Source organism: Rhamphochromis sp. 'chilingali' (assembly GCF_963969265.1).
Source record: "Rhamphochromis sp. 'chilingali' genome assembly, chromosome: 18".
In the NCBI taxonomy this organism is placed as follows: domain Eukaryota; kingdom Metazoa; phylum Chordata; class Actinopteri; order Cichliformes; family Cichlidae; genus Rhamphochromis; species Rhamphochromis sp. 'chilingali'.
The window spans coordinates 24,532,513-24,676,691 of record NC_137945.1 but is presented as its reverse complement, the minus strand read 5'-3'; the positions used below and the strand labels follow the sequence as shown (position 1 = coordinate 24,676,691).

Genomic DNA, 144,179 nt, shown 5'->3' with positions numbered 1-144,179 from the left:
CAGGGGTGGCGGGGAGGCTACCAGCGAGGGTTTTGGAGCATGTTTTCTCCTACCTGGAGCTGACTGACCTGATGCGGTGTTCGCTGGTCTGCTGGCACTGGAACAATATCCTGGCGGATGAAAACAGCGAGGTGTGGCGCAGCCTCTGCAGCCGGACTCTGAGCGACGAGGCTCTGCGGTCTGACATCCTTTGTAACCTGCCCACCTACAAGGGCAAAGTAGGTTTACCAGTACACATCCCTCTATCCTGGGGTTACCTGTTTGATTATGCCTTTACACAAAGGGACAATGTAGCCATAAACATTACTGAATGTCAGCGTAATCTAGTGCTTTTTAACGTATTCAATGAAATGTAAGACATAAACGGGCATAAAACTGAATCCTGCTTGTTGTATTATTGTCTTTCAGTTGGTGATCACACTGAGCAGGTGTAGAGCAGATGTTTTGTTGCCATTGGGCTTATCACTGGAGTCCATATTGAATTGACTCTCCAGTCTATTGTTGCATAATAGAACAAAACCTGTTCTAAGCAGTCTGTGTATGGAGACTGTTTATAGGAGTGTTGATGGCATGAAAGTAAGGTTTGAATGAGAACAACTTGTCTGTGTCCAATGTCAATCTAAGGACGCTCATTCATTTGTTCCAAAGTGTTTTTAGAAACACGACCTACATTCTTATGAAAAATATTTGAGCTCTGCACCTCTGAATGGTGCAATGAGCGTCCTGCGAGATGGAAAGTGGAGTAGCATGTCTCTTCTTCTGTATGCATGCTTCACAGAACTTTTTTCCCCTTAAAAATATTTAGATTTCCCAGCAAGTGTCTGTGATTTTGTTAACTGTAACTGTCTTCCTGTGCAGCTCAAGGCCTTTCAGCATGCTTTGAGCTCCCACGACTGCTCCCGCAACGTTTACGTGAAGAAGAACGGCTTCACTCTGCACCGCAACCCTATTGCCCAGAGCACAGACGGCGCGCGGGGCAAAATCGGCTTTTCGGAAGGGCGACATGCCTGGGAAATCTGGTGGGAGGGCCCCCTGGGCACCGTGGCAGTGATAGGTATCGCTACGAAGCGGGCGCAGATGCAGTGCCAGGGCTACGTAGCCCTCTTGGGCAGCGATGACCAGAGCTGGGGCTGGAACCTGGTCGACAATAACCTGCTTCACAACGGAGAAGTCAACGGGAATTTCCCCCAGTGTAACAATGCACCTAAATATCAGGTAGGAGTCGAGATTTGAAATGACGTTTTAAAAGGAAATTGTGTAAAGAGTACAAGTGAAAACATGATTATAACTCCTGATGTGACCGTGCCTGTCCACAGATCGGGGAGAGAATACGAGTGATTCTAGACATGGATGACAAGACGTTAGCCTTTGAGAGAGGTTTTGAGTTTCTCGGAGTGGCTTTCCGTGGACTGCCCAAAACCTGCCTGTTCCCTGCTGTGTCTGCAGTATACGGCAACACTGAAGTCACCATGGTGTACCTGGGAAAACCTCTGGACGGCTAGATGCAGATCAGCCTGTGCCACCCCGAAATCATACACGTTCCTGTCAAGTGCAGACAGACTGCTGATTCCCTCCCTATTGTAGTGTTTTAAGGTTTGGAGGGTAAGTGGTCACATTTCTTCCAAACACAGTAACCTTATTTCCATAAGCACACAGAGAACAATCTGCAATCTACTTCGACTCACCAAAAAAAAGCGAAGGTTTTTTTTTTTCCCAAACTGGACAAACAACAGGGGGAAAGGAATGTGCAGGGACTGTTTGTGTATCTACGTGGAGAAGTCCACTTTTACAGTTTAGCTGCTGAACTCTATTATTCACCTTACAGGGGAAACTTAATTTAATGTCACGCATTTTGGACTCGTGCTGAAGATTTACTTGAGATTTTGTCTGCTTGAAGGAGGCCTAAGCTACTCTAAACCAAGTGGCGAATGCTTTAACGCAACATTTTTAACATGTGACACAGTCGTTAACATGTGAGTTAATGGACAAACGCATTGTGGAATGACTGCATTACAGTGAAATGAAACATGTGAGATGTATTGTAACATTCTGGCGTAGGTAAACCTCAAGGACACATGGGCCACGTCCATGGCACGTGTGTGGCAGTCCATGCATGCGCACTGTTGTGCTGCGTATGCACTGAAACATCTCCCCCTTTCAAGTACTTACTCAGTAACGGTGGAAACTAAACCTGTAACATGAAATGTGTCTTTTTAATGTGCTACTGTAGTATTACGATTTATTTATTTCCTGGTTTTATCTATGGTACTATAGATACTGTGTGATTTTAAAGCCTGAAAATAAAGTCTACATGGTGCCACTCCTACAGTAAAGACGGTTTGATGTTTGTTTGCATAAGTGAAGAGAATGCAGGTGGTCTGAAAGATCGACCATCACCACACTGTCAGCTATTGATCAACTGGTAATGGTAAATGGACTGATTCTTATATAGCGCTTTTCTACTCTCCCGGAGTACTCAAAGCGCTGTATAATTGTTGGCCTTTTTTTTTTTTTTTTTTTTTTTTTTTTAAGGGAACTTGGACAAGAGGATCTTGCTCATGCTGCCAAGCTCAGCCATGAACTGTATGATTATGATGCACAGACTAGCATATCTAGGCTATTCCATTAAAAAACAAACATTTCTCTTAGAATCAGCTTTTTAGAACAATAACTTATATATTTAAAGAAGCTATACTAATATTGCTTGAAGAAAAAGTGGATTTTCATTCATGGTTTAGAAGATAAGCCTGGTATCAAAACATGGGAAAAGGGAAACCTTTCATGTACTATTAAGTTGTTTTTAACCAACCACACATGGAGATATGAACCCAAACTTGAGTTTCTATCTAGCGACTCGTCAAAAAAACAAAATAGATCAATCATCCACAGTAACTTGGCACGTGCCCTGTTCCAGTTACTTTGCATCACAGACATTAAACCTGAGCAGTTTTGCTACTGAAATGATAATATACTGTGATGCTGGGCTATATACTTTGATGAAAGTAAAATTTTCCAAGGCTTCATTAAATGTGCTAAAGTAACTGTTTAAATAAAATCTGCTGGTTCGCTCTGGAAATCCTTTTGTCAGATTTCTTGGATTTTTATACGAAAGACTCAGCTGCTAACAATAAACAACAATACATTTGAATTATTTAGTTTGATTGCTTTATTACCATTGGACTATTTCACAAAGTGTTGTTGCAAATCTAAAAACTTGGCTCTTCTGTTTTTTTAACAAGAGCCAGGTAATTACCATAACAACTGTATTATTGATTAGTATGTGGTACAAGCTGCCTAAGACAATATCCAGTATACAAGATCAACCATTATAAATACAAAACATTTTACCAGGATTAATGACTTAGTTATGCAATAAATTATTAGCAAAATAAGAAAAACAAAACATAAAATCATGTGGGGACACAAAACTCCACATGGCTATATCCATTCCTGTGAAAAACTAGGACTATCCTAACTGCTTCTACAGGAATCGGGGAGGTATGTATTAGCAGCATATCTGCACAAACACCTCACACCAACTGTCAAGCACGGCGGTGGAGGAGTGAAGATTTGGGTTTGTTTTGCACCCACAGGACCTGAGCACATTGCTGTCATTGTGTCAACCATGAACACCTCGAGGGGTCAAAGTGTTCTAGAGTCAAACATGAAACAAGATGAGACAAAAACACAATGTTTTATAGCACAGCAGCAAATCTACTCCAGAATGGCAGCAAAAGAATAAAAAGTCCAGACCTCAACTTGATTGAAATGCTGTGGTGGGATCTCAAGAGAAGTGTGTGAGTAATGTCTTAAACATGTTGATTTACTTTGAGGCACCACTTTGGTCTTGTCTGTCTAGCTAGTGAGTGAACAACATGCACATTTCAAATTTCAACATGCAAAAGGCCTCAGACAAACAGCAACATATCCAAGGGAAAGTTGGGATTTGGAGATTATGTATCGGAATTTCAGGAGCGGGACCACGCCTCCAAACACGCTCTTTCCGGTTGTCATCTATATAAGTTCCCCCCAGTTCTGCAAACTGTTCATTCTCGTTTACGTGCCCCACCCTCCCTCCTTGTTCTCAATTCTATAACTTCTTCATTCCTATTTAGTACACGGGGATCTGCCAGGCCCGGGAGCCGTCGCCAGTCCCCTTCGAGGCCTTCCCCAAACCGCAGCTCAATTCATGTCCAAGCATTCACCTAATATCTACTAAAACGCCATCAAAACTAAAATGAGGACGTGGGCCCGGCTAGTGAAATATCTTTAAAGACCACAATGCACTGCTCATAACCTCAGCTAACCTCCTCTGAGAGTTTCATCCAAAACAAAACCTTTCAAGCTTGACTTTTCTCTTTTTTGTAAATGTAAAGGTGTGAAATGCTGTTTTCACATCGCTAACATACCTGACATGACAGCGATGTCGAGTTCTGCCTTCCTGCTCTCTGTCAGTATTTATTTAAAGGCAACTCTGCAATAAAAGATACATTTTACATCTCAAAAAGTGCCAACAGAAATTGTTTTGCAATGCTCTAAAATCAAAAAAAAAAAAGCCTCTCAGTGCTGGACAGCGTCTCAGCAGTGAAGGAGAGAATTCATTGAATGATTGACTGTCTATGTAATGCCAAGGCAAAGAGATTGGCTGCTTCGCGTCTGCCAATTTGTGGCTCCAGTTTACAGCTTGCCTGTTAGAGTACCTGCTAATACTCCCCACTTTCTGTTCTGTCCTTGAATGTCTGTTTGCCGGACTGTCTATCAAAGTCACTTTCTCCATCCTTGATACTTTTACTTTGCATGTCTCACTGTCTGTATCCAGGGCTGCTATCCTCCCGTTCACCATCAAACCTGCTGTATAACTGCTTAACCTTGGTTTTGTCCACACATAGCGATCTAATAGGGAATCTGAAAAAGGATACTGACTATATATAATTTATTTTTAATTCATTTTTAAATCTTTATTTAGTTGCTGCTTATTGACTGTACAGCCATTAACATAATAATGAAATACTGGAATTTCAGTCACTAAAATGAATGCATAGACGTGTCTGTACTGCACCTTTCCATTTGTCAAATATTTCCTTTAAAACATCTCCAAAACTTAAAAGTCAAGGTTATCATCGTTAACTAAAACTAAACTACAAACTGAAACTAGATGTGAAAAAACATAAACATTTGAATGAACTTAAATGTCAAAATAAAAGTTGGACTTCTGAACTAAATTAAAGTGGGAATGATTTTGTGAGAATGAAAACCTTTAAAATCAGTTCAACAATAGAAATTAAATCCTGGTGGATGCCAGTGCCTCACTTTGATGTAAATCTATGTTTCCCTTGGTTTAAGGAAAGTTGCATTTACACGTATGACTTAGCAATATGAGTAACATCTACACCTTCTCAAAGGTTTCTAAATCCCTCCGATGCAATGTTTGACTGGTGGGAGACCTCGACAGAGCCGAGATTTAAGGGCCCACGAAAACGCCGCTGATCCTCGAGATGTTTCCACAAGAGGGCAGTGACGGTTTTTTGCATGCAATGCAAATATCGTCCCACCACAGAGAAAGCCTGATGATGTGGAGCAAAGCCTCTCGAGAGGATAGAGGTTTCCCACATTAGTGTAACGTCAACTGTTGTTGCTGCTTGTATCTGTTCTCACAACCTACAGCCTTAAACAGAAGACTGAGGTGCGCTGATGTATGCGCCGTATGCTCTGAAGGCGTTAACAGGAAGACGGGAATTGTGTGAATATTTATAGAAGCTGTTTTTAATATCTAAAGAAATTAAGCAAAGAAACAAAAGAAACAAAAACTTTCTCAAAAACTAAGAAAGTGTTCTAGTGTTTACATTTAAGTCTCCATCCCGTTTGTTTCATCAAATAGCAACTGCCCACATCCCCCCTCTACCCTGCCCCACACACACACACACACACACACTCACACCCACACACACACCCTTGGACTTTTTTTTTACACCACCGCTGCTAGAACCCTTTCGCAGCTCTCAAAAATAGAATGCAAATATCAGTAGTGTGCCATGTCTTAAAATGGCTTCAGCTGCTGAAACAGACAAAAAAACCAGTGCTCACACACTGCACTGCACGTGTTCACAACACTGTGTGAGTGTAGTGCAGGAGCTGCTCTCACCCAGTGTGCTTAGACTGACACACACTGCCTCACACTGCACGCTGCTACAACTGAACGTGAGCAAGGCCACATGTAAAGATGCACCTAAAGCCACTGTAGGTCACGTCGGTAACAGGTGAACACACATGCCATTTCATTAGGTACACCTGTGCAGATATCTTATTAGTCAATTGCAGCAGCAACTCGGTGCACGCAGGGATTCGGACACGGTCAAGACGAGCTGCCGAAGTTCACTGAGCTCAACTCAGTTCAACTGAGCATCGCCATGGAGAACAAAGGCTGTTTTAGTGACTTTGAAGCCGGTATGGTTGTTGGTGGCTGATTATCAACTGGGATTTTCCCACACACCAATCTCTAGGGTTTATAGAGTTTGCAGAGATGCTACACTGCTTCAAGCCGATAGGAAGGTGTTGTTACAACCAAGGTATGCAGAAGAGCATCTCTGAACGCACAGCACCTTTAACCTTGAAGCAAATAGGTTACAGCAGCAGAAGACCACACTGGGTGTCACTCCTCACAGCTAAGAACAGAAAACTGAGGCTACAATTCACACGGGTTCCCCAAAATCAGACAACTTGGGCCCCTTACTGTCAGTTGAGCATGGTTTGACTGTCACAGCCTTTTTGAATATTGCTGCTGACCATGTGACCTTTGTGACCACGTCACAAAGGTCAAATCATCTCAAACTGCTTTCTTGAACATAACAGTGAGTACAATGTACTCAAATGACTTCCACAGTCACCAGATCTCAGTTCAACCAAGCACCTTTGGGATTCACATCATGGATGTGCAGCAACAGTGTGATGAAGAATTAACGCTGCACTGCAGGCACCAACGCAGCACTAGCAAGCTGTACCTAATGAAATGGCCAGTGAATGTATAATAGATTTCATCTCAACTGCAAAGGCGTTTCTGTAGTAAGAACAACAAGTCTTAAATCTCTTTTTTTATGTATCACATGTAACTTTTAAAGGTGCCCTGTGGGAGCTTCTCGTAGTTCATAAGCAGCCACCTTATTCGATTTTACGAGTGTCAAACAAACAACAAAGTCAGCACCCACACATACTCATATGGATCAGAAAATCTTGTTGCCACCCAACCTTGCAACAGAGTCAGAAGTGAGACGTCCTGTGTGAAAACAGGAAGGAATGCCTGACCAATCAACTCTCCACAGAAGGCACCATCACTTCCTGATTCCTAATTCCCCATTCTTGCACCCACTCATCATTACAAATAAGATACAAGCTAACAGCTGGAGTTTCACAAATGTTGAAAGCGACCTTAGTACATTTATTAGCTGGAGAATGAAAATAAAATCAGTAAAGCCAAACAGAGTAGATTGCTTAGTTTCTGCAGTTATGCTCTGAGCCCTTGTGCCTTATCTGACTCAGAATCCCTGTAACTGTTGAAGGTATGTTTTTATAAAGAGCGCTAAATGTCCGTTTATGTGTGTGTGTGTAGATATATATATACACATATATTTACATATACATATATATGTGTGTGTGTGTGTTTTGTCTGTTGCAGTGACAGGCCGAAAATAAGGCAGGAAGGGTGTGTGCATTGAGTGGTTTCCTCTTGAGAGCTTGGCTGATCAGCACGAGCAGAGGGTGTGAAGGGTGTGTTCTCATTGGGTTTTTGTGGTAGCAGTTGTGCTACCAGTATCAGTTGTCTGAATAATAACGCTATTCTGCTGTGAAGCTGTGAAGCAGAAAAAGAAAAAAAAAAGAAGAGAAAGAAAACACTTGCGCAGTGGTGGTTAAGAGCTGTTGAGCCTGCACTCGCCTTCCTGTGGCCCCGAGCTTGAGAACCTGCCTGATTGCAGCTTGTCCATGTGACTCGGTTTCCGTTGCCTGCCTACTTCCGTGAATAGTAAAGAAGGGGCATCTGTGCTTCAGTCAGTGCAGGGGAGAGCAGCTGAACTTGACACACATGTGAACGCACTCTGCAACAGCGAATCAACCAGCGATATGGTCAGGGGAGCAACCGTCAGTGGCTTGGCAAATCCACACCTAACCACCAGTGTAAGTAAATGAACTCTGTACTGCACGGTGTTCTGCTGCATGAAGCAAAGCGCATCGCCTAAATGAGGAATTCCTAATTTAAGGTCATTTTGCAGTCGGTGCATTTGAGCAAGATACTTTAACGATCATCTGTTTCTGAATACGCTCCATTTTCTGAGTGTTATGTGTGCATACACCAGCGCACCGCTTTGACAAACGAATGTGAGCGCAGCATAACAGCTTTCAGACCATGTTTGAGTCATTTAGATGTTGCCTGATGAATGTAAACATATAGTGCGCATAAATGCAAGCGCAAAGTAAGTGTGCGTGTCTTTTTAACACAGTGCACGGTCTTATTAATAAAAAAAAAATAGGCTGCATCAGATAGAGAAAGCAAGATTCTGCAAATATATGTTCTTCCATGAGCTTAACTTCTTCCCCAGGAACATAGTTTAGAAATCATATTGAAAGCGGTGGCACAGTTACTCAATGTGAGCTACGCAGATGCAAAATAAAAATGGTAATAAATCGGTTAGACGAATAAAGAAACATAAAAAATGTTCAAGAAAACCTTTGTGTTCTTTAGAAGCCATGCTTGCGTTATAATGGATAGGCCAACAACACATGCAAGCCAAAAAGAAACGCACGGCCTCATCATGCAGTGAGTCACGCAGTGGTCTGATTTGAAATCTGGGAAATTTTTGCAAAATGTACACAGCAGATGTTTTCAGGATAAAATACGCCATCACTTCCAACATCTGGAGACAGACTGTAAGTCAAAAATTAAAAATCTGAGTTATTCACATATAATAAAAATGAAACCGAGTACATGACGTTGACGTAAACTCTGTAAGGATTATATTACTGTACTTACTATTTACAGAAATTTTCATTTAGATATGAGTAGATTGTAAAAAATGATGAGCTCCACTCTCACCTGAGACAGTCAAATATAGTCTTATAGACTTTTACACTATCAAAGCTTTTCAAATAATTGTGAAAATGAATCTCGGCTATTAAAGTTGAATTTGTAAACTCCCCGTCTGCTCTCTGACCTTCTGTCTGCTTCAGCATTTTAATGTCAAGCTGCTTTCGTCCATTTTCAGACACAAATATTCATTTTAAGACAAAGTTTATAAAGACACATTTTTTTCATACAAGGTTTTTCACCATATACAAATAGTAATAACTATAGTTTAAAACAGAGGAAGATCACAGCTCATTGTCAGGCCTATATCGAACAACCAGCTCCTGCTCACTTCAGCAAAGGGGAAAAAATCTAAAAGTATGTGACACAAACAGGCTCACGCGTTTCTTCTTCTTCTGTGTTCTCAACAGTAAGGATGAGAAAATGCCAGTCCACAGGCTCACACCCATCCTTCTCTGCTTGTTGCACATGTGGAGAACGCTGACGCCAGTCTCGAGTCATCCGCAGCACCGTCGATGTCAGTTGGTAAGACGCTCTTCTTTCATTTAGCTTTTCCCGAGCAAGTTTCAGGAATATTGAGGAAATTTCACAATGTATCACATGGAAAAGGCCAAACGATTTCATGTTTGGCTTAGTTAAAACTAAAAAGTGACTTCGGTAAGACACTACAAAGCTAAAATTTCTAAAAAAAAAAAAAAGTTATTCCTAAGGCACTCAAACATAAATGTGTAAACAAGAAAAGCATCAAGTAATGATACTGAAATATGGAAAGTTCTGTATTATTACCAAAGATCCAGTCCCTAATAGGACCCACCTTCTAAAAGCACGCTGTATATGTGGTTTATAACTTTAGTTAGATCAAAATCCATCCAGATTGGCACATTCCTACACTGTATTAATGATTTAATGACTTTTCAATAAGCCACAAAAAGTCTAAACTTGTGAATATTAATATCTGATGCAGGGTTTTGGAAGCGGATGTCGATTATGAGAAAGAAATTAAATCTCTCTTGTTGAGTGTTTATCAGTCATATAAATTAATATAAATATGAATGATTCTAGAAATGAAACATCTAAAGCAATAAAACCAATAAAACTCCTAGAGGGGAAAAATGATAAGTTATTTAAACTGAAAACTTCAATTTTTTTTTAAAGCCGTATCGCCAGAAAGTATTTTTAGAGTGGTCCAGTGACTCAGAATGCTAATGGAAAAGTGATCTGTCAAGGAAATAATGAAGTTTTGGTAAGCTGTGGTATGACCTACCAGAATAAGAAACTACAGCCCACCATGTTTTTCTGTGAGCCTGTACAGTGGGTAACAGTACTTTCAGTTAAATCCCAAAACACAGGAAGGCTAAAATGCTTCCACTAACAGTAAGACGCTAATGTACTGCAGGCAATGCTCATTAGCTTAGTTTAGCATGCTAGCATAGTTTACAAATAACCACACGAGAAGTAATTTAAGAGGGTAATCTTCCCACAATAAAATTTTTTAAGTGCACATGGATATTATTCATGACGATCTTAAAATGTATCTGCTGTGCAAGAAAGAAATCCAGCTTCCGCCAGAATTTTAAAAAGCCGAAACACTGCAAAGTGGCAACCAGTATGCAAGTGTTAAATCATGTGCTTTTTTACCTCCTCTGCAGATACAACAAACGGCTTGCTGCAATAATGGTCAGCTCACATCTGTGCCTGAAGGACTTCCAGAAAACATCGAAGAGCTTCAGCTCAACTACAACCTCTTTGAAACACTACAGAATGCCTCTCTTCTCAGTTACCCTTCACTAACCGCCCTGAGCTTAGCTTGCAACAATTTGAGTAAAATAGAATTGAACACTTTTCAAGACTCAAAACTTTTAAAAAGCCTCAATCTAGCAAACAACAGTCTTTATAACAGCTACGAAGAAACCAGCCTTGCATTAAGAAAGCTATCAGGTCTTATAGCGCTAGATCTTTCTGAGAATAAGCTTACAGATGAAATGGCTGCCTTGCTTCTTCAAAATCTCACGTCACTAGAGTACCTCAATCTTTCTGGGAATCTTTTGTTGAGAGTGGATGAGGCCTCATTCAGGGATCTGCACCAGCTTAAAGAACTTGACCTACAAAGGAATTTGATTTTTGAGATTGATAATGCTTTTGACAGCAGTCCAAAGCTACAGCGACTCAACTTGGCCTTTAACTATCTGCCCTGTCTCACTGACTTCCACATGATTCAGCTGGAAGTCCTCAATGTCAGCCACAACTTCATTGAGTGGTTCATCTCAAGGCAAGACCTCAACGACACTTTCCAGCTAGAGACTCTCGATTTATCAGACAACAAACTCCTTTTCTTTCCTTTCCTGCCCAGCCAGAGTAATTTAAGGTACCTTTACTTGTCTCACAACGCCATTAAATTCTACGAACACTTAGCAGACAACGATATGTTCCCAAACTCAACAAAAACTGTGGAATTCTACAACTTTAACAAGGAGATCAATAATGTGACCGCTCAGTTGTGGGACGAAAACCTTCACGGTGATATATCCTCTCTAGAGACTTTAGATCTGATAGGGAACTCTGTGGAGTATTTCCCTAAAGGATTCATCCAGAAAATGCCCACCCTGTCTAGACTTCAAATGCACACAAACTGCCTGAGAACCTTAAATCTAACATCTGAGCAGTTCTCTTGTAGCTTGTATGAGCTGGATGTTAGCAACAATGAACTAAGCCAGATCTCAGCGGATAAAGCTACTCTGACCACTCTTGGCAATTTGACATACTTTAACCTGAGCCTGAATGGTCTTAAGTGGGTACCCATGGGATTATTTTCCTCACTGCAAAGCATCCGGTCGGTGGATCTCAGCTACAACAACATTGACATTTGCCTTTCTGAGGAAGCTGAGATCAGTATGCACACTAATTCAACTTGCATGAATTGGAAGAATGTTATGTCCCTGAGACAGCTTTACCTTAAGGGATGCAACCTTAAAATAATTCCAAACACTGCATTTGCGGGGTTGTCGCTAACGCACTTGGAGCTATCCGATAACCCCGGAGTAACCATCCATCAATCAATACAAAGTCTTAGCACAACATTACAGCATCTAGGTTTAGGGAACACTCACATACAAGACATTGACTTCTCCCATTTCCAGAGTCTGAAGTCTTTAAACATTTCAAAGAACTTTCTGCTACATCTTCCCCATTCACTTCAAAACCTCAACCTGAAAGTGCTTGATCTGAGGGACAACAGACTTTCTACCATCCCCTCTGGTCAGGCTAATGCATTAGCCCCAAAGCTGCAGACTATTTTCCTCACAGGAAATCAATTCAACTGTTGCCAGACCGAATGGTTCAGGACATTTGAAGCAACAAACACCATCCACATGGTCGAACAGTCAGCCATCACATGCAAGGATCTCTTCCTAAGGACACACAGAGTGGAGAATCCACAGTCGTTTTTGTGCTTTGATGACGGGGAGTCGATCTTTTGGTACATTCTGCTGTTTGTCCCCGTCTTTCTTTTTTTCACAGGAGTCTCTATCATTGTTCTCCTCACCTTTAAGCCCACACTGCTACAAAAGTCCATCAAAAAGAAGTGTTTGAAGCCAACGTCTTACTGATGTCACCATAACTGTATTTTGTCCAGTACATTATTTAGAAATGTAGCCGAATACATATCTGAAATAAATACATTTACCGAAAAGGTGTGTGAGTATATGAAGTATCTAAAAAAGAAAAAGGTCAGTTGTTGTTTTTTTTAGATTGCTCGGTTCAGTGAAGTGTGGTTTAAAACAAGGCCCTCATCCTGATAACCCAATGTAAAAAATGTGGCTGCGCTCTGGGACTTGACTTGGTGAGTGTGTGAGCGTGTGTGGGCGTATATGTGTATGTGTGTTTGTATGTGAAGATATGCAGAAGTACTGTGATGCAAGCTGTTGCTATAAGCAGCAGAGGAAACATGAAATTTCCTGTTTTGCTAAGATGTGCAGCAACTGCCCAGTTTTGTATCTCAAAGAGGAGGGGTTTGAGGTTTCCTTCCTATCAGTGAGACCAAGAAGCATCATCAGTGTGAAATTCCAGTAAGTCAGGAAATGATTTGGACCCCCCCAAAAATGATTGATTCACACGACTGATTCAGTTTACTGTGCTGGGAGCACGTACACACACGAACAAACACACACATGTACAAATGGGTGCACACAAACACACAAACATGCATACGCCTTCACAGACACACGCACATTCACACATATTTATATATATACGTGCAATGCATTTAACGCATTTTCTTCGAGTTTTATGTAAGTACTCAGGGGCGTAGGAGTGGGAAGGCTGGTAGATTACTGTGTAGCTGTACAGCGTGCTGGAGGCCTAACCAGAAAGTAACCAAAATACCGCTGTGGTGATGCTCAGGGTCATGGTGGTTGGAACGTAAGAAGAGAAACCAGAGTAAAGCCTTGTCAAAGCCTCAAAATGTTATTAATATTGACATATCTTCTACGATATGAAGTTGCCAGTAAATCAGTTGCAGAGAAACTGAATGAAGTTTTTATTTCCTTTGTTGTTCATTTGAATTGATGAAAACTGGTTTAAAATATGCAAAGCTTTAAGAACTGAAGTCGTTGATGAGAGATTCATTACTCGAAGGCTTTTCATTTGAATGTCATTAGGTCACAGATAATGGTTGGGAACAACGACTTGTCTTGGATTTCCAAACTAATTTCCACAGGTATCTGGAACTCAAAACTGACAGATACTTTAGGGATGCCAATTAAACCTATATATTTCCCGTATAGCGGTGATGTATCACCTCTATGGAAGCAGGAAGTAGACCTTCCTGCTTCCATGATGAAGTGGTTAAACTGGGCTGACAAAATGGCTTAAGGGCTGGATTACACTGAAAAATACATTTGAGGAAGGCACTTTGGCACTGGTTGCAGATTGCTGACCAAGAGGAACTTTATTTGATTACTCAGCTATAACAGTTTAAAAGTTAAAGGACAGGAAAAAAAAGGGGGTTAAAGGGGGCATTCACAAACGCAGCTAGACTCAGTTTTCTAAGACATGTTCAGACCACATATACAGTATATGAAATCAGGTTAGCCACAGGCATGTACCATACTACAAAGCTGCCAAACACGCATTCATGCAGCTGCATTTTCTTTGCAAAACAGCTCAGCTGTGGTTACGGGGTCCATAGTCGAGGTAAGTTGCCAAATGTACGTCACACGGGCAAGCAAGTGTGAATTAGTGAAAGTGCCGTGTGTTTATTTCTTCTCTCATAGTCATAGTTTCTTGCAGATTAATCAATGGAAATGTGAAAAGAGAAGTGACATGTGACTGGATTGGTCTAATGCAGGTGTGCACACTGTCACATATAGGTATAGCATTTTGAGTTAAAGGCTTCACATCTTTAGCCTGTTTAGCATGCTAAACAAATAGCAAGCTGACTTTAGCATGTTTGGCGCGCTTTTAGCAAGTGTGCTAAACATATAGTATGCATATAGATTTGGGGGTTTTGTTTTTTAGATTTAGCAGGCCAACAGAAGCAGAGAAACTATTATAAGAGAGGGAATATCAAATAATCCTTTGATATTCTTCATTGTTGTTGAGTTGTTGCAGAAATAACACTGCAAAAAAAGTTACAAAAAAACAAAAAAACAAAACCAAGCAGTTCTTTCCAGTTGTTAACTGCCACACAAATCATGAAACAATTCAAATGTCACAGATAAGTTGAGCAAGTAAACAGTACAAACAGAATTTAAGCCAAAGTCATATAGATCAGTCTTCCCAGATGAATAATTCAATGTGCCCCATCAAAATTTCCTTCCCTATAACTGCTGCTTTAATTGCCTTTTACCACTTTTTGTACTCTTAATCTGAACTTGATACAGCTTGATACAATAGTTGATACAAAACTCTAATACTTAATACTTTTAACACTTATCTGTGTTGGGCAAAGGTAATGTAAAATGTCCCATAATTGCATCATCAATAGGAATCGATAGGCACCAAGGTGGGATTTGTCTGTCTCTCTCTCCAAAGGCTGAACCAGCAATCAACATTCAAATAGAAAATTATCTGCCTCTTTATTAGGTACGCCTTGGCAGTACGGGGTTGCACCTCCTTTTGCCTCAAGGCTTTATTGCACAGATTCAACAAAGTGCAGGAAAAAGTGATACCAAGCAAGATGATGATCTATGCTTACATGTTGTTTACAGCAATTCCAAACCTACTATCTGTACGTCTCAACAGACCAGGCAACATTTTTCCAGTCTTTTGTTTTCTAATTTTGCAAGAATTGTAGCCTCTGTTTTCTGTTCTCAGCAGAGCAGCACCAGCTGGGGTCATCTGCTTGTGTAACCCATCTGCTTCGAGGTTCACCGTGTTGTGCTTTCAGATAAGTTCTTCTTCATACAAGTAAGGAGTGATTAGTTGAGTTACTGTTGCAGTTTATCAATTCTACAACCCCTGATGTATCCATTAGAGGACGGATGTGTATTAGAAGCTTTCTTTTAGCTAGTTTACCATTTGTATACCATTTTATTAACTCATGACCAATTACAGTTATGTCTCTATCACATTTCATTTATATACAGGTTTCAAAGGTAATGCCCAGAGAAATTACCAGGATGCCCCGAGTGGCAAGACTTCCTTGGCAACTGACAGTAAGGTTGTTTTCAGGTCTTTGGTTAATTAAAACAATGAGCATTTGACCTGGTGTGGCACCAGAAGAAACCTTTAAGAATCACCACAGACATTTCCATTTTATCCAGAAAACAAAAATTTGCGTCACATTTGACTGTAATCTATTCAGTATCTGCAGCTATTGTCACTCAAAGTCATAAACGTCAGCAGCAAAAGTAGATAAGATATAACCTTTGTACATATTTTTGCTCTGACACATCCAGGAGAGATCTCATGAAGGTTCGTGCACTTGACTTGCCCTTCTAATCTGTATAATTTAGCTGCTGCGTGGCAAAAACATGTGGCCAAGACGTTGCCATATCTGAAGTGGCTTATTCAGCAGATGTACCAGATGAGCATCGGTACATTTCAGGTTATCACACTTCACATTTTCACCCTGATTTTTCCTGCGCCATCCTTTGCCGATAAAAACGGACAAATACGTGACTTTTTGCACTTCGAAAAACATTGTTGCCCCTATACAGGATATTGTCGAGGCATCTGTCAAAAAGATGAAACCGTCTGATGTCAAGCTGAGATCCACTGCTGAAATGGCAGATGTTAACAAGTGCTTTTAGTGCAGCATCTGAAAGTCAATAAGGACGGATGAAAGAGGAAATGCCTCTTCTCTGACAGGCTATCACTCATCTGATCATCTGCATGAAGTGTGTGGGTTATTTTTAGAAAGGCAACAATATGAATTGTGAAAGATCTGGAAAAACATAAATGCAGAGTTAGGGAGTACTGAGCGCTGCGCAACCGACGAGTTAATGTAACTGCTGTGGTTTTACTGGGGCCAGTGAGTCACTGTCAGGCTGCTGCTTCATTTCAGAGTTCACATGATTCAACGGATCTTATTCTTACTGTCAGAAGATTTTCTCTTTCACCGTTTAAGTAATTCGTGTTAACAATACACTCAAAAAACCCTTTCGGTAAGTGCTACTGAAGGCTGCTGAGGCCAAAGGGAAGCAGTTAATGTCTGAAGTTTCGCTGATGAGTGCATGCTGGAAAATGAAAATATTGCCCTGTGTATATTAATGTTGAGGCAACTTCTTAGTCAACAGGCAGTTTGCAAAATTCCACTTCCTCTTAACCCTTCCTGCTCCTCTGAAAGGCCAGGATGAGGCCCCTTTGTGCTGGACTTACTGTTGAGCTAGAAAAGAGCTTTCTTGATTATCTGGCTAACAGAAGCTAGAGACAACTTTACAGGCTCATTTAATGAAATTACTGTGACATGTTAAGGTCAAAAAAGGCAAAAACTACTACACAGATTAATGTACACAGACCAAGAGGATTTAGCTAACCCTTTAAATCATCTTCAGATAAAGATATTATGTTCAGCTGGGTCAGTTATTATCTGGGGATTTGTAGCTAGGTTTGTGGTCCACAGCTGCTAGCGCTGCAGCATGAGGCTCTTCTGGGAGATGTGGAAGTCACCGGAGAATAGGTCAGGAGAGAGCCCAAACACCGGGGTAAAGATAGTATGCTATATTTTCAAATTAAAGTAGCCTGAGAATCAGTGGGGTCAGTTTTACATTAACAAAATCTCTGCAGTGATCGAAGCAGCTGGCTCTAAAGTATAGTGGACATTATGAATTTATTTTAGTCCTCGGGTTCAACCTCTCCTCCCAGTTGTGGCCCAGTAACTGCCTTGTAAATACTGTTGCGGTAGCACGTGTTCAAACCAAAGAACGCTTTTGAAATAAGTCTTCCGATGTCTGAATTTTTACTTCAACAAAAATCTGTTTAGTATGTTCTTCTGCACATAAAAGAAGGAAGCAGTTGCTACAAATGTATCATCCAGCTGATTCGAGACTGTGTGTGTTCCCTGCTTGTCCTGCCCTCTGGTGGTTCCATCAGTGAACATGAACACTCGAGAGTGAGGGGAGCAAATTTACACGCATCCAGTCTCTAAACACTTTATTTTATGCATCTTATTGGGGTTTTTTCTTCTTTTTACAACTGTGTCATCTTATCAGTTACACGCACAAAACAAAAAAGCAGCCGAGGGATAGCATACTGAAATCTCCCAGAATGTAACAAAATATTTTGGAGAAATTGTCTACATAATAGTTTGAAATGCATGTTTATGGGAAACTGATGAGGGATGTTAGTAATGGAAAAAAGGTAGATTAAATGTTAAATGTTTTCTTTCAGGCCTTTAAATAAAAAAAAAAAAAAATCAAACACCAAGCTGACCAAAATCACCAATGTGTCAAACGCAGTCGCTGTTTGTGGATGATAAATATTCGACCTAAATTGTGCATGAGCCGAGTACAAATATCAGGATTGAACACTTGTAGAGGAGGCTTATCTGACAGCCTCAATACTGCTGGTTTAGCTGCAAAAAGGCACTGACTGTGAGAGGGCACATGTTGTCTCGAGGCTCCGTGTGAGTAAAGCTGACTGACAACACTGTTACAAACAATTCATATTCAGGCTAAACCACAACAGCTGCTACTGCATCACAAGATCATTTATAAAATAAGACTTTAAGAAGATCAGCATCACTTCAAACTGAAGTGCTTTTTTTTTTTTCACCAAATTAAAAGTCTTCTCTGTATCACTACTTACACACAAGAACAAAAATGCAAGGGAAAAACATGACGGTCACCATCTGAGATATATATATATGCTGTAAACAAAGTTTGTTTTTCCAAAGTTACAGTTTGGGAGATGTTCTGGCACATGTTTCAGGTCGTATGGCATCAAAGAGAAAAAAAGGCAAGGAAGCAGGTTTTACAAATGTATGGCATACACATGAGAGGATGGGTCAGTTTGCTTTCCCTTCTCTCCATTTTATTCATCCCAATTCATGTCTGCAACAAGTGGCACGCCTCCTTCCTGCAAATAAAACTCATTCTAAACGGCTGAATGGAGGAGAAAAGTGACGCCTGCCCCTGCATATAAATATGAGATCACAGCTGGTTACTGAGGGCTGGACAGATAGAGGGGCAGAGAGAGAGAGAGAGAAGGGACTGTGGGTCTCAGTTAAGCAGCTCCAGGTAGGTGATTGGCACTTTGCCTTTCTGGCTGCCTCGCTCGCCCATGAGCCAGTCTGAATCCATGCCTGGGACGCTGCTGACTACAATCACCTGGAAGCACAAATGCAAAACTGCATTAAATGATCACATCTGTTTTTCTATTACAGGCACTCTCTGAGATGCACATTTGTTATAGATAGTGCTATTTTCAGGCGGCTCAGGCTGCAACGTTAGCTCACAATTGCAGCGTCAGACTGGGGTTTTTTCTGAATGTAAAATAAGGTAAACTTGCTTCATGGTTACTCAACCGCAAGGAAGAGGAGTGGCCTATGTTCTGCTGAATAGAGGTTATGATAGAGGAACTGCTACAGGACCATGCGGTTAAAGACACGTGAAGAAAATGACTAAAATAGGCTTCTCAATCTTCTGGATTCTTGCATGAAGTTAAACTGAGAAGGAACAGTGAATATTTCATCCTCACCTCATCAGCCAGCAGGGAAAGCTCACTGCTGTTGCCAGCATCGTAGTCATAAAGGACCCGGGCTTTCCGGCTGCCGTTGGAGCTGCGCAATTCACTGAATCCACCTGAAGCCGAGGAGCTGCTGCGGCCTGCAGACACACTGGGCAGGGAGGCGGACATTGGTATGGTGGGCACCGAGATGCTGGCCCCGCCCGACACTGACGATTGGTTGTTGTTAGAGAATGATGTGGGGAAACTGGAGGGAGGAGGAGACGATAAGCAACTGTGGACTGCTGGGGAACCCCAGAACCACAATGAGTGTTTGAGTTCAAGTTCAGTGTTATCTCTCTCTCAATTAAATTTGTCAGCATTACTCTTTCATTTTTTTTACAGTTCAAAGGGAGGAAATTTTTTGCAACCCCTCCTCAGACTTGCTAACTTAGATATTAACAAACACAAATGACAAAAACATCGTTAAAACACTTTTGTTTGACGAGTCAGGCTCTAAAAGTGAATAACATCAAAATGATAAGGAGTAGAATGACTCATCTTCTTTACAGTCAGAGTACATTAAAACTATTATGAGTAATAACAAAACACAGGTTCTGTTTGAAAAATACTGATGAGGATTGCTTGTGCACTTTTCACAGATGCTCCAGTCGTGTGGTTCAGAACAGCTACGTATCATCGCTGATATCAAAAACCTCATGTTTTCTAACAGCAGAGTAAGATATATTCTTGACATAAGGAATGAAACGTAGCAGTAGTATTTCACCTGCCAAGCTGCTTTTGGAGATCCACCATGTAATGGTAACACTGTGCGTAGTAAGTAGTCTCGGCCTCCACAAAGTCATTCAAGCAGCGTAGGTGGTGTGCCTAGAGGTGAGACGGCATTAGTGAAACATCAATAAGAGGAAAACAAGAGTGCAGTCCTCCCAGTGTTAAACAATGTTTTATTTACTTGGTTTCATTTTTCAGACAGGCAGCAGCACAGAAAGCAGCACTATAACACAGTAACAGTGTTAGCTGGGCTACATTAGGGCCGTACGCCACACGTCGACTAATCGTTGCCATTCTTACTAGTAGGTACCACATGTACTAGTCGTGTAATCTAATTGTTAACATTTTAAATGAAGCCCAATGCTGGTAAATTGTTGTGTCTTCCACAAGATGGAGCTGCAGCCTCCACATGTTGTAGGAAAAAAAACACCATAAATATTTGTTAAGCCTATTATTGTTAGTTATTTTGAACGCAAATAAATGAGATCATGATACAAGCGGTGGAAACGAGCTTCCTCCTAAAGGTGGCTGGCCTCTGCCTTAGAGATAAGCTGAGGAACTCAGTCATTTGGGAGGGGCTCAGAGTACAGTTGCTGCTCCTCTACATTGAAAGGAGCCAGTTGAGGTGGTTTCCTCCTGGGGTAGAACCAGGACACGCTGCAGAAAACACATCTCTCAGCTGGCCTGGGAACGCCTCTGTGTTCCCCCCAGATAAGCTGGAGGAGATGGCTGTAGAGAGCGAGGTCTGGGCTTCATATCATGTTTAATATCAGTTTTTTTCCAAGGTTTTTTTTCCTTCTTCATCGTCTGTGTGAAATGTTCACAATGTGCAACGTTCCTTATGCACAGTATGAGGTGCCACATAGTGTACCGGCACTGAAACTAGGATTCATTACTGAAGAATGTGGTTAATGGTTTCAAATGGATTTGTTTAGACAGACATTGTACATGAAAGGATCCTGAAACCTAACTTGATATCTGAGTGTTTGTAGACTAACTAGTCAGTCAGTTTAATTAAGAACTAAGAAATCAGTCACCAGGAACATCCTTACTACATACATGGGTGCTGCTGACGCCTTCTAACAGCAGTCTGGTGATTTCTGCCTGCCGGTCGAACTCGCTCTGGGTCATCTTGAGTTCCTGCTCTGCCTGTGAATGAAGAAAGGAAACTATAATTTACAGAAAAACCTCATTTCAAAACTTTCAAGGCTATGGATGACAAAGATGACACAGATAAGGAAAAGCGTAGGCGAGGCTAAAGGAAATATGATTTAAAGATGAAAAAAAAAAAAGATGGGTTTAGTTGGCAGAGTGTGGATCTGTGCTTTTCATAATATACGACTTTTATGGAATGAGTCAGATGTCTTTAAAAAAAGGAAAAATAACACGATTTGCAGTATGGATAAACAGGGACAAAGACACAGCTGAACATGACGTTTCCTTTTCCGTATACTGAGCAAGCCAATTCAATATGAGGTCTGCTGGGATGGCTAAGAGGTCCGATAAACATGTGGACAATGGCCTCGCTGTCCTGCGCGCGCCACAGCCTACTTCACAGGCTGAGGGAGAGCTGTGGAGGATGGAAGCTTCTGCAGTGTTTGGTCCCTGTCAGGTTTGTCTGCAAGGATTTCATTTCCATGAGGTATCACAGCATGTGTGATGGAGGAGATGGAGAAATCGACAGCAGCTGTTGACACTACTACCAGGAGGCTTGGTCTGTGCGTGTGTGTTCAGTTCAAAGATGGCTCCAACATTCCACTCACCTCTGTCACTTCCTCTGCTCACATCTGCTGCTTTGCGTTTTAAAAACAGTGACACAGTAGTTAGAGCTCCAGCTGCTGCACAGCCACAGCCAACACAAAACAAGCGTACACACTGCGTTTGTGCGAAAGTGCAACAGTGGCATGCTCTGACAAAACCGCACCGTGATCATGTAGCACATCAACTGTTTCTCCTCAGACGCCCGCTGATCTGTGTGCTACCCTCCTTATGTCACACCATGATTCAGCTTAAGATTAGAGAAACGACTATTTACGTCTCACATGTTTAGTTTACAGTGTTCTCACTCATGAGTGAACATGTTTACTCAGATAATGTGGATACAAAAAGCTGTTTTTAGAGATTTAACACACAATTAAAGCAACAGTACTCACTAGACTGTGCTGTTTGAAAATGCTACATTAAAACACTTTAAATATCCTACAAGAGATAATAGAACAGACGATCATAAGGAGGAGGAAGTTATGCTCACTCTGTTTCAGTGAGATTGTTTCTTCCCAAGGGAAACTGTGAGCAAAAGATACGAATGTTTTCTGGAAACACTGAAGACTGGGACTGCTGGGATACTGTCATCTACGGCTCTTACATGATACTGTACTGCTTCTGTTCAGTATTTGTACAGCAACACCGGCTCAGACACATCTAACCTATTTCCTTACTGACAACCTGAATGCTTTAGATGTAAGCTGAAAATAATTCAAGCCTAAGATGATAAAAAAAACTGAGGTCATTAGTGAGACCATCTTCAGACAGTCTTAGCTGTGAGAGTCATATCCCCTTAAACAAAATCAAAGCACATAAATACCCATTAACATTACAGAAAACTCTTTTTGCTTGTAGACAAAAACAGTTGAGCACTACACATTATGCACGTAGATTAAAAATGAATACATACCATTATATTTAGCACTTAATAACTTAAATGTTTAAACAACTTTCTGAGCTCAGTTTGAGTGGGAGAGCAGAGAAAAATAGGGGCAGCTTTGAATTTGTAGTAATACACATATTACAAGACATTACAGCCAAATATGCACTCCTCATATACGGTTTAATGTTATATTGTTAATTGGCAATTATGTGACAACAGTGGAGAAGAACACAAGAGTTTCTACTAAGAGCGAATATGTAATAAAATATTTTTAAACACGTCACCACTTATATTTCATTCATTGGACAGTTTATTAGGTTCAACCACTCATTAACACAAACCTAAATCAGCCAATCACATAGCTGATGGCTTACAGCCTTGCTGAAGTTCAAACAGAGCATTAAAATGAGCATTAAAACTATTCAGTGACCTTTTTTAACATGGCTCAGGATAACGTACCATATCTCACACAGAGTTATCAGATGTCAATCCAAACTAGCATCCTTGGGATGTTGTGGATTTGCATTATAGACCAAAATCTCTGAAGATTGTTTCCAGCTCCTTGTTTTATGCTTGCCAGGAAGAATTAAGGAGGTTATGATGGCAGAAGAAGGTCCAACCTAATAGTAACAACGTGTACCTAATCAATTGGCCAGTGAGCTTACATATTAAACAAGGCTTTTACGTGCAAACTGTGGCACACCATGTGGTACAAGGACAAATACATGCTCCTCACACCCACACACACCTACACCCACACACCTGGCCACCTCACAACCAGAATAAGGACATGCTTTGTTGCCACACTTGGTTTAATCAAGAGTTTCAACAGTCTGTCTGAAGAACATGAACACAAAGCATGAGATTAAATTAAGAAAAGGGAACTCTAAAACTTCCCATGGTGGCTCATGTGACTCTTTGCATGTCACAAGAAATAAAATGGTCAGCCTTGTGTCGTGTAACATAGTGTGTCAGGCAGTACTTGTGTGACTTCAGACAGAGTGACAGTGGGACACGCCCAATAGATTTTCTTCCCCAGTGAAGACGTTAGCCAGTGAATGTACTAAAAGCAGAATTCACTAAGCTGTTCTATCAGCGTGTGTGTGTGTCCTTACTGCAGCTCTTGCATCAGCCATCCTGGCTTTCTTTAGTCTGGTTTTGGCTGCATCCAGATCCAGGCGTTTAACCTGCAGCAGCTTCCTCTCTTTCTGGACACAAATCACAACACAAAAGTCTCACAGATAAATGACACATGGACACAGCACAGTGTAAACAAGGCTTCTACTTCATTCATCAGGTGTTTACTTTAGATTATAACACGATTATAAGGGCTTGTTTTCTATAATCACAGTGTGGGTTTGCACACACCTGACAGTCTGAACACTAGACTCTAAACTGAAGTGAGCATAAAGTACAGACTTCAACAGGATCTTTCACTACTTTGTAAAATAATGGCTATAATCATTAAAGCTATACTCGTTGACCCTCTGCAGCCGTCACTGTTGTGAATGAGATGTGGGGCGATCGTGGCTCAAGAGTTGGGAGTTCGCCTTGTAATCGGAAGGTTGCCGGTTCGAGCCCCGACTTGGACAGTCTCGGTCGTTGTGTCCTTGGGCAAGACACTTCACCCGTTGCCTACTGGTGGTGGTCAGAGGGCCCGGTGGCGCCAGTGTCCGGCAGCCTCGCCTCTGTCAGTGCGCCCCAGGGTGGCTGTGGCTACAATGTAGCTTGCCATCACCAGTGTGTGAATGTGTGTGTGAATGGGTGGATGACAGGTTGTGTAAAGCGCTTTGGGGTCCTTAGGGACTAGAAAAGCGCTATACAAATACAGGCCATTTACCATTTACCATCCAGATTTAAAGGTCAAAGTCCGGGAAAAAGCGAAAGTGATTCAGGACAGGTAGCCTGCGGGTCCAACTCACCAGAATAGTTTTGAAGTCGCCCTCTAAAAAGTTTCTGAACGGTGTCAGGAAGTTGATGGCGGCACTCTGGATGAACTCCCGTTCTGCCCCACCAATCTGCTTCTCCGTCTCTCCACATTTTATCAGAGCGTTTCCTACAATGGTCAGCAGCAAAAGGAAAGTTTAGTGCCAGCAGAAAACCTGGGAGGGAGAATGGTGATATTGTTTCAGCTTGACACTGATAAAGGGCCTGGCTGGGACTGAAAATAGCAGAAGATGGTTCTCAAATCATCAAAATGTTCTTTAAAGCAAACAAACCAGAGTTTAACTCTGTTTTACACGTCTTCATGAGACAGAATACTGGAATACCAAACAAGCTGATGATGTTTTGAGAAATATTTAGAGATTTTTAAGATTAGGCTTAAAAATCTTTCCTTCTGATAAAGCTTATAGTTAGGGCTGGACCAGGTGACTGGATCCTTAGTGATGCTGCAACAGACCTAGGCTACTGGGAGCGACCCATGATGCACTGCATTTCCTCTTTGTTCACACCACCCTGCATGTAACCAGTAGTTATTATTAATCTCTGGCTCTCTTCCACAGTGTGTCTTTTGTCCTGTCTCCCTCCCCTCCCTGCTAACCAAGTAACTGCCTCCCCCTGAGTCTGGTTCTGTGGGATGTTTCTTCCTGTTAAAAGGGTGTTTTTCCTTCCCACTGTCAATCGTGCATTTATATTCTATTAACAACTGAACATCTAGAGCGACCGTAATTTCTTTTAGTCTTTTGTCCATTGTGTAATGTCAGGAGGCTTGCTAATGATCAAACAGCTACTCTGACCTGAGTTGCTATAAGGCCTCTTTTAGTTGCCTTTGTAGGGTTTAAACTAATTTTTTGTTAAAGATTCAAATCAGCGAAATAAAGACCACAAAGTTTCAGCTCAGCTGGTGCTCCCAGTAGGACTGGGGTTATCTCAGGTTGATTGCTCCGACTGTGCAAATTCTCATTAAACTCACAACAACATTACTTTAAGAAGGACAACAAAAAAAATCTCCATCAATAGTAGCTAATTATTTCTGGAAAAGGAACAGACTACCTGGGAAAACTGGGGCATGATTTAGGTTTTTCTGCCAGATTTGCTGTTTAATGTATGAAGCTTTGTGAGTGAACAAATCAAAGCCAGAGTAGCTTTGGTCTATCGGCTTTCTAACGGCAGATGCATCCAGCCACAGCTGAGACAGGCCTATTAGCATTATTCAGATATCATGAGCCTATGTGCAAGTGCAGAGTACCTGGCTCAAAGTCTTTTCCCATTTTAATACAAAAAACAAAGTGAAAATCATTAAATATGGTGCAAATATTAGGTTTTTATGCGTATTTATAATTCATGCAGTCTAACTGGGCTAGCCGCTCTGTAGCTGATTTATTTAATCTGGAGGTAATGTGCATACTTTCTTTCCCTGAGCAAAGACAGTCTTTGATCGACTACAGCCCCAGTACTTGTCAGTGTTTCACCGTGGCACTCACCATAGGCAGTTCCAGGACCAAATTCATTCCCTGATTCAATCATGGACTGTCCCAGCAGCTCATGATTGTTCATACGTGTGGGGACCTTCTTCTCCAGTTTCTCATAAACAAATTCTTCTAGCCGGACATCTGCAGAGCGCAAGGAGAAAACTCAATTACAAAGTCACAGGACTACAGTGAGCGAGCCAAATGCAGGGAGTGACTTTAGTATGCTTCAGACAGCCCGACTTAAAGACCCACACTGAAAGCTTTCATTGTGACAGCTATGACAAACTACAAGCCAGCGTCTCTCGGAAACCGCTGTAATTTGTTTCATGTTACTACATCACGTGAAAGATTATCTGTGCTGTGTTTAACGTGAACACAGTAAAATCCCGTTTCTATGACTGTTGCACAAGACTGCAACCGCCAGATGGTCGGTCTGTGTTTGTTGTGCCTATGCTGGTGTTCGGCTGCAGAGATGCAACATCATGGTGTGAAGTGAGGAGGATGCACAGCTGAGTTTACAGACTTCACAGGCACCCTACATATCCGTGGAAGTCAAACACCCTCTCTGAGAAGTAAAGCTTTTAATGTGAGCCTTAGTGGCAGCGACAAATCTTTCATCTTTATTGAGCTGCTCTTCAGGGAATTCCTGATTCCTGAATATCAGGTTGCAGGTCTATAAGAACATTGTGTGGGTGGGTGCCCTGTGCTGCTTAGAGATGTCAGTGTCAGTCCTTCGAAAGTCAAAAAGAGTGATCTTACTGGGGTTGGGCTGTAGTAAGACTTCTGTCTGCTTCATAATCTTTTCTGTCCATTGCTTGGTGCTCTCAGCTCTGATCAAAAGTTTCTCCAAATGGGCATCCAATTCTGTCTTTTCAGCCTGACCAAGCTTCTCTTCTGTAAACTGAAAAATTAAAAAATATGCGTTTACATTGCGCATGCGAGTTGTAGCTTTCACAGATGTATTCAAAGATACACACAAGACGACTGAGAGTAAAGAGCTAAGCAACGTTATTAAGCTCGGAAAATAAAGGTTAGCGCTATCTGCCAGCTGCTGTTGATAGCTTCATGTGACGGTGTTGAGGCCTTCAATGATAGTTAAGTTGAACAAATAGCTTAGTGTTAACACAACCTGGGTGACGCACGTGCTTTTTAAATACATCCTACAATGCAAATTATAGAAATTAAGTTACAATTAGGTGTAACTGCTAAGCTACAAAGTAACAATCACGGTAACGTTAGCTCTTTAGCAAGGAAGCTAAGGCTACCTCACAGTGGCTAACATTGGCTAGCAACAATTCCTATGAACTAAATGAGTAGACTTACTTGTACCGCTCGGCTCAGAAAAGTACCGGCGTCTGCGGCTAGCCGTTTTACATTAAAATCCATGGCACAGCAGCGAAAATAAACACTTAATGTTAACAACTGGCTTGTCTCGCCCTCAAAGAGCCATCACTATACAAAATGTCATTGAAGCAACTTTTTTTTGTCCAAGTTCCACCCAGCTGTTGAGCCAGGCAAAGATAGTATAGTGACAAGATTGTTCCCTTCCATCCATCCATCCATTCGCTTCCGCTTATCCTTTTCAGGGTCGCGGGGGGCGCTGGAGCCTATCCCAGCTGTCATAGGGCGAGAGGCGGGCTACACCCTGGACAGGTCGCCAGTCTGTCGCAGGGCCCTTCTATAACTTGTCAGTGGATATTGCCAATGCGCATAATAATATACGACGATGGGTGGGGACGTTGAAAATGCAGTTTAGATGATGCGAGGGACAGCACTTGCCTGAAATTATATGCAACTGCTGAAGCAAGTGATTTTTGTTCTAACAACCAAACAGTACCCTGAATATTCAAAGGTCGCCGTATGACCAAAGGAATACAGTAGCGAGTAGGAGATTTCTCTCTTGCTTTACAAGTAATCTTTGGATGCATTCACGTCACACGGAAACATTAGCCGCCATTGTATTTATTTTGATTTTGTACTTCTTAAAAAAAAGCGAATTTTAAATTTTTTGTCTTTTTTTTAAAAATTCTGCTTTTTAATTTAACTGAGCCCGATTTCCTTTTATTTTATTTACTTATTCTAATTTTCTCCTGCAACACAGGAATGTCCCAGCCTTTGGGAAAAATAAACTATTTTTTATCTTCTAAACTATAACAACTTTTTCATTTTATACTTCTCACTCATTCTGTAAACATTTCAATATAAGCTAGACATGGGGGGAATTCAGTTTTAACGAGGGCAAGTTTTTATCAGGGTGCTAACAGTAAAAAAACAAAAAAAAAATTATTTCTTTTTTAAGTCACGTTAAGTTTCTTTTTTAAGGCCTTTGCCATTTACTTTCTCATGTGCCTTTGGTAACTGTGTGAAACTATTCTGTGAATCTTTCGTTATTATACCATAAATACAAATACAAAAGATTGTTGTTAATAATAATAATAATAATAATAATAATAATAATTCTTATTATTATTATTATTATTATTATTATTATTATTATTATTATTATTTAAGGATACATTATTTCTATGTTTGACATCAACAGGAGGAGGTGGTGTTGGTTGGGTTTGTGGAGGCTCATTTGCCTCCTATAAATTAATTTGCAATTCCACTGAAAGTAAAGTGCACATTAGTGCACACACAGAACTGTTAAGTACACTTTTTCCATAAAATCTGCTGACACATGTGCTGTACCCCATCAGTAACACAATATCTTTTGCAAACATCAGCCCTTTCTCCAAAAACATCTTAACAAAAGCAGAATTTGGAATAACAAAAACACTCTTCAGGTCTGGATGTGATTATGCCAAAGTGAGCCTGTTACCTGCTGTGTGGGAGGAAGTCAGGCAGAGGGAGACATCAAATGACTTCCCCTTGCAGGCTACCAATGCACAGTCAGCCTCAACCTTTCCACTCACCAAAGCCTTGGCTCTGAGATTTCTTCATCCAAACATTAGTGCAGTCAGTGTTTAGGAAAAATAGCTTAAATTCACACATAGCTCCCTTTATTTCTTTGCTAAGATAACAAACAGTACCAGTTTAAATACATTGACTGACTGCGTTAACCAGTCAATCTCTGCATGTAAAACTTTGACTGGAAAAGCAACCCAGAGTCTCCAACGGCAGCCTTTTTTCTTAACTAAACTCACCCCATGTCAAAGATATCAAGGATTTGGCACTGCCTTATGTTTGGCTAACTTTCAGAAGTGTTGGGGCGGGTGCATTAAACATGTGAATATTAATGTCAGCACTTTCAGGAAGGCAGAACAGCTCCTGTGAGAGAGAAATAAGTGGCAGTCTCTGCGTGTTCCAGTAGTAAGTAAAGTGTATCTGCTCTTTCACTTCACAATAACAGAAAGTTCTCAAAGGAGTAAGAAGACAGAAACCCACTTAATGGTTCAGCAAAACTACTCTCTCTCATCAGACATGCTTCCTGAGATTAGGAAATCCCTACTTTCCACTCCGCAGGAAAGCAAACAGCAGACAAATACAAACGTCTCAGTAACACAAGTTTTTATTTGAGAATAGGTTATACAACGTTATTATTTAATTTCATTTTTTTTACATGATGCAGCTTCGACCGAGCAAATAGATTCGAGTTTCATTCAGCGCAAGACTTTAGAATGCAACTGTCATGGATGGCTGTGCCAAAGTACATCTGCAACTTGAGAAAGTCTCTTAAAATGCAATTATCCACAAATTCTACATAGATGATGAATTTATGGGGCCAAAAAAATTAAAACTGAACTATGATTACTGAATCTTTTTGAGCACTTTTTCAGCTAGCTCCAACAGCAGAGGGTATCTGAGCGTCCTCTTCCTCCAAGACTCTGGGATTCCCCGGAGGCCGGTCTGAAAGCACATCAAGATGACAGCTGAAAGTATCAAGCAAGCACAAAGCTCTCCGAATATCTGAGCTCACTGTGAAACTCATCAAAGGAGCTCCAGGAGTGCACAGAACAACATGCAAAAAAGGATGGATTTTCATGTCTCTTGCAGAGTAGATACATTTGGACTGGATTGTGCTTGATGGCAATAAATAAGTAGAATATTTTCTCCCATTAGTGCTGTATACCTCACATCTGTGCTGGAAGCTTGTGGCTATTCTGACGCTGGTGATATCCCACCTACAGCTGTGCAAATATTGGTATTGATGCAATGTCGTCTGGCTGACAAGCTCGCAGTTGAATGTCTTCACATTCTGGTGGTGTCACAGCTGTATGAGGAGCCCTTAATGTCTTTTCCCGATTCTGACTTTGCTGATTTTGTTTGTACAAAAGTAGCAACAGTATCCACTTACTCCATGTTGCCTTATCTTTTCAATGAGCAACATGTAAAAAGTGTCAGTGTTGAATGTAAACACTTTTTTTCTAGTCATACACTAATTTGGATAAGTGACCCATGGCTCTTTTTACGTATCCAACAACCATGTTCCTACAGTACCTGTGCCCCAAAACAGGCTCCAATGAAGGAGGCTCGACTGGCGGTGCATCCCCCGCAGCGCATGGTGTCTCTGACTGCTTCGTCCAGCTGGTTGAGTGTCAGGACTCCATGAAGCGCTCCCTGGAACGCACCGGGCAAAGCTGGAAACAGATCCAGTATGAATGGCACATGGTTGTATCCACGTTACTGGGCTCTTTAATGTTTTTACTCTTCCTTATGACGCCACACTATGCTGTAATTCAGTTCAAATTAGTTTCATTTATATAGTGCCAATTCCCATCAGCCAGTCAACACAAGATGCTTTATATTGTAAAGTAAAGACAATATAACAATGCAATATTAGATAGAACCCCATTGGACGACCTCTGTGCGCAAGCACTTGGCAACAGTGGGAAGGAAAAACTATGTTTTAACAGAATGAAACCTCTGGTAGAACCAGAAGGGAGGGAAAAGAGAGCAGAGAGAGAGACAGGACGAAAGGCACAGTATGGAAGAAAGAGACAGAGTTTGATAATAGTAAGTACAGCAGTGGTATAAAAGCACACAGGAAGTGAAGAAGAAAAGCTCGGTGCATCGTGGGAAGCCTCCAGCAGCGTAACTAAGGGAGGGTTTAACTGTAAAAGCTCTATCACAAAAGTAGAGACAGAGTTTGTTTCCTGACTCCAAACTGGGAGCTGGTTCCAAAGAGAAAGGCTCTGAAAGCTGAAGGTTCTCCCTCCCAGTCTACTTTTAAATACCCTAGGAACCACAAGTTAGCCTGCAGTCTGAGAGTGAAGTGCCCTGTTAGCATATTAAGATACTATGAGGTCTTTAGCGGCTTTACAGTATACTTAAAATGTACATTATATTAATGGTGTGAACTGGCAAGCAGAACTTTCCACGTGTACATTAAGTATCTGAACCCTTTTAGCCCTGTAAAACCTGAGACACTCAACTCAGCGGGAACGGGAGAATGAAAAGCCAGGAGGAGGGAGACCATTAGTCAGGAGATCAAAGACTGGAGCGCTACACTGACAGGAAGGGTCCTGCTGCTGCCTGCTAGCTTACCTCATGTGTTTGTGAACACGGCAGGTATGAGCTGTTGGGATGTCTTGGTGAGGTTGTCCTTCACCTGGCTGATATGAGCTTGAGTGGAGACACGGGAACAGAGATGAGATTTTTGTTTGTTATTGTTTTTCTTGTAACAAATGACTTTTGACTCTGAAATACAAACTGCCAATTTTAAATGTAACCGTGTCCTGGTATGCAATATCTTCAAGTCTTAAACGAAAAGTTGATTTCTGTCGACATGCTTATTTAAAGGACATAATGGAGAAGTAATGCAAAGAGAACCACCAATATGCAGCTTTTTTGTAACAAAACCTACGATAGTGCCTTACATGGACTGTATGTACAGGTATGCAATGTACAGGCTTCAGTCAGCTGTGACCTTGGACTTGTTCATGGCTACAGATCACACCACATAGCAGCGTGTTGCCTCCTTCCTGACCATGTCTATACTGTCCTACCAAATCATATCTATAAAAGATAAATGCAGCTTATGTCAAGATAGTGGTGGACTGTGACCAATGCTACAATTAATCACTGCACTTAAGTGCAAACTTAAGGTTTGATTTAATGCAGTTTTATCACTCTTTTCATGCCATTTCTGCCCAGTGCAAGCTGGATATTTCCAAATGCGGTGATTATGAATGTTTGTGATAAACTGGATCATTTGGTGCTTTTTCATGGGTTTGGAAACTTAAGTTAAACAAAATATTTCATAACCCCTTGGATTAGCTGCAAAATGCGATAAAGCTGAAGCAAGACTTTTTATTTTTTGAGCTCATGGAAGCTGACTTTATAGGAATGTGGTTCTCACAGTTAAAGCAGTTAAAACATCTGTAAACATAAATAAAGCAGTCAAATACAACAAAACCATGAATGCAGCATACTTTAAATTCACATGCTAATAATGTTTTCTACTTTTTCCTGTTAAGTTTGTGAATGCAATTATTGTAAAGTATGATTAAAGTGAGGCATAAGCACTTTTGCTGTAGTAAAGGATTTAAAGACAGTCCATCCTGTGTGTTAATATTAGTAGTTAAGACAGATGCACCAGTTAGCATAAACTAACAGATGCACCAGTAAGCTTAAGCTAACTGGTACATATGGACAAAAAGCTTAATATCTTTATCCTTTTTCTAGCTTCTGAGTTAAAGCTAGCTTGACATTTTGTGATTTTCTATGAGTAAATATGCTACTACCTTTTCATTTTATTGTGAAATGTTAACTGTCAAATAGAAAAGTGATGCCACTCAAACATTTGTTGATTGAATCTAAAGCTATGAAGCTAGAAACTGCTAACCTTGGTTTAACATAAAGGCTTAAAGGGAAACTTTAGACAGTATCAAAGATGGACTTAGCTTTCTAGTCAGAAAAATGAAGCCAATGCATTCTATGTAAAGGCCACCAGATGGCGATATGCTTTGGTGGCAAAAACGTCCTATAGAAATCTATGGGAAATTGCTTTGTGTCTCGCTCTCTGTGAACACTTTTTGGATGATTTCCCTGGCTCAGTCACTCAATTTAAGCTATGCTAAGTAAAAATTGAACAAATCTAAGTTATACTTTGTTTTGAAATATGGTATGAAACTACACACTAGTTGGCTAAGAATTTAGTCATTAGCCAATGTTTACAGTCAAAATTTATAGCCAGATCCTCCTCTCACTGTTACATTCCTTTTTTTCCCTTTTGTGCAACAAAGATGAAACACTTATCTCGAGGCTTCAAAGCAGGACTTGGAAACTAATGGCTGATTTTGCTGTAGCTCTTTTATACTGTCTCTGTCCAAGGGTTAAAAACATCGGCTAATCAGCAGCTCTATAGCTCATTAGTTGTTTGTTTAAACTGCTCACTCTTGGGCTATTTATAAGATTTAGTGAGAGTTGAGCTAGCCATTTCCCTCATATGCCAAACCAAAGCAGGCTAATCAAACTTTGGTTCTAGCTTTATATTTATATCCGTCTGTTTTCACGGCTGCTTCTCCTGTTCAAGAGTAACCTGCAGCCTATCACAGCTGTCACTGGGGAAGAGCCTATCACATGGTTAACAAGGACAGTCATTCAGAGCTAAGGCCATTTAGACTCACGAGTCAACCAGAAACACTCATATAGGTACTGGGAGAACATGCTAAAATCCACCCAGAAAGGTTCACCCAGAACATTCTTGTTTTTTATAGTGATCCTTCTATTTAAGAGTAGCATCAATCTTCTCCTGTATTCTTCTTGCATTATTCCTTTAAATTCCATATTGAATGAGTCTTCAAACCCTTACCAATGACAGCCTTGTCCAGCTCTTGAGGATTCGGTCTATCGGGGTCATTCAGCTGAGCCAGAACTGCATCCAGAGCGTTGGGATCTGGACCATTCACAATGAAATGCTCCAAAAACCTAATGTTGCACAAACAAAGTCAGACAGATGGATAGAGGCTTGCAATTCCCTAGCCTGCCATGATGTATCCACTTACCTCGCTGCAGCCAGTGTGACAGCCACACACATGTCATTATTCTGGGTCACGCGAATGGCTTTTTCCACTTTCTCCAGCATCTCAGGTCGCCCGGCGTACATAGCCACCACAGGAGCGATTTTAGTGACACCGTCTATCTGACAGTCCACGTCACAGCCTCAAAGACAAAACACATGAAGATCACAACCTTGCAAATCAGGGCATGGAAAAGTCTTTGTGCAGTTGTGATATTTACCAGTTTCTTCTTTGCCAGCATCGACATTTCTGATGAAAGCCTTCAGGCTCGCATTCCTCCATGGGCCATCGATGGGGAGAATTGCCTTAGGGCCTATCAAATGCAACAAACAGCTGCTTTATGAGGGAGGGAAGAATTGGTAGATATACAGCAGGAAGAAGAGGAAAAGAAACATTCCCTTGGATGTCCTGATGGAGCTGTTTAAGTTTCTGCAGGTGGAGCTCTGTTCTCTGTTCAGTCATGATGGCTATCGCTGATGACACAGCTCTTCTTATACTATTCCAAGAAGACATAAAACCATCTGCAGTTCATTGTACCCAAAGTGCCCCGTGGTGCTGTGGCAATTTACTGCACAACAATATTTATACGACACCCTGACAGCAGAAAAAACAGCCAATATTCAAAGTGCTGGACAAAAACCAACTAAAGAAGAAAAAAGGAAGTCTGACTGTGGAACATTTTCATGGAAAGGGAATGCCCCCATCAGCAGGAGGAAAAACAGCACGCACAGAGTTATCATGCAGAAACACAGGCTCCCACAAAGTTAATCACCACCTGTTAAGCTGGTGATTAACTCATGGAAATTGCAAAATTGATAGATGGCAGCCACACAAGCACAGTACCTCCTTTCTTTCTGTATGGATCATTCAGGGGCAGATCGTAGACCGTTCCCGGTCCAAAGAACTCATGAAAGCGCTTGGTCAAGTCTTCCACATTAACGCCTGTCGAAACGGGGCAATACTCTGCGTCAGTGTAAGTGGTTGTCACAGGCTGCACGTTAAAAGGTCATGGTTTAACAATGTTATAATCTAATAATATAAATGTTGGGTAACACTTTATAACACAGCTGATGACTGAGGGCACAATTCCCCAATAATTAAAAGGAATTTAAATGTATTTGCAATTATGTTACCTATAAATACTTAAAGGTAGGCACACTAGACAAGGAGGGTAACAAAGACATAATTACACTGTGAGGAAAACCTAAGTAGTATGTAAGTCATTTTTGTTTAAGTAGTAGTACATGACTTTTGGGTTTTTACAAGAAAGGGGCAGAAATATATTATTTAAGTAATCTTAAATGCTGCATAATTTCCTCGTAAAATTTCCCCATATGACATCATAAGTATGCTAAATTTTCATATCATGGTTTACCTCGTCTAAATTGCAGGTGTTTTACAGGAAAGGAGACTTTCAAGTTATGCAGAACTTAAAATTACCCATACACTATATAAAATTATTTATGATCACTTAAAAGTATTTGCACACTACCTAAATTTACTTACAGTAAAAATGTGATTTGTTACCATCTTATTCTAAATTCTAAATTAAACACGCTGGCAGGTGTATGACACACAGTTGCCGCCTGTCTGAGCGACTTTCACTACCTCCACACCGACTCAGCGACTCCAGCAGGACGTATGCCTGGTCTCCATAGCAGGTCTGCTCGCCCGTCGTCCTGCGGTAGAACGGATTCGCTGACTGAGGCCGAAACTCTGGACAGGGCTCCAGATCACGGAGCACTTCTTTCAGTTTGTCCAGGTCGTAGATCCAGTGCATGGGCTGGGCTGTATGTGTGTGGAACATTCAGTAATGGATATATTATTTCCCAGAGTTATTGAAAATACAGACATCCTAATGCATTACAATAACAAGCATGTTTTAACAATGGCAAACGGCAGTATGTGGTGTTTGGTTGCTATGCAGAAACTCTGGTTCCATAACATCATGGGTGAAGATGACATCCAGGCACCACCCCTGTGCTTTATCAGTCAATACAGATGCTGCTTAATTGTACTGAACACCAAACAAGGGAGAAAATGTGACGTATAAAGGCTTCTCAGTTTTACTCTAAGAAATAAACATGAATTCAACATGAACCCTGTGAAAGTATCAGGCCTATGAATTATTAGGATTCGGGGGACTAAAAGAGAAAGATCTGCAATATGTAAAACTCTGTTGCTAATTAACTCACTCCCGGTATCTGCACTCGGTTTATCTTACCTGCTGCATCTGCCACTGCTGCCCCGATAATGGCCCCAATGGCTCTGTCTGCAACACTCGAGGACATCTGCTTTCATTACAGCCAAACAGCAGTATAAACAGGAAATGCTGCATTCTTATATAAAATGGTTATTCTTATGATAATAAAGCATAAGCCATAAAAAGCAACTCTTGTCTGAAATGTCTGTAATTTTCATTAAAGAAACAGGAATGTTTCTCCGTGACGTTGGAAATGCTTTTATGTTGCCAGCAACTAAAATGCTTTGACATGTTTAATTTTAATTCCCTGCTTTCGGTGGGTAATGCTGCTATTGAAAATCCAGATGCACAAATAGATCTTTTATAATGGGATCAAACTTGCCTTCATGGACTTAAATGCCACCTATTTTGACAAGAAAAAGACGTTTCCATGTAAACTTACACAACACAGCTTTGACTATATGTGATTATGTAACGTCTGGTGAAAAGATTAGAGGTATTCATGTCTATTCCAGACTTTATATCTATAGGGAGAGCATGCATTTACTGTATATGGTGCATCATAAAGTATAACTTCTGTTAATAACAAGAAAATGTTTTATTGGTTCCTACCTTACGTCCAGTCTTCTCCCTTTGCCATACCGCTTTAAGTGCTCTTGTGTCACTGACAGTTTAGGATAAGGGGAGGGCAATGATAAGCACACGGCAACTCAAGAAAAATGGAGGCCAACTGGACGTTGAAATGCAAAGAAAAGTATAAACGGAATACACGGGGAGGCTGATGATAATGTCATCAGTTCTAATGACATTATCAAATGAGATGAGAGTCTAAGATAGCCATTTAATAAGATTGCTGTAAAACATCCAGCCATTATAGATAGACAGACTGATTTCTCACAGAACCACACGAATGTCGAGTTTATGGTACATATAGTGAGAATCACTAAACTACAAATATCTCCAGCAAGCCATCCAGTTACTTCACACAATTAAAAACTAGACAACCTTGAATAATTTGGGTTCATCTCAGGAGTCCATGGTCATTTTGTATTTAAGGAGAAGTGAGAGTACACTTTCAGAGGAAGGAAACACACATTTCACATTCTGCAGACCTAACACTGGGGGTCACACCCTTCATCGTCTCAGTCTGGCTCTTTTATCACGCATAGAGTTTCCTCATTTGACTGCATGTGTTTAAACTCAAAACTGTTTGAATAACCTCTTTTTTTTTCTTTTTGGTTAACTTGCACTTAATAAACTCTACTCCAATACCGCCTGGCAAATTGCTCCCTGCAGAAAATAGCCCTCATAGACTCTCTTTGTCACTTTGATTTGGTATGCTCTTTTTCTATGTATCTTCCACTCCATTGCCTCCATTCTGACACTTTCCCAGCTGATCCTCTCCGCTGCACTGCTGCAGTAAAGCCTGGCCGGTCTCCATTTATCCCAGACCTCTCATGGGTATCCCAGGGCATTGATTTCTCTTCTGGCCTCCTAAAACAGCAAAATAGAGTGCTAAGGGTAAGGTCAGACAATCAATACCAGTTACAGTTGCCGCCGTTGTTACGGTCGCCTTCAGTGTTACCTCTGGGTTATACAACCCCAATTCCAAAAGAGCTGGGACGCTGTGTAAAATGTAATCGCAATAGAATAGAGAAACCATATGAAATGTCTCAGAGAACTTGGGATGGGGCCATGTTTACCACTGTGTAGCGTCCCCTCTTCTTTTTTAAAAAGCAGTCCGTGAGCATCTGGGAACTGAGGAGACCAGCTGCTGGATATTTTGGATATTAGTGTTCTTGTTCTTGCTGCTCCGTAGTCCTGGGTCTTCTTTGTTATAGTTTTTCATTTCATGATGTGCCAGATGTTTTTAGTTGCTCCGGACTGCAGACAGGCCAGTTCAGCAACGGGACTCTTCTACTACAAAGGTTTTCAATTCAACTCAGTTTTATTTATATATATTATATATCATCAAATATTTTCATGAAATTGTGAAATATCTCATTTTCACCATTACAACACAACATCTGTGTAATAGTGGGAGCTTATAAGATTTGGAAATCATTGAAGTAAGTTTTAAATGTACCTTTTATACAGTGAATGAAATGAGGAATTGCATATAGTAAAACATTCACTCAGATAAGAGGCTTCAAACAAGGGCGGTTTAATGAACACATACAGCCCGTTTGAATTCATGTAAATATATTGAGCCACAGATAGATCAATATTCAGAAGGCAAATGGAGAGCATTCGCTTTCTCTGTCAGGGAGCTAGCACACCTTTCACAGAGGGGATGCAAGAGCTGCACATAACAGATCACATGCTGTCACTAGATCAAGTGACACAGTGAGAGGGCTGAAGCGCCATAATTTACAGGCGGACAAGATGATATTGATAGAGTGTGAACAACGCTGCAACGCCCGCATGCTCGGGGGACTGCTAAAGCTTGGGTGCTCTGATCATCTAGCAAGACAGTGGGGAGTGGAGGAGATGCCACTCAGTTAGCAGATGTCAATATTAGCTAAGTGTCAATGTGTAAGGGGTGTGAATGCTGACAGCACGGAGTAACACATACAGGATGGCTAAAACAGGAGTAGTTAATTTAGGTTTGGGTCTCTTTTCTGTGTCATAAAGTAGCATAAGAGTGAATACAAATGTACCTCAGGCACCACTTCGAGTTAAACAGGTACAGGTGGTTAATGTGGTGACAGGGCCACTTCCATATCCACAGGTCAAAAGGAGAAATATTATGTAAACCATGCTGTGTGAAACATTAGATTCTTGTATGAGAGTGAAAAAGAAAGTTTTTACAGGATTCTGTGCAGTCCTGTAAAAAACTACCAGTACCTTTAGCCTCAATAACTGGTTTCTGTTTGACTTTATCAGTCTGTTGTGTCAGTGTGGCCCAATCTTCCTTTTAACAGTGCTTCAGGTCTTTGAGGTTTGTAGGAATTCATTCATGCACAGCTCTCCTAAGGTCCTGCTACAGTCGGATTGAAGTCTGGACATTGACAGGACCATTGCAACTTCTTGATTCTTTTCTTGTTCTAGCGTTGATGCTGCACTTCAGATCTTTGTCCTGTTGGATGACCCAATTTCAATATAACCAATATAAACATATTTTTCTTGTCATTTTTCTCTGGTTGACTGCATCTAAACAGCTGTATTACTTTAAATTATATAAGGGTCTTTGATAGTTTTACAGCAGTAAGATAATCCAAATCATCATGGTTATTTGTAGAAAAAGCTCAGCTAGTAAAACATTTTAAACACCCAATGAAGCAGGAGGAAAAACCAAGTTGATCTCTGGTGAAGAGGAGTCTTCTTATAATATCCTTTTTGTTCCTGAGATTTATTCAGCTCAGTCTTCTATTCACTCTTTTATCTTCTATTTTTGGTTTTGCTTCTCCTCAGTAGCTCAGTGAACCTTACAGCTCGTTGACTTGATTGTTGACTTTAATTATGTGCTGTGACAAGACAAGAAAATTAAAAAAAATCCTGGCACTGAGATCACATCTGCCATATGTGCCCAGACATTATCATGTTGTTTCTTGGACGCTCAAATGGTTAGTCATTACCTTTCAGTTCTAAGCAGCAAAATAACCCAGAAACACTCAGATCAGTTGTTTGTGCAATAAGGGAAAATCGAAGGCAGTAATACCACGGTTTGGTGCATTTACTTCAGATCCTTGGGATTTTGCATCTCTGTGTAGCTGCGATTTGAGCTGAATATAACATTTTTATGAAAAAGGCTGAAAATGCATGGCAGAAAATCCTCCATTACACTTTAAACTCTTGTGTGTTTACCCACAGTCCCCATGGACACTAATCAGAGGTATGCTGATAATTGTCATGGCTGTCCACTCTGGGAGAGGAAGCTGAAACAGGAGAAGGGTGCAGAGAGGTCCGCCAGCATCCGGCTGCTAGCCATCTCTCCGGTCATCTGTGCTATGCCAGCCATGGCATCCAGAGGGAAGCCTGTGGAAGACAAAGCTGGATGCTCACAACCAAACCGCACAACCTCCCTCCATATTTAATCACACTAAATCTAAATCCAATGTGGATAAACAAACGAGCAGGCATTCCTGTTCCAACCCTGCCATTCATCCAAGTCCAAATCTGCACAAATAAGAGCAGAAGAAGCGGAGATGAGGAGCTGAGGAGCTGAGATGCGGGGTGGGGATCACAGAAGTGTTTACAACCGCAAAATGCTGGAGACTAATCTTCACAGCATTGTTTGCACGGACCCCATGTGTTCAGTCATTTCATGGAAATAGACTTGGCAGTATTCATCTGCACGCATTCTTTGCATTGCATTTATATATATATATACATATATATTTATGAGTGGTTATCTGCTTTAGTGCACTGAGAATCTTACTGAAAACGAAATTAAACTGGAAGACGTGCGTCTCATCTCTTCTCATCTTCTCTAATTTCTGGGCCCACTCTGAGAGCAGCCTCATGTAGCCCTGTTAATGAGATTACCAGCACTTTCTTCTTAGGGGATTGTATTAACTTTCACATGCTGGACTCTCACATTCCAGTCGCTGTTATGTAATTCATACAGTTTTTGCAATGGGCAGGTAGATCGCTCCACTTTTTAAATCTTTCTGTAGCAGTATATAGTTCTGCTATTAACTTTTCAGGCTTTTTTTGTCTCCTCTGCAGACTTTCTGTTGTGTATTGTTTTTTATTGTACTAGCACACCAACAGGAATCAATAAAAGTAGTCTAATTTCTCACACAGGTGCACTCTCCTGCTCCACATTCATGCCTGGAGCTTAATTTCATTGCTCAACAACATCATGCCAGCCACATGGGATGGAGTCTAGGTGTGTGTTGGGCCAAATAACTGTGTAAGGCTACCCAATAATCTCACACGTGGTAAAAGATGAAAAGACAGCTCGCACGTGCTGTACTACCCGACATCCTTTCCATTTCCATTACCAAGCAGTTCAGTACACTTGATCTGATGCATGTAAGTCTGAAGAGTCAGCGACTAGCGTTCTAGTCTAAATCTAGTCAATTTTTCTTTCTTTCCCCACACAGAACCAATAAAAAATGAATCCATCTTCAGATAGAACCATGTGTTGGCTCAATCATGCCACTCTTTTGGAAGAAATAGCAGACTGCAGCATACATTCGCCTTTTCCACTATTATATCAAAATGATCATTAAACATGAACTCTAAAAACAAGCCAATCTGTACTGTTTTATGGTAAAGATCACTGGGTTGTTCAGTTGTTTATGGTGTTTATTTAGTGACTGTTTGAAGCTTTATTAGGATGGAAGTAGATGCAAAAACAGAAGTATTTGTTTCATAATCAGGTAATGCAGGTTCCATAATAATTCATGTTCCTGGAATGGTTTCATCTGATAAGGAATAAATAACAAAAACATAAGAAAATACTTTCCAGGATGACAAAGTCAGACAAAAAGCGTGAGTTCTCCTTTCCTACAGATGACAAATCAGCGGCAGCGCCGTTGAAATCTTCCTGGTTAAAAGTTGAGTGCGCAGCTTGTCTCCAGCATATTGAACATCAGCAAATAAGGCACATCTGCATTCTTGTGCATTCACTCATGCAGGATTTCTTCTTCAAACGCCCTCGATGCATCACTGAACAGGAGCGTGTGGCCACTCTTGACTGCAGAAAATACAAAGCAGACACATGCAGACAAAATGCTTCAGTTCAATACTGTCCTGGCGTGGAAGGTGATGGGAAAGGATCAGCAGGGGCGCACCACATAGTAGTACACCACATACTTAATGCAACAGATATAACTGCTGTAAAACACTCCACTGTGGCTTATCTCAAAAGAGGGTACAAATAGATATTAAGCAAAAAAAGTATTTAAATAATATCACATTTTATGGGAAGCAAAAATGCATGTGTGCTAAGTGGAATGAAAGTGGGTTCCGTGTCTCACGCAGATATTCATTTAGTGTGTGTAATCATTAAAGCATTTAAGCAGCACCTCCCATTACTCTGTCTGTGCAGCTGGAATATTTGCAGTTTGTAGTTCTGATACTTGACGGTGAACAGGAGTTTAAAATGCTTTAGCGCCTGTGTGTATTTAGTGTAAGTGTTACTGTATGCTTTATGTGGTTATTTCTTGCATTGCAATAGACGCATCTCCACGAGCCTATGGGTGGCAAGCGGAAGAGGTGAAGAGCTGGGTGAGGGGGAGGGAAGAGAGTCATAGAGAGATGGAGAGAGAGCGTGAGTGAGTGAGAGAGGGAGCGAGGGAGGGAGAGAGAGAGAGATAGGAAGGGTGCAGGGTGCGCTCCATCCACAGCCTCTCTCACTGTGTCGGACTGTCATCCCTGGAGCAGTCGCCTGAATCTCCGCCACCCTGTGCAGCGGTCCTCCTCAGCTTTCATCGGGTTTTTAGAGTTGTAGCATGGATACGATTTAGGCTAACGCGTAAGACACCACCTAACAGTCATTAGTTTCATTTAAAGAAACCTCCTGAAGCTCTCCCGGCCGAAGTCACAATAATGATGGAGTACTGGAGGCAATGCGCGCTGTGGCTGATAAACTGCAAGGTGCTCCCAGCTAACCACCGGGTTACGTGGGACTCTGCTCAGGTATTTGACTTGGCTCAAACCCTCCGGGATGGAGTCCTCCTGTGCCATCTGCTCAACAACCTCAGACCCCAGACCATCAACCTGAAGGAGATCAACCTCCGGCCGCAAATGTCACAGGTAAGAAGCGGACCGCAGACACCCCCCTATTGTCCGTTCCTCCCTTTCGTCGCCGAAACTTGGTCCCGGTTGAGAGGGCCAGACTCCGTTAGAACTGAGCGTCTTTAAAGTTTCACTGCTTTTCGGTAAAAAATGAACTTCTGCTACAACACCATCAAATCTTAACTCGACTGCAGAGCCTTCATTTGTAATTCGGCACAACGTGGTTCACAAATAAAGGCACGGTTTCAACAAATGTCGAACTTTTCCAAAGATCTTGGTTGCCGCCGATCCCCAAACTGTGAGGTTCAGCGGCGGAAAGCGGCACAAAAGCGACGGTGTCAGCTCACGTTTGTTGCCGTGTCGTCAACTTGAGGGCCTTGTCCCTGTGCGAAACGTATGCCGAAGAAAAAAACGTGCTCCTTTCCATTTCAGAGAGCTCATATTCGCTGTTTTACGGAGTGAACAGGTTTGACAGACGGAGGGGGAAATCGCTAAAATATAGGAAAAAATGGACGGACTTTGGTAGCCAACTTTGCGCTGCATGAAAGTTGTAGCGTGAGCGAAAACGACCACAAGCTGACTTTCTCAAATTCTGTCACTTCACTTAGTAGCTGGTGGTTGGTGGTTGCTCTACAAGAGACAGGTCAGAAAATAAACATGGGCTCTTCAGCAGGCCTTTTGCGCATGATGTTTGTACACAGGGCATAAGATTAAGCCGTTCTTGTAAACGATGCTAATTAGAGAATTGTTTTTTGTTTTAAAGAAAAGATGATTCAAGATGACAGATAGGAGTGCAGTGCTTTAAAAAAGAAAAGAAAAGAGAAACCAAGCAAAAATGGCTTGTTTGGCTTGCCTAAGGAAGAGTAAGAGTTAACAAAGGCAACCATATAATCTCCTTTGTCTTTAGTTTATGGGATAGATAGATAGACAGATAGATGTGGCCATGTGGCTCTACTTTTATTTTGGTACCATCTGCTTCAATGACAGGACAGCTTGAACCAGGACCAGATTAATATTCACCTTCATAACAGTGAATCTGGGCGTCTGGCGTGGTGACAGCACACACAGTGACATAGCCACTCACCTACTGAGTCTGCAGGCCTGTTGTAGGAGTATTAAGCTGCCTGAATAACACACACAGCCGTGCACATACATTACCGTGTGTTACCTGTAATCGATGCTCTAATGCTCTCATCCACTCCAAACAGGTGATTAAGGTATGATATCTGTACCGTGATGTACTGCACGTCTAAAGGAGAGGAGGGGATTAGGCTTGTTTCCTGGAAAAAAGGCACAGTCGATATGATATGCAGTTACCGCTCGTTCACAATTGAATTGGGAATCCGCTGTTTGAGCTCTGCGTCCGGGTCAAGTGGCCGTTTTAAGAAAGCCTAGAAGATTTTAATGTTATCAGGGGCAGTGGAAGTAATCCTTTTCAAGGATCTGCTTACACAGTCAGTTGTGTAAACCTGATCGGGGCTGTAAGAGAAGCCTATTAGTCCATTTACTGGCAGATGCTACGTTTGAATCAATGTCACTGCTCTAACACAGAGTTATCAGTAGTTGAGTGTTGTCTGTCAGCCGTGACATAATGACATGCTGTGTGTGGAAAGGTTATGAACTGCATTTACGCTCAGTGCCCGGCCTGGCCCGGCCTAGACTAGCTTATTTATAGACAGACTGTGTTTTATGCACGGTTGGATGGCTTACACAAACCGAGTCAGTGATGAAGCCACACTCAAAGGCAAATGAGCATTAGTAGTAGGCTTGAGCACGATCCCATACGTTTACAAAGTCCATTCGGTGATGTTGCCACTGTGTTTTTGTATTTCCCAAATTCAAGTTAAACAGTGTGAAATGGCTTTCTCTGTTAAGTCCGAGGTTTCTAGGTGGGTGTTATTCTGTTGTAATTGCTAACGCAACACACATATTGTAGTTCACCTTTTGTTTTTTGCAGTAGGGTGTGAAGTGCATTACTTCCCATTGGCTGAACAGAATATCTACGAGAGCATAGCAGCAGTTATACACCTTTATGACCTCTTTATAGGTTCAGGTACTCGAAGCTTTGGTTCTGCTTACAAGGTATTACTATGAGCAGCGAGTATTTGTTCTCAGGCTGGCATGTCAGTAAAACCATAACTCATAGCTTTTCCTTTCAAGCACATTCACACCACATGAGGCTGGATATAAGCACCCCCAACTCCTCCTACATGCACATAATCGTAAAAAAAAAAGGGTGACAGAAGCCCCCTTACAACTTTCCTCCCTCTGTCTCCTCTAAGTTAAATTTATGAAACTGAGGGTGGAGCTGCTTCCCTCTTTCACCCTGCATAATTCATGAGGACCGTGGCAGCTACTTTATCATTGGCCAATAATAACACATGGGACGCCACTGTGGCCTCACCCATGGGACCTACGAGAGGGAAAGACAAAGGCAGTGGTAGGACAGGGCTACAAAGGGCCTGTCTAGCCTCCACAGAGGCATCTCAGAGGACATAATGGGACCTGCAGGGCTAGCCTGCTGCGTTGAGGTTGGCTGCTTTAATTAATGTATGATGCTTCAGAATCTCTGGAGAGCTCATGTGCATGATGTCGAAATCAGGGCTGCTTCTCTCTCTGCACCATTAATTGTGTTTAGGTTATTGGTAAGGTCTATATTGTGTTTCATTTCTGTTAGGAAATGGACCATGTCAGGCCATCAGAGACCCAGTAGGTCACTCGGATGTTGGATGAAAAAGCTGTGAAATGATCAAATAAAGTACCTGATGTCTGTATATTTTTTATTTATATAGCACCAAATAACAACAATAGTTGACCAAGATCTTACAATAATGCAGAGAAAACAGCAGCAATCAGACGACTATGATCAAGCATTTGGCGACAGTGGGAAGGAAAAACGTCCTTTTAATAGGAAGAAATTTCTGGCAGACTTAGGGAGGGGCAACAATCTATTGGGGATTCTCAGCTCATACTAATGAAATGAGTTGATGTGTACTGTAGCTTTTTTTCTGGTGAAGGCTACTTTTTTAAAGCTTTGAGTTTAGCATTTTTTCTGTTGCTCTTGGTTCTTGGAGCCTGAAGTGGCCATATTTGGCTAAGAAGTTGGAGGGCTAAGTTAACGCTAATGCTTACTTGGTTAGCAAAGTGCATCCATCAGTTATAGGGAACACAGTCATATATGCATGTTATCAACCTCTTAGGTGGTCTATTGCTACCAACTGGACAGCAAAGAATACTTTTTTATCAGGTAAAGATTCCCGACACAGTGAAAACACCACAAACACGATTATGAGGTCTAGTTCACTGACTCCAGTTAGCTACGGTGAAGCTTTGAAGACAACTGTTGTCTTTGTGGCTGATGTCTCATGTATTTAGGCTTCAATACAATATAAATAAATGAGGTATGTAAAAATGCACCTCTGCTGCAGTTGTCATTAAAGGGAAGTTGTCGAAAAAGAGAGTAAACATGCTTATTTCTTAAGCGACGTTGGGCAATGGAAGAGTCTGTGGGGGATGACTTGTTTTTAAGCCTTCTAGAAAACTGCAGTTTATGTTTTGGCACTGGTGTGTAGGCATCATTTTTCAAACTAAGAGGTTGCCCTTTGGTGAAAGGAAAAAAAAGATGTCAGTACAATGAACAAAGATTGGTTAAGTAGACATTCGTCTGTTTGTGTGTCTGGAATTGTGCAAACGGCACAGCATTTGCTTTTACCTAGCATCAGTATATCAGTATCAGGACCTAGTGTCAATATAAAGCAAGTTTTTGACCCATTTTGATCAGAGCTTTTACATTGCAGGGACGACCATAATTGTAGTCTAGACACAGCTCAACCACAGCCCAAGCAGCATTCTGGTTTTCTACCCAACAAAGACCACATAATCAGTAGTTGTTTTTGACTCAGTGGAATTCAGGCTTTAGCTTTAAGAGGAACCGTGGATTGCTTGTCATGGTGCAACCAGCAAACCCTCCCTGTGTGAGCTGGTTGCATTTGTCTGAGTGTCTGTCACAGAATGTACTAAAAACACAATAGTGAAAGGATAGGGTAAAGGACAACCAGTGACTGGCTGTGAATTTGCAAAGAACGCCATGAAATTGTTACTGCGTTGGGTTTAAAAGCATATAATTATATCATTTGATTGAAGTTGAAATCTGTCCTTGTGCCCCAAACTTGTCTAGCCTGCTGTTGCGTTCCATGACACAGGATTTTAAACTGCAGCTTCAGAGTGAGCACGCTGCCGCAAAACCAACCAGCTGCTAAAAGTCTGTCAGTCAGAGCGGCCGTGAGCTTCAACGTGCACAGGAAATCAGGAAATGGAATAGAGGAAGGAAGTGAAACTAAACATGCCCTCGATCAAGCTCAGACCAAAGAACGCAATTAAGAGAAAAGAAACTTCTCTCTTCACAGTGCACGAAAGAAGAAGAAGAAGAAAAAAAGAATTGTTCTTTATAGAATTGTCTTCAAAGATGTCAAGGCCGAGTCTTCATTTTTGGAAAGCGAAAGTGAGAGAATGACGGCGTGTGAATGACAGTCTGGTCTAATTTTAACACGCCTCAAACAGCAGAGAGGTTTTCAGAGAGCACTGAAGCTGATTAACAGTCAAAAAAAGCAACAGAGGATGCTTTCTTAATTTTTGCGCAGATACCAGCGAAGACCCGATTAACACATTTATGAATTCTATTAATGCGATGCAGACTAGTGTGATGTAATCTATCCATTATACTCTTTAAAACAACTAATAAACAGCAAATGTATTTATTTTTGATCATTTTCCATAATACATTTTGACAGGTGTGTGGTTTCACCTGACCTGGATCTGACTCTTTAAAGGTCTTGTACACATGGTGCGCTTAGAGAATGGTATTATACGCTATACATGGCACATATGTATATTTTATTGGACTCAGACCAAAGTTCTGTGATGCAAATCAAAGAAGCCACTTTCCCACTGTGAGCTCTGTGTACAGCAGGCTTCAAAGACTCAGAGGCTCGCGCTTCAGTTGCAGAACAAAAGTCAGATACAGAGATTTGAGTGGGAGAATGAGAAAGACAGAGAGAGGATGTCTTCATTTTCTTTTCAGTGCCTGTGCAATGAGGCAAGTCATATAAGCTGAGCAAAAGGGGCCTGCATCTACACAACAGATTGCGATCCTGTTTAAAGACGTGTAAGAGGTGCCTCAGATGTCAGCATCTAAATTTGCATTTGCAGGAATGTTTAGAGTAGCAAAGTTGAGGGTTTGGTGTGAAGTATCAGAGTGCAATTACAATGTGTTTATAGAGGAATAAAGCTTAGTGAATGGAATATCTAATGTAGTTTTTAATAAAAAGCAAGGGTATAGACAGGAAGGATGGGGGGAAATGGAGACAGGACAGAATAGTGATATTTCACATAGTGACCTTATATTGATATTGAGACACCAAATATTGATATTTTACTGTGAAAATACTATGAAGAAAAGGGCTAATCTTATGCACTGCAATCCTGAGATAATGTTAGCCAAGCAAACTTAAATCATCTCAACCGAAAAACAAAAGGCTGGACTGCTTACCTGGACAAAGCTTTGTCCTAATCCAGAGCAAGCTAATGGCTCAGTCACACGAGTAAAAATTGAACAAAAAAACTCACTGACAATAGTGTGACATCGGACTGATATCAGACCAATAGATTATTGATATCAGATCGACAGCAGACTAACTCTGCCTTATGACAACATTTATGGCAGGTTTTAGTGACAGTGTTGTGTATGTGTGCTTGACAATTTTATCTTTTTTGACACCGATATTGTACATCAGACAGATATTGACAAAACTGAACTCTGAGGACATTATTTCCAGTAATGAAAAGGTTATAAAATACAACATGTGCTGTTGCAATACTCAGCATATCACAAAATGTTAAATAGTAGCTGTTAGATTCAATGTAAATGCTTTATTTGTGCGTCACAGACTCGCATCTCACAAAGACCTGCTCTGTGGGTTATATGGACACTACGAAGTGTGCTTTTCTTGTTATAACAAGTCTGAAAAGAACTTCTAATGTTTTTGTGGGAGTAAGAAGCTGAAGTTGAGTCTTCTTGCTTATCAAGCACAATGAGGTTTGTGGAGTTTTATACATAGAATCAGAAAGCGTGAGTTTTATATCTGAAAGGATTTAACCTTCTCAGCCAGCTTCCAGTGACGTCACTTTGCTTCTCTGGTATCATATCTCATTAAGGTTTTGCACTGAAGTGTACTTTTTCAGCTTTTCTTCTTCTTTCTGTTGTTATGCAGAAAATTAGCACCAGTGACCGTCCTTAATACTTAATATTCTCATCCTTATTGTATGCGCACTCACACCTGTGAGTCCGCGTTGCATGCTAATTTTGCACACGCGACTAAGCGCATGCTATTAGTATGCAGTATGCAAGGGTTCAGAGACAGCTCATGAGTCCCATGATGACTCCATCTGAGCTGCTGGAGCTCGACTGCCCTCGTTGGTTCATTTTGAAGCAAAGATTGCACCTGTCAGAGTGTAAACACCACATTACTGCGCTCATGCACGCCACGTTGTTGCAAGGCTCCACGACCTTCAATTTACAATTCCGGTGCAGTCGCGTTAGTTTGTTCCAGCGTGTCACCCCGATGACGTGCACGTACATGTGCGGCTTTATGTACAGTGACATGGATGTAGACATTTGCAAAGACGCCATTGCGTTGCATCGCACTTGTGCACAGAGCAAACTGACCTTTCTTCCTGTCACCAAGGTAACAAGCTGAACCACAGCCAACCGGTAAAGGCTACGCTCCACGTTAAAACTATATGTAATGTATATGCTGATTTAATTAGGAGCTATTCGCTGGTGGAGAATGTACTTGCAATCAATATTTATTATGTTACTCAGTTGTGGTGCTTTGGATTCAGTTAATCACTGTTGAGTGCTCTGAGAGCTTTAAGAAAGTCAATACTGTCTGTTGTCTTTACTGGCAAACAATCATCATCACAAGTGGCATTCAGTTTTCAAGGAGACCCTCAGCGTACACTATGATTATGAACATTTAAAGAGGCGCATTAGTAAACAACAACTGCAGTTTTACCTTTTTTCCAAGCTCGGAAATGTCAGGATACTATTTGGAAGATAGTCTGGAGCTGCAGATGTACACATTGATGATACCAGCGTACAACCACCAACCACGCTCATAACCTTTTACTGACAGGTTTACTGTTGTAGGAAGCCTGGAGCTGGGAGAGATGGGTGGAAATGAATGGAGCTGCATATATCTGTTGTGCACATGAGGGAGATACATTTTCGTACAAGTGTATGGACCCGGAATAGAAAAACCGTCTGCAGTTCACGAGATTATTGTCTTTTCCTGCAGGGACAGTAATGTGTAAGGTGCCCTGTGCTGACAGTGAGGAGGTGATGGATGGCCTTTGTCTGTCGGAAATGGGAATGTCTGCATTTGTGTAATGGAGACAGAGAGGGGGTGAGTCCCTGAAATAGATTAGGAGCTGTTGTGACTCAATACATGTATAACACAGCACATGCAGGTGATGAGGACAAGGGACAAGGTCAATTAAAGGCCTGAAAGGTCGAATTAAAGGCTCTAATTTGCCAGAAATAAACCTTTGTGGAAGGTGTAAACGGAAAAACGTTCAGTTTATCCTTCTAAATGCGCGTCTTTTCGCAGCGTGGTTCCAAAAATAGGCCCTGCACAAACCCATATCAGTCAAAGCCCACTCGCCTGAATGGGCAGCGGCACACACGCATGCACACGCACGCACACGCACGGGTCAGATAGCCATTGACCTCGCTCTGTCAAGTAACACGGCAGAGTTGTTCACATTTTTGAACACAATCTTCCAAGAGGCAGAAAATAAGGGAGAGGAGGAAAGAGGAGGAGAAGGAGGAGGGATGCTGTCTGCTCACCATTCACGCTTCAGTGTTTGCTCATTCAGTGTGTACGTTTTATTTAGCGCTTGACACAGTTTATATGACATTCAACTCTCCACTTTCCACAACCCTGACTCCTTTTAATCCTGCCGAGCCGGTCACAGTTGAGTTGAAACTGCTTGACCTGCGTTGCCGCAGCCACGAGGGTTCATATCTCACACAGTAACACTAATTCACTCGGCTTATCGTCAGGGGTGGGGGCAGGGGTAAGCTTTGTGTACATGTGGGGGTCATCTGGGTTCAAACCAGGATTTAATGGAAAATGGCTTCCGAGTCACGTACTGGTGTTGTGGGGGAGGTAGCAGGGTTTTTCCCCTTTTGCCTCTTTGTTGCCACAGAGAGGCTCGGGGAGCTGTACTGTAAGCGTGCGCCTGGCTCTTTTGTGTGGATGTCAGAAATGTCACGAGAAAGACTTCCTGTCATCTTCACTTCTTCCTGTGATTTCTCACTTTAAGAATCGGGGGAGCTGAGCGTGCAGTTTAGAGTGCCATTCACCTTCATGTATGTAAATGTCATCAGGTGACGCTGATGACATTTACATACATGAATTTCAAAACTCTGCCTGGGCAACATGATGGTATTTGAATTACTGATCGTTCTGGCCTTTATTTTTAGGAAACTTTAATGCAATTGTGTGGTTTGGAGCACCTCTTATAAAAATGAAAGACTTGTGGACTTAAGCTTGAATCATTTGTTGTTTAGTTGCACAAAATCCAAAGAGGGCATCAACCATTTGTTTCATAATCTTGGTTGACTGTTTAGTACCAACTCAAAAACACTACAGCAAAGAGTGGAGTTACAGTTACGTCTGTGGCACAAACTCGGTTATTGCGATCAAATACAATGAATTTTCGATCTCACATGTCTTTGAATCAAAGACAGGATCAAGGTCTGCAACCACTTGGAGACCACTTGCAGTCTGCAGAATGACTTTGGTGGTAAAAGGGCAATAAGATGGAGTCAGTCTGATACGAGTTTGTTATTGAATGGGTTGACAACTGCATAAAGCAGCAATTAACAGTGAATAATCCAAAAATTAAAGCCTGTATGTATAAATTCGATGGTTTGCAGTTGCTTGCAAACCTTTGCCAGTCCCTCTGACAGTCTTTACAGTATGTCAAAATTGGACCGTGATTGTTTGGAAATAGATTACCTCCCACAAAGCGACCTGTGCAATCACCTTGCAGTTGAAACTGGTCATCCAGACGAGTGTGTTGCACGCTCCACCTCTGTTTGCTGCAACTACTTGTAATCAGGTGCTGAAATGTGAAGAAAAGTAAATCATCAGCCAACCACCGATTTCTTTTGTAGTTTCTTGGGTGGTTGTGGACCTATTTTTACTCTAGTGTGACTGAGGTTTGACTCAGTGATGCTTACTATTCTGTATATTTACAATGAAACATTAACGTTAACATGGCAACTTTTTCTCATAAACAGCTCTTTGGCCGTTTATGAGACATGTACCTAATTTTTCTGTATTTTTTTGCTGTTAGGAAGGTTGTATATGATGCAGAACATCTGCATTGAAAATAACTGGCTGCTTCATCTGTGATTCAGGCTGATCAGATCAATGATCCTAAACAGTCAGCTGAAAGAACCTGTAGAGTGATGGGGGTGTCAATAAAGTGATGTGGTGATCAGAGACTATAGAAAACCAACGACATTCACGAACTTTTAACAGTTTATTTTACCAGATAAACTTTTTTCAATTTTGAGGGAAGGGAGTGAAGTGACTACCAATGAGAGCGAAGGATGTAGTTGATTAGATATGACAGGGTGGTAAAAACATTAGTGGGTTACCTAGGCGACGGGAACATGGACCATCTGCTCGTGACCAACCATCATCGACAGAGTGATTAATAATGACAAAGGTTCATGTTTCTGCCATCATAAATTACCCTTTTTAAATTACACACTTTTCCATTCTTAGTTCAAAATGAGTGTTTAGCTTGAGTCATTCAGCTGGGAAAAACCTGCACATTCTCATTTTCTCTCACTCTCGTTGATACCATAATGCTTGTCCGTCACAATTACTCTGCATACTGAATGGAAGGATTAGCTGGAGCACCACGTAGAGCTCCTGGACACACAGATGACTTTTAAAGCTCGCCACGTCCAAAGGGAGTGGGAACCAATGAGCCTAGTCACATATGAAAAAAAAAAAAGCTGTTGATGAAGAGGTGGTAAAGAAGTTGTCGTTAACTAGCAGGGAATATTCAGAGTCACGAGTGAATGGGAGAATAATGGGGAATGAGACACTGCGTTGAATTTTATTGTAAAGCAAAAGCTGTGCAGTTTTAGTGCACTTTAAAAAACGGGGTTATTGCTTTACACCAGAAAGAAAAGCTGCTGAATGCTCGCTGATAATATTCTGTGAGGCTGAGTAAGATGATGAGCGTCTGGCTGGCTAGGCTGCCTGTTGTGATGATCCCAAGCCCAGGCGGAGAGAGAAAGGAGTGTTTTTGACAGTGTCAGCAGACCTCTGCCTGCCTCCCACCTCCCGTTTCCTGGTTACACAGCTGACAAAAGCTCCTACATGACATGGATGTGACCCGAGCGCTTGGATAGTGATATCTCACCCACCGGTTATGACTTAAGAGTCTTGGCAAAAGAGCTCCACAGATCAGGCCTGCGCACATGATGTAATTCACACCGGATACAATATCTGAGTGATGGAAAGTGGCAAGACAGTCAAACACAATACACCTAATGTATATATCTCCTCTACATTTCATGGTTTCCTCTTTGTTGTCCCATTTTGCTGTCAGCAAGCAGATGACATTTGGGGAGCTCTTACCTGAGAATTTGAATTCTTTGCACAAAGCTTTGGGTCCCTCTGCAAAATATGCTTTGTAATTAATTGATCATAAACAAGGTTCATGTGGGGCGATGGCCAAACGTCTGGCTGTATTTCATTGTGTATATCTATGAGAGAATGAGACCAGGATTTCATTAAGCAACACAATCCACACAGGGCCCATAAAAGGCTCCGGCTTGTTGCTATGGAACTTAGGCTTGTATCAAGGAATACATGAGCAGAAACTGGAGACTTACTGTGGATACAGGGACAGGGGACAAAAACACTACATTGATATACAGGATTTTTTCTCTTTGACTTCCACATGGTTAGTCTCAGAAATGAAATGCACTTGTAAGATTTTAAGCCCACCATACATCAGTCTTGTACTGTATAAACTATGCATTTTATCCAAACCTAACTGGCGCGTGTTTGGAGCTCCCTGCTGAGACTTCACAGCCTAATCTGTCTTTAAATCCTTGTTCTCCACAATGAAGCTGTTTGCTGTTTTCACTGAAGTACAGAAATAGGTGCATGAACATCGTTGGATGCATCTGCCTTGGATGCTGTGCAGTTTCAGTAGGAACATATTTGAATTGAAGGCTTTTAAATAAAGCTACTGCTCGTCCTATTTCGTAAATACACGACAAAAACAAGCGTGTTTGATAAGGGTCGCTGCAGGGGACACCGTGTCACAACGTCACGTCATAAGTTTTACTTGCAAAATAGAGTAAAATCTGTTTTTGGGACTGGATGTGAGAGACATAAAACCCCAAAGATACTGCAAATGTTAACCCTGTTTTAACAGCATTTTAAAGACGTTTTCAGTTCAACCAGGCTTAGTTGGGGTCTGAAAAGGAAAAGACATAAAAGAAAAGCATCAAATAAATAAGACAAAGTACAAACTTCGAACAAGCCCTTATTTAGACTTATTTAGCAGGAAATCTTTGTAGAGCCTAGAACGTAATCTACACAAGTGGTCGACATCGTTGCTTTAATCTTTTGGCGGTGCATTATTTGTTAATTACCTTGTACTCCTGTCCTGGTGTTTTATATGCAGTACCAGCCAAAAGTAACAATCAACCTGCTGGGATTTTTAAAAAGCCTTTGTTGTAGTCAGTTTTTTTAGAGGCTAACATATTTCATCCTCAAGGTTTTTCACTTTGTACATTACCTCAATTGATACAAGACAGACTAGTGACAATTGTGAAGTCACAATCGAACAGGACATTGACGATAGTTGCGGACTGTAGCGTCCTGATGTGTAGTTACATTGCACATAGTTTACGCTGTAGGTTGCGGTAAAGGTTTTCAGAGTTTTACGGTCTAGATATAGCTAGCAACGATCTAGCTTTCCAGCCAGAGGATCGATCCCCAGTGAGTGTAGTAGTAAAGGAAGTCTGTAATCTCAGGGGACTCTGTTTACTTAAACTATTTAATTCTTGGATCTTTCTGAAACATCTTTTTAGTTCATCTTCTCTACGCACTTAGCTTCCACCTGCAAGCTAATGTTAGCTTGCGTGTGGGTTAGCCACAGATGCTAAAACCACTTTAAACTGGGATATTCTGAAGCTCTAAGTTTTTTTGGACTTCATGGGTTGAGCTGCTGATTTGTGAATCTTTTCTCACATTAGGGATTTTGGCCATGCAATTGTCTCCAGCTCTCAAGTCTGTTTTTTGAGCTGTTTTGACGTTATGGCAAGGCACAATCTCTCCTTGTGCTTGCTGGATGAGGCTGCTGCCACTGGGAAATGCAGTTTGGTTGATGTTCTTGGTGTCTAAGGTTTAAGTGGGTCGCCTCGTCATGTTAACATCCGCGTGAATGCGGAAGATCGCACTGAAACATGACTGATGTTATTCACCCCACCTGTCAGTGGTCTTAATGTTATGGCTGACTGGTGAATATCAGACTTTCTCTTAATGGCAAATTCAGATTTTTTGAAATTTTCTTTTAGAACTCACTCTCTCATTGGCCTGGACATGGAGTCTGGATTCATATGTACGCACACACACGCATGCACACACTTACACATAAGGCCCTTCGATTCTTGCGCCCCAGAGAGTCACTATTGCAGAACAAAAGCTGCCAGTGGAACAGTTAGCGGTTGCCTCATCCTGCTCCACTCTTGTTAATACAATTCCCTCTTTGCTGTCTTCGGCTCAGTGCAGTAGAGAAGCTGTCTTTCATATAGCATGTCCTCTGTGAAGCTGCTTCCCTTAGATAATATAGTGAGGTCCTTTGGGACTCTCCAGAGACTCCAGGCAGACAAGATGTGCTTGTCTGATAAAAGAAAGTGATGTGTACAAGTGTAAACATTCAATATTATTCACTCAGTGCTTGCTTGCTGCTCTACTCTTATCTGGAGCTCGCTGGCTGGGGGCTTTTCTTTCTCCTGTGAAGCCATCTGTAAAGTGTAATTCAATTGCGGCAGAGAGGCATTTTATATTTGATGCGTGGACATGCTCCGCACAGACAAATCTGATTCTGCGTCGTACCATGAGAGGGAAGGTGTGTCACGCATAACAGAGTAACTCTGGGCTGCTTTGCATCCTTTCCCGTGCTCCTAGTTTTCTGAGGCGACACTGACTCAATTAGTTTACCAAAAGTTGCCATACATGATTGCAGTCAGGCCTAAAGGTATGGACTCATATATGTGGTCTGTTTAGCAAGCAGGAAACAGCGAATGAAATCTGTTTCCTGCGAACTTGTTACCCAAGAAGAAAAAGAAGAAGACAGTCTCTTTTAAGATACTCAAATAAAAAACTAAAAAAAAGGACCTATAGAAAGATCGTGGCCTTTAGAAAAACAAGCTGTATTTCTCCTAAAATGCTTCCACGCAATTAAACATGGCTGTCACCTAAAGTAACCGAGTGTTTCTGCCCCTAATTCACATGCTCCTGAGATTTTTCAGACATTTTACAAAGCTGACGGTGCTGATGGGCAATGAAGTTAGTCTATCTTACTTCACAGCTGCTGATATATACACAGCAGTGCAGTGCTTTCAGTTGTCTACATTCATTGTAGACTCTGATCCCTTTGTCCTGGTTTGACCATAAGTCGTCACTGCTCAAATGCACAAGCTGAAACCACACAGCCGTTCCTGTTGTGACTCTGTGTTGGCTGTGATATTGTGTTGTCTTAGTACCTGACGTGTAAGTATTGATTTACTGATAGTTCCATCACGTAAGTGTCATTTTGTCATGTAACACGTCTAATAATGCTCGGATGTAAAGCAAACAAACAACCAAAAAAGTGTTCCCAGCAATTTGGTGCATAGTGGTGTGGCCAAAACCAGTACAAAATCAGAACTTTCGGAAACATCTCTTACATCAGCATCCTTTTTTTGTCTTCCATCCTGTATTAACTACGGGAAGGCTAAGTCGCGGATGCTGCATGCTGGTTAAGCCCTGTGTGTTGACATCACCCCCCTTCACTCACTTAGTGCCAGCAGTTCTACGAAAACAGTGTTAAACATCTTTTACTTAATACTTTAGACCTTTCCCCCCCCCCCCACCCGTGTTTTTCAGTGGTTCCACATAATATGGATAAACAGTTTCTGGGCTGAACTCCATTAAGATCATTAGCAAAAGTTTCAAGCTGCAGATGAAGCAAAACACTTGCACGCTCAGTAAATGACCTTGTTTATTAGTAGAGTTACTTATTGATCATTTGATTCAATTTTCACGTGTCAACGTGCACCCTCAGCTGTAATTAAGCTCTAAGGCTCAGAAAGAGTTTCTTTTCATCTTCATTAGTGTATTTGCATTGTGCTGCTTGCCTGCTAATAACCTTGTTGCCTAGTATGGAAAATAGACGTCTGTGCTCAGCAGAAAAATTACTATAGTGGCAGATTTTGAGGTGAAATCCTCAGATCCTCAGTTTGGTCCTCGGAAGAGACAAATCTCCATTAGGCTGCATCATTAAGAGCCAAATCAAACACGCTATGGTTACACCTTGTGAATAAAAGAGCAGCTGAAAGTAGCTTTAGAGTATTCACATTCAGTCTGTGGTCAGACCAAATCAGCTATTTGCTAATCTGTCATTGTCAGACTGAAATATTCAATAAACAAAAGGGTAAAAAAGAGACGGAAGAAACACCCTTCATCCATCTAACTAGTGTTGATTTTGCATAATTTGTCCTCAAGAGGGCACTCCACAGTCTCCCTGTTGGCAACACAACAATGAAACAATGGCGTCAGATGTTACAGATGTCTGTTACGCGTACCGGTGGTGAGGTTTAAAACAACACTTTGTCCATACCTAGTAGAGCCCAACAGATATAGGATTTTTAAGAACAGTACCGATATTTGTTGATTTTACAATGTGATATATCGATATATGAGCCAATAATTCTTTTCCATACACATGATACATAAACAGATTTCCTTAACATTTACTATGTACGATTATTTACTTGTTCACACTCTATCTGACTCTGTTTGAATCAGCTGGTTGTTGTATTTGTGGCGTTCCAAACACGTGTTGCCAACTGGGAAATTGCCCTCTAGTGGACAAAATATACGTATATATATATATATATATATATATATATATATATATATATATATATATATATATATATATATATATATATATATATATATATATATATATATATATATATACGTATATAAACTACCCAAAATATGTTGACAGAGGCATTTCAGGGATTTTGAATCAATCTGAGCTCCAGATGGGTTAATTGTTAATCACGTTAGCCATGATGACGCCGTTAACGCCACATTAACTTGTTATCGCCGAGTAACCCCTTACACGGATTGATCTGCTTGTAACGCGGATTAGCCCATTTTAATGCATTAACGCGGATCAGTCTGCGTCAATGCTGACTAATATATATATAGAGAGATAAATTTATATAGATAAATCTATTGGACAATATAAATGCTGATACTGATAGATTGGCAAATAGCGAATATTAGCTGATAATATTTAAATATTATCTGGCTCCAATAGCTAGTGCCAATACCAATAAATGCTTCTGTTTTCTTCAGTTTTTGTACTTATTTACTTCCAACTTTATATCAGGGACACAATAAACCTTCAGTTTAAAAATAAATAACGCTAGTGTAACGTCTTTCAGCTCTTTCTCAAACTATCTTTCAACATTTAGCCACTTTGAAAGTGATTTAACGCAGCACATTGTCCAAAGCTGAAATGGAGGCTGAACATAAACACACCACAACAGTATATATACAGATGTACTTGCCTGTGCGCCCAATATTATCAAATGTACAAGAGTTATGTAGCTATGCATTAATGTTAGTAATGTACTTTTGAATTTGGAAATGCAGCAACTATAACCAGCCAGCTTATATGTTTGGTGATTGTTAATGAGCTGTGTTTGAAGCATTGCTTTTTAAATTGTATTTGAAATAACCAATTTCTCTTGGGATTTTAGCTTTTAATTTGCTCTTGTGCAGCAATTTGCTGAAGATAAACATCACAATCATAACTTTATGGAGGTTTTGACTCAGTTTAGACTGTGAGATCCAGATAATGCAATGACATAATTAGTGTATACACGTGGCATGTGCAGTTAGCCAACTATTCAACTGATAAGTCAATAATAAGGACGTTTCTTAAAATTTCTGTTTCGTTTACATGACGATAGCAGAGACGATGTACTGTATGGGGAGGAGTAACCAAGATCTCGGCCTTTCTCTCCCTGCTCTGTTGAATTATCTTTTCCTTTATTATGTAGTACTTATTTCAACAGCAGATACATCATATTAGTGAAACACGACGCCTTTAAGCACAGCTTCCCCCCTCTCTCAGAGCTGCGGCCCTCCATTGTCTTAAACTGCGTGGCCTGATTTGACAGCGAGAGTGAAAGCTGTCAAGCACTATCCAAAAAGCAGAAACTGCACGGTGATGTCATAAAGACACGCGCACAGACACGCAGCCATTTGGAAAGAAAAGTGAAACATCACGATACTGCCTGTAAATTTACCGTCCTGCCACTGACACATGAACCCTTTCTGTCTCCCCGACACAGTTCCTGTGCCTGAAGAACATCAGGACTTTCCTGGCAGCGTGCAGCGACGTCTTTGGCATGAAGAAAAGCGAGCTCTTTGAGGCCTTTGACCTCTTTGACGTCAGGGACTTTGGAAAGGTAAGGCACGACTGCTACAGGCCCGATAAAGAACGTGACGGAGGCTTTGGCATCGGCAGCCTGCATCCACCCTCGCTGTGTGCGCCAGCTGTCCCCAAAGACTGTTCTGAATTAGTCAAATGTGCTGTTACACCCACTTTTGCCTTTGTCTTTAAGTCACGCAACTTGGAGCTACATTTTTATTAGTCTTTCAGTGATTTCTTTCTTAAAAGGCAGACTTGGTCTTTGTGAGAGCATCTGAAGTGTAATTAGAAGACACCGGTTTTCCCATCACAGGTGCTAATAAATGCAGTCTGAGGCCACAGTTTGGCTTGCTTCACACTCCCAAATCACGAGTAAAGCTGAAGTCAGCAACATGACCCAGCACTTTAATCGCTTCCTCTCATTAAAGTAAAAAAGTCAGCGTGCAGACGTTAAACGGGGGGGTTAAACGTCTGGCCTCCGGTTCGTTACTTTGATAGGGCTCTCAGTCTTCACTCGCAGGGCTGTGGAAGCGTCTGCGGCTCTCCGGCAGCCCTCGGGAAGTCCCCAGGAGGTTAATTTAGAAATACCAGGCTTGAGCAGAAAGAGGGTGCTGCTGCATTTTGGTGCACACGATGTGTTTACAAGATGACAGGGTCATAAATCCAGAGCTTAAAATGTGTGTATGTGAGAGCGAAAGACTGAAAAGCATCGATAGGAATGAAAAGTTACTCTGAAACACTAACTACTGGAGCACTGCGAGCTCACCGGTCAGGTGGCAACACTTGAGAGGAAAAAGTTAAAATGGGGTACTTCAGAAGAGCACAGCAACAACACTCAGTGCTCACCTTGTGTTAGAGTTCAACTCTGTGTTTCAGCTACACTTTCACAGCTCGCTTTGAATTATTGGAACATAATGAAGATCTTCTCCATCTTCTCTCTAGCTTTTGTTTTTAAACTGGTGTACTAAACTGAATTAAGTAGCTGAGAAAATTAAGCCAACCATTCATTAAGTCAGTTATAATTAAAAGATATTTGGACTGAGGCATGTTCCTTTCTTTATTTCCTGGTAGAGCGAAATACAAATACAAATCTGTATCCTTGCTTCTCAGAAACAAACAAATGTTAAGGTTGATTTATGCTTGTAATTGTACATTCTCATATTTTACTATTCAATTGTTAACTCCTGTCCTTCCAATAGGATAAACACAGATTTGTACAGGGCTTCAGTTCTGTGTTAACCAGATACGATTTGGTGGCAGGTCCATGCTAGCTGTTTTGTTTCTAGTCTTTATCCTGGGTTAGCTAGCTACAGCAATGTGAAAGAGAACAGTTTCACAGGATTGTATAAGGTCCTGTGTACCCTTACTGACTCCATAGGAATTAAGAGGTTAAGTAGCAGTCGGGGGCTTCTAATGGACTCGATTAACTGATCATCAGTGAGTGTGAGCACCTCTATAAAGCGGTCTTGGCAGTTTGTTGGTCTGAAGCATTCATACCAAATCATCACCCCTCATTGTGTGTGTTAACACAGTGTCACAATCTTTACAGGAATGGACGTCCCAGTAGAGTCAGAGCCTCATGTTCGTGACAGTACAGTTAGAAAAAGACCGAACAGGGATGGCTTGCTTTGAAAGATGACCAAGAAAAAGCCTCTTCACTCTATAAAGAACATGGCAGCGCAGCTTATGTTTGCAAATCAAAATCTGAACAAGCCTCATGACTTCTGTAACAACATCCTTTGTACGGATGAGACTGAAGTGGCGATATCTGGCCATGATGATGTACAAGCACCACATATGGTAAATGAATGGCCTCAAACCTCAATGAGCCGAGGCGATGCTGTAACGAGTGGGTTGTGTTCCCTCTAGGATGATGTACAAACTCATGTAGAAAACCTCTTGCTACTAAAGGTGGTTCTACCAGCTATTGAATCATGGGATGTTGTTTTTTACAGTACTGTAGAGAGTCCTGTGACTATATTTCACATGACTATATTTGGTTCGAAGCTTTCAAACAGGAAATTAAAATGTTCTCACATAGAAGGATTTACATAGAATTTGCTTTTTTGATATTGGCCACATTAACCCGCTGCTACTATTTATTTGGAAGTAGTACATGAGGTAGAGCTTTTTTTGGTGCATGGTTACAGTTTCAATGGCTTACAGAACCTGTCAGTGAGAGACTGATAGAGTCAGACAGAAAGCAATAAGTTCAGGGTGTTGCTGCTGAAGAATCATTCTGGGGTCTGATTTTGGCCGGATTTTTCTCCACTGGTTTCAGTTGGTGGAGGGAGAACTTCGATGATTCTTGAGTGAATCCCACTTTGCCATGAGTGACTCTACCATCTCTGAAATTAGACTGGAAGCTGGTTGGTAATCCTCGCTCGGCTGGCTCCGCAGAGGCTAATGGAGCGAGGCGGGCAGGCGATGAGCGAAGCTGCCATTTACGTGACTTTTTCAGTTTTTTTTATTTTATTTTATTTTTTTTGTTGTTTTAAAAATAGCTGCCGGCCTGCTTCTGAATAAAACATCAGCTGGCCTGTTTATTTGAGAGTTTATAGACTTAGATATAGAGTCTGTGCTGGGAATATCTCTGTCTGCTTCAGCAGTCGCACTGTGTAATCTGAAAGGTATTAAAGTCCTTGACTCTGCTACTTTAGAAGCTGGGAAGGAGCATTAAAGGGAGAAATCCTTAGAAAACATGACCAGACTAGGAAAATCAAGGGCGCGTTTAATTTGTAAAACTGGTAAAGGCTTTGTGTGTTAGGCTGCTGTTCGGTATTGAGGTTACCTGGGCGTTTAAACATGGCAGGTATTTTTAGGCCACTGCCGACACCGGGCCAGCCAGAGAGCATGTGAAGCTAAGCCACCGCGGTCAGGAAAGACGACAGAGACTGAAGCGAAGGACTGAAAACCTCCCTCCTCCCCTCTCTGCCCTACATTCTGACAGATTTTCTTCTTACCCCTGCTTCAATATGGACTGTTTCGCTACCTGGAATTACTGACCCACATCACAGTGTGGCTAAATGCTACAGATGCATTTGAGGGCATTTTTGTTATTTTCTTTTTTCCATTCTTAAGACAATGACGTAAATGTTTGGTTTAACTGTTATTTCGAGCAGTAATGGACTACATTTCATCGGCGGGGATTGCTTCAGTTTTTGACATTAGTTTAGTGTCTTTTCCAACCTTACAAGCAACTTCCATTATCTCTTGTTTTGCGTGAATACCTGTTGGGACCTGGAAATTGTAGCTGGAGATCTGCTCTTAAAATTTGTAGTGGGACGATTGTTGCTTGTACAAACTGGATAATGAGGAGTCTTTTCATCCGGCTGTGAAGGCAACAAAAAACTTGATCTTTCTCTGTTACGTAAAAGTTCATACAATTCATGCAAAATCAAAGATGCTCACATTTTTAAAACAACACATTTTGCTGTTAGATGTCTTAAGCGTGTGGCTCGAGTTCCTGAAGTCTTGTTGCAATACGATTTGTAAGCAACCCCTGGAGACTCAAGAACAGTCAAATTTTGAACAGGACGTCTTATTTTTGCAGTTTGCTAAAAAAAAGAAGACAAAATCCAGATTTCTTGTAATGTTACTGTTCCATCTCTTTTGATCTCATCACTCCGTAGATACAGTTACATTTGTGCAAACTGCCATATCAGACCTTACTGTACCCACATACACATCTGTCTGACTGCTTTTGAAATTTGAACGCGCCTCGGCACAGCGCCGTGATATCAGCCAGTCACAGAGACAAAAGCAGCAGGTCTGTCTGCAGACCTTTCTGTTCGGTGCAAGAACATCTGGTTTGAACATCTGTCTTGTAGACACATGAGGGCTTGTGGGTTCTGCAGGGAGAACAGAAACTTGGATGTGCAGGCCGTGCACACACTGACACACACCTGGCTGACAGAGAGGAAGAGCGAGAGGGCTCCAGAGTTGATCTGTGTGCGATATTTAGGGCAATAGAGCTGCAATATATCCCCTCACTGTTATATCTGTGGAAGTGTTTGGCAGCGTGGGCGAAGAATCCACAACGTGTGTTTCACTGTAAGGGTTACAGTCATTTTACCATACTGTGTGTCCACTGAATGTATAATAATACAATGCGTAGCTATTACATGGGTGTAATCAGTGTACTGTCTACATCCTGAAGCTTATGTGCCCCAGATGACATCACTAGCCTGATTATGTTGCACACACACTGAAACAATATTGTTTTGTCTCCAAGCTCTTTTGTGTGCTAAGATGTGCACAAAATGCATGAGCTTTTAAAAAGACCTTTTCCTTACATATCATAGGAAAAATGTGCCATCTTGTGCTTAGTGTGAAAGTTTTACATGTTAGGAAAGTTTTAATGAATGAAAACACATACTGCCATCATCATCTCTGTCAGTGACTAATTGTCTCATTTCTATTTTATTGCTAATTCCAACTTGTGTTTTTTAAATAGAATCAAAGTGCTGACGGGATCTTTCCATGCTCACACAGTCACATGGTGGGCAGTTTATCCTGGAAACAATGACTCGCTTTTTTTTTTCTCAGCTTCAGTTTTTACACTTCAAGGAAACAAGATCGTGCAACAACCGGTAGCTTAAGAAGTGCTGGCTAGTTGATTTTTGTTTCCAGTCTTTAAAGAGTATTGCGCTGACCAAGCTTTTTTGGTTCTGTGGTCATCTGGATGACTGGTGGATGCTCAGGCCTCCACCCCTGTATAGTAACCCTCCATTATGTACTGTATCCCATTTTCTACAGCTTTGCATGTGCCAGAAGATGCTACACCTGCATATTGTTAGCTGTGTGTCATGTAAATCATCTGGTAATGAGTGACTACTCTTGCATGCTGTTGTTTTCGCAGCTGCGCCCGACTCATTCATCTGCTTCCAGATCCCTGCGTTTTCATTACGCGTTCTAGTTTCATTAATCAGGCAAGGGTTTCCAGGTTTCCACAGTCCTACGGTTACAGTTTGATTTCGTCTTCATATAATATCAGCAAGAGGTTACAACGGAGCAGGTATCCAGTCAGGAATCAACCTCTAACACAGCAATCCCCAACCCCCGGGTCACGGACCCGTTTGGTACCAGGCCGTGAGAGTTGAGGCTCGGGTGTGAAATTTATGGTTTTCAGGGTTTTTATTGTCATTTTTTATCGCTAACCCGGTTTCCCTTCTCCCGTGTGTTATGAATAAATCTTTTTTTTTTGGTACGGGTTTTATTTTGTTGTATTTATCCACGACACCTTAAAGGCCGGTCGGTGAAAATATTGTCAGGCATAAACCGGTCCGTGGCGCAGAAAAGGTTGAGGTCCGTTGCTCTAACAGTGGCTTTCTAGCTTTTCTTTCTTTTTTAAATATAATATGATGCAGGTTGTTTTGGGTTATTTCTTTTTTTTGTTCTTTATGTTTTGGATGGGGTGTCTAAAAGAGGTCTGGACCCTTGAAAGCAACTGTCCTTCTTGGAGGACAGCAGGGAGATAGGGGTTATTGATTGCTGTCTTCCTCCTCAGTTGACTGTGATAAATTTAACTGTGGAAATCCACTAAAGCCTGATGCATCTCCTGACCAGCCACCCCCCCATCATTTCTCCCTCTCTGTCTATTTCCTTTGTCCTTCAGCTGTACTGCTGATCACTGTGGTCAGATATCATATGTCTAATGGATCCTCGGGTTGTATCCCTGCACCACAGGGCTGAGCTGCAGGAACAGTGAGTCGCAACTGCTTCGGAGGCACATTTTAAAGGCTACAATTAGGTTATGATCAGAGTAATTGCTGGTCATTATTTTGTTCTCCGCCCCAGATATGGTAGAGATACCTCACGGGTTGTTGCTAACATCTTTCCAGCACGGCGTTGGAGGTTGGTGGTGTCGTAGGTGTCAGTCGATTAAACCTGCAATTAAACTCTCAGCCTCGCGGAGCAGTGAACCCACCTACAACAGACTAATTAGTCTGGCTTTGAAAGTGTAGCCTTCTCTCCCATCATGGTGTAATGACTTTTCTGCTTTGTGACAACACAACAAAAGGTTACAAAGATGTCAGTAACACAGAAAGGAGCTCGGTTTATGGCTGTTTTGTGTGGTTTTTTTAATGCTAAATGAGGCCTTCAGAGAGAGAAGCCAGTCCAAACCTCTGCAAAAGCAATTAATCAGATTTTATTGGCAGGCGGCTCGAGACCACAGCTTTCTCTTAACTTTAAAAATCACTGCATTCCAGTTGCATTGTGCATGCTGGCTGACTGGCACATCTACTTTTAATGGAGCTGCAAAATTTATACTCCTTCCGCTCTTGGTGTGCTGCAGTGACTTTGTGCATGAAGAGAATCTGTTCTTCATCCTCAATCCATAGATCTGTGTACGTCGCTCGCTGTAATTAGCTCAGAGATGCAAGGGTGTCATCCACAAATATCTGAAACTTCACACAGGTGAATGGCTCAAGGACTCTAACATTTTAACCACGAAGGATGCTATCATATCCTACATCCCTTTGAGTTCAGTAGGTGTTCCAGAGAATTCTCCACAGTCTTGTTACCAGAGAAATGTTGGCCATTCAGTGCTTTTTGTAGACCTTGAGTTCCAGCGTGTGTGAAAAAGCTTCCTTGGTTCACTTGCTGTGCACTTGGGCTTAAAGTCAATCCCAAAACAATTTGACAGAACCTGCTGAAAGCTCTGTGGATAATTCATGGACTCCTGGTGACTGACTGCACGGCAGCTGATTTCACTGGAAACACACTTCTCATAACAACTGGCTTCTTCAAGCATGAGCGCGTGCACTCGTGCAAAAAACAGAAAACCCATCACGCACACACACACACCAACTGCCCGAGCCCAGTTGTGTCTTTCTAAAGACCCCCCCCCGCAGCTCTGCTTGCCGGCTGCAGGCTCTTTGATTGTTTCAGAGTGTGAAAGAAAAAAACTTGATGATTGTGGACATCTGTTGGAGCTCTCCGTGTGAGCTGAGTTGAAGCCTAGCTTGTGGCAACCATCACCTTACTCTGTGCACACACAAACGGAGCTGAAGAGTAGGCTGTCATGGGAACTCGGGATCTTTTGGTTATGGATGTGTGAGCTGAAGACAACATATGCTTAATTTCTTGCTCTGTCCAATTTCTGCATTGCAAATTTTTCCTTGGATTACATTTTTCATTTAGTCAACTCACAGGTGACAAAACATACACAGATTTCTCCAACAACCCTTTCTTTGCTTTTGGTTATACTCCATCCACTATGATCATATTTGACTTTCTTTTAAATATATCAGGGAGGCAACTGAATGTCTGCAATTAAGCTGATTAAGAGAAGAATGGAAGCACGAGGCTCACTGTAATAGCTTTTGTGGACAATTAGATGAAACCGGGGAAGGCCGGCACTCACATGGCCAGAGTGAGGCAGAAGCTAAGACTCATCACCACGGCTACCAGCGTCCTCAAAGAAAAGCTAAAACTTGCCCTCAAACAATAATTCTGTGACGTTTGAAAAGCCTCACTGGCCTTCTAACGTTGAATTAGGGAAAAACTTGCCTGATAGTGTAGGTTGTAGTGTTTGCATACGAGTGTGTGAGAGTGCCTCTATATTTGCGTGCATGCTACAGTGACTCCTCCGAAGACTGATTCATCTCAAGTCTCAGTAAGCAGCAGGAAACAGGAAGAGGAAACGGTCACCACAGAACCCCTCTGGGGTTGTTTCTATATTCAAATTTGCCTTCAGGTGTAAGGGTGCATGTGCACTGCTATCTGTCTGCATGTGCTGCATTTTGACTCATGCCTTTAAAATCCAAACCACCCATGGTGGCCCCATGGTGCCAACCAGCCTGTCGAGGCCTACAGTATATTTTGTGTAAGTGTGCTCTGGTGAGCCAGGCCTAGACAATTGGACTCCTCCCCACCACCCCCACCACCACTCTCCACCTCCTCAGTCTTGTTCTGCCACAGGCTCTATCAAGCCCGCACTCTTCCTGTGACCGGGCTCCGGCCCTGGAAGTGGAAGTGTGTGTGTGAATGTGGGAGAGTTTATGACACAGAGAGGAAAAAGAGTGTGCTCTGACTGGAAAACTGGGTGGAAGGGGAATTTATATTTATATTCTTGCCACTTTTGGTCAGTGGTGTGTGTGTGTGTATCTTTGTGTAAAGACATTGTGTTGTATGTCCCTGCCCCATACCAGTTCAAAAGGGAGCCTCCCGTTGAGCATGAAACACATTAACCCTTCAGGTAATGCTACTGTAAAAAGATTTAAAAGGAGCTCACTACTAAACCGATCCTTCAGTGAAGGTTTTTTTTTACTTATAAAAGCAACACCGTCATTCTAATTCTTTGCGTTTGCATCTCAAATGAGAGTTGTGGCCTTCTTGTCATGTCGATTGACATCAGGAAACAGTAAGAGGCCAACGGCGGTTGTGCTTGCAGCGTTCTTATGGTAAAGGCTTTGTGTGTTAGGCTGCTGTTCGGTATTGAGGTTACCTGGGCGTTTAAACATGGCAGGTATTTTTAGGCCACTGCCGACACCGGGCCAGCCAGAGAGCATGTGAAGCTAAGCCACTGCGGTCAGGAAAGACGACAGAGACTGAAGCGAAGGACTGAAAACCTCCCTCCTCCCCTCTCTGCCCTACATTCTGACAGATTTTCTTCTTACCCCTGCTTCAATATGGACTGTTTCGCTACCTGGAATTACTGACCTACATCACAGTGTGGCTAAATGCTACAGATGCATTTGAGGGCATTTTTGTTATTTTCTTTTTTCCATTCTTAAGACAATGACGTAAATGTTTGGTTTAACTGTTATTTCGAGCAGTAATGGACTACATTTCATCGGCGGGGATTGCTTCAGTTTTTGACATTAGTTTAGTGTCTTTTCCAACCTTACAAGCAACTTCCATTATCTCTTGTTTTGCGTGAATACCTGTTGGGACCTGGAAATTGTAGCTGGAGATCTGCTCTTAAAATTTGTAGTGGGACGATTGTTGCTTGTACAAACTGGATAATGAGGAGTCTTTTCATCCGGCTGTGAAGGCAACAAAAAACTTGATCTTTCTCTGTTACGTAAAAGTTCATACAATTCATGCAAAATCAAAGATGCTCACATTTTTAAAACAACACATTTTGCTGTTAGATGTCTTAAGCGTGTGGCTCGAGTTCCTGAAGTCTTGTTGCAATACGATTTGTAAGCAACCCCTGGAGACTCAAGAACAGTCAAATTTTGAACAGGACGTCTTATTTTTGCAGTTTGCTAAAAAAAAGAAGACAAAATCCAGATTTCTTGTAATGTTACTGTTCCATCTCTTTTGATCTCATCACTCCGTAGATACAGTTACATTTGTGCAAACTGCCATATCAGACCTTACTGTACCCACATACAGTAAGGTCTGATAGTGGGTCTCAGGATTTCATTCAGCAGTCGGGGTGATGTCGGCCACCACACTGAGGTCAGTGAGACCCTCCAAACCAGTCATTGTGAATGATGCTTCAGGCAGACGTCTCCAGACTCTTTCACGCCTGTCACATTTCCTCAGTGTGAATCTGCTGCCATCAGTGAAAACAACAAGGTGGTGGATCTCCCAGTTCTGGTGTTCCCCGAAAAATGCCAGTTGAGCCATGCAATGCTGGACTGTAAGCACCGATCGCACTTAAACTTACAGTTTGGTGAAAACAAGCATATGAGTGGCCCTGAAGGTCATTTTGTAGGTTTCCTGGCGGACTTCTCCCATTCCAAATACCAGATATACCAGTTCCACTTCTAAGTTAATGCTTCTATCCAGCTCTCCTCATGTAGTGGGTGATCTGGGTATCTCCACGTATGTGCCATCCTGAAGAAGTTGGACTGTCTGTGCCACATGAATGGGCTGCAGGTGTCATCTTAAGCTACCAGCAGTATCAAGGACATTAGTAACAATACAAAAAAGTACTAGGAGGTATCAGTCAGGAGGGAGAAAGAGAGAGCAGCAGTCCTTGGCCACCATATGCAAATCTGTTTCCTTTTTGGAGCTTGTCTAGTTTTTGCCTCTCAGGTGCACCTGTTGTCAGTTAAATGTGCGTCAAAGGAGTTAAAATTGATTCACAAAGGTTGATATTTCCTAACTGGGTAGATATCCAACTGATCAACTGATTAACTGATCAAGCACACACATCCATACATATGCAATAATACTAAGTGCAATAATCCTTTCTGTCATCGTTGTATTTTTACTCAGTTGTATATAGTATTTGTATTTGTATTCTATTTTTATCTTACCGTATATTTATTTTATTTTATTCTACTGTATATAGTATTTTATTTTATTCTATTCTGTACAGTTGTGTACTGTATTTATTCTTATTGAATTCTAATTTTTGCCTCATAACTTTTGCACTGTCCACTTCCTGCTGTGACAAAACAAATTTCCCACGTGTGGGACTAATAAAGGTTATCTTATCTTATCTTATCTTATCCTTGCAGTTTAGCTGACCTGGTGCCATACTGTGAGTTTCATGTGTTAATTGACACGAAACTCCACTTTTTTTCAAGTTTTCTGACACAATAAACTCAGATTTCTCCATACTAGCCGTATTTATACACACTATTCATAGACGAAACACCCAAACTCCACTGTGCTGCTTACAGATGAGCGTTGGAGGTGAATTTATTCAGAACGTGAGTTGCCTGTGGTCAGTGTTCTCTTCCAGATGAGCAGCGATTCACCGAGAATGTTTAGATTCTGCATGTTTATTTCGCTCTCTTCAATCCACTTTCTCCCCGCTGTGCAGCCAGTTTCCCCTGGGCGCCCGCTAGCTTCATCTGAAAGGAGATGAATGAGGGAGATTTTGTTTTCAACAAGGGCAATCCCTCGCTGACACATCTTTAAAAACTTTCACCAAAAACCTGTCAAGAGGTGCCGGAGGCAGCATCTGTCATCTCTGCGTCAGAGCTAACGGCACTGAATCACAGGGACGTTTACGTCCTTCTGATTTCGCCGAGATGCTTTTCTGTAATGTAAAGATTGTGCAGAATCGTTGCAGAGGACTGTGTGCGTGTCAACAAAGCTTTTTCCAGATGCAACTGTGGAGAAGGAAGGGGGGGTTGGGGTCTTTTCCTCTTTGTGTTGCTTCGGAGTGGTGGAGGTGGAGTGGGTGGATGCGCTGTCATTCAAAAGTGGGGGCGATTCTAAATAGCTAATCTCCATCCTCCACGCTCTTTGAATTCTATCCCATCGTAGCAACTGCTCCGAGTTATATAATATCCAAAAAAGAGGCAGTTTTAATGAGCTCACATGGGGAGAAGTTTGCGCAGTAAATGAAATAATGCATGAAGGCAGCCGTGTGATTCATCTTACATGAAAAGCTGCAGTTTGGGTTTCTGGGTGAACGTGGTCAAGATTCTGATGGGGATTATAGTAATATAATATTAATCACTGTGTGGTTATTTGATGAGATTTAATCCATAAATCCATCAAAACAATATCCACGAAACAAGAGAAGCAGCTAAAATTGCTTTTGTTGGACATAAGACAGTTTAAGAAACGATGATTTTGGCTTGACTTTAGCGGCAGACATGCAACGGAGGAGTATTCCTTTTGTTTAAACACAATGAAGCGCCCTCATTTAATTAGGAAACGTGTGTTTACTTCAATTAAAATCCTAATAGGATTCAGTAAATTCAACAACAGCCTCCAAATGGACAGTTTTTCATTAGTTTCTAGGGACATGTCATCATAAAAAGAAGCATGATGGAAGATGGCGTGCGTGATGCATTGCAGATCGTGTCTTCGGGGAGGTGTTAATCAATGGAGTCTGATGTGTGCGATTTCTCAAACGGTGCAGCTGTTTTATGTGCACTCGCTTTCTTAGGTTTGACTGTTTAAGCTTCTACTTGTAACACGGAAGCAGCTCGAAAAATATCCAGTGAGCAGCAGTTCTCTGGGGGAAAATCCCATGTTGTTGCCAGAGGTTAGAGGAGAATGGACAGACTGGAAATGATGGGAAGGGAACAGTAACTTCAACCCAAGATATGCAGATGACCATCTCTGAACGCACACCATGTCAGACTTGAGGCGGATGGGCCAGAGCAGCAGAAGACCACAGCGAGTGTAACTCCTGTCAGCTAAGAACGGGAACACGAGGCTGTGATTGCTGAGTGAGTTCTCAAAGGTTGCCTGGTCTGACGTTTGGAGGGTAGAGTCAGAATTTGGCATAAACAGATTACACCCTACTATCATTTACTTTCCATTTAAATTCTCAGCCTGGCTTTTGTTCTTGCTCTTTTTTGCATTTCTTTATTCATTTCTCATTTTTCTTCTGCTTTTTTCCACTCAAAACTATGTATAAAATTGAATGTTAACTGCAAATATATGATGAGACCCTAAAAATAACCCCCTACAAACAAGTTTATTAGAGTTGATGTACTCATCAGAAAGCTGCTTTTCTGTAGCTGAGTTCCTCTAAGCCTTCATAATGGACAGATGAGTGATGTATTTTCCTTTATGGCGTTTAATTATTCAAGCAAAAGTAAAACACTATAACAAGATTGCACACAGCTGCATGACTAATGCGCAGAATCTGCACAGGCTGATTGAAACAGTGCCTTTTTAAGCACTCGTGATTATGATGGTAACTCCTCGGGGTATGCTAAATGATGCTAACCCACTTATGCCATATAGATCTGACAAGCTGGCTATTTGCGGCCAGCGCGTTAGCAACACAGATCCAGAAGTGCCGACACGTTTGTTGCATTATAGAGGATACGAATGTATTTGGTTATTCAGTCTGGCCTTTTTTTGGCTGCAGTTTCAGAGTCAGTTTACGATTTCATCAGTTGGTTTGATGTGTCATGTTATGTACATCAAGAAGAGCTTCCACATTACCATAACTTACATCAGAATTAACTCGGGCTGCTTTCGCAGCTCTACTTTTTCATCTGCACAGGTCTGTCGAACTCATTTTAGTCTGTGAACCACATATAGTTTTGATAACAAATGTGGGCTGAACCAATAATGCGATTACATAACTTCCCTTCTTTGCATACAGAAAAATTACCAATCATATTTTCACAACAATTTTCAAAACATTTGGTGTAGGACAGTGGTGTCCAAATCCAGGCCTCAAAGGCTGCTGTCCTGCAAGTTTTAGATGTGTCCTTGATCCATCACAGCTGATTTAAATGGCTAAATTACCTCCTCAACATGTCTTGAAGTTCTCCAGAGGCCTGGTGATGAACTTATCATTTGATTCAGGTGTGTAGACTCAGGGTGAGACCTGAGGTTTGCCAAGCCTGGCCGAGGAGGCAGCATCGGCCCGCCAAAGGCTCCAATCTGGCCCCTTGGAAGGTTTTGGAGAATGTGAAGGAGGAAATAAACGGCCATTCATATCACACCTAAATAAAAAAGTAATGGATCAACAATTAAATAACAGAACTATCTAGTCTAGTGATTTATGATTTTTACACTGGGTTTTCAGTGCAATGAGCTGTAATTTTACACATGTATTTTTTACAATTTAAGCCCAAAGCAGCATTTCTTTATTATGTGGAAAAACTATAGCACGCCTTAAATGTGTAGTAAAACGTCTTTACACTCTCAGAAAGGGAAGTTTCACTTTACAGGCCTCCTTCATTGCACAGTTTAATTTGACAATCCTGGATGAGATGATTAGCTTTAATCCAGCTTGTTGAATCTTGTATACACTACCCTTGATAATAAGATGACCAATAAAAGGTGGTATATTAATATACGCTTCTGGCCTGACATGAGGAAAGTCTGCATTTACTTTGCTTTTATTGTCTGGAGCCAATATGAAAGGCGTTATTACTTTATACCACCGAGATTTGGATTTATGGTAACATTTCATTGAGGATTTAGCTCATGCCGCTCGACAGTCGACAGTATAATCCGGCGATGACGAAAAGAGGTCGTAAAATACCTGACATGTAAACTAGCACGATGAATAGCTCTGCGAAGTGCAACAAGATTGATAACCCTGATTCAGTCTTTGTTTACCTACATTCAGAGCGGCTGTAAATCAAGAAAAAAGCAGAGCGAAGGATGTGTCTTCTGAAGCTCCCGGCTCTATGTTTCTTCTCTGAACTGGGCGACAGTTTCCTCTTCTGAGTGGCTCCTAAGACTCGGTTCTCTGGTGCACCACAGATCTGTCGACTTTTCTGACCTTCCAGCTCTTAATTACATTCTCCTGGTGTCCCCGGTGGATTCAGCCCCCAATTAAACGACTGAAGTAAAAGCGAATAAAAGTTTGAGTTTTAAATTCAAGTCAATTTGGCCAATGCTGTTAAAAAACAACCCAGCTATTTTATATAAAGCGGTTTACATGTTTCTTTGTTAGTCTGCCAGCTGTGGAGAATCTTTAGCGAGTAACGATCGTTGCTGTTGTCATTCATCAGCGCTCCCGTCGTGCTTCTGCAGTTTGTCAGCCTACATAAAAGCAGCAGACATTCGAGGACGTGTTTGTGTCCCAGTCCTGACCCAAACAGATCTCAAACTTGTTTTCTAATTAATTTGCCTGTGATTCCATTTTCACAGCACTCACTCACATCCCCCGTTTGGGTTCATAATATCCTGTGGGGTGAGACGGGGCAGACTAAAACTGAGGCGCATGCTGAAGCTCTTTGAAGGACGCTGCAGGATCAAAGGCTCTCAAAAAAAAAAAATTGCCGAGGAATGTCCATATGGATTTTCACTGACCGCCTTAGGACGTCGTTTTCAGCACAGACATCCCACTCGAGCTTGCTCTTACACTTTGTTAAGGTTTCTGGCAGTCTTTCAAGTCTCTGCTCGCCAAATGATCCCAACTAGGAGCTGAAATGTGCAGCCTTTAAACACTGTCCTTGTAGCTTCACTTAAAGAAAAGCACTACTAAAACCAGTTTGTATTTTCCCCTCAAAGAGGCTTTGGGGAGATTGTTTTCCCCTCGTTTGCTTCATTTCATCCCCAGTTAACTGCGAGATAGTATTTCAGCAGCGAGGGACTGATATTGTCATGTCAACGTGATGAAACAATGGAGATTGTGCTGCAGATTGGCTCAGGAGTGGGTGGAAGAGATGAGGTTATGTCTTTAGCACGGCTGCTGCAATGAAGTCAATGATAATACCAGCAGTGAACACAATAGCAAGAAGCTCTGGCTTGTGTCGTACTAACTTCGAGTGGGGGGTCCTCCATGAAGGATTCATCTCTGTATGTAGGATCTTAGCCTGCAAGGACTGCTGAGAATCTTTTGTGTAAACACTTTTGTTGAGCATAAAAGTGGATTAAAAAAATAGAGTGGAAATGTAGCCATAAAATATCAAAATGTACCACAGTTTCGCTGCTCAAGGACAGCAAGGACAACCTTAAGACCTCGACACAGTTGACCTGTAAAATCTGCACGAATTATCTGAATGTTAAAAGCATTTTTTAGACTCGCCTGTTCTTTTTTGGCCTTTTTCAACTTCATTCAATCCGGTTGTTCAGTGATGACGCGACGAATCCTACTTCCGGGTCTAAAGTAGTCTGCGTTTAATATGGCTTTTATGTTGTTAACATGTTTAATGCTATGTATTTTCTTCTATTTGATCTCAAAAAGCTCCTAAAACAGTCAGTGATCCCTGTTGACCTCCCTCGGCTTTTATTACCGCTAATCATTTATTTAAGCTCAGTTTTTAAAACCTTAGGATGTAACTACAGCCCAGCCCATGCAGCAGTATATGAATGACTAACCTCGTATTGTGGATGGATTATCTCAGTTGTTCTCCTGGCTGAAGTTTGGTCCTTTTACAGCATCCTGCCATGCGATTACATTTGTTTCTGACCACCGAGAAAACTCACGTTAACTTTTATCGAGTGGAAAAAAAGTTAGCTTGTTTATATTATGCTAACATAGCTATGTCGCTAGCGGTCACGTAGCACATCATTATATACCAGCTAGCCAAACGTCAGTAACCCTACAAACGTCACTGCTGTTTAGTTTTCTGTCTTCATTTATGCTGGAAGTGATAAGAAAGCTGTATGTTTTAATTTGTTTCCAAAACCCCGCAGTCAGGACATGCTATATTGTATTTAGATAGAAGCTAGCGAGCTAACTTCCTGCTAACTTCTAACTCCGTTAAATGTCATAAATTCCGTTTTCATGGATGCCTGGATGCTAAACTCAATTGTTACACCTGGTAGAGCAGAACGCTGATCATTTTATTAAAGATGAAAGACTTTAGACAGTTTTTCAACTCTCAGTAATGCCACAGTGATCGTTTGATATATGGCCCTGCAGCGGAGTTTAGACCCAGACACGGCTAGTGACGTCAGACTGAACAACCGGATAGACACAATGAAGAGAGGACAGGAAAGCAGGGGCAAAGACAGAAGACACGCGGCGAAGGACGCAGGTTGGACTCGAACCCGGCCTGGCTGCTCTCAGCCCTTTGGCATGTGATCACCCGCTCAACGCATTGAGCTAAGCTGGCGCCCAGGTTTGCTGCTTTTTAATGCAGCTGTTCACACTTTTTTTTTTTTACTTTTTGGAACTTTTTGGTGCTTTTTCCGAACATCCAATCTGACCAATCAAATGCTGCATTTGGCAATAAGTTTGCTGTGTCTCAAAACACAGAGCAGTACTGAATATCTAATGATGTGGAAATAGTAAAATAAAACTATTTTACCTCAGGCGCACAGCTAGACGCCGCTCCTGGTCAATCAGATCTCTGAAATGATTCCTCTGCCCGCGCAGATGTGGTCCCAGCTCTCCCAGCAAGAACTCAAGCTGCCCCGCTGACATCCTGAAATATGTATGAAAGTTTTCAGTTTTTTGTGGTCAGTTTGTAGTCAGGTTTGTATTCACCGAACACCTTTGAACAGGCTTTGGATGCATGCAGGTAAAGTGTCTTTAGAGCTAAAGGGAAACGGGATGTGAACATATCTGACAAACATTTAGCTTTTTGTTAGCTTTTAAAATAATTTGCACGAATAAACAATGACAGATGCAAAGATTTCTGCTTGCTCTACTAGAAGCCTGAAAAAACTGGTGCTTGCTCTCAAGACATCAGACTGGATAAAATGCTAAAGACTGTCCAAAGAAACGACATTGAACTAGCATTCATATACAGAGATGTGAATCATTAACAAGATGAAAGACATGAGCAATATTGGCAATATTGATTCTAAATGAGCAAAAACCTTTATTAGTTATATTTATGTACAAAAACATAAAATTTATGACAGAGCCCAGGTTTTAGATGTGCACAGGGGTTTCACTGCATGGCAGGTATTCCCTAAAGAAGAAAGCCAAGGTGTTTCAGTCTTCCACCACGTCATGTTCACTTATGAGGTCTTCCTTGATTTCACGGCGCTCTCTATGTGCATGTATGTGCTGGCGCGTCTGCTTACTGCTGGCCAGTTGTGAGCAGCCTGCTGATTCAGGCACTGTGAAGCTCAGCTGGAGTTAAATAATCTGCCAGAAAAGTGAGGATTTGGCAGATCAGATGTGTGTATTTGGGAACATCACTTGTTTTGTGTTTTTTCACGTTGTGTGAAAACCATGCAAATGTGTGATCACATGTGAAAAACGCTCCCCCACTGATGTGAATGTCAACCATTCAGAGAGGCTGAAGACAAGCATGTGTGTGAGTGAAGGATCTGCTTGTGAGGCTGGGACTACATGTGTGAGCGACTGTGTGTGTGTGTCCTGAGGGGCTGCGGTCCGTGGAGGTTGATGTGATTTACCTGGACAGTGAGGATGACCTTACTTCTAACCTTACTCTGCTGAGAGAAAGAAATGAAGGCAAAACTCAGACGCTTGTTGTTTGTTGTGAATATTTGCTCTAGGATTACACAGAGACTGATGAGCTCAAATTAAGACATGGAGTGAAGCTGCGATGTTAAATTAGCTGTCAGCTATCACACTAATTTCATGCTGGAATACAAGTTCTTGAGCATCAAACAGCCCTCAAACTTACAGATAATTAGTTAATTAGTTATTAATAGCACTTTCAAAATCTTGTTTTGGTAAGGAAAATCCCTGCTTGTTTCCAGTTATCAGCACATCTGTTATTAATTGGAATAAATAGAAACCAAAGCTGTTTTTACTTGGCTAGGCTGTGGGACATTTTCACGATAGATGGAAATAACTAATATGCGAGCATAGGGAGAAACGAGAGAGAAATGCAAGCAAGCTGGTTTAAAAGCTACCACATAGGTACATTACACACACGCACAGAGATACACGCTAAGTGCTAAGTAACTTGATCGACCTCTGTCAGTCAAAGTGGCCATGTCCTCGAGTCCAGTATGAAGGTGGATGAGATAAAAAAAAGCTCTGTTGAGTTGAGCCTAGTCTATAGTGCTCCTCTTGGAAAAACAAATGTGTTTGGCACAATAAAACACCGGGAGAGGTTTAGTAAAGATAAAAAGATTTTTAAAAAGTTACTTTATACCTATTCTGTAAATGTGTTTTGTGATCATCAATGGTATAAAATGTGGATGTAGCATCTGAAGGCCACCAGGTGGCGATAGCTGTGTTTGCAAAAACACTTCCAGTCCTGTGGACGTCAGTGAGAAAACCGCTTCCTGTCTCGACCTAATGAGTTTATGGGCTCAGTCACTCATGTCGGGTCACACTGAGTAACGTCCATGCTGTGTTTCAAATTGGAAGATGATCTAATAATGTGCTAACGGCTAACAACTTGTCAACCACAAGTCTTTTAATAGTGAGCTCGCTGTTTCACGCCCCCTTCTGGCCACACCCACTGCTCATCAAAATAGCACCTTAGAAACCTGTTAGTGACATCACGGCAGCTATGTCCATGTTTTTAATGTTATGAAGTCAGGAGTGTGCGGGGACTGACTCGCTTTTGGAGCCAGTCTCTAGTGACCACTGTCAAACCTGCAGTTATTTAAGAGATCTGATTTTTTGAACTTTTGAGCTAAACTGGTTCCCTGGTTCATTTTTAAGTCCTTGAGTCTGACACTTGATTAAACCTGAAAGTCCCTGCGGTTTGACTCAGAAGCCGTCTCAAAGAGCTGAAGAGGAGGAACTCTGCAGTCTCTGAGGTTTCTGAGACTGCCTCTTGTTGTCATTTAAAAGAAGTTGTTTTTGCCATAGAAATAATGGAAAGCAGTGTTAGCTTGATGCAGAGAATGGCTGTCTAAATGACGCAGGCAGCAAAACACAGGGAAATGGCCGACGTGTGCTGCATTCCAATCAGCTATACATCTGTATATCCAAACACACTAATGATGTATTATGGGCCTTAATGAGCCGTGGCACTGATTGTCAAACACGCTCTCGCTCTCTCTTTCTGTGCCAATCAGGTTTTTATTCTCCCCTTTATATCTGGATTAGATTTTATGCACCAGCTGCATCCGTCAACTGGATGTACTCCCAAACAAGCATACACCCACATCCACGTGTGTGTGTGTGTGTGTGTGTAGACACAAATAACAATAATAAATCTCACGCCCAACAGCACAGTCACAAAACACAAGAAGCAAACTGAGATCAATTAGTCTAAGTAACACGTGTACTCCACCCCCCATGTCTCACTTACACCTACACCCGATATAAACCAGAGTGCATCGTGTTCACTCTCTCTGTGGTGCCGTTTGATGGCTTTTTCTTCTACATTGTTCCACTTTAACAGTAAATGTTTGATGGGAAAAGCAGTTGAACTGGAAGAGCTTTTTGGTTTTTCTTGCTGAAAATACAAACAAGATTTTTTTTTTGGACGTACTGAAAGCTTCTTGCTTTCATTAAAGTTTCATCAAGCGCGGCCTCTGACAGAGGCAGTGGAGAAAAAGCAAACAAAGCGACCGATTGATATGAAAAAAAGACATTTGTAGATGAGACTAACAGAACTTTATAATATTGTTTTGCATGTTTTAGCAGAGCTAGTTAGTTTTTTTGTTTGGGCCAAAAGATAAATCGGAGCTTTAAGTTTCTCCTCTGCTGCAGCGACTCACACACAGAGCATCCTTCACTTTAACACCCTCAAACTCATCCTCTTAGACACAGTCTTTGTGCAGAGAGCAAACCCAAGCTGTTCCAAACACAGGCGGCTTCAAGACAGCGAGCGTCGCAATCGTTGAAATAACTGCTACAGCAGCGAGAGAAGAATGCAGCCGACGCCAACACGCTGCAAGATGCTTTCACACCTGTTTGTTTGGTGTGGTTTAAACTGGCCCCTCAAGTGTTACACCTCTGGTTTGTTTTACACAAGAAAAATCTTAAATGTGGAGTTTGCCAGACAGCTGATCGTGTAGATGGAAGTCTATATGCAAAGCATGTAATATGATGAGCTTCATGTGTTCCACAGTGGTGCCTATTTTTAGCTGGCAATCGGTGATTTAGAAATAAAGAAAAGGAGAAACAGAAAGGAGGAGTAAAAGCAGAGAGCAGGAAACTGGGACAGCGTGCTGGGCTGTGTGTGAAACCAATAAAGCTGTTGACATGTTATACGTTCACAATGCATCAACCATTTGCTTGATCTGCTCTCCGCCACGAGAGGAAGGAAAGGATGAGCGAGGATAAACAAAGAAGAGGCCGTCGATGGAGATCAGAAATAGGCTCCGATTGATCTCCAGGACAGATATATGGGTTACTATTGATCTTCCTCTAAATAGAGCAAACATGGCACTCGTGTCATTACAATCCAACCAGTGGCGTCGCTGTGTGACAGTGATCCAATTTTAAGATTAAATATTAATGCACAAGTCATATCTATCTATCTATCTATCTATCTATCTATCTATCTATCTATCTATCTATCTATCTATCTATCTATCTATCTATCTATCTATCTATCTATCTATCTATCTATCTATCTACATACATACATACATACATACATACATACATACATACATTAGGGCTGCCACGATTACGTCGACTATCAAAATCGTCGACGACTGAAGCTTTGTAAGATCCCAAAAGACGCAGGAATAAGTAGCAGGATTTAAGAGTGTAATAACGGACTGAAACAGAAGATGGCAGCACTGCATGTACAAGGATGCCAGCTGCCGTTAAACCCCGAAGAAGAAGAAGAAGAAGAAGAAGAAGCAGCTGTGTCCCAGAATTCATAGCGCGGCCAACAATGGCGGCAGCTAGTTAGTTTTAATATTACTCTTATTATTCTTTCTGGGTCACAAAATAAACGTTTAACATATTTTCAGGCGAGAATGTAGCTGTGTAAACCTCAAATATCGGCTCAGTTTATCAGGACACCACATATTTTCAAAAGCGCTCCGACGTTTTCGGAGACGTCTGTTACCCACTAGCTCATAGCTAGCCGGGGGCTAGGTCACTAGCGCGGTGAGAACACCGGACTCCCGGCAAATTGTTTTCAAACCCACCGCCGTCTTTCGCTACTCAGGTTAAATATATGAGTCACTTAGATAAATTAAAAATGTTGTTGTTTGGCTTTTTTTTTTTTTGTATTTTATTTGTTCCTGAGTAAATCGGTTTGTCTGAGATTAAAGTTATAGTTTTTACACAGCTGAATAAACGTCAAGCAGACAGCTGATTATCAGAAGTGTGAGATGCTGGAGAATATACTCCGTTGTCCTGTTATATTTTAGATAGCAAGGAGTTTATTAAACTTCACCGAAACAATCTGCAAATTTCATTAAAATTGAATAAACTATCATCTTGTCTTTATTTTTAGTTAGCACCTTAAAAGCTTAAAGCTGTAAGCTAATGATAGTTATATAAGAGCAGATGCTGCTGGTGCAATAAGCTGTAGTTTTACGTCCAGTGGATGATGATCTGATTAGTCGACTAATCGCATAAATAATCGGTGACTAGTCGACTATCAAAATAATCGTTTGTGGCAGCCCTAACATACATACATACATACATACATGTGTGATTTCTGTGTCAGCCCACCCATGCAGGCTCTGTGTGCTTGTCTTCCATTCTTGTGGGCAGACACATCCTTCATCCTGCTTTAATTGGCCTGATGTGAATCACTTAATCCAGGGGTGCAGCCACAGTCAGACAGGGCAGGCTTATTAGCCTCCATCAAAGGACCTGTGAGCCTTCATCATCTGCTGCTGCAGTACAGTACGTGTCTGCTGCTGAGCCCGTGACCTCTGGACACCAAATCTAACGCTTGATCTTCTGTGTGTGTGTGTGTTTTTAACTTTGAGTTCTTACAGTAGATGCTGCTTTCACGTAGGATTTCGATGTGTGTTACAGTCTTACATAACATCTTTACTTTGCTGACCAATTAAGTTTTGCACCAAAATCATGCCGTCTTGTAAAAAGTCCCATTTCATTTATGGACATTTTCCTCACATTTCTATTATTAGCGGCGCGACTGCAGATGGATGTAATGCTGGCGAGCCTTCCAAAAGTCTTGTGCAGATGGTCAGTTTAGTTGCGTGTGACTCATGTAGTCAGCGGAGCCAAAACAGCACAGCGCTTCGCAGAACTCGTCCCCTAAAATCGCCTGCCAGCTACAGCTGGAGGGCCTCCAGAAGCTCGCGGCCGAGTCGCAGCATTTGAACATGTTGTACCTGCCAACACGCTCTCCGGATGTCAAGCCCTTCATTCATTATTAGAGAGAAAGAGAGAGCGCTACATCAGCTTTGTCTAATAACTGTACGCATGTCGCCAGCTCTTTATTATCTCATTCGCGGCTCTGTTTAGATCGCAATACCAACATGCATGCCCATTTCTGTATTCATAAAACAAGCAAGAGCACTGCCTAGACTGCATTAAAGCATTAGTGCTGTCTAAAGTCTGAATCCTTATTATCATCCTTCTTTGCTTGATAAAGGGCTAATTATTGTCTAACCTTCACGTACCTGCTTCAGGACTTGCGTCTTCTGTGTGACAACTCTACATCCAGTGTGTGTGTGTGTTTGGATTTTGCCACTAAATTAGTTTTATTAGTGTTCTACCTGTCCAAACCAAATAAAAGAGCGTCTGACAAAAACATGTGTCAGTGCCCTCAGAGCAGTGATCTTAAATAGCTGCGCGGTGCTTGACATACTCTTTTTTTCTTTTTGTGTTTTGCCTGGATTTGGTCTGTCAAGCTGTCATAGCTTATTTGTGAAGGTTGAGGTGGCTTGCAGGTGTACTTGTAAACAACAACAATAGCACATTCTACACGCATGTTTAGGGTGTGAGGGATTTAGAAGCACCAAGTAGCCCAACAAGCCATTTAATCCCCCCTGACACACACATAAAGACCCCAGTCCTTCACTGGGCAGCAACTTCAGTACTGCTGGTTTGATTTGAAATGCCTCCTTTGCATCCTCCCACTCTTTATTTTGCGCATTCTCAATGTGTTGCTGCTCGTGACGCATCAGGATTTCACAAGATTTCCATCATCACGTGAAAATGATAAGCAGCAGACGACTCATCTATCAGACATCCTTTCCAGCTGATACTGGTATTAAAAACAACCCACAGTTCTGCACATATGTCACACTCTCTGTCTGTCCTCTCTGTGTGCCTCTTAGAGGTGGGCCGATCGATCCAGATATCGATAGTATTGATACTGACGCTGGTATCGGTCTCAGATCGATACTAGCGTGATGAGATGGATTCATTGTTTCTGTCCTCCAAGTTCACTCTGTAGCCTGCTGATTTATGTTAAACTAATTTTTGGGAAATCAAAAAATATACCTCAAACATGCACTATGAAAAATGTGTTGACTGTCACATTTATTTTATTTATAGCCTATAGCACATTTAAACAACAGAAGTTGAGCCAAAGTGCCGTAGAGACGCCCACATTTATATTCCAGGTCCCCAAAACCCCAGACACGAAAAGCTGATGTAGCTGAAAGATGTGTTTTTTTTGTGTAAAGTAATTGTGGAAAAAAAATCACAGTGATTCGGTGTCCATTAAAATTAGATCAAATTTTGAAAATCAGTGATGATTCATCACATAAGTCATACCACACTGCTCTACCCTACATGAACTGCCTTGATAGAGTAAAAGTACCGGTATTGTATCGGCAGTACTGGCCCTATGTTTACTTGGTATCGGACTGATACCGAAATCTGCAGTATCGCGCAGCACTAGTGCCTCTGTTTTCAGGAGGGGGGAAGGGAGCCGTGTGATCAGTATTGATCTCAGAAAGCTCCCAGGCAAATTTATCTGTATTATATCTGTGATGTGTTAGCGTGAGTGCAGGCTTGGCCTCAAAAAGGAGGTTTGTGGGCCGTTTGGCAGGTTTCAAAAACGGAGAATAAACAGAGTTCCCCTGTTGAGTTTTGACTCACATAACATATCTACATTCAGGTAATTAGTCAATCTGGTCTCACACACACACACACACACACACACACACACACACACACACACACACACACACACACACACACACTGGGAGCCAAAGCAATATTTTTTTGTGTGTATTACACTTCTCTTCTCTCTTTCTGTTCCTTGTTTCTTTTCTATTTGATTTAAATATAAAGTGAGTATTTTAGGAGGCAACGCAGTACAAAAATAATTCCACATGAAGATGTAAAAACAACACAGCATATGAACGTGTTCCTGTAAAATATGCCCCAGTTTGTTTGTTGAGCAACACAGAAGTGTTTGAAAATGCTGCCCTCGTGTGTCTGTTATCAGAAATGCACCTTTGTGATGTCCTGAAACGTGTTTTATGTTTCAGGTTATGGACACACTTTCTAAACTCTCCCACACTGTGATTGTACAACAGACTGGAATCAGGTATGTGGAAGTGAAATGTTTTAATACAAAACAATGCATTTCTTTCATTGCATCTTGTGATCTTAGTAGTGAACAATAAAATCTAATGTAATGGATGCATTATACTGCCACTGGAAGCTTGTGAGGTATTTTAATCCTAAAACACGGACTGCTTTCTCCTCTCAGGCCCTTTCCAACAGAGGACAGTGTTGAAGATGAGGACATCTACAACCACCTGGAGGACCTCATAGAGTATGCTCTCCACCCTTTTGTTTCCAGCCATATCCTTAAGAACATTTTAAGATGGATTTCTAATACACATGTTACATTTTAAAAAGTCAGCAACCTTGTGAGTCTTTATGTGCACATGTGTGTGTCATTATGGCACGCTGAGTAAATGTAAAATGAGCATACTCCAACAAAAAGGGGTTTCTGAGCTCTTTTGCAGATGTTTACACGTCTTTCCGGATGTGTGCAGACAGCTTTTGTCAGCATAGCTGCACAAGATGCAGTCATTAAACCTTTCACATGTCAAGATGCAGTCTGGGGTCTGACAGCTCACCGCTGTGATCCCATTGCACCGCAGTCTCTCTACTTTAGTGTTCGGCTTCCTCTTAAAACTCTCCACGCCTGTGAGGATAAAGCTGCCATTTGTTCCCTGGGTGTTGTCTGGAAGGCAGCCATTTTCAGCATCAACTCGCCCCGCTCTTTTCCTTAGTTAGCTACAAGTGGGGTGTGTGGGACTGTGAATTAATCATTTGTTGTTCAAGCCCTGCTCTGCAGACACCTGTTAGCTTAGCAGATTTAAATGACAGATTTTTCTGTCTAAAAATACCCTTTAAAGTTCATAGAGAGGGTGTTAGCTATACTGCGTGCAACCAATGTAGGTCGGTCGGTGTTCGATACCAACTAAAACCAACCTTTTTTTCACCTTTGGAAATAAAGCAGGGACAAAATAATAACATGACATAATCCTCCTCCGTTGCAGACAGAATGTCTGGCACAGTCCCATTCACAGGCCTTCCTCTAAATGCAGCTGTAGGACTATTGACTCTGGCCTATCTGATATGGATTTTTGAATGCATTTTTGTTTAGACTGAATGCGTCAGATGCCAATTCATGGACAGATTTTTTGTCCCTTCTCTGTTTTTCCAGTTCATAGCTCATAACACTGCAGTTTCCTGTCTGTTTCTGATCAGAAATACTGGCACTTGCATGGTAATTGAAGTCAGCAGAGAGCCATAATCCTACAGCAGAAATGCTGTTGGAAACCTTTACAGTGACACAGTGGTTTGGCCCGTGTTTAACGCTGACAGCTCCTACAGAAGGAAGCGGCACACTAAGAGTAGTGACAGCAAAACAGTGGCTTGATAGCAGCCAGCACGGGAGGTTTGATGTGTCAGCCTGGATCTCACTGAACTGAGCCACATTCTCCCATCTGCTCAGCGTTTAGCAGCCATATAACGGACACAACAGAAACACGCGCACGCCGTTCCACACAACAAGAGGTTTCATTTCATTTGGGTTTTTTTAGCCAAGCATACAATGTTGTTGCCCATCTAGAACCAAAATAAAGCTTTATATGTGCAAAGCATTTAGGATTAAGAGCAAATTCTTCTCTCTCATCACTGGAGATTTCATCTGTTCTAATCTGTTTTAATGTGCAAGGCTAACAAAGTGTTTAAATTCACTGCACTAATTTTTGAAGAGATAGTATAAGTTAAAAGTAATAGTTAAGGGCATTATTTCTCTGTATTCTAGATATCTAGTAATGCCCACTAAAACACTAAAATTGAAATAGACTAGCTTGGCTATTAGCTATGAAGCTTTATGCTAGGCTGTTAGCTATGAGGCCTTATGCTAGGCTGTTAGCTATCAGTCTTTGTACTAGACTATTAACCAAACCTAGCATGAAAAAAATAGTTGTTTTTTTTTACTACTACTTACTACTGTTTCTTAACAAAAGTAACAAAATCCCTCACACAAAAGCTGCTTATAAAACAGGAAGTGCAGCTTAGCATTTACATATTTTGTTTATGATAAAGATGAATTAAAGTAGATTAGATTATTTCTACCTATATCTTCTTTTTACGATAACGTCAAGCTAAGCTGTCTTTCTCTATCATATTGAGACTGAGAAATAGTCTCTCACTCAGAGAAACAAGGTTACAACGTAACCTTATGTTCTGTAGCTCCTTTGTTAGCTTACAGAGGCCCACTTTACCCTCAAGTCCTAAATGAATTTTGACACATTGTCTCGTCTCTGTTTGAGTTATTGCCCTTTACTATAAGACATGACAATAATACATTAGACATGACAATAATACATTAGGTGAAACAGAGCAGCAAACCACAGAGAGAAATATTTTTTTTTCCTTTATGGTCCACCACCTATGCTGTAGATCTCTTATCCTTGACCTCACCTCCTGCTCCTTACCCTAATAAAACATGCTAATTGTTTACGTCCAATTATCCCCTTAGGTTTCTTTGAACTTGGGAACATTTGGTTCTAAAATAAATGTATGAAAAGTAAAGAAGACGCACACAAACACTGAGTCACATCATGTTAGCCCACCTGCTAAGGCTGCAGTAATTGGCTCCGATGTGAGCAGTCAGAACAGGCTGGTGGCGTCACACATAAAAGTCTTTTCTTGTCTGCGTGTTCCTCAGCCACTTTCACAGCAAGGGATTAAGTTTTGTCCCCTTCTAACAAGATTTGTAGTGTGGTATTAAAATCCACATCTGTAAAACCAGAACCGTGTGTGCTTGTCAAGAGAAGTGAAAACCATTTCATCCCACTCACTCAGGATCAAACAGCAGCGTGATGTAATGCAGTGTCACTGCCTTATTCTTTCATTTGTCCTGCAGTGAGAATGGAGTGGAGGATGAGGAGGACCTTTATGACTGTGTGTACGATGACGAAGAAGGCGGCGAGATCTACGAGGACCTGATGAAGACAGAAGCTGTCCCTCCTCCGGTTTGTCCACCTCTGTAACTTCACTTGAAAATGTGTTTTTTTGTTCTTGTTGTCAAAGACTGCAAAGAAAGACTGGTGAAAGAAGTGATGCTACCATCATATCTGACGTCTTAGGCCAGGGGTGAGGAACTCCAGGGCTCAAGGGCAGGTTTTAGATATCACCCTGGGTCAACACACCCTAATCAAATGACTAGTTCATTACCAGGCCTCTGGAAAACTTCAAGACATGTTGAGGACGTAGTGTAGCAATTTAAATCAGCTGTGTTGGATCAAGGACTCATCTAAAACCTGCAGGAGACCAGTCCTTGAGGCCTGGAGTTCCCCCACCCCTGTCTTAGGTGATGGGATCAGACATGGATGGCACTTCCCTACTTGTGTCTCCAAGTGTTCAGCTGACCACATCTTATTTTAAGCTCAATAAATCTTTTATGGGCAGTTTCAGGCAAAATGTAATGCAATGTGTGGTTTGTAAAAGCATTGGGGACAGTATGGAAAAATAACACCACATCCTGCACCGATGGCATATTTTTTTGTAGGTTCTTGTTTGGAAACCATTTAAAACATTAGTCATTGCAATAAAAATGAAATGCTCAGAATGTGGTATCTGTTTGAGAAAATATAGTTTGAGAAATTGAACTTTTTTGAATTCTGAATGGACGTTTGATTATGTGGAGCTGGTCTTCATTGCTTTGTGGTTTCCATGAAACTTGGAATTGAAAATTTACAAAATAAAAATTGGCCTTCTTTTATCTTTCCATCTGAAATATCCTTCAAAAGAGTTCTTCTGAAACTTGGCAAACTTGAACAAAAGCACTGAAAGAAAGTCAGATGAACCTTGGTGCCAAAGCAGATTCTGAATGCCTTTAAAATGCTGTTTAAATTTCAAATATACATTTTTTAAATTTAAGTGATTATTTATCAATGTATCTATTCAAGTGTATAATGTGTGCGTGTGTGCGTAGGCGTTCCAGAAGCAAGCAGAGACTGACATCAGGAGTTGCTGCTTGACAGAGATCAAGCAGACAGAGGAGAAATACACTGAGACCCTGGAGTCTATAGAGAAGGTACACACTGGCTGACTGGTGGTTGTCATTGTGCAGCCCAGGCTTCCTCACATTGCTACGTGCTGACTGAAATTTTAAGCAGGTAATCTCATCTGCATCCCATGCTGAGTTTGTACGCTGGCGATACTTGGAAACATCGTCTCGTTGAAGTAATCAGAATTATAACTGCCAGTTATTGTGATTTGGTTACATCTCAGAAGTAAAAAAGCGGCCCCCGATCACAGGTTTAATGTGACATGACTGAATTAGTTTGAAGCTGCGGGCCCTCCAGAGTTCTCTATTAAACCTGCTGAGCGAGTGTGTCTCAGTTAGCTTGAGTGACGAGTACTTACCCACAAAGCTGTTGTGAAAGAACATAGGATGAAGCGCTTTTGGACATCTTTCACTAATATCCAGGTTGCCAGCACTGTTTCATAAATTGGTGTCAGTCTAACTAACTTTATTTCATTAGGTGGAAGTATTATCGCTCTGTTTCCCTTTACGAAGGATGACTGGAAATCAATTTGGCCTCTTTATCACCTTCAATATGAGAAACTGTGAAACTGTAATGTCCTCTTTTCGGGTGTAATGGAAACAAAAAAAAGCGGTGTAACACTCCGCACACCCAGAGAAAGAAGCGAGGTGAAGGATGTATTTATATTTTTGAAATTAGCCGTGAGTAAAATGTAATCCCAGCACTCCTTCCAACAAACGCCCTAACAGAGAGCTCTGAGAGCAGCCGCTCGCCTGTGGATGTGTTCCACCTTACCCGGCACTTTTTACAGGACTGTCTTGGACTACTTGTCTTCTACCTCTTGTGTACGTTCACGTCTGCTAAAAGACCTCGCCTGATTTCCCAGAGGAGCGCCTCAGTAGATGACTTTCGATATGAAGTGGATGGTGGAATTTAGTTTGTGCTCGCCCGCTCCTTTGAAATGTAGAGGTGACTACACTGTGGGAGTTTTCTGAGAGGAAATCATTAAATTGCAAACTCTGAAAATGAGATTATTGTCGTGACCCAGACGCTCCTGCTTGTTTTCGCTGACTGCAGCTCTTTGCAACTTAGCCCTATAATATAATAGCGTCTCACGCAAAATGACTTTCCCACTCTTACTCTAGAGGAACGAGGCTCTTTGTCTTCATTCATTCCCTCTCTGTGTTTCTCTCCTGCAGCACTTTATGATTCCCCTCAACACGTTCTTGTCCCCAGCTGAGATGGAGAAGGTGTTTGTGAATATTCCGGTAAGTCAACGCCTTTGGAAGCGGTCATTGTTGAGGGGGTTGCAAAATTCTCCTTTAAATGGTCTTTTACCCCACCGACTGTCACAATAGGAGGAATGTAGAAGTGTAAATAATGAAAGGAATGATGGCTTAGCTTCACACCTACATGGCAAAATTCAATAAAAAAAAGATTTTAAACCTTTTTTAAATGTGCATTAAATTAACATTACAAAGAGACTACTACTACTATTTAAGAGCCTTAACTGTCCAAAAACAGGTCACTGTTTTGTGTTGCATGCTAACATGCCAACATACTGACATCAAATATGCTGACTGATTGATTTACGTTCACTGTTTGACTGTGAAATGCTAACAGTGACCAGAAAGTAGCAAGAACACCTCAAGATAATAGCAGTGTCTTTAGTTTTTAGGTAGGTTTGCAAAGGCAACATGATATCAGTTGTGCTGCAGGCCTATACAATAAAAAAAAAAGTTTTTTTTTTAACCTCAATAAACATGAAGCATGAAAATTAAATGAATATAGTTAAAGTCAGAATTTTGGTCAAAGATTCTTATTGTGTGTTGACATATTTGAGGGCGGTACCTCAACATTTAGTGAGCTGTGATGAGCATTTCTAATGATTTTCTTAGTCATAGATCATTAATGGAGTTCTTGGAATGATCTGTAGCTTAGGGGAAAGAAATTGTTAGATGCAGGAGTTTAATGATCAGCACTGAAGATTTGCTCTTGTTGTTGTTCAGGACCTGGTTAAAGTCCACAAGTGTTTACTGCTGGAAATCCAAGATTCAGTCCACCACAGAAGTGCCCAGAACCTTTACCAGATCTTCATCACTTTCAAAGAGAGGTGCACACGGGGAACTTTATCTAAAAACATTGTAGTTTATTGTATTTAGTGCTTTATGTAATCCTTTAACAGTTCTGTAAAGCTCTTATAATTCTTTCTGTACATCCAAGAAGCTGCAAACTTTTATGTATATGCTGTGTTATGACAGGTTTCTGTGTGTTGTGTAAACAGTGTGTAGGTGTGAACCTATGTATCGCACCTAAGATCATCACTGTGAAGACTGAGAAAACATTTAAAGTCCTACATGTTGTGTTTAGACTTCTTTCCAGTCCTGCTGTAGTTTCTTCACTTGTCAAATCTACCCCAGGTTGTTGATCTATGGGAAATACTGCAGCCATGTGGAGACAGCCATCGCCACCCTCGATGACATCAGCAAAAACAGAGAAGACGTACGCATGAAGCTAGAGGTAAATAGTTTTGTGCTCTTCTTAAAGAAGGATGAGTGAGTGGTTATTGTGCACTGCAGTGGAAGCTGTTTGCTTCCACAGCTTCTCAGGATGGTCAGACTACGCCCTCAAGTGTCTACCTGAGACATTGCCGGTGATGACACTGCAGCTGGAAGCAGAAATTACTCTAAAAAGCTGTGATGCTCGAGTTTGCTTGCATTTACTTCTAGAAAGTAAAATAAAACCATTTTTTCAAAGTGAATTTAGTATTTTATTGATCCTTGTCTTTGTGCAGGAATGCTCAAAAAGAGCCAACTATGGCAAGTTCACACTGAGAGATCTGCTAGTGGTTCCTATGCAGCGAGTCTTGAAGTACCACCTCCTCCTGCAGGTACTGTACTCCGTCCTAGTGCATCCTCGCTTGTAAATCTCAGCCCAAGTTTTCTTGAACAAACCTTTGAACCCTTTGCAGTAAACATTTATAGTGTTTAAAATATGTTTTATTTTTGTATCACGTAGATGACATCAGGCCCTCACACAGCATCTTGCTGTCTGTAGACCATCAGAGTTAATATTTTTTAAACCTGGACTGGCCTATAAATACATTTTAAATGTGTATCCCTGGAGATTAAGATACTTTTCTATGTCTGTGTCATCTTTGCTTTGTGTCACTCACTTTGTTAAATAGGCAGAATGATAAGGCGAGGATGCAGTTTGTGGTATAATGTATGGGATAAAAAAGACATGAAAAGATGCTATAACTCACAAATGATTGCGGATTGTCTAATTGAGCGTCCTCTTATTTCTACCTAAGCTCCTGCTTCACAGCTGCACAGTTACTGTTCTCGTGGATGTCTTTGTAAGTGACAGGGAGCTCACCGAGTTTACAGCTGCATCCCTGTGACCGAGAGAGAGAGAAGTTTGTTTCCTTCTCGATTATAAAATCTGTTTATAAGCAAGTGGACTCCCTGACACTACTCCTTGCAACCACCAGAGGCAGTGTTGACCACATTTTCTCTTTTGCTCCCCTCCTCTTTGCCTTCACTGCTCAGGCTCCGGGGCTCTTCTCTGCTCCTGTAGCTCCTTGATGACTGCGAGTCTCAAACGACCCGCACGTAATTGTCATCTGATGGAGACAATCAAGGAGGCGGTGAGAGAAAATAGATAAAGTGAAGTAGGGACTGAAAGGGAGAGCGGCAGACAGAACAAGATAAATAAGCAGCGAGACGAACAAACAGAAAGGGGAAGTATTATTTTGAACCGCTGGAAGCTCGGCCAGAGTCAGCGACAAGTTACTAATGTGTCACCGAAAACGAAAACATTCCCCATTTGGGCCTTTTTAATCATCCAAAACCTTGCCATCCTTGTCTTTTATAATACATTTTGAATGGACCACATATAATGGCCTGTTGAGTTTTTCAATTATTTTCATTTGGACATATTTGACACATTTCACACAATCCCAGAGACAAACCAGTTGTGTTGCAGGGAAGAGTATGCATAAATGTGTGACAGTTAACAATGTCTCCATCATGCTTTCTCCTCTCTTCATGATAGCTGTGTGTGTGCACGTGTTGAATCTATGAGGAGGGTTTATATAGAAAAGCAATTAATATTATAGTCATCTGTGCGTCTGCAGCTGGATGACAGCAAAGTCGACGCGTGCGCTGCTTCTTTCACTTCGAAGCGCTCATTTACTCCTTTTTTTCAGGCAGAAATGTGCTTATTCCAACAGGGTTCCTTACACTAGCATCCCCAGGCTTCTACCTTTCTACCTATAAAACCCGGAGAGCAGTCAAATGGTGGAAGTGGAAGCTAAATTGGCTAGTCATTCATATGTATATTAGGTCGTTACCTAGGAATTCTGGAGGGAGGGGAGTGGGGGTGAGTGATTGAGGGGGTGGGGGAGTGGAGTGTTTCAGTTTGCCATCTTAGGGAGAAATCAACACATGTCCTTTGTATGTCCTTTGTTGCTGACATTTATTGATGAAAACAGTACAAAAAACCAACCATTTGTACACATATTTACAAATAATGATAAAAAGTGAGTGAGTACATTTCAACATTTTCAGCAATCACTCACAATCCTGGCACTGCCACGGTATCTGTCGTCTGCATTTACCACATGTGTACCTGTAGCAGTGAACACATCGCACAGTGGCCTGATTTTTTTTGCATCTGTGTACTTGGATTTTAGGTCGCAAGCCACCCAAAACTTGATCCCAAACTTGTCAGGTTTACTTGCAATATACTGCAGGAAACAGCACCGAGTCTTTGATGGGAAAAGCTGTTCATCAACGGTGATATGTAGACCAGGGTTGTAGCACGTGATGCAGTTGGTGACAAATGATCCCCACACACTGGAAATTGCAGCGAACTTATCAGTCTTTGCTCGATCACAGCGGGTGGACTTGTCATCAAAGCGTAGGTGTTGCATGATGTCTTGGAAGCGGTTTCGTGCCATAGTTCCAATTATCTGTGGGTTTCCCAGGTTTGCTGACCAGCAGTCATTTACCGATGGAACCCTGTAAACCCCCCGCAAGATGACAATTGCAATAAATGCCATTAGTTCAGGGAGGTCCATGAACCAATGAACATGCTCCATGCACCACTCAGCAGGCCATTTGTAAATATGTGTACAAATGGTTGGTTTTTTGTACTGTTTTTATCAATAAATGTCAGCAACAAAGGACATACAAAGGACATGTGTTGATTTCTCCCTAAGATGGCAAACTGAAACACTGAAACACTCCACTCCCACTCAGTTTGCCATCTTAGGGAGAAATCAACACACATGGGTGTATGTCCTATCAATAAATGTCAGCAACAAAGGACATACACCCATGTGTGTTGATTTCTCCCTAAGATGGCAAACTGAAACACTCCAAGTTGGTGACTTTTGGAGATTTGTTTCCCTGGATGATTGAGAATGCATCAAGATGAAACACAAAAGGAAGCTCACCGCTTTTAGCAGCTCCCCCACCCCCTCAATCACTCAGTGAGTGATTGAGGGGGTGGGGGAGTGGAGTGTTTCAGTGTTTCAGTTTGCCATCTTAGGGAGAAATCAACACATGTCCTTTGTATGTCCTTTGTTGCTGACATTTATTGATAAAAACAGTACAAAAAACCAACCATTTGTACACATATTTACAAATGGCCTGCTGAGTGGTGCATGGAGCATGTTCATTGGTTCATGGACCTCCCTGAACTAATGGCATTTATTGCAATTGTCATCTTGCGGGGGGTTTACAGGGTTCCATCGGTAAATGACTGCTGGTCAGCAAACCTGGGAAACCCACAGATAATTGGAACTATGGCACGAAACCGCTTCCAAGACATCATGCAACACCTACGCTTTGATGACAAGTCCACCCGCTGTGATCGAGCAAAGACTGATAAGTTCGCTGCAATTTCCAGCAGAGGTGTGGACTCGAGTCACATGACTTGGACTCGAGTCAGACTCGAGTCATTAATTTTATGACTTTAGACTTGACTTGAAAAAATGTTCTAAGACTTGTGACTTGACTTGGACTTTTACACCAATGACTTGGGACTTGAATTGGACTTGAACCGGTTTACTTGAAAAGACTTGATATTTTACCCCAAATATAAAATTTAACATGCATATTATATAGAGATTGAAAATGTGACGTCATTCACGGGTAGAACCGCAAAGGATTCTGGGAACTCGTGGCAAGCGGTAGTAGCGCACGCAGGCTTTCAATTGAAATCAGTCACACAGCGATAAAAAGAAACACAAAAATGTCAAGAAGCTGTTGTATTATTAACTGCAATAGCCGGTCGCATGACAGCCACGGGAAGCCGACGGGTAAAGAGATCGGTTGTTATCGGATTACGTCGTTGAAGAGAAATTGTTCGAGCCATGTTTCCGAAGTAACAAAGACGCGACTGGATTGCAGCCATTCAAAGATCAAATATAACGTCCCAGAACCCTCCAGCTCACAGGTTAGTCTGCTCCAAGCATTTACACAAAGGTCAGTCTGCTGTTGTAGTTAATGCGTCATTTTTCTTAACATAACTGGTGATATAGGTTACAAGCAAGTCTGGCGCTGAACAGAAATTGTCGCGCTATGCTCCTGTGTTTATTGTGCATAAATAGTGAATTGTCCTGACACAATATTGTGTTTCGCTTCTGTTATTATGGTACATTAACAAAAACATATGCTTTTATTCACAGGATAAAACAGTTGTTTTGTATCACTAATTGCCCAGTACGATTACAGCATACAATATTATTGTCACTGCTACATTTCTGTGATGCTACCAGAAATTATTTCCACTACTAATTAATTACCGTTGAGCTCAAAGGTCCTATTAATAAACGGTTAAGGAATGTGTATTTATGAAGACAATTTGTGAGACTGGTAAACTTATGATACGTACGATGGTCTTTCGTTCTACACGGTGCATTTCAAGGTCCTGCACCCATCCGTCGGTAAACTGTACCTGGACTTGTTGCAGTGACCTGAAGTTACTAAACTTCATGAGTGTGTGCACTCACTCCAAGAACCGTATGATTATAAATATGCATATAAATATGCTACAATGAGATAGCTGACTTCATCTAACTAGCAAATGTTGTCCAGGCTACGTTGGTGATGCAGTTCTTTTTAATGTGTATGATATTTTTGTCATGCGATTTTAAAGCCGGTCCTACAACCGCATCCAAGAATAACATGCAGCTTATCTCAGAACTGTCGGTGAAAATTATTCTTGGAGCTAAGTTTAATTGAGCTGCATTTTAAAGAGGTGCAATTTCACAATTTGTGTATATTTTCTAAGTTCACTATTTTGTCATGTGTTGAGAAAAACACAGATTTAAAATTACATGGTCTAATATTTACATTTAGCATAACTGCAACATTATTTTTTCGTTTTTTTTTTTAAAGACTCGAAAGGACTTGAAATTCAAAGTTTCAGACTTGTGACTTGACTCTGACTTTTACACCAGTGACTTGAGACTCGACTCTGACTTGCCTGACATTACTTGAGACTTGACTTGAGACTTGAGGATAAAGACTTGAGACTTACTTGAGACTTGCAAAACAATGACTTGGTCCCACCTCTGATTTCCAGTGTGTGGGGATCATTTGTCACCAACTGCATCACGTGCTACAACCCTGGTCTACATATCACCGTTGATGAACAGCTTTTCCCATCAAAGACTCGGTGCTGTTTCCTGCAGTATATTGCAAGTAAACCTGACAAGTTTGGGATCAAGTTTTGGGTGGCTTGCGACCTAAAATCCAAGTACACAGATGCAAAAAAAATCAGGCCACTGTGCGATGTGTTCACTGCTACAGGTACACATGTGGTAAATGCAGACGACAGATACCGTGGCAGTGCCAGGATTGTGAGTGATTGCTGAAAATGTTGAAATGTACTCACTCACTTTTTATCATTATTTGTAAATATGTGTACAAATGGTTGGTTTTTTGTACTGTTTTCATCAATAAATGTCAGCAACAAAGGACATACAAAGGACATGTGTTGATTTCTCCCTAAGATGGCAAACTGAAACACTCCACTCCCCCACCCCCTCAATCACTCACCCCCACTCCCCTCCCTCCAGAATTCCTAGGTAACGACCTAATATACATATGAATGACTCCAGCATTTGACTGACTGCTCTCCGGCTTTTAAAGGTAGAAACGCAAAATGATGACTCCGCGGGGGTCTAAGGTAGAAAACCAAAATGACTGCTCTCCGGGGGTCTAAGTATAAAAAGCAACAAGAAAGTAGCGCCAAAAATAAAAAATATATATCTGTAGGAACAAAGTGATTCTGTTTGTGTCAACATGGGCTGAGATCCCCTCGGAACAGCCGGGTAATAGCTAGCTGCAGCGAATAAAGCATCCGCTGAGTTACTTTCCCACACGGTGACAGCCAGAATCTGTACAACTAATGTCTTGTCACTTCCTCTCGCTCCCCGAGTACCTCTCTTAGCTGGTTTCTTTCTCTCTTTTTTTCTCATCAATCTCTTGCTCTTTCATCTTCGCTGCCTCCGCTCATCACGGGCCCCCTCCCGCTGTACCTGCAGCGACACGATTCCCTGAATGAGTCCATCGTGCACGGGCCCCCGATATCAGTGTGACCACACCCTTACTGTGTATCTCGGGGGCTGCGTGGAGGTGGGAGCAAGCCTTGATAAATAGGCCTCTGTCGTCTTGCTAGTGATAATAATGCCCAGGTCGAGCTTGACTGACACCGGGGATTTCAGCAGCGCCGAGCGGACACATATATCTCCCTTAGCGGCTCAGTGTGTGTGGACACAGTGGGTGTGCGCCCGTGTGAAGGACATGCATGGCATCCTTCCTTATCCTCTGCCGCCGAGGTCTAGATGTCTTGTTTACGCTGCGGCGAGGCACCGCCAAGCAATTTCAGATACTTACTTGCGCACACACTCCTGCAATAGATGAGTGCACACATACGCAGTATCTGATTCACTTCCACAGCGGCCGTTTTCCTGTCGTATCTGGAAAGCTAAAGCCTCCAGTCCACGCGTGGCGTGTGGCATGTGTATATCTCTGTAACCCTTGTTTTATGATTCACAGCCTTTCCCTCCTTTTCACATTTTATCTACTTTGTGTTTGTGGTTTGTTTTTTTTGTCCAACAGGAGCTTGTGAAACACACCCACGATGGCACTGAGAAGACGAATTTACGGACCGCCTTAGATGCAATGAAGGTACGTTTTCTTTTCATATGCTCTTATCCTTGGGTGCACTGAAGGTCCAGAACAGGGCCATTCACCCAAAACGTACAAAAACTAATCCTGAAAATGAAAGAGAAATAAGAGTTTTAAAAAGGTAAGTGCAGACAAAGCTACATGGGCTCTTTTGATGAGAAACGATGAGGCTTCAGTATAAGCCTGAACAGTAGATGGATGAACTGAAGGACCAGATATCTGGTCCTTCAGTTCATCTGCTGTTTCCACTTTCAAAGTAAATGACAATCGGAAGCAGATTGGCTCAAGACTCAAGCCCAGTACTGAATGCAGATGAAGAAATACATACCCCCAACACTAGTTTCACAGAACAACCCATCAAGAGCTAATAAAATGTACAAAAAAAACAGCTCATATCAGAAAATGTTATTTTGATTTTACTTCACATTGTACTCAAAATTCCTTCTGGTAAGAAACACAGTGCGTTCATGTTTGTTTAGGGTACCTGACATGATAATTGTGTTTTGAGAGCTGAAGGTGGTCGTTAGAAACATGAAGAAAAACATTTCAGAATATAATTGCCTAGTTTGTTCATGTGTTTTGGGGACTCTGGTTCCATTGTAAACAATAAACGCAGCTTTGTTTTGTGTGTTTTGTACCTCAGGGGTCACCATATAATATCTAATAAAGTTACCATAAAAAGTTCCACTTCATTTCACTTGCTCGACTTTTTGTAACTGCAGATAAATAAAGAAGCCTTCAGTGAATGCAGTGTTTAGTCCTGATTTTGTAACCCTGAAAATCTGTTCAGTAAAGCTGAACGCTCAGCTTAATTAAAGTCAAGTTTATTTCATTGCACAAGATCTTTTTGGAACAGAGAGACATAAAACTGCACATAAAAGAAACAAACTCCTCGGCACAGCTGGATACTCTGTACCGTATGTAAGTAAGTTAAAAGATGCTTCTTTGTTTTCCTTTGTGTGTGTGTGTGTGTGTGTGTGTGTGTGTGTGTGCATGTGTGTGTGTGCATGTGTGTGTGTGCATGTGTGTGTGTGCGTGTGTGTGTGTGTGTGTGTGTGTGTGTGTGTGCGTGTGTGTGTGTGTGTGTAGGATTTGGCGCAGTATGTTAACGAAGTCAAGAGGGACAACGAGACATTGCGAGAAATAGATCAGTACCAGAAATCCATTGAAAATCTGGTAGGGTACAGCTTTCTTTGAGATAATGACTGACAGCTTTTCAGAATGTCTTTCCTCCAGATAACCTTCATTTTTCTCGCCTGCAGAATCAGCGTCTGAGTAACTACGGGAGACCCAAAGTTGACGGGGAAGTACGGGTGGCCTCGGTGGACAAACGAGCCAAGCAGGACAGGTGAGATGCCGCGAATGGCTGGATGACTGCAGTCGAAATGGAATCAGGTGTTACGCTTGTTGTTTCAGACTAAACCTGTGAGATTTGTGCAAACTGAAGCCAGTGAAGTATTATTACTCAGTTAATACAAAGCACATGCTATGAGCATTTAGCTTATGCTGTTGTTCTTTAGGAGCTTAACAATAACATTGAACCAGTCATATAGATGAAACTGGGCTGGGCGTCTTTTTCCATTAGAGAGATTTTGTATTGTTAGCTACGCCTTGAAACTTAAATTTGCCTGTTAAAATAACAGCCAGCCTGAGAGTTTCTGCAAAGCCATTACAGGAACTGCAGAAGCCGGCTGCTTCCAAATGCACTACTTTACAAAAGTCTCGTGTCACCCCTCATTTCTTTATATTTTGCTTCCAAGGAGCCAGACTTTCTTTTGTCTTGAGTAATAGTTCTCCAGGCCTTGTCACTCAGTCCAGTCCTTGTACCTGAACATTTTCACAGGAATGTTTTTTTGCTTTATTTGTTAAACCACTTAACACTGACCTGCGAACAATTCAAGCATAAAAAGGGCACTTCACCCAAGAGATGAACCAGCGTTGTGTCAACACAAAGCAGACACCCTAGCAAAGAACCAGTTTTAAAAACATGGATTTTTTTCTGATTTCTTTAGTTGATACTGTGAATCAGTTGAGTCGGTCTGACAGACATGAAATAGTATTTCAGTGGCAACAAACTGACTCCCAAAGAGTTGTTAGCTAAAAAGGTGGCATACCTCAGCATGATGTGCAGCATGTCTTTAAAAATAGAGTGGTACCTGCACAAACTACTACCTACAGCACATGAACCGTATCTGAAAATCTTGCAAAAATCTAGAAAGTAAAGGCCTGACACCAGACCTGAAGGATATATCCGGTCCTTTGTCTCATCAGAAATGGTCTCAGTGAAAGGGTGGCTGTCAAGAAGCCATTCTTAAGGAGGAGAAACAGGGAGAAGAGGCTGAGATATGCCAGAATACACATATGTCTGTGAAGGTTCTCAGTCATCCAGGTCATCGTAGTCTAAGGAGCTTGGAAAGAAAAGCGTCTGGACTTCTTTAAGTTGCTTGAAGACGTTTCACCTCTCATCCGAGAAGCTTCTTCAGTTCTAATTCACCTGTTTTCACACCTTGGCTCATGTGATTAGGTAGAAGATCATCAAAGAGAGTTCAGTCTGTGTTGAAGAATAAAGGTGGTCATACCAAATATTGACCTTCAAGCTTGTTAGAATCATAAAAATCACTTTTTGCCTTAAATACTGAATTTGACATAACTCCTCGGTGTGAATAACATGAACTATTAAGTAAGATGTGCTTGAATTTACTGGAACATTTTTGGATTGCAGGCACATCTTCCTGTTTGACGCTGCGGTCATTGTTTGTAAGCGGCGAGGAGACAACTACGAGATGAAAGAAGTGATCGACTTGCACCTCTTCAAAGTCACCAACAATCCCACGTCGGACAAAGAGAACCGAAAGGTCTGTGCACACACAGACACGAACAGCCAATAAATATGTCTAAGATGCATTTACTGAATTTGTATCATTATTAAATAGTAAACAATCGTGCTTTAGCTTTAGCTTCTTACTTTAGCTTTGCTGTTGGTGTGAGTGTGTTCACACACACACTGGCATGTCACGTGTAGCTGACAGCAGACAGGTGTAGTGAATCGATATTAATCGAGTTGATGACAAACGTTATGTTACTGCAGGTGTAATAAAAGCTTCCCATGTGTTACACCAAACAAAACAAGAGAGAGAGAGGCCAATAGGGAAATCATTAGAGCTTTCAAATCTTGTCAACTTGCTTGACCACAGCGTGCGCTTAAATGAAAAACTACCGCAAACATATGAAGGAGAACCATTGGTATCGTAGGTGTGAAAATGCCTCCAAACCACAAACCCCTTAATGTTACCTCGCTATGTGAGCTCTCCCACTAACACATGGTGCATTGCTGCTTAGCAAACACAGAATACAGAACTGACGAATAGATCGGCCCCCTTGTGTCAGAGACTGTATCAAGCTTTGTGAGTCTGGACTGAACCAGTATCTGATCCAAATATTGAATTGGTAAATCACTAGCAATGAGCTGAACCTGGATCTATATGGGCATCTGCTGCAGGCGCAACACAGTCACAAAGTGCAGAAATTACAGCTCGTAAAGCAGTGTGGCTCTAATGATTTCAAGAAATCTGAATAAGAAAAGCTTTCACAGAGTGGAAAGCTGAAGGGCCCATAAAGAGCTGATGTGGGATCCTAGTCTAGCTGTCACAGGGCAAGAGGCAGGGTGCACACTGGACAGGTCACCACTCTGTCACAGGGCTAACGCAGAGAGCGAGGCAGCTGCATGCTCACATGCACAACCTTGCACTGTTTCCTGTTAAAAGGGTGTTTTTCCTTCCCACTGTCACCAAGTACCTGCTCACAGGGGGTCATCTGATTATTGTAGGTTCTTTACCTTACAAAATAAAGTGTCTTGAGGCAACTGCTAAACTAAATTGAATGAATAGTGTTGGATGAAGGCACAGAGCGAACGTGCAAACTTCACACAGAAAGGCTCCAGCCAGTGGATTCAAACCCAGGCCCTTCTTGGGCATCAGCCATACTTTTCTAAAATCTTTGAACAATAATAATAAAAGTATGTGGTTATAAATAGGGACAAGAGGTAAACGTGATTTTAAATGAGGTTTTTGCAGAGCCAAAATAACACCGGGCTGTTTTGTTGCAGACATTCGGATTTGTCATGTCTCAATAAAACACAGGTAACTGAGAATCTTTGTACGCATGACTCTATACTACATAATGTTAATTAATACTATTAGATGTTAGGTGTACTTATGTTTGACAGGCGTTCAGTGTAAGAAAGAGCTGGCTGTTGAATGACCTCCAGCAGTGTTTAATGGTATTTGAGAAGCAGTTCAATATCAGGTCAGGGAACTGGGAAAGTGAACAAATACATAGAAGAACTGTGCATCACATCACATATACCAATCACTCAGGAGTAATACAGTAAACACAATGGTGCATCAATATTGAGAAGATGTGTTCAGATTTTATTATGTAAAGACATGAGGAATTTTATAATGTTGTAGAACATGGCCAGGCGAGGACCCCCCCACACTGCTCATGAATAAGTCTCTCAGGTGAATTCAGCTAGCATGTACCTGCCAAGGAACATGCTTTTCTACTTTCAGGAAAGATATTGGCATTTCTCAGTCCTTTTTTTCTTTTTGTTTTATCTTTCTTTGGTTCCAAAAGAAGTAACTCTATTCCACTTTTGGCAAGGCCACAGTGGTGATGTTGTACCACAGACACGCGGAAACATAATTCAATCAAGCTGTCAAAAATGAACCAACGCTGGCATTTTATGTCTCTACCAGCCGCACAGGGTTTATTCCTCACAGCTGCACAAAAACAAGCGTGTTAAGCGCTTTAAAAACTGGTTGATTAGGCTGGAGACTGACTTGTGGAAGAAAATGTCAGTCAACTTCTTTGACCTGACACATCACAGCTGACAGAGAAGTATGATTGTGACTAAGTCCCGTTGAAGCCGCACTGATCCGCTTCATTAACTGAATAAGAAAATATGCCCTGAACATTTAGCTTTTAATTTTATGGCGTGTTATCATCTTTCAGAAAGCAATAACCCACTTTAAGCTGTGAGTTACAGTGATTTTATAACAGCTAAAAAGAGCTTTAGATGACATTTAATTTCACCCAGGGCTCCGTGCCATCGAGTCTGTCCTAGCTCGACTTCATTCTACATTGTGGCTTTTCTGCTGCTGTAATAGACGATGTGAAAAAGTAATAAAATAATAACAAAACTTGCTTATTATTGTGCTGTAAAACAAAACAGAACAAAACAACAATCTGATATAACAACCAGTCAGCTATAATGGAGGCAAGTCTTGCACTGTTGAGCCCATTATCGCCTCTTTACGACTGAGTCAGCAAAGCTCCGAAACCGCGTTGGACTCCTGACAAACCAATTAACAGCGCTAGTTCTGCATAATGAGGCGCCATAACAATTTATCAGTTAAATGCGAGTTCACGAAATTGACTCAACTTGCTTCTTCACAGCTATTTTCTAACCACCTGTAACAGCAACCTCTCCGCCCCGGTGCTGCCGTCTGTGCCGCGAGTCCCTGAATGTGCTCCTTAAATAGGTTCTGTGCAAAAAATCTTTCCAGCTCGCGACATTAACAATGAAATAATCAGCTGCAAAGAATCTTTCTTAAATAATTTGGTGCACGCTTATTCCAGCACATGTTTTACATTGTCTTGTTCATTTGCAAGGATCACACTGACACAGTGTCGGACTACAACAGTCTGCCTCCTCCCAGATGGTGTTATCATTAAACCTCGCTTTGGGCCTGACTACACACAAACACACGGTGAATACTAAATGCCAAGTGGGGGAAATATTGCCAATCATAATGAGGAATGATATCTAAGGCGTTCCAAGAAACAGTGATTTGGGTAATAATGATGCTGTAAATAGCAGACATTAGGAAGCTTAGACCCATATGGGTTTATATGGTTATATTTTATGAAACTTACAGCCAACTCTGCGTCATTCACCTCTGACTTGATGGATATAAAGCAGTTTGTTTGATTACATATTTATGTTTGAGATGATGGAGGTGACAGTGGTGTCTGAGGGAAGTGGCAATAAGAACCTCCATCAAACCAGCGGCATTTATGTGCAAGTCATCTGGAGGTAAAAGAGTCTTAAACTCCTTTAACTCATAAGCCAAATGCAAACAACAATAAGAAAACTTTTGCCAAATTACCGTCATTGTGTGAAAGCCAACTTCTCAATGCTATAGCCTACGGTTTTGTAGCAAATAATCAAAGCTCAAATAATTACATGCAGGGCGTCACAAACATTCACAACAACTGTCGCCTCAAGGTGCTTTATATTGTAAGGTAAAGACCATCGATAATACAGAGAAAACCCCAACAACTTGACCACCCCATGTGAGCAAGTGCTGGGCGACAGTGGAAAGGAAAAACTCCCTTTTAACAGGAAGAAACCTCAAGCTAAACCAGGATCAGGGAGTGACCTGTTGGGGGTGGGAAGGACAAAAGATGATCAGGAGGGGGAGCTGGGGTTCAGGAGGCAGCACGGAACTAAAGGGTCGGTTATTTGATCCCTGGCTACGACTAACTGCATCGCTTCCAGTAGATCCAACACGTGTGAATCTTAGACAGAGCACATAAAAAGGCTCTGTGATTGGATTTGTAGCCACAATTTCTTGAGTGCTCAGCTAAAATCAAAAAGTGCTACATTAATACCAGACTAGTACAGAGTTCAAATTAGGCTGGATTATATCTCAAAAAGGTAAATGCTAATGCTACTGCTAATGACGCTTAGCATCTTCTGAGTGTGTAAACAGCTAGTTGTAAGGAAAGATTACTGCTTTACTGTCAACATTACTGTTGGACAATATTCCCTCAATGTTGTATCAAGATGTTTTTTAATGAAATTTGCAATACTGCAATTTTTGATAATACAGAAGGTTTTTGTAGTTGCTCCCTTTCTAGATGCTAAATTGTTGTGAGGCTGGGATGCAGCTCTCACTCTCAGACATGTTTGGGCTTGTCTCGTTGTATAAACATGTGAGTGGCTATATCATTAATATCACAGTGTTACATCTTTTTGTCACATAAAAATGCCCAAAACACTGTCAAATAATACAGTATATTGCTTTTCGCAAAAAAATTGCCTATTACATGTTTAATTATAAGTCAGTGTGTTGTAGCTGGCACTTTGCTAATTATCATAGGTGTTTCTGTCTTTAATGGAGTGTTTCCGGGAGTACGGGGGAAAAAATAAAGAGTGAATTTTGAATATGTTTCATGAGTATCGAGTAGATCTACTCATGTATTAATGTAGCAATGACTTTTGAGTACTCATGGGTCTGAACTCCACCACCAGTTAGTCTCTAGCATTTTATAATCTTTCTGAAATACCACAGTTCACTCTCGACATTGATTCACATGACAAAGATATAAGCATGGGTCAAAATAATTGATATTTTGGCAAGATCCACAAAGAAATATTTGACATTATAAGCCTTGGTGTGTAATCCTTTTGAATGCCAAGCAAAAGCATAGGAACTGACAGAAAGACAGACAAGCACCTCCTGCAACTCTTTACAAATTGGTAGCTAGATGATATCTTTGCTGAGTGCAAGTGTTGGTGTCCACTGGGAATGCTTCTGTAGAGCGCTGCTTTCCTTTTCTCTTTTCATTCAATAGAGAAGATGAGCCGCTGTGCTTCGCTGACAGCGCTGTGAGTTTGGCTTGTTTTTAGCTTTCAGAACTGAGTGCTACAAGTTCAAAACCACAACTGCGAGTCATAAAAAGTGCATCTCTCGAGCATCTGTCTTGTAATGTTGTCTAAAAAAACCCCAGATGCCTGTGTTGACACAGAGGCTAATGGACTAATATTTAGCCTTTGAAGTGGATAATGGTAACAGATTACAGGCCTGTTCACTACTTGGGTCTGTGCATGCAGTCTGATGCCTAGCAGTTATATGGCACAGCCACCTCGCACTCATTTTCTCCTTCACGCTCTGCCTCGATGTTTTGTCTCTTTCTGTCATTTCTTCTGCCCTCCAACCCTTCAGCCTTTGTGTTTGCTCTCCCTGAGGCATCCCTCTTTCATTTTGCATCTCTTTGTCTCCATCTGTCTCCCTGCATCCTGTCTCATTCGGCTCTCTCCCGCTCTGTTCGTCTTTCTCCGAAACCCTCCGTTTTTTTATTTGGCATTGTTGCACCTTGTGAGTCAAGTGTTTTTCTTTTTCTCTGTTGCAGTGGTCCTACGGATTCTACCTCACTCATAACCAGGGCCAGAGCGGCTTTGAGTTCTTTTTCAAGACCAAAGACCTGAAAAAGAAGTGGTTGGAACAGTTCGGCATGGCCATGTGAGTGAGCAGCTGCGTCACAACAATGTCAGGACATCAAAATGCCGAGCGCTTTTAGTCCTGTTATTCAAGTTAGGCCACTTGATTTATGAGGAACTTTGTCTCCATCTCCATTTATGAGGAACTTGACACCGTGACACAAAGATGAACAGACGATAGTGTGCGCTAACACGAAACTTTATACTCAGAAAGCTTAACTTGGATGCGTTTCATTAAAACATCAGGTGTCAACCGCATCAACCACCCTTCACCCTGAAATGCATTCATATTTACCCAAAGTGACAAACTGGTTCCAAGAAAGTCAAACTAGTGCTTCACTTGTAGAGCCAAGAAAGAAGACGCAACCAGCTGTATTCTCTGACTCACAATTAGATAATATACTAGGAAGGGCAGTATTACATTATTACATGAAGAAGCAGACTTTATTTTCATATGGAGTCTTATCCCATCACACAGTACACACAGTTACTTTCATATTTCATTATAATCATTGAAATGCAGCCACACAAGGACACTAGCTGCTGTATACTTCAGTCTAAGTGAAGATGGTTAGGGAGGACTGTGAAGCCCACGTGAAACACGAGTTACAGTAATCTGTATGTAGACCTCTGCATCATTAGTGTAAAAAATGAACAATACATTTAAAATAATAAATTGCACAAAGTGTCAGATATAGCAAAAATTATTAAAACTTACAATTAAAACCCACATGTGCAAATTAATATTTAATTTAATTTAATTTTTTTAGTTTGTCAGAAGGTTAAATAAACAGTTGACATTTAAAAAACAAAGAATTTTATGACATTTACAGTATTTCGTGATTCAGACTTTAAAGTGGGTGTAATAAAATCTCCAATTGGCTGATTCAGATTTTTTGCAGCTTCTCAGATGTAAGATACAGGACTGGATGGATTCAGAGATGTTATGTTTAAAATTCAAATGCTGTTAAACAATAATACCAAGATTGTTAGTAGAAGATGTGATTCGGGGCCGACACAAGAATATCAGATGCAGAGGTGCCGAAAGTACAGATAGCTCTGTACTTAAGTAGAAGTACAGATGCTACTATTGGAAAATACTCCACTAAAATTTGAAGTACTGATTCAACTTCTTTACTCAAGTAAAAGTGAAAACTTTGAGTATTTTCTCTGCAATCAAAGTAAGAAAGTAAAAAGTAGCTCTTTCGAGGACATTTATACCTGATGTGTTTGTGCAAGGCTAACTGAACCTTGTGGTATATTGATGTAATAATAAATAATATTAGTAGATACATTTCAATTCTAATAAATGTACTCGGCTTGAATCAGTTAAGTAGAAAATGAACAGAGAAAAGGAAAGAAAGTCAAAAATAGCTCTATTTTCTGTTGTGTACTTGCATGTCTTTATCTGTAAACAGGAAAATGAGTAAATCTGGTGATTCATACACAAACAGGATTGCCTGTCATGTGTTACTGTTTAGGCTCAAATCCATTTAATAATGACTCCCCTCAATGTCAAAGCAAAAGTAACGAGCCCGTTTTGAAAATGTAAGGAGTAGAAGTACAGTTATTTGCTTCAAAATGTAGGGAGTGAAAGTAAAAGTACAGACACCTGATCATTCTCCTGAAGTACAATAATGAAGTATTTGTACTTTGTTACTTCCCACCTCTGCTGAGATGGAGTAAAAGTTGAAATCTGTAATTATTCCAATTATTATTCCAATCTGTTATAAAAACTTTTTTTTAAATCACTGAGGTTGTTGTGATTGTTTTGATCGTCAGAACAGCAAAATTAGGCGGTGCCACTGCTGTTAGGTAGATGGGAGCCTGCATATAGGAGAGGAGCTGGTGAAGACAGGTAGTTATTGTTATATATTATGACGTGTCTGTCACATAAGTATGATGACAATCTACAGTGACAACTTCACACACTGACTCTTGGCCAAGAACCCCGTCTCAGCATACTTAAACACAAGCAGAACCCCTGCACAGTGATGTGCCTTTTTAGGGCCGATTTTCATTGTGTGAAAGAATAAAATAGAAAAATCCTGCAGAAATCTTCTTGGTATCACTTGACCTTTACTGTTTTATCTGACTTTTCCTTTTTTGTTGCATTTGGGACTCCAGTTGAACTCTGTTGGAGTCACTGCACGCTGACAAACGATGCTAAAAGGGCCTACCCAGTGCCTTACAATGTGAAACCTGCAGGTCCTGACCAAGCATGAGTGATAGTCCTGCACAATGATGCGATAATGCACAGTGTAACAGCACGGGGCTCAAACATGAAATAAAGCTGTGATTCTGTTAATCAGGATTATTGTAATTTTATTTGTCGAGACCAAGAGGTGCACCAGAATCCCTCTTTCAAAACGGAGAAAGAAAAACACTGAGGGCAGAGGCTTAGACAGGGAAGTATTACAGTGCAGGACAGTGTTATATTTAGTGAAGTTTTGGGCACCAACACTGATGAAATGAATATGACATCTACAGAGCCACAGAGGAGATTATACAGATGTTTTCACACACTAACTGGTTTTCCTCCAGCTGAGTAAACATGTGTAAATATATTACATAAATATACGAAGTATTTGATCAGTGTTAGTGGTGCTGACTTTATGTGAGTATTTATCTGCCAAATCAGACATGCGGCGCTACCTGCTGTGGTGACCCCTTGTGAATAAGTGAGCAGCTGAAAGTGGCTTTAAAGTGTAAAAGACCAACACCCCCTCAGAAGTGTGGAGGGCCACGAGTGCCAAAATGAATTAACTAAATACATAATTAAATATAATTAAATATGTAATTAATTAATTAATTAATTAATATAGTAATTAATAGTAGCAGAGATGACAAAAGTACAGACATTTTCCTCTGTAGGACAGATGCCAACAACTTATGGACACCTCAGTCCTGTTGTTGTGCCAATAAAACAAACAAAGAAAAAATCCTGCCCATGTTAACTCCTGACTATGGCGCATGGTTTTGCCTCTTTTATCTCTTTTTATGCGACATGCTCTGGTGAGTAATACACGAACAGGATTTCCTTTCATGTGTTACTAAATGCTCATAGTGACGTGAAATAATAACTCCCCTCAAACACGTCATGGCCATTGATCAAAGACCACTGATCAATGGCCATGAGTACCATGTCAGTCACAGCATTGTAAGATGGTGAAAGACGTACCCTTAGGCCCCCTCCTCGATTCAGAGGTGGTCTTTCCCTTTTCACATAAATAGCCTCGTTGACTCCGTGCTCAAGCCAGTGTTCCTCCCTGTCCAGGATGTGTACATCCTTATCACTGAAAGAGTGTCCACTGGTCTGTAGGTGTAAATCACCTTTTGGGAATTACTTACCTGGATGACTGAGCATGCATCAAGACATTTAAATAATAATATATGTATTTATCTCTAATTAATTATTGACAGATTTTAATTTTTTTTGATTTTTTTTTTAAATTTACTTCATTTTGGCACTCTTGGCCCTTCATACAGAAGCAGTATCAGTTTTATTATCATTAAATAAACATTAGTGTCATTAAATCTGTGGATTACTACATTTTCCTATAGATCGATGGCATAGGGCAGCTGTTATTGTATTAGTTTGTTGTTACACTTCTCACTGTAGTGAGTTGACAACAGTCTGCTTCTCCTGCAGGCTCTGCCTCAATTAAAACATAAAAAATAAAAAAAAACAGACAACAATAGGACAAAATCTGTGAAATAACATCTTCAAGAAGGTATCAGGAAGTGAGGATCAAAAACATGAAGTGATGTGAAACTGAGAAAACTGGAGCTTTGGTTGATTAATATTTGGGGCTCAGCTAACGAGCTATGAGACTTGAGAGGCGTTGCCAAACAGCGACGCGCTCCCACGGCGATGCTTAATAGATGATCTGTGAACAGTTGTTTTCTTACTCGCTGCCTTTGTGTCCAAACCACCCAGAATTTACTGCTTGACTAAGATTTAGCAGCCACGAGAGGTGGTCACACCGTGTATGTACCGAAGCAGGGAAATGAAAATTCAACATAAACCTTTGCTTGAACAGCACACAGTAAGGGCTCTATCCTTGAAGATAAATTCAAATGAAGTCACACTGTGAGTTTATAAGTCTTTAAAATCGAGGCTCAATTTCAAGTCAGGTTTACGCTGCACAATGTTGCACTGGATAGCTTTACAAGCTTCGAATCGAAGAAAAAATGAAGCTGTGCAAATGTTTTTACAATGACACAGTTACAAATTTCATCTATTTTAAATTCTGTATTTTTCAAGCAGACCTCCTTCTGGTACACAATTTCTAGCCAGTGACAGTGTTGACCTCAAAGCTGATGTCTTGGTTGACCCGGGTACAGAAGAGAAGACAGCACTGAAATTCCCCTTTCTGCTATTTTATTCGGTCTCAGCCCTGTTTGTCCTGTTTTCCACTGAGCATGTTGTAGCCCATTACCTTAGTCTGAGATTAAGCACTTGTACATAAAAACCTAAATTCTTATGTAAACACTTATGCCGAAAACAAAGAGATGACCTCTGGAAGATAAATATATGGACAAAGCTGAGACATGTCTTTCTTTTCTTGTTTCCTTTTTGCTTTCCTCCGTACTCCCACCCATGCAACCATGTCCCAAGGGGCCGAGTACACCTCCCGTGTTCACTCCTAGTAGACCTTGGCTGTGTGCTTGCAATTCTCTCCTTCCCACTTCAAAGAAGCGTGTCAGGGAAATGTTGCTGTAGCCATGGAGGAGTTTGTTGGCTGCAATTATAAGTGGGGGGAAAAAATGTACTTTTTTGTTCTTTGAAATTGACATTTTCATCAAAGAGCGCAGCTGATTGGAAAGTGTAACAAATAGGGGAGCAAGCAAGAATTAATTTTCATTCACTAATTGACTGAAGAGTGGTCATTGTATATTCTAGTTTGATTTTTGCTAATCAGGTACATCCATAACTTGTAGGCTTAGAGTTAAACAAAAGTTTGTTGTGCAGTACTGTGCAAAAGTCTTGAGCTACCCCTCTTTTTTTAATTCCATGGAGTCGCACTTCTTTATTATTATTTTTTTAAATTGTGATTCCAGACACCTCAGCAAATAATCAATTTTAATGGTATCTTTAGCACTTTGTAACTAGCCTCCTACACGTAACTTGTTCCCATTTTTTTGTTGAATCTATGAAAAATGCCAAAGATTACACAGTTTGACAGGAATAAAACGGTAATTTTGTAACAACAAGCTAATTCCCAAAGAGCTATTAGCCAAAGACTTGCATCTCTGCATGGTGTGCAGTCTACCCTCAAAAAAGTTGAGGAAATTAGACAAGTGGAGAACAAAAAATTAGAGATAGAGGTCTTCCACTTCAGTAGCAAACAGTATCTAAAGAAACAGATAAATAATGTTTAGAAATGTGGAAAAAAACTGAAGTAGGCTGCGCTATGCCAAATTTGATAAGAACATGACTGAAAATCTTTTGCAAAAGATCTTAATTTGAAACTTTTGGTTCAAACTATTGAATGTATGGAGGAGGTCAGTAGTGAGGTACAATAGTTAGTATCTAGAACAATCTGTAGCAATCTGGTGGACGCTCTGTCATGGGTTGAGGCTGTATTCAGGCAGTGGCGCTGGAGGTCTTTCAAAATTGATAGAATTTTGAACTCAGTATTTTCAGATTTTGATCCACCAATACAATACAATGACATCTGGAGAGCCTCTGATTGGCAGTGGCTCAGTTTTTCAGCATAGCAATGATCCCAAACACACTGCCAATACAGTAAAAACATACCAAGATAGAAAAAACCCACATAATTGGACACTATCAGCCTTTATACATGTTCGTCCTGACCCAGGGTAACATTTATAAAGAAAACAGAATGGGTTTAGGATTGAGCCCTGGGGGACTCCACGTATGAAGGGGTGCAGATGAGGTTGTTAATATGAATTCTAAGTAAGTGCAATGTATGATGAAAACCAGTGATGCCATCTCATTTCTGTAATCTGTTAGTAAGAACAGAATGATCAGTGGTGTCAAAAGCTGCAGTTTAGCATTACATTAGTGCCCGATGTGCCTGGTTTATACGGAGTAAATTGAGATGTCTGTGAATCTAGTATTTATCGTGCATTGTATCTCTTTTAGATCCAACATTCGGCCAGAGAATGCGACCAACAACCACCATGAATTTCGTATGCACACCTTTGAAAGAATCACCTCCTGCAATTCTTGCCACATGCTGCTTAGGTAAGAGATTGCTATCCCACACACACACACACACACACACACACACACACACACACACACACACACACACACACACACACACACACACACACACACACACTGTACAAGCAGAACAAAATCTGCTTTGAGGCTATTGGCAGACATAAAGACTGAGGCGCTGTGGACCCTTTCCCTTCAGACAACTGTCAGGATTCCTTTGAAAGACCTCGGCTCTTCCTGTTCCTCTCCAGTGTACCCTAACAATCTATTCGTCACTTTGCCTTTGCCCCTCTTCTTCTCTGCACATGTGCCTTGGCTACACAAAGTTCCTTTTGAATTCACTGAATGGTATCGGCACCCAAAGGACCGCGGCTCATGGTCTCTCTCACAGTGGGAACGACTGAGTGGTCTCACCTTCCACAGACGGTGAAGAAAAATGTCTGTCACACTTCAGCACTTCTTCAAGGCAATGGATGGGGAACGGGGACAAGATTATTGCACTGTGAATATACAGAGCCATGCAGCAGATTCACCAACAGAATAATAAAAATGTCTGAAGTGTATCTTTTCTTTTTTAGGACGCTGGACTGCATCTTTTATCATACCTCAAGTTTTTCCTCTAATAGTTATTCTTCCTTTAGAGTATTGTGTTACGGCTATTGTTCCAGAGCTCTTCATTTATCTCTAGCTGTGTGTATGCATTTGAATGGAGTCACTGAGAAGTCACATTTATCCTGTGACTGTAAGATTATTTTCTAAAACTTTAAAGTATTTCTTAAACAAGACTGGGATCTACTTTACCTTGTGTAGGGGAGAGTGTGGGTAATTGTAACACACCAAATTCCTCAAAGCAGAAAGAAGCCAGAGTGATTACACTTATTCTGCACATGCTCATTTGCATTCTGTGTCTGCCTGTGGAAGATACAGAGATTACTTTGGCAGAAATTCTCAGGGCCGAAACAAAATTTTGATGTAAGAAAGTCCATTTTTGGATCGACAGCATTTCTCTTCTGCTGCCTAATGTTTAGATGATTGTGAATTTAACCTTGCATCAATTTTATCTGTAGATTAACGTGAGAGCAGGGGAGCTATTGTAACACTCTGGCTTCTTTCTGCGACAGACAAAGCGTGATCTCCTCGTGTTTTAATGCTTTACATCTCAGATGTCCCTGGACTGGGACCATGGTGTACCTGTTATTATTGTAGCTGCCACCATTTGTCAAAGGCTGTCACCTTTAGTGAAAAGGCCACCAAACACTAGTTTGATTCAAGTGGGTTTGGTGTTAAAAGAGTTGAAATAATGTTGGTGTTTGCTGAGTTGCTCTTATTTGCTCTCCAAATACAAAGTTGCTTTTAAATTTCTCTTTGGTCCAGTGATGAGGATAAGAAGGCTTATTGTATTTCAGAATTTAATTTAAATGTTACTCGCAGAGCTCAAGGTTGTTTATTTTTGTCTTACGCTTGTCGCTGATGTTTCTTCAGGTAGAAGGAGGGCTTAAGAGGTTACATTCGCTTTCCTGCTTCGCTCTCCAAATAAGAAAATAAGTCTTTGCTTTCATCTCGTTATGTTTTTTAGAGTTGTCCTTCCATCCTATTCCCATAAACAGTGTGCAGCAGAAACACAGTGAAAAACGTTAGCTTGGACTCAAGCTTAAGGATAAGCACACTTGATTTTAATGATTAAAGGTCAAAGGTCAGGGTGGCCATGAAAATTCTACACCGTGTTTTAGGAACTTGTAAAAAGATAAAATGATACTTTACATCTAAAATGGTCACGAGGAGACCGTGATCATGGTTGGTTGAATGCTGAAGTATCATAGAGCTTAGTAGCTTCTTTGTAGCAACATTTACATTCAAGGCCTTGTCTACTGTTAATGCTTCGTGTCAGATCAACCATGTGACCACACACATAAGATCAGCGACTGTTTTATCTGTATATCTCGATGTCCCTCTGGTGGCTTAGCCATCTGCTGAGCAATTGGCATCCTCAATCCATGGACGCTTAAAATAGGTGAGGAAGAAGTTAGTAATTGTAACAAATTTGAAACAATCTGCCCTTCAACTAAACTGGCAACTCCCCCCCAATTGTTTATGAGGCATTTCACTCAACACCCCAAATGTCACAAGTCATGTCGGTGCAAATGGAAGTAAGGTGATCGCCACAGTCCTCAGGGTTACACTATCAAGCTGCCATAAATGTCAAACTTCGCAGCACCCCTAAATGAAATGGAAAGGCAGTGCTGCAGCGTCAGTCAGTATAAATTATTTGCACAGGTTGCTTTGCAAACTATACAAACTGACAGAAAAAAAGGCAGCGAACTTTTCCACATGACACTGAATCCTTTGACCGCCTGCAAACACGCAGCTCCGATTATTTTGTTCCTCCACAGGCATTACTGCCCCTGTTTGTGACTGCCATGTATTCTTATGATGAACTTTCCTGTGTCTGCAGGGGCGTCTTTTACCAGGGCTACTGGTGCTCCAAGTGTGGTCTAGGTGCCCATAAAGAATGCCTGGGCCGTTTCGGCTGCTGTGGAAAAACAGGTAAGTTTATTGCACGACCCCAGATCGAGTCTGCAAAACTTCTGCACCACGCGACTCACAGCTGCACGTCACCGAGTGAAATGTTTTTAAGAGGAGACAGTAAATCTAATTGCACGAATAGCACTGCACCTTTATGGCCGCATTAACACGATGACAGATGACGCAAAGTGGCGCATAAAACCTGATGTACGAGTGTCTTGTGACAACTTATGGGCATGGGTGGGATTTGTTGCGGTGCGATTTGAAAAAAGAAAGCGCTGCACTGTGGCATTCTAAACAGGACGAGGGTTTGTTACTTTGCACGTGTCCTTGCGCCTCTGCACCAAGGTCATCCACGTATTCGATCGCTACTGCAGTCGCTCATTCTGAAGCTCCCTCGCTTCCCTGGCTGGTTTTGACACTTCAGAGCACCTTAAAGGCAATGTCACTGTGTGTCATTGCACATATTCCCCAAACCTAATAGTAGTTTTACTGAGGAGTTTAAGAAACTCCTGACTTTGTTATTATGCCCCTGTTGTGTATCTGTCACTCAGCTCCCTGTGCAGAAGCGCTGACAGCTCTGAGAGACATGGAGGGAAAACTTCAGACATGTGGAATCAAACAAAGGCCTTCAGAAACCCAACATGTTGTCCTTTGCGTGCGTGAGTGAGTGCGTGCGTGTCTATGCGTGTGTGTTTGTCTCAAAGTGAGCGCGAAGGGGCGAAAAACTAAATTCACTTTGTTTAAGTTTCTTTTTTAGGTTTTGAGAGTGCACGAAAAAAACTCTGCACAATATTTTTACAAGCAATTTTTACAGCCTGAAACAGCCTGTTGCAATTGCATGAGGGTGTGTTTGTATTCCCCGTGGCAAGCTGCCAGCTCCTGTTGGACCTGGCATCTGTCATGGTGCTATCAGGTCGCAGAGGCAATAACGCCACTGCCAGGCCCACCTGGGCACACTGTGTACCTGAGTAGATTGGGGCGACACCAGTGGCTGGGATGTTGGCTTGAATTCGCCCTCTCATTACTCCACACAGTATTCAACCTCTGCCGGTGCAGGGAATATATGCAGGGCTGTGGACCAGCATTTCATAGCACACTTATATCAAAATATTGTAAGAGATGTGGAACTTTCCTTGCAGAGGATAACTATAAGAAGAAGTGGTCCACTTCTTCTTATAGTTATCCTATATATTAGCTAGCTCTTTATTCTATTTATTTATTTATATCAATACACCAGAGGTTTTGCTACGTGTGCAAACACGCAATCACAGTGAACGAACGTTTTTGTGCTGCCTGAGTGTATCTGTCTGTGCGTGCAAGAGGGAGAGAGATAAGCCATTGTTTACTTGCATTTGTCCCTGTTATCAGCTCACTCGCTGTGATTTTGCATAACAGGTCATAGTTCACTTTAGGAACTGAGGGAGGCGTGCGTATGTGTAAACCCTGCTTGCATGTGCACAGGTGCTTTAGGTACAGAGCGTATATTTGTGGCTTTCTGCCAGTTAGCCCGCCTGTGGAGGTATGCAATAGTTCTGTTTGCACAGGTACCAAAGTGTGTTTGCGTGTGTGCACAGGCATGCGGTTGTGTGCATGCACAGAGGGGTGTAACCCATCCCAGAGGGAGCCAATGAAAGAAACTGGTGGAGCAAAACCCACAGGTCTACCCCCCCACCCACCACACCCCACCTCCTTGCTTGCTTGCTCGCTCCTTCCCTCCCCACCCCCTGCTTCGTTACCTCCTTTATTCTGGCTGTCAGGTAGTGGCAGCGCAGCAAAACAAAGTGAGCCGCGGTCAGACATGAGCGTCCGCCTTCTCCACTAATGAGGGAGTGTTGCCTTGTACCGATGAGTGTGTGCAAGTGTTTGCGTGCACCCGCTAACCCGTCATTCACTATGCCTGTTCTCAAACTTCTTTCAGATTCCGGCTCCGTCAGAACTCAGGTGAGCTTCTGCTATGTGTGTGTGTGTGTGTGTCTGCTGTTTGTCTCCTCTCCAAAGCTTTGCTGCACTTTGAAAACTGCTCTCTCCTGCAGCTATTTGCCAAGGAGACTCCAATTGACTTTAGTTGTTGCAGCCCTGCCTGATGCCAAACTAGAATGTTTGGGGAGATTTTTTTTCGAGTTGTGTGTGCTGCTTCTGAAACTGTTTTGCACTTTACTGCTACAATGCTTACAAGTAACCCCAAGCAGGAAATTAAACTGCTTGCAGCACTTTACTTTAGTAGTATGACAGCAACTGTGGCTGTGGCTGAAACTGTACTTTGTGGCTAAGAGTTTTGTGCACTTTTGAAGTTTGTTTATTTCTGGTTCTGATTCAGAAATGCTCTTAAGCACAGGTTTAATTATTTCTGCAACTTTAAAACTTGCTCCTGGAGTCATGAGACATGAGCCTATGCCAGTCTAACCATATAAGGTCTGTATGTGGGGGTTAGCAGGCCAGATTCAATGCAACTTCACACTTAATGTGTAAAGTAGTAAGTTTCATAACTGATTTATTTTTGAAGCGTGTACAAAATGATGCAGGTTGCTTGTTTAGGTGCTTGAGATGGAGAAACTGATGAACTTTGACCCAAAATGCATTTAATGAATACAAAAAAATGTTGTTAGTCCGTCCCTGTAAGTCTATGTCTAACGATGTTTCTGTATGTTTACAGGGCAAAGATCGAGATCCAGGTAAGAAAATTTCACATCTCCCAACATCCCACTACCTCGCATATGCCATCTTTCCTTACTCAGGAGGGAAATTATTCATCTTAGACAGCTATTGAGATGCACTAATACTGTCTGTCAGCCTGCTGTATACTGTAGGCTGTATAGGCTGAACAAGCTTTGTTTACTAATGTTTCACTTGATGGGTGTCACAACAGTCAAGCTATTGTTGTCGATCTATGTCAACAGTATGATGAACATAAAAAGACCCTTTAAACGCAGACTTTTAGGACTTCACATAACAATCTTTTAAACTTTTGTACTGATGTGAAGATATTTTTCCAACAAACCTATTAATGGATTAGGTAAAAAAGTACAAGAGAAAACAAAAACAAGGAAAAACAAAAAATGCCTGAAAGACAAACACTAAAAATGACTTTGGCATTGTGAAAACAAAACCAAGAACAAAAACAAATGTGTTGCATTTTCATGTATTTGAAGGTACATGTGATAGTGACAAAACCAATGTCAGATACATTTTTGGCGAAAAGACACCAGATTGAAGAGAGGATAAAAGGAGAACAGACAACATAAACAGCATCAGTTGAAATTAAAAAATTGCTAGTTCACAGAATATCCAGATAACACTGTTTAATAGCATTTTCCCGATATTATTTTTAGCACCACACAAGTTATCGACTTTTACTAAGATCAACCATGTCACTTCAGTTCCTGTGAGTCCGGACACAACAACTTGTTTTCTCAATAAGGTGACACAGAGTCATCTGAGCACCAGAAATAACATATTCATCCCAGTCCACCACGTAACTGTGCAGAACGTAGCGGGAAAAGAGATGTTATTGACTCGTAAATGTTCTCTAACCAATCAGAGGAGGGATCATTTTACAAAGTAGCTATGTATCAAAATAAGAGATGAATAAGATACTTTGTAACCGTGCAATCATCACACCACACTAAAAATAAAAGATAACCCGTCGGGCTTCAAATAAAACGTCGTAAATGTGAACTATTAGACTACATGCTGGATTAAGATGAGTAAAGGCAGAAAGTGTTCTTGCATCTTCACCAATGTTTCCATCAACGTTTAAACCCAGCATCGTTTGTAGTTCCAGTGTAATTGTAGTTCTGACTGTCATTCACGTCTTGTTCCTTTAGCGTCCCGACCGAGTTGCCATATAAACAAAGACAAAAACAAAAACAACCACGTCGTGTCCTCGTGAGGTTATTTTTAGTCCGTGCTGGGCTTCCTCGTGATTGCGTTCTCCCCCGACTTTACATAACGAGATCACCCAGAAAATATTTCTTAATAATTAAGTGGTTCATCAGGATTGGCAGTAGGTTTGCGTGAAATGCCGCTGGCGTGGTGTCAGCTTGTGTTTTTCCTCGAAGTAGAGGCAACCTTGCTTAGTGAAAGAAGAAGGTGCGCCAGGCAGCTGTTAAGTGGTTTTGCCATTGCAGCTCAGTCTTAATCTATAATCTATAATATCTTTCTACGTAGCACTCATAACTCTTACTCTCATGTATATATGTTTGGCACTGATCACCACCTGCACTCATGTATATATCTTTCTACGTAGCACTCATAATTCTTATTCTCATGTATATATCTCATGTATATCTCATGCACATATCTTTCTTTCTACATAGCACTTTAATTCTTATTGTCTGCACTGAAGCACCGCAGCAATTTCCTAATGTTGTAAACCTCAACATCTGGCAATAAACCCATTCTGATTCTGATTCTGATTCTGATAACTAAAAGAGCCTTGTTAAACTGAAGAAGACCAAACCCAGAATGCATAACTTAGCTAGCAAAGTTACTCCTGCACCTACAGTAAATGTAGCCATTGCACATATGCCTGTCTCCCTCTTTTTGATTTCTGTCTCTCAATCTTTCTGCAAAAGAACATGACTAACAACTGCACCAAGGGGCTCTAATCTCTTATAAACCTGGCTTCAACACTCATTTTTCCACCCCTCCATTCATTATGCTGCAGAAAATCATTTCTGACTGAAGACGCATTAAAATCAATAGGCGTTTGATTGCCCCAGCCCTCGGCGTTTCATAATATTTCAATGCTCCTCTCTTTGTCTATTTTCAAAGGTGCACTAACACGCTGTCCTTGTGTGGATAGGAATGCAATTCATGCCCCCGAGACTCAATTCTCCATGGCCCTGTGTCTTTAGAAGTCCTATTCAGGCAAGATCGCACATGTCAGGCTGCCAGCCACAGTGCTACAGCACTGGAACAGATCCTGAAAGAGAAGCACAACAGATAGAGATGTACAGTATTAGCTTTCAATACAATGTTGTTGACTTCTCTGTTGTTTGCCTGTAGCCCTACGTCTTTCTTCGTGCTATCGCTTTATTATTAATTTATTTTTCTTTATCATAATACTCCAGAACATTATCACCTGATAAGGCAAAGAAAGAAATGCACAGTTCATTTGATTGTGTTGGAAATGATACGAACCTGGGATTTGTTTGCTTGGCATGGGCGGATGCTTCATAATGACAAATTATTCAGTCTCAGTGGATAATAGGATTAATAAGGTATTGAAATCAAATAGTGCCTGCTGACAGCAAATCCAGCTTGATTGTGATGTACTCCACTTTTTAGTGCACGAGTAAACCTTACTGCTGTATATTGGAGTAAATATCTCACCCTGGACTGGTGCAGTTTAATCGAAGAAAAATGTGCGCTCTACATGATTGAATATAGTCGGGAAAATAAGGAAGTGGTTTTTTGTTTTTTTTTGAGCGGTGTTACTGTATTAGTCACATCAAATTACTTTTCATCACATCTCATTAATGCGACAAGATGTGTCTGACTGGAATTCAGTGAAAACTAGCAGAAAACATCATTAAGCAGTAAACAGGGCTCATTGCTGCTTATCTTTTATCTGAGGGCTCGATAGCCTGCCATGCTCCATGGTGTACTGTTGCTTATCTGGAATATGATAATGAATAATGGGTCGAGATGATTTGCAAGGGCAGTGCACTGCTGACAAGAGCTGCATCTGTGTGTGTGTGTGTGTGTGTGTGTGTACAAATGTATACTCCTCTCATTACCACCTGTAATGGGGCCATGAATAGTTTAGTAGAACAAAGACTCACTCAGACTCTCAGACTTGAGGTCACGGCATTACTTTTGATCAATTAATTTGTTTGTGTTACATAAAATTTTCATAAAAATGATCTCACTTTAAAACAGTTGTACCTTGGTCTACAGGATTAATTATAGATCAGTCAGTATAATCAGTATTTTGTTTCCATGACGGCTAATATTTAGGTTTCCAGACTAATTTACCAGACATAGAAATGACCGTCGCTCCCTCTCAGGTTCCAACCACTAATCTGTAGACCTGTATCTAATTCCTATAATATATCGAAAGACACGTTTGTTCACATTTTTCAGACAGTAGTTTCACTCATGCTGTCCATCTTGCAGGTCTGCCCAAGATGCTGGTAATCAGGAACTACTTTGGATCGCCAAGCCCCGCTTCAGGTCCAGCGCTCCACATCCAGACGGGTGACATCATTGAATTAATCTGCGCCGACATTCACAGCCCCTGGTGGCAGGTCAGAGGTCACGCTATCTCTTAATTACTCATTTTGCAGAACTGTAAAATGGACGCGCTGTGTTTAAATCTTCAATTTCCCCCCCCTACTGTCGCTCCATCTAACCTTTATCCCCGCCTAATATTTCATAATGGTTTTAGAATAATATATGATAAGACACAGTTTGTAGCTACGTCCTGTTCATCTACTTCCTCATCGGTCAAATATATGTTTGTGGACGTTTCATGAGTTATACCTGCGCTTTGCTTTTCCTTTTAGCAAATTCCATTTCTTGCTCAGGCAAGCTGTTTGTGTGCGGAGAATTCTTGCTAACAAGCTTCATGGAAAAGTGAAATTCTAAGAAAGACGAAAACACCCACAAGCAATTATTCACACAACGCGGAACTTCTCATAAGGAAGCGACACGCCCACACAGTTGTTTTAAGCAAGCAATTATTATTATGCGAAAGCAGCACATGCGATTTAAGCCTCGCAAGAGGAGGGAAGATAAACAGTTTCTTGAAAAGTCGCAGCAGCGCCATGTAGCAGTCACTCACTCTGTCCACGTGAAGCTGAATAAAAGTCATCATAATAATTATACAAGATGTAAGATTTTTACCTGAGGCGCTCAAAAGGGCGTCTTATTGATGCAAACTATTATTGTATTATAATCAGTTTGGAATCCAACAACTCTTACTGCGGTTCATACAAAACAGACAAAATAGATAAAGAATTCAATTAACTGTGTGTAAAAAGGCTTACTGGAGGCAGCTACGGCCTGGCAGCCAGTATGCATTCAATATCCATCACCTTTGTGGCAAACAGACCGTAATCATTTCTGTTCTGGGCTTGTGTGACAAATAGAATCGATCCCTGTAATTTCATTTCATTCAATAGCAACCATCTGTTTACTCTGTCAATGTTACCGGCTCTAAACATTATCAAACTCTTAGCAGCCATGCAGCAGAAAGCACTGCTTTATGCAAGAGCTGATACAACGTCCTGAGGTGGCAGCGATGTGACAGGCGATGACCAGAGCATTGAAAAAAATAGACTTCGCTGCTAGTCTGCCTCCAAGGTGGGCCGCCTCAGACACCTAATTAACACCTAGGACACCCCTAAAACATCAAACTCTGATTGGTGGGGGTGACAGTCAGGAGGCAGCTGATATACAGCTTAGCAGAGGTGGGACCAAGTCATTGTTTTGCAAGTCTCAAGTAAGTCTCAAGTCTTTATCCTCAAGTCTCAAGTCAAGTCTCAAGTAATGTCAGGCAAGTCAGAGTCGAGTCTCAAGTCACTGGTGTAAAAGTCCGAGTCAAGTCTCAAGTCTGAAACTTTGAATTTCAAGTCCTTTCGAGTCTTTAAAAAAAAAAATAAATAAATAATGTTGCAGTTATGCTAAATGTAAATATTAGACCATGTAATTTTAAAATCTGTGTTTTTCTCAACACATGACAAAATAGTGAACTTAGAAAATATACACAAATTGTGAAATTGCACCTCTTTAAAATGCAGCTCAATTAAACCTAGCTCCAAGAATAATTTTCACCGACAGTTCTGAGATAAGCTGCATGTTATTCTTGGATGCGGTTGTAGGACCAGCTTTAAAATCGCATGACAAAAATATCATACACATTAAAAAAAACTGCATCACCAACGTAGCCTGGACAACATTTGCTAGTTAGATGAAGTCAGCTATCTCATCGTAGCATATTTATATGCATATTTATAATCATACGGTTCTTGGAGTGAGTGCATACACTCATGAAGTTTAGTAACTTCAGGTCACTGCAACAAGCCCAGGTACAGTTTACCGACGGATGGGTACAGGACCTTGAAATGCACCGTGTAGAACGAAAGACCATCGTACGTATCATAAGTTTACCAGTCTCACAAATTGTCGTCATAAATACACATTCCTTAACCGTTTATTAATAGGACCTTTGAGCTCAACGGTAATTAATTAGTAGTGGAAATAATTTCTGGTAGCGTCACAGAAATGTAGCAGTGACAATAATACTGTATGCTGTAATCGCACTGGGCAATTAGTGATACAAAAAACCTGTTTTATCCTGTGAATAAAAGTATATGTTTTTGTCAATGTACCATAATAACAGAAGCGAAACGCAATATTGTGTCAGGACAATTCACTATTTATGCACAATAAATAAAGGAGCATAGCGCGACAATTTCTGTTCAGCGCCAGACTTGCTTGTAACCTATATCACCAATTATGTTGTGAAAATGACGCATTAACTACAACAGCAGACTGACCTTTGTGTAAATGCTTGGAGCAGACTAACCTGTGAGCTGGAGTGTTCTGGGACGTTATATTTGGTCTTAGAATGGCTGCAATCCAGGACACCCGTCGCCTCTTTGTTACTTCGGAAACATGGCTCGAACAATTTCTCTTCAACGACGTAATCCGATAACAACCGATCTCTTTACCCGTCGGCTTCCCGTGGCTGTCATGCGACCGGCTATTGCAGTTAATAATACAACAGCTTCTTGCCATTTTTGTGTTTCTTTTTATCGCTGTATAACTGATTTTAATTGAAAGCCTAGTACCGCTTGCCACGAGTTCCCAGAATCCTTTGCGGTTCTACCCGTGAATGACGTCACATTTTCAATCTCTATATAATATGCATGTTAAATTTTATATTTGGGGTAAAATATCAAGTCTTTTCAAGTAAACCGGTTCAAGTCCAATTCAAGTCCCAGGTCATTGGTGTAAAAGTCCAAGTCAAGTCACAAGTCTTAGAACATTTTTTCAAGTCAAGTCTAAAGTCATAAAATTAATGACTCGAGTCTGACTCGAGTCCAAGTCATGTGACTCGAGTCCACACCTCTGCAGCTTAGTGGTGCTAAAGCTGTTGGCTTGGTCATTCTTCTGCATCTATATAAATATAATGCGTTCTTCTCCGTAAGAGAGCCGAATTCGTGCATTTATGCTTTACATAGGCAGGTGGATATGCAAAATATCAACGAATGCTTCAGGTACTATAATTATTATAAGCCTCTGTGTCGCACACAGTAAAGTGACAACGCCGCGTGCACTTTTTTTTTGTTTTCTGCACGCCTGCCTTTTTAGCACCGCCTCAGGAGAATGCCACCCTGCATTTCGCTGCACACACTGACTGAGCATGTGACAAATAAAACCTTTGACTCCTTCACGCTACAGTTAACCACATATTCACTGGGTTTATTGAAGAGACACATTAAAAAATCCCCGCACGATCATTTTACATACCAAAAATAATAATTTTTCATGAATGAACCTACTCGCCGTCGAGACAAAAACACGGCGTCAGGACTGCGCTGTGTGAGGGAGACGGATGCACTCTGGCTTCCACAAAACTCGTGTTTATTTGGACTGCATCTCCCCACTGTTAGTAAATCAAGGCGCTGAGCTTTAAGAGTCTTCGCCATGGGAGGAATAAGGAAGTCATCCTGTTTTATTCCTCATGCCAGGAATTATTTAAATAATAGATAACTGCTGGTGTAAATTTGCACCGCTGCGTTGCAAGGCTAATTGTTCCTGAATTATAGAGATGCAGTCAGCCAGATGTATGTAACGCAATTATCTCTGTGTGGTTTCAGGGCAAAATCCTGTCAACGAAAGAGGTTGGCTTCTTTCCAAGCGATGCTGTGAAGCCTTGCCCCTGCGTAAGTAGCATTTCCTTCCAGTCCTCTTGTAGTTCTAACTCACATTTGGCTACATTTATTCACCAGGCGTGTGGAGATAATTGGGAATTACGCTTATTTTACCTGGCAAAAGTAGAAAAACAACCCACAAGCTTCTATATTTAAAGCACGAGGAGTCCGGGTTGTTTTATGAGACACGAGCAGTTCACCACTTAATTTAAGCAAAGTACAAAATGATCTTTTAAGGAACAAGCAATGCTTCATGTTGTTCAGACTAATCCGGAGAAGGAAGGAAGGAAAAATTCCATGCATCTTCACCGACACGAGGGAACTATGAATTGTTTTGCTGGACTGTCATGTTCTGTTTGATAAAATGAAAATCAGACTCTGTCCCAGCTGCCTTAGGAACATGAGGCCTCCAGTAAATAACAAACTGTTATCACCTTATCTCACTGTTGTAAAGATAAGAAGTGCATTAAGCTGTGTTATTGAGGTTGCACAGTGGAAAAGCTTGTGTTTTATAGAGGAGCGATGCACTCGCTTTTAAACAGGCACCAAGATTTTATTGGAGTGGTTTGTCTGCGTTGTGTCTGATAAGTGTCAGCATCGTGAGAATAACAAAAACACGTGTTCGTGTTTTTTTTCAGGTCCCGAAGCCCGTCGATTATTCCTCTCAACCTTGGTAGGTTCACCAAACAGCCCTCCCACTTTGTGCTGTTTTCACCTTCTTTTATCCACATGTAGTCGGAGTTTTAGTCTTTTTTACAACTGGACCTGTTTGGCTGCTGTGCTGTAGGTTTGCAGGCCCTATGGAGAGGCTGCAGGCAGAGGCGGAGCTTATCAACAGAGTCAACAGCACTTACCTGGTGCGCCATCGCAGCAGAGAGTACACAGAGTACGCCATCAGCATTAAGTAAGTCTGCTACTCTGTGCCACTAATAAAAGTTGCTACCTCAGATGCAGATTTGTGACAGAGGACAGTCAAGACTTGATTCTTGGCCCTCAAATATCAAATATCAGATCAAAGCTTTTATTTCCATTAATTTTAATACATTTTAATGTTGAGCTTGTGCAACAAATTACGTGTAATCAGAGTATGTAAAGTCAGCTGGGTATAAAACATTATTTGACTGTAGTGCCGAAACCTCGATTACCGTAATTGTCGGGCTATAAGCCGCTACTTTTTGCACAAGCTTTGAACCCTGCGGCTTTTAGTCAGGTGCGGCTTTTCTATGGATTTTCCATGATTTTTGTCATATCGTAAGACGATTTGTTTTGTTTGTTCCGCTGTTGTACGGCACTACGTTGCCTGGCGGAAGGATCGGGGTTCAAGAGTGGTATGTTAGTCACATGTCCGTCCGCCAGGCAACGTAGTGCCGTATGAAGTAGCGCGAAAAACAAACTTCAAAGTAGCGCTACGCATTCAGCGGGAGGCGTGGATGACGAGCGGCGATAAACTTGCGAAAAGCAAGTTATGCTCAACTCCACCGGTGGATTCTGACAGCGTGGAAAAGTGCGAAAACATCCACGATCACCAACGGATTTTGAAGGGCTGGACTGCTGCATGATGGAGAGGAGGACACCGCCACGGCCCTTCTGAGGGTGTTCGACTCTGACACTGACAACGAGGATTTCTTTGGTTTTGAAAGTGACAACGAAGGAGAGAAGCGGAGAGTGGATGACGAAGCCATCCTGAGCCTGTTCGTTTCCGACATTGGAGAAGAGGACTTTGGTGGTTTTAGAGCGCAGGAAGAAGAGAAAGATGGTGAATGACTGACTTTTCTTCTTGTTAAAGCCGTGTCACTGCACCTGAGCCTAAAAGGTAGTCCGAATCTATTTTTCTGGTGTGCTGTAGGTTACTGTTATGTACTACATGTGCAAATATGTACCCATAACTTGTTTTTCAAAATATTAATAAAAGGGGTGTGTCTCCAAACAGCCATCTCTTTCCTGACAATTCCCTTTGTGCATATTCTCTTACATATGATAAGTCAACATTGAAACACCTGCGGCTTTTAGTCAGGTGCGGCTAATGTATGTACAAAACAGGATTTCCCCCTGATTTTAGCTTGTGCGGCTAATATTCAGGTGCGCTTTGTAGTCCGGGAAATACGGTAATTGCTTGAATTTTGCATCTTTGTATTAAATGTTGTCGCTTATGAAAGCAGCTTCTAAAAATAGTATCCACAAAAGTAAAAAACAAATAATTCCTTCATATTTTTCTGCAATTTTTGAGTGGGGAGCTTTGTAGTATATAGATTTTATTGTCTTTGTTTTACATGGCAGTGTTTCTTGCCCCACTGTTGTTAGATTCCTCTGATGATGCCTTAAGCCAAGCCACAGTATTGACCAATTGAACTCCCAGCTTTGCTCCATAAGTTGACAGATCGATTTATAGTCCTTTGTAAGGATGATGGGCTTTTCCTCTGAGGTTGAGTCTGTGGTTAACCACAGTGATATGTGTGAGATTTACCAAACCAGATGCCTATCATGGAGCAGCTTCTGGCTTAAGGCACATGTAATAGTATTCATTATGGTTTGACCTAAAACCCACAAAACAGCCTCAGTGGTTTATAATTAGAAGCATACAGCCATTTTAATCTTGGTAATGAGGAATTAACAAAGCCTTAGGGTGCTGGTGACCGTACTGATCTCTGTAACGTATCTCCGTGCTGTGAAAAGAGTCCCGTCATGTCCTCCTGTGGAGCCTCTGAGCTGGAATGCTTTCCTTAACAAGGAGTAAGCATGCTTCTCAGCAAGCAGTGGACACTACTTTGGACTTAATTTGAGTTTTTTTCCCCTCAAAGAAAGGAGCGCTTTCATGTTCCTTTTACGCTGAAGTCTTAATTGCATGTATGCACACAGACACTGAGCTCTGAGTAGCACAGAAAATGAATAAGACTGTTCAAGGTCATTAAAACCTCCCCATGGAGAGAGGCAGGATATAAAGAGGCACGTGTGGCTATGTGGCAATGACCACTGGAAATTATTACTCTCAAATGAAAATGCCCTCTGCTGCATTTCCTGTTTGTCATAGCAGAGCTGGCACAGGATTGTTTTTGATGATTTTGTCCAAATCGCCATGAGGCCTCGGTTACGTTTGAATTAGGCTGTAGCATTGTACCCTCTTATATTCTCCAGAAATAACACACAGTTCTGCCCGCGGAGAAGAGGGTTGGGTTTTTATTTAGCTCTGTATATAAATCATAAACAAGTATTATATTGCTAAAATCTTAAAATCCATAACCACATAATTTCCTCAGGGATTAATAGTTTCCTGTTTCTGATTCTAAAATTTCTGAGCGCATTTTCAAACTGTTACAGGGTTATTTTTTTAACACTAACAGCTAGTACGATTGAAAATGTTTAGCTCTAGTGTGTCACTGTTTGATTTCATTGGATTTCAATTGAATTTTCATGGTTTGACAAAGACATTGAATTGTTATGTTGCTGAGACTAAGATGAAAAGCCCAATATTGTTGACGACTGCGCGCTACACATGTAGCTAAAGCTGAGCACGTTAGCCTAGCTTAGCACAGGCTAGCATAGGATGTGTACCAGTGCTGTGTCACACTTCAGTAAGTGCGCTAAATACAGCAAATCCACCATAAATAGTTACTACACAACTTCAAGTCTTTGGTGTTAGCGTAGCTTTAATAAAAGATGATACAGCAGGTTAATTATTAAGATTTGCTCTCTCTACGGTTTCATCAGTTTATAGAATAAAGTCACTCTTTAAGTTTTGCTGTTTCATCTGTGTTTGCACCAAAAAAGACAATTCTAAAAATACTGAAAGAATCGCATAACCTGAAACAACCGTCATCTGATTTCATGCATTTATGCACAAAAATGTTAAATGGAGTAAAAAATCCCTGATATTGTTGTCAAAGCACCTCTAAAAATGTTTTTTTATTCCTGCAGCCTTAGACCCCTATCAGCCACCCTGTTAATGCAAACACAAACATGCAGCTTTCAGTTACACACATGCGCACACTCGCTCCTGACCACCCATCATTCACATGTCACAAACCTTTGGGATCCTATGCATTACTGCGACGGCCCGGCTCTCCACGGGGGCTAGATGCCGGCCACCGATCGATGGCGGTGATCAGAGAGGGAAATTACACTCATAACTTATTCAATGGCCCACAGGTACAACAACGATGTGAAGCACATAAAGATCCTGACCAAGGAGGGCTCCTTCTACATTGCAGAGAACAAAAAGTTCAGGAGCATAGTAGTGAGTATTTTTCAGTCTTTTATTTTTTTTTTAAACTTCCACCACTGCAGTTCATAAATAAATAATCCTGTTCACTTAATGAAGTGTCAAAAACCTGAATTTTATTTCAGCAATGTGCACAAAAATAGCTATGATTAGAGCCGTGTTTATACTGACCCGAGGGCTTCAGCCTTATAGAGTCCAGAGCATATTGGAAAGGTTTACCATTTATGTGCCAGTTACTGAGGTTTTCAATATAATATTAAGATACTGGTTGCAAAACCAAATTTAAAAGGATATGGTTAAAGGCAACTTTTATTTGCTATAACTGGGGGAAAATAAGAATCCTCTTAAGGACATAAATGTGTTGATATGATTTCAAAATACTTGGATGTGTGTTTGAATGTGTTCAGGAGCTGATTGAGTACTACAAACATCACTCCCTGAGAGAAGGCTTTAGGAGTCTAGACACCACGCTGCAGTTTCCTTACCGAGAAACGGAGAACGCTGCTATGCACCGCTTCAACCGATCCGGTGGCAACAGTGAGTATACCGAGAATGACCTAGAATGGAAATAACGCAATAAACTAAAACACCACATTTTTTCAAATGAAAGCAGTGCGACTGGACCCCAATACATCCTTCATGTTAAAGGCCATCGCAGTCAGAGAGGAGCTAAAGTAAAAATATGATAGTTGTTTGCTTTTGTTTGTCCAGTGGAGACTCCCTCTCAATCGGAGCCTAGTGGCTCTCAGTGTTTTCATTAGCAGATTGTCTATGGATCTTTAATTTCCATGCATTTGAGGGACGACAGCAACCATCATACTAAACACAGCAAACATGGCCATGAATGGTAAATACACTGATTCTTATAGAGCGCTTTTCTACTCTCCCGGAGTACTCAAAGCATTCTATACAACATGCCTCATTCAGCCATTCACACCCACTCATACAAGCACTTCTAAACTCAAGTGCAACCTAAACTACATTCACACACATTCATACTCCGATGAACGCATTGGAGGGCAACTCGGGGTTAGTATCTTGCCCAAGGATATTTGGCATGCAGACTGGGGAAGCCAAGGATCGAACCACCAACCTTCCGATCAGTAGCTGATCTGCTCCACCACCTGAGCCACAGCCACCCAGAAGCAATGGTTGCCTAGTTTTTGCGTCAAAGCAGACTTTAACAGTTGGTTAACCAAAATAGTTAGCAATTAAGTAATTTCATGTGCAGCCATGACTTTTTAAGCCTGAGACATCTGACGGCAGTACATGCCGTCAGCTCACCAGCATCAGTGGACTCACACTGAAGCCAGTCATTCTTTTGATTGTTAAGTTTTTGTTTCATCCGGCAACACGCTGCTATTGCTGTTTCTGCCGATTTCCCGCCATCTCTGCTCTTGTTTTCTCTTCTATTTTCTCATCTGTCATCCTTCACAGCTCTGTTACACACTGCTTCAATTCACACAGGAGGATCTTTTAAGCCCTGAAAGAACTGGATGGCTCTTTAACAACTGTTATAAACAGCCCAGCCTCCTGACTTTAATTGTTTTTGACTCGGCTGTCAAACGGTGGTTGGCGAGTCTACTAAGCATGTCATTAGATTTGATAACAGTCTCTGGCCGATTGCTGAAGATCAAATCAATTTGAATGCCAGGGGAAAAGGGGGGAAACCAGTTAGAACTCTAAATAAGTTTGCACTATTAATCTGACTTAAGTTTAAATGGAATCTATTTCTCGTCACTTTTTAAATCTGTGTTATTTTGGATGATCTATTTAAGAAAAATTTAAATTCAGTACAATTCAGTTTTGATTATCTAGCACCAAATCACAGGTGTAAGGTCAAATATAACCTCAATATAAGAAAGCACTTGGCAATGGCGGGAAGGAAAAACTCCCTTTTAGCAGGAAGAAATGCGCAGCAGAACAAGGCTTATGGAGGGGCGGCCATCAGAGGGGAAAGATGAGAGAAAAAGGAGAGCACAGGGAAACAGGACAAAACAAAAACTACAGGAGAAAAATTTTATCACATGCTGGCGGTGATGAATAAACACTAGGGGAGTGAACAGAGGCGAGTGGAAAGGAGAGACTCGGTTTATCAAAGGAAGTCCTGCAGCAGTCTGAGCATCATAACTAAGAGAGGGTTCAGGGTCACCTGAGCCAGCCTTAACTATAAGCTTTATCAAAAAGGAAACTTTTAAGTCTAATCATAAAAGTAGAGAGTGTCTGTCTCTTGAATCCAAACTAGGAAGCTGAAGTCTCTGCCTCTACCTTTACTTTAAGAACTCTGGAAACTCTACAAACCACAAGTTAAGCCTGTAGTCTGAGAGCAAAGTGGTACTATGAGGTCATCAAGACATAAAATGTTGCAGAAGTTAAAACAGTGTCAGTATAGATGCTAATTTTAGTCCACGAAGGACTTCTGTAGCTGATTCTGTATATTTTTTTAAACAATTTGAACATGTAACATGCGTTATATAATATGATATAATATTAGGACTTTTATTTTTATTATTTTTATTAATTTTTACCCTAATCTATTCGTTATTTTAAGAGTAAAAAAGATTTAAAAAAAATGCTGATAATAAGATAGCATTTCACATGGGAGTAATTGTATCGAATGTGGGATATTTCACATCATTTCACATGCCAGACAGCCGGAAACCTTTAAGCATCCTCACCGGTGACGATTTAAGCAGCAGGATTTCTTTTTCTACCCGTGTCATAATGAAAAAACGTGTGACATCTCAAGACAAAGCAGCTGTTGACAGCAACACTTCTGATAGGTTTGGGGCTGTACAAGAACACAGTGATGATTAAGATTATTTATGTATCCAGCCGCTGCTTTGATTTATAATGAATGAATAAAGGAGAATGCAGTATCCGATAACACGGTTTCTTCTTTGTAATTGAACAATTCGGTTCGACTCAGTTTTATTTATATAGAGCCAATTCACAGCAACAGCGCCTTTATATTGTAAGGTAAAGGTCACACAACATTAGAAAGAAACCCCATCATATGGCCTCCTATGAGCAAGCACTTGGCAACAGTGGTAAGGAAAAACTCCCTTTAAACAGGAAGAAACTTCAAGCAGGCGTGGGGTTTGTAACTGTGAAGAAATGTGTTTTTAGACAAAGACAAACAAAAACAAACAAGCTTTTGTTGTGGGAAAAGCTGGCATGCATAAATCCCTTTATCTTTGACTAGAAATGGAAAAAATTCATTATCTGGGGTTTAAATCCACTCAGTTAACTGTTTGCAATCTTCAAACTGAAGTAGAGAGGGATCCTTGCCTTAAAAACCATAAATGTTTACCCCACGCAAGAAGAAACATAAATATTAAGTTCAGCCCGCCAGGCAAAGCACTACTGCCCATTGACTGCTAATTGGAAAATCAACCAAGTGATCACAGTCAGTGGTAAAATGATGATTTCATTTGATGCCTGCATGCCGCTGCGTGCTTTGGAGAAGTCCCTGGCTTGCAGACGATCACGTTTCAAGCGGCAGAAATGTGAACAGATTGTACTGAGCTGTTTGCTTGTTCTAAACTCAGCATCAAGACACAAGTTGAGACAGCTCCAATCCAAATTTGTTTTGGAGGGTTGTTGTGGTGTGCCCCTCTGTCTTGTAGGCAGCCTGCTCCCGGTGTGCAGACTTCATTTTTCTCGCTTTCACTTTTAAACGACTCGTGTTTTGATTTCTACTTTCCCAAAGCACTGCTGGAAATCTCCCAATTAACGTTTGTGCTTTGTTTTTGTCGACTGCTTCGTAGTTAGAGAAACTGATTGATTGATATTTCCTTTTTTGCCCATCGTTACAAAGGAAGAAATACAGGCGTTTAGTTAGCTGAAATGTATCCGTGGTGTGCAGGTTTCTAACTCTCGTCCTCATCTTGTGGGAAGCCGCAGCGTGTATGTGTGTGTGTGAGTGTGTGTGTGTGTGTGTGAGTACGCTGTCGGTCTTCCTCCCCTCTATTATTCACCCGGCTCACATTGTGCATTCCGGTGTGGTCCACAAATCAGATTGTGCAAAAATGAAGCATGTAAGATGCAGCTGGTGTTTCGGTGGCTGTTTGAAGTGGAGCGCGATCCCTCTTCATATTGCTCGTACCTAGACACCATTAGGGGTTGCTGAGCTGTCTCTCAGTGCGCTGATTAGTATTCATTTTAAAAACCACTAGAGCCCTGCTCCTCTTACAGCATATCAATAACCCAGGCCAGTTAACTTGCCAGCAGTATTGTTGGGAGCGGCACATTTTTCATAAAGTTTGGGCATTTATCAGTCATTGCGGGGATTAGATTTTCTATTCCCACTGGCTGAAATGTAGGCTCCTGTGCAGAGGTGGCTTTAGAAACCCGAATGAGGGGTAGACTGGGGGCACGCTTTTAAAAGAACGGCAGCAGATTTGAAAAATGAGCAGAAGACTTGAATTTAAAGTGCTCGTTCTGTTCTCGGAAATAATGAACTGTGCATTGGTCATAATTACTTACTGTATGACATACACTATATTGCCAAAAGCATTCACTCCCCCAACCAAATCACTGAATTCAGGTATTCCAGTCACCTCCATGGACACAGATGTATAAATTCAGGCATGCAGACTGCTTCTACAAACATTTGTGAAAGAGTGGGTCTCTCTCAGGAGCTCAGAGAATTCCAGGATGGCCAGTCATAATATTTCATCACTACTAAATATTCCACAGTCAGCTGTTAGTGGTATTATAACAACTCAGCCGTGAAAGTGGTAGGCCATGTAACATCACAGAGCAGGGTGAGTGGATGCTGAGGCGCGTGGTGGACAGAGGTCACCAACGTTCTGCAGACCTCCAAACGTCATGAGGCCTTCAGATTAGCTCAAGAACAGTGCATAGAGAGCTTCAGTGCAGAAGTGCTTTCTGGATGCATCAGAGAGCAACTTGGGGTGGTTGGTCTCTTACCCAAGGATATTTGGCATGCAGAAAAGGCAGCCAGGAATTGAACCACCAACCTTCCGATCAGTACACCTGCTCTACAGCCACCCCGCTCATAAGAGTATGACACAGCTCCATTTAGGCGAGGTTTGTGTCATTTCAGGATTCATGTATGATCATTTTGGTTGTTCTGGATGTTGTTGAATTGCAACACTGCACTCTGCATACTATATGTATGTGGAATACGTTTTCCATGATCCTTTCTTTTTTGGTTGTTTTGTTCACCACAGTTTAACTTTTCTGGACTAAAATAATCACTGGCATCTGTTTAAGTCGACTACATTTATTCTCTGCGGTCTGTTTCTGTACTTTAGCAACACAACTGAGCAAAAAAGAACCCTTTTCATTGTTAGCATTTTACCCTGACTGTTCTCATGCCAAACTTTCTCTGCTTCTTTAGTTACGTTCCAAAAAAACCCCACGAACACCAAGGTGCTAATACTGTCAGGGTTAGAGGTTCTATTTCCCACAGCAAGGCAGTGACACTGCCAACTCTCAGACGTTACTGGAACAGGATCAGTTTCTGTAGCTGCCTCCTCTGCCAATAGGAGACAGACTGGAAGACAGACGGAAATACAAATGCAGTGGTTCTCTGGTGGGTTGTTTTTCAAGCTGTACGCCGAGATAAAGGCACAGTTAGTCTTTGTAAAGAAGAATCTGCGACATTTTCAGGTTCAGAAACAGCCTGCACAAAAGCAATTAGAGCACCCTCGAAAAATCCTGTAATAGTGGAATGTGAAATAAAGAAACGGGGTACATTACCGTGTTTTTTGAGCATCTGCAAGTCGGGGAGAATATTACAGCTACGTCTCCAACTGTGCAAAAATCCCCCTTCGCGCTGTAATTGTGAGTAGACTGCATGTTCTTCTCAATTAAATGCAATAAAGCGAAGATGTCATCCCTCATTAGCGAGGCAGAAGTCCTTTTAGCAAAGTGGAACAAGATATGTCATCGCTTTGTGTCTCAACAACATTTTAGGAGCAGTGCACATTTTTAGGACCTTCAGTGTTTCCTTTAATTCAGCGATGGCAATTAGACAAAGACCCTCTTCTCGCTTTTGCACATTTATAACGGCCGTTTGATAGCTTGTTACTGTGTTTTCTATTCCATATCAAGTGACTGTAGAAGATTTTTGAACGTGAGAGGCTTTTAGAATTCAAAATTCTCACCTTTAGTCATCGACAAATTGCTGCAAGTTTTGATAAATGTTATGGTTTGATCTCATATTTGAGTTTGGGAGAAAAAAGATTAGAATTATAATTATAGTTCCAAAAACACAGTAAATACTTTTAGGGGCACAAATTAATTAACCACCGAACATCAGTGAAAGAGCTGCTTCCAGTGGCTGTGTAGATAAGTCTCACTGGCTCTCCCCCTGTGCCTGTCATCATTTATTTTTCATCAAACTGCGACTGTGTGGTTTTTTTTAAAATACCTCTGAAAAAGAAAGATCAAATTTTTTTTACAAAACATGCTTTTTTTTCCCTTCTCCTTTGCTTCTCTCTCCTTCCATCCCTACCCATTCCTGCCCTCCTCTACCCCGTCTTGCATCTCTCCACCCCCCTGCCTGGCCTGCACTGCCTCCGCCCTGCCATAGCCCCATTGCTCTGCGGCCTCTCTCTTCTAACTCCTGCCGGCTACAGCTTTGTACCTCCTTCCTCTGCTCCCTTCTGGTCAGGTACAGGTATTGGTTCTCTCTCTCTCTCCCTGTCTTTGCCTGTCACTTTAACACTGGGTCTCTTTCTCTCTTCACCTCGCCTGTTGATGGCTGCTCGGGAACGCTGGCTGTCCGTTTGCGTCACTGCATGAAAATCTGGGCCTTTTCCATCTTTCATGTAGCTTCTCATTGAACCGTCTCACCTCTTGTGTAGTTTTGCACACATACATGCCATTCTGTACAAATTGCATGTTTGTACGATGTGTGTCCACATTTTTGCATGTGCCTGCTTGTGTGTGTGTGTGTGAGGTGCACCTTTAAGAAAAAGAGTAGAGTGTGTGAGATGTTTTCCACAGTTGGTATGTGGCTGGGTTTTGTGTGTGCTTGTCCAGGTCTGTCTGTCAAAGTAAAGGTGGAAGTGTCCAAATACACAGAGCTCCTCTATATTAGATATTCTATCCCTACGGCCAGCTTGTAGAGGTCTGACATTCCATTTCCACATGTCAGCTTTGCCCAGTCGGACCACCGGTCAGCGTCTGAAAGGGAAGAGAGCCGGCAGGGTGGGATGGAGCTAGCTAGCCGGCTCCACATGTGTCTCTCACACCGCTGTCTGCTCAGCAGGAGACATGTAGTCTAACACAGACTGCTGTCAGAACCCTGCTAAAGCTATGACTCTAAAGCTATGCACAGCTCTTACACTCAGAGTAGTGAGTTTGTACAAAGTCGCCAGAAGTCAAATTACCTGGCTGAAATTCCAGCTTGATGTACAAAATTGGCAGTTTTTTACATAAAATAGTTCCTTTTGTTCATACTAGATTCTAGCTAGTTTTATGAAGAACAGCTGGCTGAATTTGGCTGTGTAATTAAAACTTTTCCTTCATTATATTTGCTCTGTGGTTTTATTTTCTTGAATACTTTAGATGAAAGGATCAGAGACGCTGGAATTTTATTGACGCTGTGGGGGAGGGGCGGTGAAGGTCCTTTCTATCTTTGTGTGAAAGGAAGAAAAATAAAATTGGTGACCAAAAAGAAACCTGTAGTTGTCAAAGTTAGACGTGTGTAACTCCAGGCCTCTCCACCTCTCTGTCCGTATGAGCGTCTACATGTTGCAACCGATGTGTTTGAACTCGTCGTCAGCAAAAACCATGGATGAGCACATTCTCTCTTTTTCGTCCTGTTTTGCATCCCCCTCATTTTCTTTTCTCTTCCTGCAGTGTTTACCCCCAAAGTGATTGGTGTGGCAATAGCGCGGTACGACTTCAGCTCACGCGACACCCGGGAGCTCTCTCTGCAGGAGGGAGACGTGGTTAAGATCTACACCAAGTCGGGAGCTAATGGCTGGTGGAGGGGCGAGGTCAACGGCAGGGTGAGTGGAAACCTTAAGGTGCTCAATGGCAAATTGTGGGAGGGGGGGCTTGGTTTTGCCTTCCAGGATATCATCTTTTTCTAAAATTCCCAAAAATCCCCATGTTGGTGGGCAGCATGCCATTATTCTCCTTTAAAAACAATCAACCTTGATATAAAGTATGTATCTGTCAGTATTGTTTAATCAAGGCACAGAAGTTTGTATTAGCAGTCTTCACTCTGAAATGATTCTAGCTGCTAAATTCTTAAATCCAATTTTGGGTAGCAGTAAGAGCGGGCGTTTTGCAGAAGAAAAATTTGGCAGATATTTTTGTCTGTGGCTACCTGGAAGGGGCTGTTCAGACTCAGTCTATTTTTTCATTAGTCAGTTGTGTGCAGTATTTATGTTTCCACATATCCTGTTGGAAGGATTCATTTGCTGCTCTTACATCACTTAAATGCATACGTTTTTCCAATGCCAGGAGCGCTCTCTAATCAGGTGTTAAATTCTGAGCGAAAAGGCAGGAAATCTGTGTGTCGACTCCCACTCGTGGCTGGAGTTTAGGTCGGCGGCGAGCGGCGGACTGAGTGCGTGCTTGTGTGTAAATAATGTGTTTGTGCTGCGAGTGTGAAGTGAACAGCTGCAGTAAATGGAGCTTTTCACTTTTACTAAGCCTGATGTGTGCACTGATGCCACTCTTAAAAAAACTAAGGAGGGGGAGAAGAGTCTGTGAAGTGCTGCTAGTGTCTCTTTAGGGCAAGCAGCCAGTAAAAACAGTTGGTATTACTTTTGTTGGCTCTTTCTATTTAAAATTCCAATATATCAGTACAATAATATCACATCATTAAAGCAATACAACAGTTTTTTTTTATTTTACCAAGTTGCTATTGGCCAATCAGTATCTGCATGTATCTCGTCTGGTATGTGCTGATTTAAACAATTTTTCTGAGCATAATGCAGATAAATATGCTATATAGTTTCTTTAAAGTCAGTTACCCCATTATTTTTTCCCTTTGCCACTGACCCACTGTAGACAGATATGTAAAATAATCAGTTGATTATGTGTGGTTTTATGACATGTCATGGGCGTTGACTCACAGTTTAACTACACTTCTCAAAAAATGAAGGAAACCATCACAATAGCACTAAAACAGGAGGATGTAAACACAGACCAGACCTGTGGCGTTTAAAGACGAGGATGACCGTGACAGAAACACTTGATCAGCTCAGTATAACACAAGGCCAAGTGAACACAGCTGCACTGGAGAGGAAACGCCCAAAAAAGGGAATGGTTTTGGAAGTGGTGACGACAAACCGGGGCTTTGTCCTTATCCCTTCTGACTGTTTTTTCCTAGTTTTGCTTTTTGTTAGATTCGTAGCTGCTGACGGCGTTTGATGGTACTTGCAAACCATTCAGGTTGTACTGGTAGTCCAGCTCCTCCAAGATGGCGCATCTATATGTGCTTTTGTTAAAAATGTTTGCTGTGCTTTCCAGCACACACTCATCAGCATGGAGGAGATACCAGGAGGTGAGCTTTAAATGAGGAGAGCTGGACAGGGCAGTAGAAAGGCATCAAAGCAGCAGCAACAGCTCTTTACTGGGTCCTGGTTACATCTGCAAAGTGTCTGAAGTAGCAACAGCTGAAGCAGACTGAGAAAATGATGACTGATGGCGACATTCGACCCCTGTCTGGTTACTAATCTCAGTCTCTTTTCCCCCCTCAGGTGGGCTGGTTTCCATCCACATACGTTGAAGAGTGCGAGGAGTGAAAGGGCCCGCGTGAGGGAAAAAAGAGGAAGATAAAAGAAGAAGGGCAGCGGTGGAGTAAGCAAACCGATCTCATGACAGTGACTGAGTGAGCTTTTGCACCCCCGTCTGCTCCCGCGTTACTTTTCAGAGTGAAGCAGACGGCTTCGCTCACCTCCACGGTGCCCTGTTGCCTAAAACCATCCCGGAAGCCTTTGGGAGAGGAAAGGACTATAGTACGCTGCAGATGCAGAGATGCACAGTCATTTCTGCTTGACTCTGTGTGGCTAAGCGACTCCACCGACTAGCAGCTTGCCTGTCAGCAGGGCACAGGTCTTCGCCAGACACCCCCAACCCACCCCCTCGCCCTCCTCCTCTCCCCCTCACTTCATCCATCCATCCATAATTCATCCTCCACTTCCTTCCTCCCTGCCCTAGCCAGCCGCAGCGCCACAACTCCCACCTGTTTCCGCTTGCCAAGTCGGCCGTTGCCTGAACTGTCAGCAGCAGATACTCAAACGCCGCTCTTCCATTCATCCGCTCATCCATTCATCCATCTACACCCCCCCCTTATCGCTCTGTGTGGGAATAGAGTCATCTGAGAGTTGGGAGACACTTCAGTTTTCCTTTTTTTCCCCCTTTCATCCTCATGTCTGAAGGGATTTCAGTCAGTTTTGACCTTGCCTGCCTGTTTTTTTCCACTAATGCAGGTGGATATTGATGACTTGATGACCCAGATTCATACACACATACGCGCGCGCGTACCACCCACCTCTCCTCTCCCTTCAGATTATTATCGCCGCACACTTGCACACGCACTCTTCCAGGAGATGTAAGAGAGGGATGGTGTCGGATAGCATCGCTGCACAGTGCCAGCAATTGATCGCTGTTGTTCCCATTTTCCTTCCACCTCCTACATTCTTTATCTCCAGACCAGCCTCTCATGTTTTTTAGTTGTCTTGGCCGTTAGCGATCCCCACGCTCTTATCGGTGGCAGCTCTGTCAACAAGAGCCCATCCGCCAAGGGTTTATCTTATTGGAGGCATTAGCGGCTCGTCGGGGGTGGTGGTGGCGGTGGAAGGGGGAGGGGACAAACCACGCTACCTGGAAGCCACCTGCTACCTTAGCACTGAACGGCAGAAAAGAAAAGCACATACACAGCCCCAGCCTTGTTCTTCCCCAGTTTATCGTCTCATCGTTTCTTAGCATGTTTTGAGCTGTTGTTCCAGTTTCATCGTGTGCAGGTTTGATAGACACGGCTGATTACGTTCCAGAGGCTGCACTGGTCGACCAGGAGAGGCTATACTAACACCGACACCTGTCTCACAGAAATGGACTAGAAAAAAAATATAAAAAATATATATTTTAAGTAGTCTAGAAGGACTAACGTCATCTTTTAGAAACCTTTCTGTCACGCTTATATCTGCCTTCCCCCACCGCCCTCACCCCGGTTGTGCACAATGCTTCCTTAGTAAGAGTAAAAGCGGATTTTCCCACATTTGAAGGAATAAAAACCTTCACAGAGACGCAAGCTGTGCACGCTTTTAATGTTAACATCAACGGCAGAAAGGAGAAAGGTGCCAGAGGACACAGATCCAACATAGTGATCATGCACGCTGGACATGGAGGACTCCTCAGTAGCTGGCTTTGTGTAGCTTTGTTTAGCAATGAAATATTTGTTGGCTGTAACCTCAAATCATGTCTTTTTTCTATTTTTCAATGTGTACATACTGAAACTTTTATTTAATCGATGGTTGGTGATGTCTTTCCTCACAGTCGCCCTGTCATAGAGCAGTCCACATCGCATGTATTATGTAAGGATGGTCAAAACACTACTTTGAACTAGTCCTTTAATGTCTAGTAAGTTGTTGTTTGTCTGCATTTCTTCATTTTTCCTTCTTTTTTTTTTAACCATGCAGTTCAGCTAAAATATGATCGCATTTGTCATTGGAGCACACTGCAGGGAAGCTTAAGGAGCAGCTTAAGTGGAAACTATGGTGAAATTCTCTTGTAGACGTTGAGTTTTCAGAGTTTGTATTGATTTGACGAGATGAAAGAAACCATCGCTCTTCAGCTAACTCGAGAATCAGCCCGCAGGGCAATCCTTCCAGTCAGAGCTAGCCCTTCCACTGTCACGTCTGCACTGCGGTGATGCCACTGAGTATCACATTTTCTGAATTTAAGTAACGATTTATTATGAAGCAAGCCATTTATATACGCTTAATGGAGCCATTATAGTTGAAAGTCATTAATAACTCCTTGTCAGCGCCGTCTCTCCACGCCTTTTGTGATATGTAGGAGAAATGTGTTTTATATGCAGACGTTTTCTTAAAGAACTAGACCGAAGGATCGCGTTGTCATATGTTTGTGCCGTCTCCCTGCCTACCCGACACACTTTCCTCTGCTCATCAACAGTGTCGTTAAGTGACCACTAGATGGAAGCATTTTAAACACAGCCTAGCAGCCACTTCTCACTCTGCAAAAGTTTGGGCATGACATCATCTGATTAGGAGGTGAACGATATTAAAGGAAACAGCTGGCAGCAGGCTCAGACGTGCTGCTGCGAGCGTGAGAAACAGAGGAAGCTCTGAAAGACAAGCCCAGAGTATCAAAGTACAAAAGGAGGGTTGTTTAAACTGCTCCTTGGGCAGATACCACCATGACTTTTATTTTTTATTTTTTTGACGTGTATTGATCATTTCTGATGTTCGAGAAACTTCTCATCAAGTAAGAGCCTTCAGGACCTCCTGCTCTCCAGCACGACTGCTGTCTCCGAACAGTCAAACATGAGATTTGAGAGTGAGAGAGAGTTGTGCTGCAGAAGGAGCACACCTCTCTCCCGTCTGGGGAGAACTGGAGAGCTGGAGTGGGCTCCTCTAATCGCAGACTCTGGTAATCCACTCCTGCTCTCCCTCCTCCACCCAGATGAACTCTGACAGCGGGGCCATTTACAGCTGCAGGCTTTCCTCTCGTCCAAGTGTGCCTCCAGATTTTTTCTTTTCTTTTTTTTTGTGGGCAGGAGGGACGGGAGGAAGGCTCAAGGGTATCTGTGATCTAATCATTACACCATCTCCTCACCTCAGCGACCCTGCTGCATCCATCTCTCTGTCGGCTCCCCTCTCTCTTGCTCTATCTCACCGTGTCACTCCCCTCCTCTCTCTCCCACTCGCTCTTTACTGCTCTCTTTCCCCATCTATCTTTCATCCAATCTCCGTCTCTGTTTCTCTCTGTATTCCGTCCCTCAACCCGACGCTCTGTAGGCTGTGACCGCCGCTGTGTGTTGGTGGGAGGAGAATCGGAGATTCTGTATTACGAGGAGGCAGAGAGGCTCAATCGGAAAACAAGCCCAGCAAAATGAGGACTAGTTTAATTTTACCGCAAATTAATAGGCCGGGAGAAATGATGCCAGTTAGAGAATGAATTAGAATTTACTCTCGCTATTGTGATCCCCTTGGTGTATGCACAGATTATTTCCATATGCACAGGCACATCCCACGTGGGAAAATCATTTTGACTGAATTCAGGGCTGTGTTGTTGTATTAACCTGAAACACAACTCAAATATGAAGAAAACATGGATTTTTTTTTTTCTTCCATCTGTTTTTTTTTTTTTTTAGTCAGTACTTCCTGTGGACTAAAGTTTGCATTGTCTGTGTTCATGCTTTTGTTATTTCAATGAAGCCAAAGATGTATGCTGTACTTACTGTTATGTCTCATAACCACGGTACCCAACCGCTGTGGCCTAACTCTAAAACTGTGCAATCCTGAGTGTGTAGCATATCCCTGTATTGTTGCTGTACTATACTGTAAATGATGTACATAGCACATAATAAAGATATACAGTACACAGCTTCTTCTGATGCACTTGTATTTCATGTCTTTTTTTAATAGATTTTTCTTAATTTTGAGAGATTGTAGTTTGAGTGTCAAGCCCTGGAGCTGAAACAACACAAATGCCAAAAATGTCAGTTCCTCAAATGTCCACATGAGGCTGACTCCAAACGTGAGTCAAATCCAATTGATCCCCACTGTTAAAATGCACATTTTTACAGCACAAATAAAGATGTTTAAAGTCTGATTAAAAATATATTTTTATATCTATTGCATATTTACACCATGACAGCTTTATAGGGGTTGAATTTTTATATATGTAACTCTATATTTAATTTGAATTAAAGTATGCATTATGTGAGGCGTGGTTTCTTTGTATGGCAGGTGGATGTCAATCCGGTTGTTCAGTCTGACGTCACTAGCCGTGTCTGGGTCTAAACTCTGCTGAAGGTCCACATATCAAACGATCAGTATGGCATTACTGAGAGTTGAAAAACTGTCTAAAGTCTTTCATCTTTAATAAAATGATCAGCGTTCTGCTCTACCAGGTGTAACAATTGAGTTTAGCATCCAGGCATCCATGAAAACGGAATTTATGACATTTAACGGAGTTAGAAGTTAGCAGGGAGTTAGCTCGCTAGCTTCTATCTAAATACAATATAGCATGTCCTGACTGCGGGGTTTTGGAAACAAATTAAAACGTACAGCTCTGCTATCACTTCCAACATAAATGAAGACAGGAAACTAAACAGCAGTGACGTTTGTAGGGTTACTGAAGTTGGGCTAGCTGGTATATAATGATGTGCTACCGCTAGCGACACAGCTATGTTAGCATAATATAAACAAGCTAACTTTTTTTCCACTCGATAAAAGTTACCGTGAGTGTTCTCGGTGGTCAGGAACAAATGTAATCACATGGCAGGATGCTGTAAAAGGACCAAACTTCAGCCAGGAGAACAACTGAGATAATCCATCCACAATACGAGGTTAGTCATTCATATACTGCTGCATGGGCTGGGCTGTAGTTACATCCTAAGGTTTTAAAAACTGAGCTTAAATAAATGATTAGCGGTGATAAAAGCCGAGGGAGGTCAACAGTGATCACTGACTGTTTTAGGAGCTTTTTGGGATTAAATAGAAGAAAATACAAAACATTAAACATGTTAACAACACAAAAGCCATATTAAACGCAGACTACTTTATACCCGGAAGTAGGATTCGTCGCGTCATCACTGAACAACCGGATGCTGCTACCTCTTGATCATGCTTTTTATTTTGTGCATTTTCCCAACTGTAGGACTGATAAACACTATTTTAGCTTAGCTTAGGTTAGCTAAACGTATGTATATTGACGTCAGTAAATTTGTGTTTACAGTACTTTAGGATATAGTTAGCTCTACAGACTGGGAGTGAGTATGAACATTATAACCTGTTTTGAAGTGGTAGGTCGTTTAAAATGCAGTCTAACAAGTGCAACCAAACATCAGGTGTTTCTGTGCAGCTTTGATCGCAGTCCGTCTGCTAGCTACAAATGTCGTGCAGTGTGTATTTTTTAGAGTGGGGAAAAGTACATATGTGACAAGTTCAGAGATGAAAGACGTGAAAAATGGCAGGAGAGGTTATTATTGTTTTTAAAGGTTATTTTTAAAAGTAGGGACTGAATAGCAAGTGACATTTGATAAAATGGAAATCCAAAGCTACATGTAACATACTAATCCACGCTGGAATTTTTGTAATCAGATGGTGGGTCTGTACATGAAGCATTGCTAAAATCATCTGCTAATGCATTTTTAAAAATCTTGAAAAACAAATTATGGTAAGAGTATTAGAAGACTGGACAGTGTAGTGACGGTAGTACTGCCTACAGTAACAGGTGATGTTAGATAGGAGTAGAGCAGCCTGGTGTTCATGGGTAACTGTAAACTTAGGTATAATTAGGAAAAATACCTTTTTTTTCCCCGCGTTAGCCAAATTTCACCGTCATACTACTGTAGCCTTGCACTCACTAAAG

General features: G+C 41.5%; 5 protein-coding genes across 7 annotated transcripts in view; 3 read left to right on the top strand and 2 right to left on the bottom strand.

Annotated features, from left to right (window-relative positions):
* fbxo45 (F-box protein 45) overlaps nt 1-2,333 on the top strand; it is a 2,854-nt gene extending 521 nt beyond the window's left edge. Inside the window, exons 1-3 of the mRNA XM_080865759.1 lie at nt 1-218; nt 859-1,215; nt 1,317-2,333. The exon at nt 1-218 is cut by the window's left edge and continues 521 nt beyond it. Of these exons, the coding sequence (XP_080721885.1) occupies nt 1-218; nt 859-1,215; nt 1,317-1,502 (761 nt within the window). The 3' untranslated portion in view covers nt 1,503-2,333. The remainder of the gene's footprint in view (nt 219-858; nt 1,216-1,316) is intronic.
* Nucleotides 2,334-7,801: 5,468 nt separating this feature from the next.
* On the top strand, nt 7,802-12,754 carry nrros (negative regulator of reactive oxygen species). Its single transcript, XM_080865747.1, has 3 exons — nt 7,802-8,166; nt 9,484-9,598; nt 10,723-12,754. Exons 2-3 carry the CDS (start codon nt 9,497-9,499, stop codon nt 12,676-12,678), a joined length of 2,058 nt encoding a protein of 685 aa, XP_080721873.1. The 5' UTR covers nt 7,802-8,166; nt 9,484-9,496; the 3' UTR covers nt 12,679-12,754.
* A 4,884-nt stretch (nt 12,755-17,638) lies between these two features.
* Nucleotides 17,639-27,551, bottom strand: sh3glb1a (SH3-domain GRB2-like endophilin B1a). Its single transcript, XM_080865754.1, has 9 exons — nt 27,353-27,551; nt 26,789-26,930; nt 26,042-26,170; nt 24,539-24,672; nt 23,732-23,824; nt 21,029-21,118; nt 19,965-20,065; nt 19,211-19,445; nt 17,639-18,840 (listed from the first exon to the last, which is right to left on the bottom strand). Exons 1-9 carry the CDS (start codon nt 27,413-27,415, stop codon nt 18,733-18,735), a joined length of 1,095 nt encoding a protein of 364 aa, XP_080721880.1. The 5' UTR covers nt 27,416-27,551; the 3' UTR covers nt 17,639-18,732.
* Nucleotides 27,552-29,530: 1,979 nt separating this feature from the next.
* LOC308386306 (crystallin J1C-like) lies at nt 29,531-36,851 on the bottom strand. 2 transcript variants are annotated; one of them, XM_080865755.1, is made up of 10 exons: nt 36,809-36,851; nt 36,218-36,284; nt 35,602-35,781; nt 34,837-34,935; nt 34,214-34,306; nt 33,979-34,135; nt 33,786-33,901; nt 31,517-31,594; nt 30,470-30,609; nt 29,531-29,878 (listed from the first exon to the last, which is right to left on the bottom strand). In XM_080865755.1, exons 2-10 carry the CDS (start codon nt 36,282-36,284, stop codon nt 29,780-29,782), a joined length of 1,029 nt encoding a protein of 342 aa, XP_080721881.1. In that variant the 5' UTR covers nt 36,809-36,851; the 3' UTR covers nt 29,531-29,779. The 2 variants fall into 2 exon arrangements, with proteins under 2 accessions (XP_080721881.1, XP_080721882.1); XM_080865756.1 differs by having other exon boundaries at nt 36,218-36,287; nt 36,809-36,840.
* Nucleotides 36,852-42,351: 5,500 nt separating this feature from the next.
* vav3 (vav guanine nucleotide exchange factor 3) lies at nt 42,352-142,180 on the top strand. 2 transcript variants are annotated; one of them, XM_080865742.1, is made up of 28 exons: nt 42,352-42,904; nt 59,631-59,747; nt 84,275-84,333; nt 84,499-84,564; nt 87,181-87,289; nt 88,252-88,353; nt 89,506-89,574; nt 90,316-90,419; nt 90,727-90,826; nt 91,101-91,196; nt 97,444-97,512; nt 98,602-98,688; nt 98,775-98,860; nt 100,235-100,367; nt 105,712-105,821; nt 111,915-112,016; nt 114,448-114,539; nt 116,440-116,462; nt 117,175-117,193; nt 120,642-120,772; nt 124,352-124,417; nt 125,044-125,078; nt 125,193-125,309; nt 128,549-128,636; nt 129,029-129,158; nt 135,187-135,267; nt 136,461-136,612; nt 138,317-142,180. In XM_080865742.1, exons 1-28 carry the CDS (start codon nt 42,698-42,700, stop codon nt 138,359-138,361), a joined length of 2,595 nt encoding a protein of 864 aa, XP_080721868.1. In that variant the 5' UTR covers nt 42,352-42,697; the 3' UTR covers nt 138,362-142,180. The 2 variants fall into 2 exon arrangements, with proteins under 2 accessions (XP_080721868.1, XP_080721869.1); XM_080865743.1 differs by lacking the exon at nt 135,187-135,267 and having other exon boundaries at nt 42,361-42,904.
* The last annotated feature ends 1,999 nt before the right edge of the window (nt 142,181-144,179 follow it).

What these genes read in the sequence shown, in the direction of transcription:
- nrros (XM_080865747.1), top strand. Translation starts at nt 9,497, where the DNA reads ATGCCAGTCCACAGGCTCACACCCATCCTTCTCTGCTTGTTGCACATG. An exon ending in AGCACCGTCGATGTCAGTTG is followed by an intron (nt 9,599 to 10,722) that starts GTAAGACGCTCT and finishes CCTCCTCTGCAG; the next exon opens with ATACAACAAACGGCTTGCTG.
- sh3glb1a (XM_080865754.1), bottom strand. Translation starts at nt 27,415, where the DNA reads ATGGATTTTAATGTAAAACGGCTAGCCGCAGACGCCGGTACTTTTCTG. An exon ending in CTTACTACAGCCCAACCCCA is followed by an intron (nt 26,171 to 26,788) that starts GTAAGATCACTC and finishes TGCGCTCTGCAG; the next exon opens with ATGTCCGGCTAGAAGAATTT. An exon ending in CTCCAAAAGCAGCTTGGCAG is followed by an intron (nt 19,446 to 19,964) that starts GTGAAATACTAC and finishes TCCTCCCTCCAG; the next exon opens with TTTCCCCACATCATTCTCTA.
- vav3 (XM_080865742.1), top strand. Translation starts at nt 42,698, where the DNA reads ATGATGGAGTACTGGAGGCAATGCGCGCTGTGGCTGATAAACTGCAAG. An exon ending in ACGTCAGGGACTTTGGAAAG is followed by an intron (nt 59,748 to 84,274) that starts GTAAGGCACGAC and finishes TTTATGTTTCAG; the next exon opens with GTTATGGACACACTTTCTAA. An exon ending in GAACAGTTCGGCATGGCCAT is followed by an intron (nt 105,822 to 111,914) that starts GTGAGTGAGCAG and finishes TATCTCTTTTAG; the next exon opens with ATCCAACATTCGGCCAGAGA.